The sequence below is a fragment of the Leucopleurus acutus genome (genome assembly GCF_964270905.1).
Source record: "Leucopleurus acutus genome assembly, chromosome: 4".
Lineage (NCBI taxonomy): Eukaryota > Metazoa > Chordata > Mammalia > Artiodactyla > Delphinidae > Leucopleurus > Leucopleurus acutus.
Window position 1 is genome coordinate 63,609,707 of NC_139146.1, and position 105,924 is coordinate 63,715,630.

At 37.5% G+C, this 105,924-nt stretch overlaps 1 protein-coding gene across 1 annotated transcript; it reads left to right on the forward strand.

Annotated features, from left to right (window-relative positions):
• Positions 1–13,887: 13,887 nt before the first annotated feature.
• Positions 13,888–89,167, forward strand: KLHL5 (kelch like family member 5). The gene is made up of 12 exons (XM_082838067.1): positions 13,888–14,039; positions 33,644–34,117; positions 45,742–45,924; positions 48,743–48,879; positions 49,416–49,612; positions 59,490–59,702; positions 68,723–68,909; positions 71,262–71,486; positions 75,734–75,896; positions 81,442–81,654; positions 83,178–83,349; positions 87,912–89,167. The coding sequence occupies exons 2-12, from the start codon at positions 33,735–33,737 to the stop codon at positions 87,966–87,968; spliced, it is 2,130 nt and encodes a 709-aa protein (XP_082694193.1). The 5' UTR covers positions 13,888–14,039; positions 33,644–33,734; the 3' UTR covers positions 87,969–89,167.
• The last annotated feature ends 16,757 nt before the right edge of the window (positions 89,168–105,924 follow it).

Sequence of the window (105,924 nt, forward strand, 5' to 3'; positions counted from 1 at the left end):
AGAAAAGGGGTCTTGTTCTCATCTAAATTTGAAGCTATTTTCCTACACTTACCAATCTGTGTGAGTAAATATAAACCCACAATATACTCACGAAAAGTGAAATGATGAATGTCAGTTATGTCCAGGTTGTAAGAACGTCATTCATTCATTTACTTATTAAGTGATTATTGACCCACTTTTAAGTGCATTGTCCTGGATTCTGGTGTTCAGAAAACAATATGTCTAGAAGACAGTAAACAGTATAAAAGGTAAGGATAAATTAAAAAGACACATGTAAAATTTTGGCTCTACTACATTGTATAAAAACAATAGAATGGTACTTATTATCATTATACCTATAAATACAGTGATTATTGTTACAGAATCCACATTTTCAGTTCCCATTTCAAAAAAAGATCTTTCATTACAATAATTCCAGTGAAATAAAATGCATCATCTTAGAATATAAATGAAGGGCAGGTAAAATTCATGGTGAATATAAAATATGTGCAAACAAGTATTTTTATTCTATTGTTCTTGTTTTCTGGTTTAAAAAAAAATGGTATCAGATGTCCAATCTTTTCTCCCTGCTCATTCCCTCTTGTACCCTCACCACCCATCCATTTCCATCTATCCTGTTTCTTATTCTTTACCCACCCAGCCCTGAGCTTTATGGAACAATGGGTGAGCTGGGGGTAGGAAGCAGGGAACAAAGGTCATCCTGTGAATATATTGTGAATATGAATTAACTGTCTTTTCTTCTGACTGGGTGCAACAATTTGTTGGACAAATGGGAATCATGGACCTTAGGACTTGAGTCTAAGAACAGTCAAAATGGGTGTATGACTTCAAATATAGGACTTATTTTATGACCAGCATCAAGGACCATTCAAAGGAAGAGAGAAATTGATGAGAGTTATGGCCTGAACCAATTACTGGACTGAGATATATTGGATTACAGGTCAGGCAGTGTCTTCAGTAGAGATTCTGGTAAGGATGGATGGGAAACCCTGTTCCTTAATTCTTACAGGTATCACTAAGTGGTCAGTGGACTCTCTACTCCGCATTTTGACCCTGTTTTGATTCCCTCAGACATTCTAACTCTTATTTATGAATACAAACATTCCAACCATAACTTTACCAATGGCGATAAAATTGATCAAGAAAGTATTTACTTGACATAGCACTATTAAGTCAGTTTAATTCCTGGATAAATTTTCTTGTAAGAGCAGTTAAACCACTTCTATATTTTTCCCCTTTAATTTTGATTTTACTGAAACTACTTTTTTTTTTTTTTTTTTGCGGTACGCGGGCCTCTCACTGTTGTGGCCTCTCCCGTTGCGGAGCACAGGCTCCGGACGCACAGGCTCAGCGGCCATGGCTCACGGGCCCAGCCGCTCCGCGGCATGTGGGATCTTCCCAGACCGGGGCACGAACCCGTGTCCCCTGCATCGGCAGGCGGACTCTCAGCCACTGCGCCACCGGGGAAGCCCTGAAACTACTTTTGTTAGTACCTGTCCTTTTCTATGAACGACAGTGCTTTGGTTCATTTATTAATTTTTTTGTCCATATTAAATTTTATGGATTTGTGAGCTTTTTGTTTGTGTGGTAGTATTTCTTATAGATCTGCTTCTTTCCTTGCTACTCCCTTCCCTGCAATATGAACTCAGGCTGCTAAACTTATTCCTGAACACCTAGAAGATAAACTTGCCTAGCGGCATCATGGGTCTTTTGTCAATAATGGGCTGTTCCATGTTCTCTGCAGCTGGCTTCTCTGGTGCTGTACAGATGGTGGATGTCAGGAGGCCAGTCCAGGGTCCCTTAGTCCCAGGCCACTGCCTGGCTGCTCTGAGGATGTAGGGGTTCAGTGTCTCATACCTGGCCTATAATCCATTTGCCGGATACCAGTGTATCATCTCTGATTTAGCAAATCATGAGAAAATTGTGATATTCCTTCAGATATTTCAAGAATCTTTTATTGTCCTCGATTGTTCTATTATATTTTAATTTAATTTTCATAAATACTTTTGATCTTTCTGCTTACAGTTACTAATAGCTTAAAGTGTTAGCAGAACAATAGCCAACAAGAAGTTCCAAGTACCCCTTGGGTCAAATCCTCCAAGATTCAATAGCAAGGGTGAAAAGAGCTGAAGTATCTTGCTTTTTCTGACTCCACTAAAATGTTTTATTACTGACACTGCCACATAAAGTATGTCATTAAATATTTGCATTTTAAACACCACCAATCACGAAAATTTAAGAATTAGGCTGCAGTTTCTTGTAGGTAATCCAACTTAAAATGATAGTGCCTTAGAAATAAATAAATATGGGTTGTGCTAACTCTTGATTTTATTTAATTTTAATTTGAAGGTAGAACTGAAGCAGCAGAAAAGTAAGAAACAAATAAGTAGATAAGCATCTAGTGGTGTGTAAGAAACTTTGTTTAACAATGTCATTTGTGGCTTTGAAGGCCAGAGATGTAGTAAGCTCTAAACCTTTAAGTGTGTGACTCTGAGTTACTGTTAGAATTTAATGTGAATATTTATCCTGAGGTACTGTGAGAAGCCCAGGAGACTCCCAGAGCCTGAGAAGTATGTAAGGGTAAAGGACACTCCTCTTTGGATGTCCCCCCTTGCATCTGTGCTCTCCTTTCTTTCATATTTCTGTACCATCACCTCTCTGTAAGCCAAACATGAAAACTCTACAGAATAAGTTATTTCTAAAGACTATTTGATGTAAAATAGATAGCTAGTGGGAAGCAGCTGCAGAGCACAGGGAGATCAGCTCCGTGCTTTGTGACCACTTAGAGGAGTGAGATAGGGAGGGTGGGAGGCAGACGCAAGAGGGAGGAGATATGGGGATGTATGTATATGTATAGCTGATTCACTTTGTTATACAGCAGAAATTAACACACCATTGTAAAGCAATTATACTCCAATAAAAATGTTAAAATAATAAAATAAATAAAATAAAGACTATTTGATTTTCTAATGGTTCATAGATCGAAATTTATTTAAGCATACTCCATTTGTCATTAAAAATTTTTATATAGCACCACAATGTGAATAGTCACATGCATATATCTTTGTGCAAGTCTGATTATAGAGTAGAATTATGAAGACAAACAGCATAAAGATTTTTGAAGTTCTTAATTCATATAGATAACTGTCTCCCAGCAAAGTTGTGTCAACATATACTCTACCCACAGTGGATGGGGGTGCCCTTGTATCACCAAACTTCAACACTGGCCATTTTATTCTTCTAACCTTTGTCAATTTGAAAGGGAAAAAAAAAAAAAAAAACTTGTTTTAATTTTTGTTTCTCTGATTGCTAGTAGGTCTGAACATATTCCATATTTACTGGCAATTTGAATTTCTTCTCTTTTGAATTGCCTCTTCATGTCTTTTATGGGAGCACTCATATCCTTGTTGTTGCTCTATGGGCCTCTTTTCTCTATTGGGAATACGTATTTTTTGCCATATATGTTGCAAACATTTTCCCCAGGTTGTCGTGTTCCCTTTTATTTTGTATATGGTGGGGGTTTTCTCCCCCATTTTGTGACAATTTCCAAAGCACCTTCACAAACATCAGATTATAAAAAGAGGATGACTACAAATCTGCAAACTCACTGTGGGCTTCTCTCTACTATCTCAATGAAGGAATAAAACCTTAATAAATCTAAAACACAAGAGACTGTTGATACTGTACTAGTGTTTAACATTCCTAAGTTTATATTTCATATTTGAGAGTTGGATTCTGGAAATACTTTAGTGTATCTATAATTCTAATTGAAAAAAGTCTTAATTAAATAATCGTACGTTGCGTGCTAGATACAACTTTTTTAAATGAGAGAATCCTTTATTTCAAGGAGCTGCTCTACCAGGAAAGCAAGAGCAACATAGTTTTAAAAAATAATAGTCTTAAAAATGATGGTTTGGATTTAAAGTCTGTGTAGTTATCTCTTATTATATGAAATATACACTTGTAATACTTTATATGAGCAATATTTTTTCTTTGTTGAAACTACCCCCAATCCCTTCACTATATTCTGTGGAAAGATCTTTTGAGGTCAACAAAAACAATAGCAATGATCAATGACATTTATTAAATGTTTACTATGTGCTATTACACATTGTTGACTTAAAACAAGTAGACTGCCAATTATTTCTCCAGGAAAGAAAAAGTGGGGGGTTGTTATTCAGGATCAGCAAAGAATTGCAATTCAGAGTCTGCAATCATGGCAAGCCACAAGCAAGTCCCCAGCAAAAGTGAAGAGGAGTACTCTTTTATAGAAGGGGAAAGGAAATTGGGAGGACTATAGTAAACAAAGAGTCCATGGATTTTCATTGGCTGAGTTGTGACAGTCTCTCATTGGTTGAGCTCTTGCCAGGCAAGAAGAGGAGTCTTTCTTCTTCCTATTAGGCTCTCCTATTGTTGTAGGACATGGGGAGCTCCCTGCTCTGGTCTCCCAACTCTATTTAATTGAGGTTTCTGTTGATTAATTTTTTTACAACATTACTGAGTGTTTTATATGGATTATTTTAATCAATCCCCAGCAACTTTCTGAGGGAGTTTCTATTGTTATTCCAATTTTATAGGCAAAGAATATGAGGCATAAAGTCAAGTAATGTGCTTAAAATCACATTGTTAATGAATAGTAAAGCTAAGCTTCAAACCCACAGAGTCTGACTGTAGATTTAATGCTGTCAACCACTGTGCTATACCCCCAGTTACAGACTGTGTGAGAACATTTGTCTGTCAGAGAAGAATCACTTATAAAATAATAATAATAGCAAACACAAATACAGTAAGTCCCCTACATACGAACCTTCAAGTTGCAAACTTTCAAAAATGCGAACATGCGTTCGCATGTCCAATCACGTAAATTAGTTCTCGTGTCTGGCATTTACTGTCACATGCGTGCATCCTCTACAAGTGGTTGTGCTTTTGTGTACTTTACTGTACAGTACTGTATAGAGTACAGTAGTACGGTATCTTTATTTCAAGCCCAGGATGTCCGGAAGCAAGTGTAAAATCAGCAGTATATAGCCGATTGTGTTAGTTGGGTACCTAGGCTAACTTTGTTTGACTTAGGAACAAAACTGGCCTTATGAACGTGCTCTTGGAATGGAACCCATTCGTATGTAGGGGACTTACTGTATAGCCCTTTCTGTGTGCCAGACATTGCTCTAGTCGAGGGTTTCTCACAGGTGGCACTACCAACGTTTGGGGCTGGATAAATCTTTGTAGGGGACTATCCTGTGCATTGTAGGATGTTTAGCAGCAGAGGCCGGTAGCAACACTCCTCACCCCTGTTTGGACAACAACAACAAAAAATGTCTGCAGACAATCCCAGATGTCTCTGGGGTGGGCCAAATAGCTCTCAGTTGAGAACTACTGTGCTAAAAACTTCACTTACATTAAGTAATTTAATCCTAATAACAACTGTATGAAATAGTTACTGTCATTATTTCCATTTTACCCACTTCAGACCAGTTCTATTCTAGATAATCTAATCATCCAGAAAGTGAATTTAAAAGACAATTCATAATCTGGACCAGTCTAATTACCTCTAAATGTATTACTAGAAGATAAACCATCTACTTTGGCACAGCAGTGCTTGGATTAACACATTTTGGGGGTGGAAATAATCTTTTATTAATGAGGCCTGCCTAAGTATAGAGAGGTTTTGGGGAAGCTCCATTGTCCTCATTCATTTTGCAGTTCATTCAGCAGACATTTAGTGAACACCTACACAGTGTCAGGCAGTGTTCTGAACCCTGGAGATGAAGTGGGAAATGAAGCAAAGTCCTGGCACTCACATTCTGGTGGGAGTGTACATTCCAGTGACAGACAACAATCAAGAAAATAATGACAATAGTTCATTTTCAGATAACGTTAAGTGTTCTGAAAAAAAATAAGAGTATGATGTGCTAACAGAGAGTTGGGCAAGGTACATGTTGGTTTAAATAAGGATGTTAAAGAAGGCTTTCTATGATTTCTTTTATATGACACCAGGGGAAAGCAGAAGTGCAGAGACAGAAAACAGGCCAGTTGTTGCCAGAGGCTGGAGGTAGAGGGAGGGGTTGACTACAAAGGCATATGAGGGAATTTTTAAGGTGATGGAAATATTATATATCTTGATTATATCTTGATGATGACGGCTATTATACAACTGTATGCAAAAACTCTAGAACTGTACACTGAAAAGGGTAGATTTTACTTTATGTAAATTGTAACTCAGTATACATAATTATCTCTCTCTCTCCACATAGGCTTTTTACTGTTTTAGAAACAAAGATTATTGAGAAAGAGGCTGGGATGTTTTTCCTGAGGCTGGGAGTGTGGGCCAGAACTTGAACTTAATTGGAGAGAAATTCAGAGAAAGCCTCAGGTCAGGCTGACAGGAGACCACAGTGTTGCCCCTGCTTGCCTTGTTACCTTCAGTGGCTGTAGTGAGGCTGCTGCAAAGAACTGAGGTCATGTGGGCACACAGGAGGTCACCTGTTAGCAGCCAGTTGAGCCGGGCCAACCTGGGATGTACACCTGGCCCCTCAGAGAACCAGAAAAGATGCTCAGACCACAGGCTACGGTTCACTGAGCTGCCTTTTCTTTGTTCACCTCCCCTCTGGGGAAGATCTGGTTTGCTCTGCCACAGCTGTGTTTAGAACTCTCAAGACTAGGCAGAGTTCACCCAAGGTCTTCACCCACAGGCCTCCTCAGAGGTGTCAGGCCTTCACGTGCCTGGCCCACACATGGCTGCTTTCCCTAACCTGTCCCCACCCCATCACCTGTGGCAGGAAAAGCAGAATCTGTTTTCACTAACAAAACCCATTGAACTGAGATAGCAGCCTGTGCAGGAAGGAACCTGTCGGGACCACTTTCCTTAAAAGGAATAAGAGGCAGGCTTGTCTGCCCAAAGAGTACAGTCAGAGAGGGGAGGCTAGATGGAAAGCCACCCTGGAATGGATTCCTTGGACCGCTGCCGTATTTCAGCCTGTGGGAACAAAGTTTCTGGCAACTAATTTGACCTTGAAATGTATTATCATGTTAATGACATGTATCAAGAGATAGAAAAGTACAACTTTGACCCTTTAGGAAATAGAGTAAAATCAATCGCTGAGCATCTGAAAGTTTAGGTCCAATAGGTCTATACTCAGATAAAAAGAACTGGCTGCAATAGGAGGGCTTTTCTAAATCTAGCGACACTATTTCTTGATTTTCTTGGGAATGGAGGGGAGGAGAATGAAATGCATTCATAATTTGACATTGAAATGCCCTCTTGTTGCAGCAAGTTCTTTATATCTGAGACTGGACCTATTGCACCTAATACTTTCAGATGCTGAGCGATTGATTTTACTCTATTTCCTAAAGAGTCAAAGGTTGTTATAGTCTAGCATCATGAAGAATGTTCTGATTGTGCTTCTCCATCTCTTGATACGTGTAATCTATAAGTAATACTATGTCTTGACTTTCTTAGGGACTGGGGAAGGAGAATGAGATGTTTGTTTTCTTCCCTGTCTTGCTGAGACCATTGACTTTGTGACTGTCTTTGAATGTGTATAGAACCTGCCACTTTCTAGTCACCCACTGTTTTTGTATCTCAGGTCAGCTGCTTATTACTCAACCTGAATCTTTCCTCAAGAATTCTGTGCTAAGTATAGATATTGAATATAGAATGCTGGTGTGAACAAAGAGGGATTTGTGCTTTTAAAAAAAGATGAGCAAAATGGAGGAGGAAGAGGAAGCATAATGATAAGAACTTTTCAGTTTACATATCTGTCTGAATCATCTTTGTTTAATACTTTCCCCCATAACAAGTAGCATCGTGTCTTCTGTGCTGTAGGCCTCTTCATCACATCTGGTAAGTGTTGCTGCATGAATATTCGAAGAGCAAACCATCAGCACAGTGCCAAACCTAAATGCTTAACCCTGCATAGTGGTTATCAACTTCTTCTCTGAGACCATTGAGATGGAAGCCAGAGGAGTGGTTCCTGTCTGTTAGGCAGTGGACCCAGAAGTAATATATCAAATACGAAGATACATCAAGGAACATTTTTTAACTCATAAGAAATCAACATCAATTAGCAGTCTTGCAACTTTCAGTTTTAAAAAGCACAACAAGTATATTGAGATGCTGGAAGAATTTTTTTAATGCATGAAAATAAATACAAGAACTTTGTGCTCATTCTCTTGCCTTATAAGTTAATAGGATCCTAAATTAAGGACCTTCTGAAGTTTTATGAAACTGGTAGTGTAACACTATAAATTAGAGGAAAGTTTCCATTCATATATGTTATAATGCTAAGGAGTAGAAATGGCCATACCCTAATAAGTTGCTATTTCTCAAGGCTTCATAGGCAAGGGTTTTTTTCATTCATTCATTCATTCAACAAATATTTATGAGTGTCTGACATCATAGACTTCTCAGCTTGTCAGGGAGGCAGACAAGTAAACCAATGTTCATAGCCCATTAAGTACCTGTGACAATAGAGGAGTATGCAGGATATTATGGGAACACAGAGAAGGAACAAGGTCAGCCTGGAAGATTCAGGATAAAGATTGCCAGATGAGATGCCCCTTGAGTTGAGTCTCAAGGAACTCACGCAAGCAGAGATTGGAAAGGCAGGACATTCCAGATGGAGGAAACATATTTAAAAGTATAATTATAGAAGAAATGATACATTCTGGACACTGCAAATCATTCAGAATGGGCACAGGCCTGGAGAGGTAATAAAGGGGTAAGGTTATAAAGGATCTTACAACCATGCTAAGATGTTTGAACTTTACCCTGAAGGAAATGGAGTCACTAAAGCTTGCTAAGCAGGGTCCTGGGGGATGAACAGAATTAGGTTTGTGTTTTAGCAAGGTTAGGGAGACTGGCAGGAAGTGTTTAAATTTGTTTTACAAAAACCTTTTTTTCTGGTTAGAACACAGCCGGATTATAAAAGGCCTACTTACGAATGAGTGGATGGAAATATGTGCATGAGAGAATGCACATTGTTTCCCAACGTCCCCAGCAGGTTTGGGGGGTGGGGAGGCTTGGGTTTTTTTGTGGTTGTTGTTTACTTTTCTTAATTTTTGGTAAAAAGTTGGCTTTATTTGTTACTCTTTCACCTTATCTCAGTTATGCCATTTTGGCGACCACCGTGGCAATCCCCCGGGAGCTGGGGCTGGTACCGCCCACCATGATCATTAACCACAGAGCGTGAACCTGAGCCTAGTAGGGCCCTGCTGAATGGTTACAAGCTTCAGGCAGGGCTGCAGGGCCCCCCCACGAGGCCCAGTGCCCTCCGACTCACAGCCCCTGAGCCTGAGGACTACTATCCTGCCTGCCAGAGGCCACAGTGTTCCCATGGGAGGGGGGTTGCTGAGCAGACCGTGTGTCGGGGGAGATGCCAGATCTCTGCTCAGGACCGGGTCTGATACAGCCATCTGTGATATGGTGGTATGTCCTGGACTCTGGGAGGACAGACCTGTTGGGCACATCCTGGTTCTGCCGCTGACTTGCTGGGCAGCTTTAGACAAGTCATTTCTTGTCCCTCCGTCAGTCTGTTTCCTGATAGGCACTGCCAGTGATGTCTCCTAGGAGCCCCTCATGACTCAGACAGGTGCCAAGTTTGCCACCTCTGATATCTCCTAGGAGCCCCTCATGACTCAGACAGGTGCCAAGTTTGCCACCTCTGCTGAATTATGACCACGGATTTGTGCTTTGAAGGCCACTGTGTCTGTTGCTGAGCATCTCTCACCATAGGGCTGCTCTTGCCCCTGGTGTTCCCTTCTTAGAACTGGGGTGCCCTCCAGCAAGAAACCCTCAGGCAGTCAGTGCCTGACTTTGTTGTCTCTGCTGCCCAGCACTGCCAGGCCCCTGTCCCAAGAGGGGAGTCCTTAAACGTTCTAATTCCTAAGATCTAGGTCACCTGTTATTGTGAACAGAACTTATTTTAGACATAATTGTGAGTCTTTCTATTGTAGAGTAATTCTTATGTGAATGCTCTGGGGACGGAAAGGAGTAACCTGACAGTGGGCTTATAATGACCTTTCCTCCATAAAGAGAGTCCCACCTGAAGAAGGAACTCTCACAATTGTGACAGTCCCCAAAGTCCTGGCATTGGACTGGGACTATACCATAGCCCTCTGACCAGAAGTAAGCATTGAACAGGTGTACAAGTCCAATAGTTGTGATTGGGACAAACCTGATGGCTCTCATGTGAAAGACAGAAAAAATGACCCTACCATGTGGAGAAAGAAAGGAAGTCAAGAGGGAAGGAAACTAGGTAGATTGCCTGCAAATTTATACCTGCCCTTTGGGGATGGAAATTTGATCCTGGACGAATGGAAACTGGAGAAGAGCAGCTGAACAAATGAATGGAATTATGGATGTTGCTTATATTTTCCATCATAATTTCATTTTTATTTTCCTTTAGAATTTAGTAAAGTTCATTTTGAAAATTCTAGATTGGCTTGGCTGTGGTAAAGAAAGCCAAGGAAACCTTTAATTTAATTTAATTTAATTTGGTATTTGAACCAAGTTAAAAAGGGAAATGAAATTACCCTGGGGAACCAAGAGAAACCAGAGTGAGAATCTGAAGTGAACTTCAAGGGGACACATTTTGGGTTGGGTTTCTTGGCCATCTATCTCTCCCAACCTGGAGATTCTCCTTCCAGGGGTATGATCTGCTTAGACCTTTTAAAGCTCTGTATTGTCACAGGAAACTGTTTCATGTCAAAACATGGATAGCAGCAATCCTGTTAAAAGTAATCCTAAAGTCTCTAAAAAAGATCCCATTTCTGGGGTTTTGAACATACTGTATATAATGATATTTAAGCCTTTAATTATCCCCACTCACACAACTGGTAATCAGAGCAGAAAATGAAAAGTCAAAACACCTCTTTACTAAGGGCATCTATACACTAGGATTAAGTTCTGTTTGCTATCTATCAGTGCTACATTTTAACCAGATCAAAACATTGTTAACCTCATTATCATGATTATTACCAACTAAAATCATCTGAGCACTCACAAAGGACGTTGTATTTGCACCATTTATCAAGTTATCAGTAGAGTAATCACATTTTAGGTTTAATTATTCCGCTTCTGATTACTGCTATATTGTTTCATCTCAGGGAAAAATATTAAGACTTTGACAACATTTATTGATCTATCATTATTCTCTGATTCTATGGATCCATTTTGGGCCAAGTTGTAAGATCTCAGCATAAATTCTTAGCTGGGAATACTTCTTCAACTCCTGTTTCTTAGTGTATTACCAGAATAAGAGATTAAAACCTGCCATTTTCAAATTCTAATTTTAAATAGGGTAAAACCAGGCTGTATTTTAGACCTTATAAATATGTCTAAGTCATATGACTCAGTTATAAGATAAATTTCATGAAAGCCCTTTGGCCATTACAAAAAGGGATACAAGCTATCTTTCCTATGTGAAGTCATTCATTCATTTAAAACATATATGTATATGTATATATATATATTTGCTGAGTATCTACTATGTGACAGACAACAGTAAGTAATAAGACACTGGATATGGAACGGTGAACTAAACAGACAGGATTCTGCTCTCATGGAGCTTACATTCTCGTGGGAGTAGAGAAACAAATATATGTCAGGTGGTGCTAAGTGTTGAGAAAAAGGAGAGGGGGTGGGGTGGCGGTTTGCAGGTTTACATACATAGTCAGGAAAGGTGACATGAAAAAAAAAAAGGGAGACAGTCATGTGTATGGCTAAGAGCCTTCCAAACAGACAGACATGCAAAGGCTTCACTGGCAAATTCTTGGTTTGTTGGCAGGAGTGAAAGGAGTCCACTGTGTGGAACAGCCTGAGAGCAAGCATGGTGCGAGCTGAGGCCAACAGCAGGATGCCAGATCACAAGGGATGTTTTATTTGATTTGCTTTCACTGGGGTGGAGGAGCAAATAAACTGAAAACAGATTAGTAAGTCAAAGAGAATAGATTTCAGGACCGAACAAACAATATACTTAGTATGGGGGAAAAAAAAAAAGAGAGAGAGAGGGAATTCCTATTTCTTTTTTACTGCAATTGTAATCTGATTTGATTGTAATGCGTTTTTAGCCTTTCTCACTATAAACCCAAATGAAAAAGACTGAATTAAATTTCCAAAACTGAACAAATAACTATGAGAGGAAACAAAACTATGAGAAGAGTGTCATTTGCTGTCAATGTGCACAAATGTTAACACTGAAAAATCAAATGAGAGCTTAAAATTAGTACCAAATTCTATAAATTCAGGCTGTGGGTTTACACAGTTGTCTTGTGTACTTAAAGACAATGCTATTGAAGTAATTTTTATCTATGCATGGTAGGTGAGGTTGCAAAGAGGGAGTGGGGAGTCTCTTCCAGGTGGCTCTGATAAAAAATGTATCCTGAGCTTTGCGGTTGGAGCCCTCAGTGGTAGATTTTGTGAAGTATCTCTTCCTGATTTTAACAGTTTAAAATCAGGTCATCCACTTTGAACTAGCATATCAATGCTTCATTGTTTTACATTATGTTGCTTTTTCTAACCACTTCCCCAAGAGGGAGTGTACAAAATAGATCCCTAAATAGATCTCCCAGGCACCCCAGGCTGTTGCCACAATTTGGTAATGCTGTTTTGCTGATGACTTGACCCATCAGTCTTCTGGACCATTTGCTTCCATTGGGTTTTCATTATGGACACGTACTGAACACCTCCTTAGTAAGTCATTTTGGGACGACTGACCACATGCAGCCCTCACCGATAGGATAGATAGGATAGATAGAGATGGCTCACTGACTGCAAATAATGAACATACGCATTACATTGAGATCAAAAAGCAGGTGGACATTTCCTTTACACATCAGTCTGAGACAAACTAAGGAAACCCCTTCCCTCCCTTATCCACCGTGAGCTCTGTGGGGGAGGGACCTTAACTGTTTTGCTTAAGACTGATTGAGTTAACACATATAAAGCGCTTTAGATTTGTGTTTGCCATATAGGCGCTGAATAAACTAGTCACTGACATTCTCAGCATCTATCATATATATACATTAACATACTAGAGAAATAAAGAATATAGCTCGCTAGAGAAATAAATAAGGAACCAACTTTTGCGGAATTCTTATTAACCCACCATTGGAAACCAATGATTATGGCCACAGAGTTGAGGATAATAATTGCTATGTCACAATACCCACAAACCCACTACCTGGAGCACAATAATTATCCGAGTGTTGCAAGGGGAAGGGTTGCAGGGGCTGGAGAAGAGAGGCAACTCTTGGTGAGTTCCCCCAAAGCTCTAGGACAATACAGTCCTGTTCTCCAAGGAATCAAAAAAACACAGGCCAGCTCTCTGATCGGCTTCCAGCCCTGCAGAGGGACCTCTTCCTAAACTTCCACCCCCAGGAATTCCCCCTTATCCCAGTTTCAAGGGGCGGGGAACAACCGGAATCTTTGTCAGGTCCTCCGCGCCCCGCCCCCTCCCCTCAGAGCCCCACCCAGCCTGACGTTCTCCTCCCCCACAAGCTCCCCTCCCCGCAGCCTGCGGCCTTGCCTCCCCTCTACTCCCCGCCCCTCTCCCGTCTCCTCTCCCTCCCCGGGCCCGGGCCGTCGGCGGGCACCACTCCCGGGGCAAGGGAAACCGCCAACCGGGTGGCGGCGGCGTCTCCCGGGGCAGGCGGGCTGGCGGGGAGGGGCGGAGCCTGGCTGGAGGGGGCGGAGCCTGGCTGGAGGGGGCGGGGCGGGCAGCCGCTCGCGCCGCACCCGGACTGACTGGCGAGCCGACCCCCGACCCCCGACCCCCACCCGCCGGCTCGCTCGCCCCCCCTTCGGGGCTGCCAGACTAATTTCTCTCCCCACTGGCCTGGTGCGGCCTGACGGAGGTGGAGTGGCTGGCTCCGGGCCGGCCGGCGCCGGGGGTGAGGCTGCCGGGAAGGGGCTGGGGGCGCCCGAGGGGCCGAGCATCCCTCTCCTCGGCCCGCCGGCCCCCGTTCCCCGCTTTCCCTCCTTCTCCCGCCTGGCCGCCCCGCCCCGCCGTGACCACCGGGCGCCTCCAGAGCCCGACGCGGTAAGTGCGACTTTCTCCTCGGCGTCGGGGATGGGGCCGCAGAGGGCCGGCCGCGCGCCGAGGCCCGCTCCCCTCTCCGCGCGAGCTTCCCGCCCGGCCGCGGCTGCCCGACTCCGGACGGGCCCTCGGTGAGGCGGCCCCGGGGCGTCTCGGTCCGGAGGGGTGGGCTAGGCGGGGACTTCCCCGAGCCGCGCCCGGGGCTCGAACCCCGGCCGGGTCTCCCGCCGCGCAGCCGAGAGTCCTGAGCGGCGTCTGGGCTGCCCTCGAGTTGTACAAAGTTCTGGACGCGGCGTTTGTGGCAGGCCTGCTGCGGCGTGGGCTGCTGTCCAGAATCAGTGCTTCCTCCCCGTCCTCTTCTACCAGTAAAACAAAGTGGAAACCATATCGAATTTTTTTTTAATTGTTACCCGCAGGCGATCATAATCTAAGTTTTTAAGTATATAATTGCCTCAGCCCCGGAGTGTGGAGAATCAGAAAGAGACTTTATTTCAATAAAAACCGGCGTGTCTGGTTGAAACTTTTTCATTTAGGCGTTTCAGTGCATACGCAGGGATCAAAAGCTGACGAAGAAAGTTTATTGAATCAAAGAGTAAAGCACTTCTGCCGTCTATATTATCATTCCGTTTTTTAAAAAAATTTTTTGAGTAATAGATTCCTAAAATTCAAACGGTACAAAAGAGATACACAAAGTCTCTCGCCCCACCCACCAATATTACCAGTTTCTTGTGCATCTTTCCAGGGGTCACGTATAATGCCAATGTCCTTCTTTAAAACAAATAATAAAGTGAAACTGTTGTGTGTTAAGTGCCTAGCAGTTACTGGTACCCAATAAATGGTAGTTGTCCTTACGTTTCCAAAAGAGTTTAATAAGTCTTTTTGGTATTAGACCGCTGAAAAACCAGTAGTAACTTTTCTTCTGGTTTAAGCGTTGCAAGTTTGATTGTATTGTGAATGTGTATGTTCTATTGGCTTGTCATAACTATGTGGATACTTTTACACAAAGGTGACACTGATATTTTGGGGTAATGGGACATGTAGGGAGATATCAATATGAAATTGTAAGAAAATAGGACTTAGTGTATACAATAGATTCAAAAATGATTTGAAGCAACTTAGTGTCCATATAGTATTGTAGGGTAAAACAAAACTAAATGAGAAAAATTGAGGCAGAGCAGGGAAAATATGACTACGAAGTCAAGGGTAAGATAATACCAAGTGCATAAGATCCTGTACTAGAGGTGAGTGACCGTTTTGGCTCTGGGCTTCCCTAGCAGCCAGGCGGAAAAAAGAGAGAGTGGAATAAAATAAGTTTCAGTGTGTTTCTAATTCCAAGATAAAAACAAACCAGTTCTCCTGCATAAGCACGACATTTTCTAGTAATGAGACCTGAGAGGAACATTTTCTCATGGGCCCTAATAAAAAGGAAGATTGTTGTGATACAGTTGACAACAGCTTTAAAATATCCCTACAGAAACTGAGGAATTTTGGTTAACAGTGTTCTTCAGTATAGGACAATGGTAAGACTCTAAAGGTGAGTTCTCTGAAGGCTTAACTTTATCCATTCATAATGTTTAGAATTACCTAGAACAGTATTTCCCGAACTGTGTTCTTAGGCCTCAGAAATTAGTAGTTTATTTCTTAAAATAAGATTCTGAGCTCAAATAAGTTTGAGATAACTGGGTTAGACAAATTTCAAGGTTTTTTTCCTCAATTTCTTGGCTAATGTTCAAGTTTACTGTCTTAAAGGGGGATGTATTGTGTGACCTTTTCCAAAATTATTTGACTATGGAACACAAATTGAGAACCACTGAACCTGTAGAAATGGGTGGATTGCCTATCCTTCAGGTGATTCTTTTTTTTTTAATTAATTAATTTATTTATTATTTTTTTAAATTTATTTATTTTTGGCTGCGTTGGGTCTTCGTTGCTGCGCCCGGGCGTTCTCCAGTTGCGGCGAGCGGGGGCTACTCTTCGTTGTGGTGCGCGGGCTTCTCATTGTGGTGGCTTCTCGTTGCGGAACACTGGCTTTGGGCGCATGAGCTTCAGTAGTTATGGCACATGGGCTCAGTAGTTGTGGCTCGTGAGCTCTAGAGTGCAGGCTCAGTAGTTGTGGCGCACGGGCTTAGTTGCTCCGCGGCATGTGGGATCTTCCCGGACCAGGGCTCGAAACCCTGTCACCTGCGTTGGCAGGCAGATTCTTGACCACTACGCCCCCAGGGAAGCCCCCTTCAGGTGATTCTATGTGAATATTTCTTACAGCTGAGGTTTGATAAGAATTAGAGAGCAAAGGGTTTGAGGTTAGCCAGTTTATTAAGAGCCAAACTGAAGATAATCTAAAAGTCAGAATTTTTTTTTTTGGCTGTGCTGCATATGGGATCTTAGTTCCCTGACCAGGGATCAAACCCTCGACCCCTGTGTTGGATGTGCAGAGTTTTGACCACTGGACCTCCAGGGAAGTCCCTAAAAGTCAGAATTTTAAAATACTATATATCAAAGGAAAGGGCTGCTTTTCCCTGGAGTTCTTTTTATAGTTCCTCGTTGTTCTGCAAATTGCCAAATGATCTCGAGAACTTTTTCCTGTTCTGTGCTTCAGGGTACTCAGGGTCTTGAATTAAACTAGGTTTAGGCAAGTAGACTCCTTAAAGGTTGACTTTTATTATTCTTGGATGTAAATATGTCATTAACATTTACTTTTTATCCTAAACACTGTTGGTACTATTACTATCAAATCCTAGAATTCTGTAGCTGTAAGAGATCTTCTTGGAAAGCATGGTACATAATGGAAAGGGGTTTGGAGCCAGAAAATCTGGGATTGTGTCACTAATGTGCAGGGTTGTTTCCAGTAAGTTTATGAACCTCTCTGAATCTGTTTCCTTATTTGTAAGATTAGAATGATGACAGCACACAATTCATTCAATAGATGTTGAGAGTCTAGTAGATACTGGGCAGTAGAAAAACAGCTTTAAGGGCACAAATGAAATAATGTATCAGGAATCCTTTACTGTCCAAATTTTTTCTGTTCTTGAGTGTAGATGGCAAGAGTTTGAACAGCAAGGAATATCATCCTATTCCAATATATTTGGTCTCTGAGTTTCAGATAGCAAGTAGTGAGGGGTTGAGAGAATGAGGGATTAGTCCAAAAATTTATTTGACTCCATCCAGTTGTGTTTGGATTTTGAGAGTTCGGATAATGAGTGATACTTCTATAAGAAAGTATTCTATAAATGATGCAGTGCTGTACAAAATGTTACCATTCTGAAGACAACGAGAGGGGTTTGCAGAGTATATCAGGTAGGATAAATAATGATGTGGTAACAAAAGCCCTCACATCTTAGTGGTTTAAAACAACAAAGGTTTGTTGCTCAGTCAGGCTCAGTTAGGGTCAGCAGGAGAGCTCTGTTGCAGTAATCATTTAGAGCTCCAGGTTGTCAGAGGCTCCATCTCAACACCTGCTTCCACATTTGTTAGGGAGGGGAGAAGATGTGATAAATTGCACATTGGCTCTTAAGGCTCTTCATGAAAGTGACACAGTAACTTCTACTGCCATTTCATTGGCCAAACAAGTCATATGACTGCAACCCAACTTCAAGGAGGTGGAGAACTGCAATTCTATCTCGTGCCCAGAAGGAGGAGAATGGGAATAGTCTTAAGAACAACCTAAGCAGACTTTATAGTACCACAAGTTAATACAAAATCTGAATAAATCAGATCCAGATTGTGTTTTTCAGTATTCTATTTAGAGAATAGAAAACAGCATTCCTTTGTGTATATATATATGTAATCGTAGAATTATGCTAATGAGAATTTAAAGAACGTATTTTATTAATTGGAACTGAAATGCTTTTGAAAACTCCCAATTAGACAAACTGGCCAAGTGGATTTCATTATTTTTTAATTATATGTCCATTCAATAAACATTTGTTAAATGTGGTGTGTATGAGGCAGGATGTTAGATACCATGAGGATAAAAAGATGAATGGAAAGTTTATACCCCAACAGAAAATAACTATAATTGAGTTCTCTCTCTTTCCCTTTCTCTTTAAAACAACATTAAAAAAAAAATTAACAGAATCTTTCAATATGATAAAACCTGACTTTGTATATATACATTGTTACACTATGCCTCTAACCATCTTTTTTGGCCTTAGGGATTATTTGGTGACAAGTTATAGAAAATTAGTTAAACTAATTTAAGCAAAAAGGATGTTTTGTTAGAAAAGGGATATAGCTTTATGTCAAAGAATCCAAGGGCAAGAAGTGCAGCTGAGTCTCAGAGGCAACTGGCATCAATAACAGAAAGTTAGGAGCTGGGTTGCTTGCCCCTCTCCAGGTCTATATGATTTCTTGCCAGTGTCTCTCTCTGCACGTATACTTAATTCCTCTTTTTCTCTGTTGACTGGTTTTCTCTATTCTGCTGTTAAATGGGTGTGTTTAACCTAAGAGTTCACACACTTAAAGGAAACTAACTAGAGCCTTTAGCAATTCCAAATTAACTACTTTTTTTCTAAGTGCCACATCTTGGTTAGTTCTTAAGTTAACCACTATCAGAATTTGAAAATAATAGAGTTGGCCCTAAAATATCAATATAACAAGTTAGGGTAATTGACAACTTTGTAATAAAGGAGGCAGTTCTAATAGCTTAGGATGAAAGAAACCTGTGATGCTGGTGAAAGTTCTACATAATTAACATCAGCTTGCAAATATCCTGGGACAGGCTGATTAGAATAATCAGGATAAGAGGGTAGAACTAGAGCTGACTTGTGGCAACAATATCCCCTCCCCGAACACTGGCAAATGCCATCTCCATTGTAATCCTTTTAGCCATCCCTTCTCCCTCTCCCAAGGTACAGACTACTGAATTGTCTAATTCTTATAAGTCACCTACTTTTGATGCTAATGCAGGGCTCCCTGGTTTCTTCCCATGGTTAATAATGCAGAAGGGAGCACTTAATAGACTGCTTTACGCTGTTCTTTTCTATCCTCCAAATTGGTCTAGACAGACACTCTACTTGGCATTTTACCCTTTAACATGATCGCCATATTTCCCCACCAACTTAACCTATTTTTATTCTTGATAAATTTCCATTCTTTTTCTGTAAACTGTGTACTTAGCTTCTCTAGAAAAGTTCCCTTGGCATTCTTTACCTATGCAATATCTCCTTTAGTTTTGGAAAAACGTCCGTAGCTTCACCTTAGCAGATGGCTGAAGGGATGGACTGTGGAGAGGTAGTATATGTTACCTGGAAGAGGGGATCCCCAGGAACAAATAACAACAGAGGAAGGCGAGTAAAAGCTGTGTAAGAGATCAGGTGGGATTTGACAGGGATACATGTTAGGCTAAAAAAAGAAAGAGGAAGGGGTTGGGTTCAGATTGTAGAACATCTGGAACGTCATTCTAAGACATTCTTATAGTCTTGTTGCTGTGCAAATGAATGGGTCTTCTTGGGTTCAGACTTGTAAAACTACCACAGGCTTGTTTACTCAGAAGGCTACCAGACAGGAACCACAGCTTGCCAGCAAGGCAGCATCACATATTACTCATCAGTGGTTGTAATCCTCACAGCAGGCCACGTAAGCCGTTCTTGTAGCCACCTGGGAGACATCTCTCCCTGTGAAAGCTTAGGTGCAAGGAGACAAAGCTCACAACAGGAAGATGCGGGAGCTGAGTTGGCTTAAAATCCTCGTGTCCCACAGGCGACAGTTCTCTCTTACAGGATTCCATAGACTTAGCTTCCAGGGTCCCCACAGGGAATGTGCCAATTACAAGAGCCACCACACTTAGGAAAGTCAAAGCTATGGCTTCTTAAGAGGTATTTATAGTTCATTTATCATTCCTCTGAATCCAGATGCAAATTTACTAATGGGGGATCATTTTTATCATAAGCAATGTTGCCAGGTAACATAGTCGGCATACATACTTCCATCAGATTGCCAGGGGAATAGAGCCAAGAGAGTTAGTTGAAAGTTAGTAGTAGAAGGGAAAAATTTTTTTTTTTTTTTTTTTTTGGTGGTACGCGGCCTCTCACTGTTGTGGCCTCTCCCGTTGCGGAGCACAGGCTCCGGACGCGCAGGCTCAGCGGCCATGGCTCACAGGCCTAGCTGCTCTGCGGCATGTGGGATCTTCCCGGACCGGGGCACGAACCTGTGTCCCCTGCATTGGCAGGCGGACTCTCAACCACTGCGCCACCAGGGAAGCCCGGGAAAAAGATTTTACCCACACTTGTCATTATCCACAGTGTCTTCCATAGTCCTTTTCATTTGGGAAGTACTCAATAATATTCATTTTGCTTATGTTAATGTAGTGTGTTTTAACTCTTCGTGACAGAAAGTGTGAAATAGAGAGCTTGAGAGAAAGGGAAGACTGGAAAGGTAGGCAAGGACTACTAGGTTGTCAAAAACACTGAATTCCATACTAAAGACCTTGGCTTTTATTTATCTTGTAGGTGATCAGGGGAAAAAAAGTTTTAAGTAAGAGTGATGTCAAGAATTACACTTTGGAAGGTTAACTTTGGCTATAGTGTGAAGAGCAAATTAGAAGAGATTTAAATTTGAGGCTGTTTGGTTCATTTCTAGTAAATATTTGCCTTTCTTTGGGGAGATATTTCTCTTATAAGCAGAAAGAGGGAATATTCAATTCTATGCTCTGCAGTTTAGAATTGCTGGACAGCTTCAACATGGTCCACTGGATGGAACCAGTTCATCTTTTAAAATTTATTTGCCATCCCCCCCAACCCCCAACTTGAAGACTGAGAGTTTGGGAGGACTGCTGTGAACTGCCTGAGAACATTAGATTAACACTAAGAAATAATCCTCGCCTCCACTGGTCTCCACTGATCGCCATTTTACTCACTAGCATGCCTTAGTTTGCTTTTTGCCAGAGTTAAATTATAGAACAGTCTTTTGGTGGCTTTTTCACTTCTTTTCTTTCTTTCTTTCTTTTCCCCTTTTTTTTTGGTTTGGTTTGGGTTTTTTAGGCCTGGTTGTAGGGCAAGCCAGGGAGTTTCTTTAATAGCTAACTGGTTTAACATTTGTAGTGATTAACCATTTCTAATTATGAGCAGTTGAGAAACCTAGTGCTTCATGTTTTTCTCCTCTCTATTGCTTACATTGCCCTTTTTACCCTTTCCTTACCCAGCTTACACTGTTCTATCTAATATAAAATACAGTTCATAAAATCTGATTGATCCTACAGCAGAGTCAAGTTGATCTGTGATGGGCTCATTATGTTCCAAGAACTCAGGCAATTTTGCTTGATTATATTTGTGTCTAGAGAGTACTGATTGATTACTTTTTTCCATCACCATAAAGCTACAAAGAAGACAAACACTTACTGGATTTGGTTCAGGTCAGTAAAAGACAAAATTATGGTTATACAGATTATTACTTTTTATGGTACATAAGACAGCTATGTGCACATGCCAAACATAAAGTATCCAGCAGGAATTTAGCAGTGGTTTGCCATCAGATTTATGGTATGATTTTCATCCTTGTGCCGCAGCAAATACATACTTAAATTCACAAAATCTAAGGAGGTGGTGCTAAGGAAGTCTTTCGTTTTGACCTGTCATCAAGTCAAAGGGCTGTTTTCTTTTTGTTTGTTTGTTTTTTGTTTTTTTTGCGGTACACGGGCCTCTCACTGTTGCGGCCTCTCCCGTTGCGGAGCACAGGCTCCGGACGCGCAGGCTCAGCGGCCATGGCTCACGGGCCTAGCCGCTCCATGGCATGTGGGATCCCCCCAGACCGAGGCACAAACCTGTGTCCCCTGCATCAGCAGGCGGACTCTCAACCACTGTGCCACCAGGGAAGCCCCAAAGGGCTGTTTTTAAAGTCAATATTTTGTTATAATCATGCTATGGTCTTCAAAGTATCAATTGTGATAACTTTTATAGATGAGTTGGGGATTAAAAGGCCATATAATATTAGTTTAGCTGATTTTTAAAATGTAACTTGTTCTACTACAAGCTGTTAGTACCAATGGACAATTGAGGGATGAAAAGGTACTTTTGACGTTAATGTGGGTCAGCACTTCACACTATAAGAAATAGTGACAGAAGTTGGGAGGGAGCCAAGTGGGGCAAAATCTGTGAGGCATTTGTACTTGGTGAATAAATGCCATATTGGCACTTAATTGCAATAATGATGAACTTAGTATTTTGTTATATTAGGAGTGATATGGTAAGTACTCTTTTTTTCTTGCTTATTGTCTTTTTGCTTTTAGTTTGGTCAGTCTTACTGATAAAGCATTTAAGTCTGCTCTATGGCTCTCTTCTAGATAGCTAACCTTGATAACCTAGACTTAGCTACACTCTGAGTCTGCTTCCCAATTTGGACAATGAGGGTAAATACCTACTCTACCTTCTAACAAGGTAGCTGTGGGTTGCAAATGAGAATACTTTAAAAGCAAGAAGCAGTGTGATGTACTTGACAGTGTATGGTCTTTAGAGCCAGTCTTGGATTCAAATTGAACCCTGCTACTCACCAGACAGATACATGTAGCCTCACTTCACTTCAAGGTCCTCACGTGTAAGGGGAAAGCGGAATGACCCCTGTTTGCCCAAGTGCCTGTGACAACTGAATGCCCAATTCAATGTAAAGTATTCCGTGTTACCCTGCACATTTGCACACTGAGGAAGTGGTAGCTGGTTTTACAAATTCACATTCTTACTCAGTTCTTCCACATGCTACTTACTTAGTCCATTTATCTTAAGAGAAAACTGAAGATCGAGGAGGTAAAGTGATTTGTCCAAATTATACAGCTAGCTGGTGAGTAGCTCAATTATTGACTCAAGTTCTTTCTGCTCTACCACTTAGGCTACCACTAATAAGTGACCATGTGGGAAAATGACAGCAACTATCTGTGAACTGACTCATGGTTTTAACCTAACACACTCTTTTCCCTCTGTAAAATGTACTTACTGATCCCAGGGGCCAAGTGATCACTCATGGCTGAGTAGGCTACTCCGCGGCAGACCTGCATGACTCTGTGCCTACCTGTTGAGTTGGGTACTTACCAAAAGTTGGTTATTTTTATTCACAAACCTATTTTTAACAGTTATGCTTGTTATGGTAACTATAAAACGTTGGTAAACATGTAAATTCATGAGAGTGTAAGAAAAAGAGAATTCATTCTTTGAAAATTAAGTTGATGCTTTGGGACGTCATCTCAATATAAATGAATTATTAACAAATTTGCTATCAAATTTGATGAAGGCTGGATAACTGTAAAAGACTAGGGGGAACATCATCAAAGCCTAAACCAGAGGCTGTTAAAAGTGTTCAAGTCCATGGTCCAGCTAACTGGTCATTAGACTATTAGTGGTTCTCAAGGAAATAAGGAGCCCACACCAGAATGTAAATTAACTACATCATTAAGCACACTGTTTGGTTCAGCTGAGAGGTTTTTTTTGTGGTAAAACTTTCTCCTTGAAGGAAGCAGTGCATTAATTTACATTCTGGCGCAAGTTTTTTATCTCGTGGTGGATAGACCATTGGACTAATGGATTCTGTATTCATATTCTTTCAGAAGTGCTTTTAAGTTCTCTCTCCATTTATAGAAGCAATAAGTGGAAATCGTAGATGATGGGTCATTGTGAGCATGGCTTATGCAAGAAAGAGGACCCAAACTCAGTAGGAGGCCCACGTCAAATATGTGGCATTAACCCTATATGAAAAGATTTATGAATGAATGTGCATTTATGTTTAAATTGAAATAAAACCTTTAAGAATATGTAAATATAATTTTTATGCTTACTAACTTTTTCATTTAGTGGACCAGCTATGGATTTCATCCAACAAGGGGGCTTTGATTATACTTAGAATTCCAGCTTAACTGGAAATATATCTTTGACCTCTGCAGCTATCTTAGCATCCTGTGCTTGCCCCTGTATATTTTTACCATGCTGTATTGCAGTTTTAAAATTGAATGTCAGTTCATGTATTGTAAGTGCTTCAAAAGCCGTAGTCCTTTCTGTAATCTTCATAGAGTTTCCAGTCTAGGGAAGAAGGCAGACATTAAGTAAATAATTTCAGTGAGATTATTGAATTATCTGAGCAAGTAGTTTGGAATGCTATGTGACCATATAGCAAGGAGACATAATTTAAAGGTTAAAATTTAGCCCACTCATTTTTTTTCACCTTGATCTCATATAAGTATATATCACAATACTTTTAGGGTACACAAAGAAATAAAATCCTTGTATTAGATGGCTATTACCATGAAATTAGTCTTCAGTTTTCAGTGTATAGGAGAGTTCTCAACTGCTGTTTTCAATCTACCGTATAACTTACAAAGCTAAACTAAATCTCTTAGCTTGTTACAGCTGAATTTAAATTCAATACTTATTTTTAATTTTCATTTACTGTTTAATCAGAAATATTTCCCAAATATTTTTAACAGAGTGAAAGATTTAACATTGTGCTAGAAATTTAATTTTGGATTTCAGAGTGTGTTTCTAAGCTTGTTTTTATTACAAAAGAGATTTTGATGCCATGTGTTTGTAGTAAAAAGTGGAAAGAATGCAAAGATAACCAATGTTAACAGCCCAGGATTCATCTATCCACGCTTTAAGTTTCTGATTTCTTAAATAGATTGTAGATTGATTTTTAACTATAAGCTAAATATGGCTCTAGACTCCATATTCCTAGCTATTTTGTTGCTAAGTAAATAATTAAAGATAAGTTTGTCTAAAGCTACACTCCATCCCCCTGAAACTGTATCCTTCTTACTTCCTTATTTATGTTAATATTACCATTCTTGCAGCCACCCACATTTGAAAATGCTGTCGTCTTTGACTTCTTCCTGTCCATTTGCCACAGACATTTTATCAGGCCTGTTTTTGTAGTATCTTTAACACCCACCCCCTTTTCAGATCTCATTGCTTCCTGCCACCTCAAAGAGTTTTCTGATTTTCCTACCAATGGCATCTGCCCTCACAAATCCATTCTTCACTTAGCAAGTTAATTTTTTTGAGGTATACCTCAAAATTCTTAACTCAAGAACCTCATCCTCTCTCAAATAAAGGACATACCTACCTCTTGATAATTAGTAAGGGTTTCATTCAAAACCCTCTTCTGCTATATTTTAAGATCTTTCAAGGTCTGTGCCATTAATTTATTCATTTATTCTTTGGTTTAAATTCAGTAAAAGTTTGAATGTCGTGCACTATACAAGTTGTTACAGATATAGTGGCCCCTGACCTGATGGATTTTACTGTCTATTTTCTCATCTTTGAGTTCTTTCTGCTTATAGCAAAATTTGTTGAGTTTATATAAATACAGGATTTTTTTTTCCATTTATAATGTTTGCTTTTAATGAGTTTGGGGAAGAGGTACAGAATATCTGTTTCTGGAATTAAAGTTAAAATTAAATCTCAAATCTTTCCTAACCTGGGTAAATACTTGACTGACATTTTCTGCTGTCATACATTTTTTTGTTTTGCGGTACGCGGGCCTGTCACTGTTGTGGCCTCTCCCATTGTGGAGCACAAGCTCCGGGCACGCAGGCTCAGCAGCCGTGGCTCACGGGCCCAGCCGCTCCGTGGCACGTGGGAACTTCCGGACCGGGGCACGAACCTGTGTCCCCTGCATCGGCAGGCGGACTTTCAACCACTGCGCCACCAGGGAAGCCCTGCTGCCATACATTTTTAAATGTTAGTGGAATTATATCAGTCTTCAAATTTTTAAAATAAGCCAAGTTCTCATAAAAGACCTAATTTGACAGAGCTTTAAAAGTGTCCTGGAATTATCAAACTTTAAAGGGTTCTTTGAAATCATGTGTTGTAACTTATTCTTTTTATAGTTGAGGGGAAAATTGGGGAGGTGAAGTGCTGCTAAGTTAGTACAGTAAAATTAATTCTTGATGTGCTTTATGCAATATGTAGTACACACTTAAAACTATAGGAATAGATTCATTAAAATTGATTACTCATAAAACAAATACTGTTTTCTTAAAAACACTATGTGATGAGAGGTTTGTATAATAATGATTACACATATAAACCAGTTACTAAATGGTTGTAATTTAAATTGTTGAGTGAAGCCATAGCTTTAAAAGCCATACTGTTGAAGTGAGCTCATCTGCAGTGTATCTTAATGACATCTCAGTGTTGCTATTGTCATATTGAGTAATGTCATCTTTTAAATTCACAAACTAACATATGAGAAGTTTTGAAGCAGAAATTGCATGTGGATTCCTTAATTACTTTTAAAATAATGTATTCATAATTGACACTTACCTATTTTAAATACTGTGTGAGCTTTTGTATCTCAAATTTAAGTAAAGCAAAGTTATTAAAACAAGAAAGAGGTACAGAATATAATTTGATAATCAGTTTGAAGAAAGAAATGTCAGTCTGAAAAGATATCTGCTGTTTAGCCAGTAGATTTCAAAGTGATACAAATTTTATGCCTAAAGAATGAAATAGAAAAGAGAAATTCTTTGAGTAATATATTGTGATTTTTTTCTTAAGTTGAAAAAATACTAAAAAGGTTTTGTCACCAGAGGTAAATGTTTTCTAATATTCTTTTAACATTTGGTTCTTAAGTTTATTTTTATTTATTTATTTTTTTTGCGGTACGTGGGCCTCTCATTGTTGTGGCCTCTCCCGTTGCGGAGCACAGGCTCCGGACACGCAGGCTCAGCGGCCATGGCTCACGGGCCTAGCCGCTCCGTGGCATGTGGGATCTTCCCGGACCGGGGCACGAACCCATGTCCCCTGCATCAGCAGGCAGACTCTCAACCACTGCGCCCCCAGGGAAGCCCCTTAAGTTTATTTTATAATTTCAAAAATGTACATAATAAGTATATATCTTTTATTATTGCTCTTATAGTTATTGGATTCATTCATTAGAGAAATATTTATTCAGCACCTGTCTTTCAGGTACTGTTTTAAGTGCTAGGGCTACAGCAGTGAGTCAAACAAAGCTGTACTGCAGCTAACTTTGTGGTGAGGGTAAAGCTAATAATAAGGGAATAGCATCTAATATGCTAGGGGATGATAAGTGCTGTGAAAAAAATCAGGAGGGTCAAGGGGATAGAGAATGATGAGGGATCTAATTTATATAGAGTAGCCTGTGCAAACCATTTTGATAATTTAACAATGTAATGCCTTTTAGTATGTATTGCTCTTTCATAAATAATTACCCTAGGAAGGACTTCTCATCAGAAATGCATAAATTTTTGAGTGAAACAATATTATATTGTATAGTAAAAGTTGATGGGACAGAAGACAAAGTGTTATTTAAATAAATGCTGAATTCCATGCCATGAAAACCTTAATGCTTAAGTTTACTACATATTTTTCATAAAGTATTTGGCCCAAGAATTCAGTTAAAGCTGGGAAATATTTCTGTAAACCCCTTTCTATCAGTGGGTTATAACAAGCTACTTTATGAATAGATCATTTTTTAATGTATTTTGTTAGAGTAAAGATTTTCCCCCAAAATACCCATGCTTAGACAGGCTTAAGCTTAGGTGAAAATTGTTAGAGACCTAGCTATAAAGGATTTTGAGCAAATTCTGTCTTTGAGGAGTATTTTCCAACTTTGCTTACCTAAATTCTCTCCATTTGTCATCATTTCCATTATTCAATATGACATTTAAAATTTTTGTTGCAATAGTGATCTTTTATTTTTTAAGTCTTTTATTTAAATATTCTATTTTAATGGTCATGTTATCCTCATTCTAAGTTCTAATTTGTTTTTTCTTTGATTGAACTTGCTAGGAGGTAAGAGAAGATACCAGCAAATTTTTTTGTGTGTGTGGCGTGTGAGCTCTAGAGCACACGGGCTCAGTGGTCAAGGTGTGCGGGCTTAGTTACCCCACAGTATGTGGGATCTTAGCTCCCCGACCAGGGATCAAACCCATATCCCCGGCATTAGAAGGTGGATTCTTTTTTTTTTTTTTTTATACAGCGGTTTCTCATTAGTTATCCATTTTATACATATTAGTGTATATATGTCAATCCCAATCTCCCCATTCATCAGTACCAGCACATTTTTAAAGAGATAGATCTCTAATTCTGTCATTTCATTTCTTAATTCTTTAGTTTCTCCTCTAATCTTTATTATTTCATGACTCCTTTTAGAGGACTTATTTGGTTTTCAACTTGAATAGACTGACTAGTGCATGTCTTTTCTTTCCTTTTTAAATAATCAATGCATTTAGAAAGTCATAAATCTTACAGTAGAGGAACTATCCCACCTACAATGATTATCCAAGCCATCCACTGTGCTTAGGTGCCATTCCTTTTTCTTTTATCAAAGTCTTCACTTTTTTTGCTCCAGTGCTTTCGCCTGCAATCATCAATCTCACCTTCCTGTTGGATCAGTCTCATCATTCTAATATGTTCTGTGTTTTTTAAAATCAACAAATAAACAAGCAGGCAAAACAAATCCATTGCCTTGATTCCTCAACTCTTCCAGCTGTAATCTCATTCCACAGCCTCACTATTGAGCAGAATTTTCTGAAGGCGTTGTCTGTACATGCTCTCTCTTATTTCCCATCTTCCGTTACTCTCAACCCACCGCAGTCTGGCTTTGGTCCCCAACCCTTTACTGAAACTGCTCCTATCTGATTTGGCAAAATTTTTATATTGCCAATTCCAGTGGACATTTTTCTTTTCACGTGGTACCTGACCTCTCATTTGACATTGTGACCATGGCTTTTGCGTTGAAACACCTTTATCCCTTGACTTGCCTAACACCATACACTGCTGATTTTCCTCTACTTCATTGGTTGTTCCTTCTTAGTGTCCTTTGCCTTCATCTGTTAGAGTTCCTTGGAGCTTGGATCTGAGCTCCAGGAACATTTATCCAGCTACCTGACATCTCCACCTAGATGTCTCAAAGGTGCCTCTAACTTATCAAGAAATGAACACTAATTTTAAAAATATCAAAGCTAATGAGAAAGTATGATAAAAGGACTGGATATAAGATAAATGTACTTAATACTTTTATTATAATGGCAATAACCATGTGGAAATGCTAGAAAAAATTTATTGCATTTACAACAGTGAAAAAAGAGAAAATAAAAGAACATGATAAAAATTTTAATAAGAAAGGCACAGGACGTATAGTTAAAAGATTTAAAAATCTTATTAATGAGCATAAGATCTGAACAAACTAAAAAACATGCTTGGATGTGAAGCCTTGATATCATAAAATGCCAACCATCTTAAAATTAATACACAAATTTAATGCAATTCCAATTAGAATCTCAATAGGGTTGGATTTTTTAAAAAATATTTATTTATTTATTTGGCTGTGCCAGTCGTGTGCAGGATCTTTTAGTTGCAGCATGTGGGATCAAACCTGGGCCCCCTGCACTGGGAGCATGGAGTTTTAGCCACTGGACCACCAGGGAAGTCCCTAGGGTTGGAGATTTTTGTTGAGAGGATTGGGTAATATTATTTTAAAGTATATATAGAAGAGTACATATTCAAAATTAGTTTAAAATTTATTGTAAAAGACTATATGTGTAGATAGGAACTTGCTTTAACAAATAATAAACATTGTAACTGTACTGTAATTAAAACACTAATATTGGCATAAAAATAGACAAATGGTGCAACAGAATTAGCATCCTGAACTGTTAAAATTCATAACAAAAATAATACCTCAATTCAGTGGGAAAAGGGTGGTTTATATCAAAATGATGTTGATAATAGAGGGCTCATATTAGAAATATAAAGAATTATAATACTTATTGTTGACTGGTGGGCCTGTGAAAATGAATGAGGATATACTCACTTTACTTTTGAAAATATAAATTTCAGGAAAGTAAACTATCTTTTCAAATTTAAGATGCACATACTTGCAACCCAGCAGTTCCACTCCTGTGAATAAATTCCAGAGATACAAAAACCTCACAAGGATGTTTATTTCAACATTATCTTAATAGCATAAAACAAAAAAAACTGAAATCAATTTGCATGCCCACTAGCAAGGAAGTAGTTTAATAAATTGTGTTTTACAATTATGGAATATTATGCAACTATTAAAAAGATCATTATTAGTTTATATTTCCATGTATATAATTTTGGTGGGAAAAGCAAAATGCCAAAAATATGTATACAGTATGATCTCTTTTATAAAACAATAACAAAAACTCCTATATATGTGTATATAAGTTTGGATATGAATTTTATAAACAAAGAGAAAGGTGTGAAAGGCTGTACACCAAGCTGTCGACATTGATTACCAGGAAGAAGGAGGAAGATTGACAAAATAAGTGTCTCAGTGAAAAAAGCATGCAGTATGAGTCCACCAATACAAAAGGTTGGGGTGGTGGTGAGCTTTTGTATATACATGCGTATGTATGTATGTATGCATGTAACCAAACCCATGACTATTACAGCAGTGGTTAAAGGCTGCTACTTGGCCTTTGTCAACCCAAGATCCTAGTATCCCTTTAAAATCAGAAAGCCTATTTCAGTGGCTAATCTCCCATATGCATCTCTAGTCTACTCAGAAGAGCTACTACATTAAAGAGGTATTTATTTAATGTATATCTCACTACCTTGGTGAAGAGGGTCTTTGGCCCCTCTTGGGAGTGGAGGCATGGTTCAACATTTTAACGTTCACATCTTTGGATTTCTTCTCTATATCGGGAAATGTCTTGCATATCAGTGGTCTTTTTTAATAAATTTTTTAAACTTTATTTATTTTTGGCTGCATTGGGTCTTCATTGCTGCACGTGGGCTTTCTCTAGTTGGGGCAAGCAGGGGCTACTCGTCGTTGTGGTACACGGGCTTCTCACTGCAGTGGCTTCTCTTGTTGCGGAGCACAAGCTCTAGGCATGCGGGCTTCAGTAGTTGTGGCACGCAGGCTGTAGAGCGCAGGCTCAATAGTTGTGGCGCATGGGCTTAGTTGCTCCGCAGCATGTGGGATCTTCCTGGACCAGGGCTCGAACCTGTGTCCCCTGCATTGGCAGGAGGATTCTTACGTACTGCGGTACCAGGGAAGCCCATCTCAGTGGTCTTTAATGAAGTCCACTCTTGTGTTCAGGCTCCAACCAATCAACCAAACAGCAAAACAATTAAAATTAGCTTTTGGAGCTGGCACAGTGTAAATGGACTCTCTGGTAATTGTTCTCATGTTGACAGATTGAATTTGAAATTAGAAATTATATTTATATAAAATTATATATATCAAAATGTATTCTTTATTTGTAATGTTCGTTTAATTATCCTTTTCTCTACCAGAGTATAGCCCTCTTTAAAGAAAGATCTTTGTTATTTATTTTTCTACCTCTTGTGGTGCCTTAAACATGTAAATGCTTCGTAAATTCTTATTTGCATGAAGACAGTGATGGCAAGATCATTATGAACTACTACAGTGGCATTTCTTCATTGTGTGGGTCTATACCATGCACTGCAAGATGTTTACCGTCTCTGGCCCCTGCCCATTCAATGCCCATAGCCCTCTCTTGTCATTCCAACAACTAAAAATCCATGCCCCCTTCTTCCAGAAGCCTTTCTGGGGTGTGGGAGCAGAGAGCTGTTGCTGCCTTTGTTGAGAACCACAAGGCTAGAGTAATTGGAGAAGCCTTTCTAAGGGCAGCAGTATCTGTGCTAAACCTTGAGGGATGAGTGGGATTTCAAAACCAGAGAAATAGGGACACAAACAGCATGTAAAACAGGAAGCACAGTAGACTTTGTCTTAACTGATGAAGCAGTGTGTCCATTTGGAAAATAGTTAGAAACAAAGTTGGATAGGTAGAGTGGAGTTAGAAGGGTGTTGATAAAAGGAGTCTGACAGAGGTGAGAGGAGAGGGAATGGTGTCATTTCATTCTCTAATGCATCCTGCATACTACTGCCAAATTAATTTTCTAAAACATTGCCCCGTTCAACAGTCCACTTAACATTGCCTGCTAGCCTTTACACCTTTGATGTGTGTTCAGGGCATTTTATGTCATCTTATGCATCCAAATTTATCTCTTATTACTCCTTAATATTAATTAGGTATTTCTGGTTGGCTGATCAAACTGATATTCCCCCTTCTTTCTTTGTCAGTGTGCTCACTTCATGCTTTGTTAATATCTTTCTTCCTTTATAAAATCTTTCATCATTCTGGCTGTAAAACTTCTTACTATTCTTAGAAGCCTTCTCCCTAATGAAACTGGCCCATAGCACTCCACACCATCCTGATATCTCCTTTCTCTTTCTTATAGTATTTATGGTTTGTCCTACAGTATTTGGCACAAAATTATATATGGCTTTTCATGCCTATTAGTCTTATTTCTCTGAATAATTTTTATTCTCCTAAAGAGCTGTGTGAGGTTAAGATATACCTCACAATATTTTTGTAAGCCTCCAAAGCAGCTTTTTTTGTCATTTATTTTGTCATTTTGATATAGCACTAGATATTGAGCACCCTGAAAACTCAAACTCTGTTTTTGTAGATGACAAAATGTTAATACTGCAGCATTATAATATTTCTTATACTTAAGTTATCAATTTTGTTGTTTCAGTAACTCGATTTAATTATTTTTGAGGGTAGGAACCAAGATGTATGTATCTGTTCCCCCATAATGCCTATAGAGTGTCTTGCTCACAATAATCATTCAATATTTTAAAATTTGATTGCATTTGATAGATTTTTATTTGCTTTATTAATTCTCCTTAGCTGTAACCATGTTCAGACCATTGCTTTGTTTTGCCAACAACAGAGGGCACCATCGGGATACTTATACACCCAAGAAATAATCCCATCCCAGTCCTAGGTAGCTTTCTTGAGCCACACTTTCCTTTTCCTAAGTAGTGTCATAGAAATTTGGCTATTGTAGTAATTCAGAGTGGCTCAATCCTAATTATAGAGCAATATGGACTTCAGGTCATTTATTTGAGAAAGAATAAGTACTGTCGTATTTTGATCCTTTGTAGTTTTCAGACTTTTTCTTTCTTCTTAGTCTTCTCAATATTCTTTGCTCAGATGAAGTCTTACCCAGATCTTACTATATTAATGAAACACACTCCTTTCCTGAAGGGAGAAGATAGAAGTGGAGAGCAGTGAATGGGAACCCCACCTTTGTACTCCTCCTTCTTCCTGACCCTGCATCCAAAGAGCCAGCTTGAAAATCACTATAACTCATCTAATTTAAAAAAACTTTAAAACAACCTGTTGTTTTGTGATATCTCATTTAGGAACTTAGTATAAAAATAGAAACATTTTAGTTTTACAGTGATTTTTAAGTACAAAGGAAAATGCTGTGGCATACATTTCTTGTTTCAGCAATAAAAGAGTTAATATACTAAGCAGCAGAGACTGAGACACTGCGACTACGGGATAGTGCTTTCTGTCACTGTCATTTGTGGTTTAAGAAAAGGGGGTGGTGTTCTGCGTTTAAAAGGACTTTAATGAATGCTGTCAGTGTTTGTGAGAGCTAATGGTCAGTAAGGGAAAGGAGAGTAGGGGACAGTGGTCTAGCTGTTTCAGGATAGGTGGATGAGAGTTTGCTCTGATTGAATGGAATGTTCCACCGTGTTTCATCTTTTTTTCATTGTCCTTTGTTCTCTATAATCTGATATATTGGTATAAAAGTAAATGTAGATATATATGTGAATGTGATTTATTTTCCTTTCAATTTGTTTATTGTGTACAACAGGGCATATACTTCTCTTGTCTTGGTTGGATGCACAAATCTCTGTGCAGTGCTTTTTGCCCGTTGCCTAGACGATCACTTGGTTTCTCTGAGGATGTCTGGTTCTCGTAAAGAGTTTGATGTGAAGCAGATTTTGAAAATCAGATGGAGGTGGTTTAGCCATCAAGGATCATCTCCGAATTCTACAGTTGACAGCCAGCAGGGAGAATTTTGGAATCGAGGACAGACTGGAGCAAACGGTGGGAGAAAGTTTTTAGATCCGTGTAGCCTACAATTGCCTTTGGCTTCAATTGGTTACCGAAGGTCCAGCCAACTGGATTTTCAGAATTCACCTTCTTGGCCAATGGCATCCACCTCTGAAGTCCCTGCGTTTGAGTTTACAGCAGAAGATTGTGGCGGTGCACACTGGCTGGATAGACCAGAAGTGGATGATGGCACTAGTGAAGAAGAAAATGAATCTGATTCCAGTTCATGCAGGTTGATTATTTTCTTACTGATAGAAATGGGGTGTGGGGGTATATTCTATATACTGTTTAAAATAATTTAGTATTATTACTTAAAATCTATGATTTTATATATATATATATACACACATACCTCTACATATATACACATATGTAATATCTTGGTATGTATATGTGATACTTTTGCTGGAATTTTTTTAAATGTTCTAATATTGATTTTAATTCTGTAAAATTATAAAGACAACAAATAGCTTTCATTTTGAAATATCTTGTGTTCCCTATATAGATCTGGCTCTGCCCTGAAAATAATACATGGTAGCAATTTTATGCATCCTTGCCTTGCATTTTGCTTCATTCGTTTATCTTCTATAGTCATAGCAAAACTATAGAAGACATTTCTATAGTATAAAAATTTTTATGACATTTTAGTTTGCAACAGATTATAGAGTCATTTTTAAATTTTTATGAAAATGAAAGGTTTTATGAGGAGAGGTATATTGTAGTTGCCAATAATTTTTGCACCATTGTAGTTATCAATAATATTTTTCTTATGGTTATTTCTCTTTGTCCTATGTTGCAGCCCTCCAGACTAATTCAGAGAATACAGTAACATGTCTCTTTCTAAGATGACAGCTCTACTAATTCCTGTTGCCTTCACTTCTCTGAAAATTGTGCTATTTAGGGAAATGAAGGACATTCCTTCAGTAGAGTGTAAGGGAACATAGAGGAGCTAGATGTGGTCAGCTGGTGAAAAGGGGGCAAAAAGAAGAGGAAATGAGTTTGAGGAGAGAAAATTAAAAATTGGTAATTTCATAATGACTTTATCCACCTTCACCCGTGGAACCAGGCTTTACCTCTGAAATGAATTTTCTTCTTTATCAGTTTAAACTATCAATACTATAGCATATTATGTAACAAGTTAGGGCCTGAAAGTCATCTTTCTGATTCACCTTCATTCAAAAATATTTAAAGGCTTATTATTTTTCTAGATTAATTACTGGATCCTTTTTCTTTTACAATTTCTTTACAGGTTTTGATAACACTTGTAATTTGTATGTTGGTTATTATTAATATAGGCATCATAAGAGATGGAGACAAAATGAGTTCGTATATTCAGATATCTTTTACTTGGGGATATTTACCGCCTTCTCTTCTAATCTTCAGAATATGGAATTCTGAACTGTGATGCTGGAATAATAACAAATATAGAACAGTCCTCTGTAATCATTTGTTTAATGGAGAGAAGGGAATATCTCTACATAGGTAACTAGTGTATTTAATTTTTTTAAATTTAATTAGTTTATGATTTAGCATTATTTTAAGGGAATAGGAACCACGAATAATTTTGATTGGAGATTATTTGAATTAATATGGTTTCATTGTTTTGTATTTTCTTTGGATACTTGTTGCCATAAAAAGAATAAAGTATATATTAAAAGGTTCAGGGTTTATCATTTTGGGGATAAAACCATTCCCATTTGGAGGGAAACCAAAGAGTAATCATCTTTTTATTTGAAACCAATACAATGTATCAAGAATATTCTAACAAAATTAGAAAAAAACCAAAACATTCATTCGTTTACCAGCATTAGTTATGAAAATCTTAACATGTATCTACTACCTGGAGAGAGTATGCATATGTGAGTATAAAATTTATATACATGTATAACCTTAGAAAGGTTGTACACACATAGGTCACTATAATTTACTTCCTTCAACAGAAGTAGTTTGCATAGCTAATGATTACTGAAATTAAGTTAATCTATTCTTTAGTATCCATATTAAAGTGTCATCTTGATGGGATATTCATTATGACAGAAAAAGACTTTTTTTTTTTACTGAGGTAGCTATGTGCATACTTCAAGAAAATACAATTGTTATTTTTAGTTGTAGGAGTTATAAAAATAAGAAAATTATATGTTTTAAAATTTAAAATAAATTTAGTTGTTTTCAAATGCTAATCAAGAAGATTGAGAGAGTAAATAATAAGATGGGAGTAAACAGTTCACATCTGCAGTGACCAAACTACTTCTAAAATATTATTTCAAAAATAAAATGTACTTAGAGAACATGTCTTTGATTTTTAGATATAAGAGGGGAAATCTGTCAAAGAAATTTAATATTCCTGGTGGGTTAAAATTTCTATCCCAACATCTTATTGCAAAAAAGTATTCTAGATTTTAGAAACGTCATTTGCGTGTATACTTTTACTTTTCCATTTTTTCCCTAGATTTAAATACATCTAATTGTCACATCCTCCTTCAGTCCTCCAGCTCTGAGTCTTTGATCTTCGTTATGAGGATAAATTTATTTGCCCCCAGCTTTTTGATTAAGTAAGCAGTCTCTCTAGGTGTTTGCCCTTCTACTGTAAACAAATCAAAAACTATCACTGTTAATGTCAAAAGAAGCTGCACTGACATTCATCAGATTTTGTATATAACTTGGAAATAGTTACTTTCATTATATAATATTTGCAAATAATAAAATATATAGTAAACATTTTATTTGAGTATACTATAGATTGATATCACATGGTGGGGAAATACAATATACGAAGAATTTCTCATTTAAGCGGTCGTAATACTTGCATAGACCTCAGAACTCAGATTGAAATTTTGAGTTATTAGAAAAAAGGGAAGACAACTTAATGGTTTTACATACACAGAATCATAACCCCTACAGTGGGTCCAGACAAGTTAAAGCAGAAGTTAAGAGGCAGCATATGTTGCTAATATGTTTGATCAGTTGTATTCTAAGTAGGAGAAATGTCTGCCTGAGCCTTCGGCTTATGGTAATTTCTGCTGTCACACATCTAAGTGATTTCTTATCTTTTAACTTGGATCTTGGGTCTATAGCCTAGCCACTCTCTGTCTGTGGAATCAACTCTAAGTCATTACTTTGTTTTTAAAATAAAATAAAAAACTTTGGTTTCTATACCATGAGGAATTTTAAACCCTAAGTAACTGTTGTGACCTATGTGAGCAGTAGGTTCCAATGACTTTAACTCAGGATGAATTTTCACCAGGGCCAGCCAGGTTTACATAGTGGCTCACCATGTGACCATAGCTTAAACACGGTTTACACTTTACTGGATTTGCCAATTTTGAAATTATGTAATATTGACATATTGGAGAAATTTTCATTATTTATATTTTCATTATAATTTCATTATAAACAACCTTTGTTTATAAAGTTAGGGTTTAATATTTTATATATCAGACTACTTTTAGTCAATATGTATAAAATACTTCTATACAAATATCCAAAAATTATAATAGCTAATATTGATTGGGGACTTGCTATCTGTGAGACACTGTTCTAAGCATTTTAGTACTATATTACCTCATTTAGTCTTCACAAATTTCTGAGTTAGATTGCTATTATTATCATTCTAATTGTAGAGATGGGGCCAATGAGGCACAGAAAGGGTAAGTAACTTGCTCAAGATTAGTAAGTAAAATGAAACCGCGTTTAAAAAACTAAAGTTTATATTTTTACAATAGTTTTAGATTTACAGGAAAATTTCAAAGATAGTATGGTGAGTTCCTTATATCCCACACCCAGTTTTCCCTATTACTAATATATTAATATGGTGTATCTGTTACTGTTAAACCAGTATGATACATTATTATTAACTAAAGCCCATACTTTATTCAGATTTCCTTAATTTCCTTTTTTCTGTTACAGAAAACGTCCTAACGTCCTTTTATCTGTTACAGTCCATGATACCAGTTACATTTAATCATATCTCCTTAGGCTCCTCTGGGCTGTTACAGTTTCTCAAACTTTCCTTGTTTTTGATGACCTTAGCAGTTTGGGGAGTAGCGGTCAGGTGTTTTGTAGAATGTCTTACTCAGTTGGGATTTGTCTGATATTTTTCTCATGCTTAGGTGGGGGTTAATGAGTTTTAAGGAGGAAAACCACAAAGGTAAAGTACCATTTTCAGCACATCATATCAAAGATACATATCATCAATCTAACTTATCACTGTTGATATTGACCTTGATCACTTGGAAATAGCTGCATTTTGAACCCAAATGATTAACATGTAGATTTCATGCACACATACCAGTAAGCAGTTCTCTGTGACTATTCATTTAATCACTGAGTTCAACTTGGATCAACATAACAGTTAATGATTCAGTCTCTCCAGTTTCACTTTCTCTCCTCAACTAATTTTCTCAGCCTGGTTCTTGAAAAAGCCAACCCTGGCTGGCATACAGGTATAATCTCTCGACCCACAACCCTTTACCCACAGTCATCCGATCTGTCTTATCCATTGTTTGCTACTCTGTGTTTCAACTGCACATACCCTTGAACTCTTCTATACTTTGTCAGTTGATTTGCTATTCTTTGACTCATCTTGAAGGCATTTAGGTCCTTCTCCTCTCCCAACAAGGGGTTATCTTCATAAAATACCGTTTCTCAAGTGCTATCTCCTTTTTCTTGACCCTCTTTAGGTTGTCTCTATATCTCCTTGTTTGAACCATTCTATTAATTCTGGTTTACTTTAAAATTAAAATCTTATATGTTTCCACATGAAAAAAATTTTGCTTCCAGAGATGGCAAAGAAGTTCAACTATATTGTACTTGTATCTGGGAAGGATGTATTGCATTGTGTATGCAATACACAATGTGTATGCCCAAGTCATATCATGGATTCCCTTGACATAAGCCATGGAAACTCTCCCCAGAAAACCGTCTGTATGTGTGTGTGCACATACATGTGCGTATGTGCACATGTGTGTGTTAAATATTTCATATGGGGCTCATATGGGGTTCAAGGAATTCGTGAGCCCTCTAAAGCCTGTCTGTACACTGTATCAATCAGTGTTCTTAGTTTTAAGCAACTGAAATTGGCTGGTTTAAACAGAATAGGAATTTATTGGAATCATGTTAGTTCCTAGAAAGAATCAGCTTAGGAGAAATGTTGAGCATTACAGTTGCACAACTGGTATTTATAAGTCCAGATTTTTAAGGCAAAAGAACCTTTTATGACACTTATTGCTTATATTTTATTTTCATCTAGTTGGAACTGGATAGTGAAGTTTTACATTTTTAGAATTAGATATATTAGGCATGAAAACAATGATACACATGCACACACATACACACACCACATAATCACTCATGCACAGAGCCATATAATTTGGCCATTTAACTTTAGGGAATATATTAGTAGAGAATAGGCTAAGATAATATAACAGAGAGATTCAGAAATATAGTGGCTCAAATAAAATAGAAGTTTATTTCTCTGTCACCTAACAAATGGGGAAGTGACCCAGGGCAGACAGGTAGCTCTGCTACACAGGTTCCCTCAGAGACCCAGATTCCTTCTATATTGTTTCTCCATCCTGTAGGGTGTTATTATTTCTTTATGGTCAAAGCTTCCTCAGCTCCCCTCTGCATTCTAGCCTATGGGAAGGACCAAAGAAAGAAAAGGGAGGACATTAAGCAAATAACACAAGTTGCATATATCATTTCTGCTCACGTGCCATTGTTGAAAACCTAATCACATGGCCACGACTAGTAGCAAAGGAGGAGGCGCAGCTGTGGTCTCTGCCTGGGTAGCCATGTGTCCAGCTAAAACTCATTACTGTGGTAGATGTGAAGAATGGTTTGGAGGTTAAAATCAACAGGGTGCAAGAGGTGAGGACAGCTGGATAGAACTCTTCGGAATCTTTGGATCTAATTTTTTAATGAGTTTTTTCCCATATTATTTACTATTTTTACCACTGAGACGTGAGCAAATAGAGATAAGCAAAAATGGAAAAACAAAAATTACAAATTACCCTGCCACCCCAAAATAATAACCATTAACAATTTGAGGAAGTATCCTTCCAGTATATTTTAGGTAAGTATGGAATAAAAATATATTTTTAGAATAAAAATCTGAATCTTATTGTACATACTATTTTGTAACCTTTTTTGCCCTAATGTAAATATAAAATTAAGACTCCTTTGGTCAAAAAAGGCAGAAGCCCCAACTCAAACTGACAAGCAAAAACTAGAACTTATTTTTTTTTTTTTTTTTTTTTCCCTGTACGCGGGCCTCTCACTGTTGTGGCCTCTCCCGTTGCAGAGCACAGGCTCCGGACGCGCAGGCTCAGTGGCCACGGCTCACGGGCCCAGCCGCTCCGCGGCATGTGGGATCTTCCCGGACCGGGGCATGAACCCGTGTCCCCTGCATCGGCAGGCGGACTCTCAACCCCTGCGCCACCAGGGAAGCCCAGAAAACTAGAACATTTTGATTCACATAAGTAAATAAAAACTCAAACAACTTTAGACATGATGAATCCAGATACTCAAATAACACCAGAAATCCTTTTTTTCCCCCTCTTTAGAATCTGTTTTCCTTTGTGATGGCATTTCCTTAGGCAGGCTTTCTTTGTGGTAGCAAAAAGCCACTAGTAGCTCCAAGTTTACTTTTTATCAGCTTAACCTCCTCAATGGGAAGAGAGTGACTCTTTTCCAAGAGTACCAACAAACATCTTGAAATGGACTCTCATTGGTTTTCTTTGGATCTTATGTCCACCCAAATCAATCATTATAACCAGAAGATATGATACTCTTGTTGGCCAGGCCTCAGCTGCTTGCTCACCTCTGCCCAGGGGGAAGACTCAACTCTGCCCAAGCCCTGTGAACTGAGGTAGGGTATGTGTGGTTTCCCAAAAGGTCGAGATGGGTCTGTTACCATAGAAAGAATCCTGGATAGGCAAAAGCAGTGTCCAGTAAAACAGCTTGCTATGTCATTAAATGTTCTCCTGTATCTTTTTGAATGGCTGCATCATTCTCCCTTGCACAGACATACCTTTTGGTTATTTAACCAATATTCGAATTTTTTTGGAATTTAGATTGTTTCCAGTATTTTCTTGTTAGAAACAACCTGTGATAACCCCGTCCCCATAGTTAGATCTCTACATACAGATGACCATTTCCTCTGGATAAAGTCCCAAGGGTGTGCACGTTTTTAGGGTTTTTGATCTGTATTCTCAAAGTTATTTCAGGAACGTTAATCCTCTTTTAATTCTCAGCAGCATTGTATGAGAGGGCCCACTGGCCCTTCTCCTTCACACTGGTTATTGTTTAAGAAAATCTGATTCTTATATAAACAACATTTGACTCTTTTCACCACAGATATTCTGACTGCAGGACCAGCAGAGAACTCCTTAAATTCCAAAATGAAAAAGTATTTCTCTTGAGAAGGGAAGAGGTGAATGTATTCTTTTTCTTTGCCTCTTGCCATTTCTCTTTATGCACCTGCCTTGTCCTCTCCTTAAAAGAGAAAACCCCAACTTCTCTTCCTCCTTGCTCATCTAAACCTTAAGATGTATTTCAGATCTCACCTGCTGCTTGTTGCCTTTCCGATCACCAGCCCATACTGATCTTTCCTTTCTGTAAATTCTGATCGCAGTTACGTTCCAATTGGGGATGTACAAGATGATCTGTTGGAGAAATGGTAATTATATGTATATATACTAGAATGTTTATTTACATTTTATTTTTTAAATCTATTCTTTTTCTATTTTATAATGTAAATAATAATTGTACAATGACATATGTATATCTTTTATAAACTCATAAATATCCATATATTGGGGCACATGCTTAAAAGTATACTGAAAAGGATATGCATAAAAATATTTTTAGAGACTGCTAGCCTGCACTAAGCAATTTACATTCTTATTTTACATTTGTGACTTTGAATATGTGTAAAAGATGTCAAAAGATTCATGATATAGTAATCTGCACTTTGGCAAAAGCATGAATTCTGAATGCCAGAAGCTATGAGGCAGCTTATCACTTACCTGGGGAGTGAGCCAACAGACCACTTAAGAGTTTCAATGCAGCTTTGTTTTCTACGCAAAATCATATACAGTATAATTCTTGTGAAGTGATTTTTAAAACTTCTTTTTGAAAAATTACTCCATTAAGAAAGCCTAATGCAAGTTCTGGTGATGATAGTGAGGAAATCTAAATAGTTTCTAATAAAAAGATAGTATTGGCCATGGTGCATATTGTGTGCGCACAGATGTGTGAAATCTGAAGAATTGCAAGTATTAGTGTTGCTGTTTACTTTTTTCCACTTTATAAAACTTAAGTCTTCAAATTCTAAGTCCCTTCACTAAAAGAAAAAAATCATACCTTCTTTGCATCCCCAGTTTCTAACAACTGGTGCAATAATGCATCTCAGGAGTTACTCTATAAATAGTTGGTGACTTGATTTGTTTGATACTTGCCTCTTTTCTATGTTTAGGCATTTTCTGACTTACAAATTCATAGCCTACTGCAGAGGGACAATAAGCTAAAAATTAAATGTTTCCCGGTAGCCTGGAAATATCCAGCAATGTAGAGTTCATTACAGTGAACGTCTGTTACAAAAGATTTGAATGATCTCATGGTGCAATTCTTTGAAATATGACTTACCATCTTAGTAACATCAAAGATATAAAACTAAGCAGAAATGTTAGATATATTTCCTCTGTCACCATGTAAAGATCTAGTAGGAATCACAGAGAAATATGTTTTAAATGCTCCATAAATGGCCTATTCCCAGATGTTTATATTGTGGGTTAGGATGTCTACTGGGTTTGTTAAAGGCCATTTTAATTAGGAATCAGGAAATTTAGTTATAAAAATTGATAATGTTGGCGATCGTTTTTTAGGAAGACAACCAAACAAACAACATTGTATAAGACAAAAGACTGAGATTACAGGCCTTCCCATTGGCCTTTGAAAAGCAAGGATCTACTAATAGGAGTTTATTTACCTTGATTGTGTACTTTTTCTGTGCTAGGATTATGCATTCATTTAATAATCCTCCCATGAAGTATCCTCTAAAAGAAAATACTATGTATTACTTATTCCTGTATTGCTATTGGAGGTAAGACTTAGAGAAGTTAAATAACTCGTCCAGATACATAGTAACAGAGTTGAATCAGCACTATGCAATAGAACTTTATGCAATGATGGAAATGTTCTATCTCTGCACCATCCAATCTGGCAGCCACTAGCCCCATGGGGCTACTTGAGCATTTGAAACATGACTAGTTCAACTAAAGAACTTTTTTATTTTATTTTCTTAATTAAAATAGCCACATGGGGGGCTTCCCTGTTGGCGCAGTGGTTGAGAGTCTGCCTGCCGATGCAGGGGACATGGGTTCGTGCCCTGGTCCGGGAAGATCCCACATGCCGCGGAGCGGCTGGGCCCGTGAGCCATGGCCGCTGAGCCTGCGCGTCCGGAGCCTGTGCTCTGCAACGGGAGAGGCCACAACAGTGAGAGGCCCGCGTACAGAAAAAAAAAAAAAAAAAAGCCACATGGGGGCTAGTAGCTAACTATATTGGACAGCACAGTTCTAGAACCTTCCTAAAATGCTCTTAATCACTACCCCATACCTCTCCAATTCAAGCTTCCAAACCAAAACACATAATAGGAAAAGAAATAGTAAGAAAGTAATGACATTATAAATTACACAGAGCCAGAGTATTAAAAACCTTTGATTAGCCAGAGATAGAGATATTATCTCTGCCCCATGGAAAACTAAGAGACTCTTGCTGTCTTAACCCTAGCTAAGGGGCAGTAACAGAGCAGTAGACTTTTGTCTAAGATCCTGAATTCTCATGTCTTTTGTTGTTGTTGTTATTGTTAAATTATCCTCATTCATATTGTACTATCATTCTCCCTTCATACCCTTGGTCCTTGCACTCACTAATGCCTTAAGGTAAAGGTAAGCAAAAATTTCCATTCCTTTGTGAGTGATTTGACCAACATTCTGAATGCCTCCTGATCCCTGGTTTTGTATCCAGCTACCTGTATGTCCTTGGTTGATCACTTTGAGCCATTTGGGGCCTCAAAATTTTCTCATCTGCAAAATAAGGGGGTTGAATTAAATGACTACATAGGTTCCTTCTAGATGTAAAAATTCTGTGTATAATGGTTCTGATACCTAGGTTCTACAGTTGTCTGGATATGCAGCAAATTCTTTTTTTAAGTAAATTCTTCCATTATTAAAATTGTATGTGCAAGGTCCCAAATTTCTTAAAATAGAACAAGAAACGCTAGAAAGCTGTGCAGCTCTTTAAGCCTGAGTAGCTTTGTTCCTACCTCTTTCATGTTCCTTTTGTGAATGGACAGCTTTGCTTTTCCACAGACTACAAATCAGAAGCCTGCACTTCTTTTGATCCTTCATTTGGAGCAGTGGGAGTGATTGCTATACCCAAAAATCTCTGAATTAATTGTCACATTGAAATAACATGTTTATTTAACATGTGATAGCAACTGAAGCCTTGAAAGCAAATCAAGAAGTTCGAAATGTTCAGCAGAGAGTGTAAATAGGAGTAGAAAATTTGAATTCCTAGGAGCCAGAGAGCTAATACAAATCAGCAAAGAGGGTAAGGTTGGTGGTCAAGAGGACAGCTGGTCCCTGGTAAGATATTAGATATTTATATTAAGAAAATTCTCTTAAGATATAGTGAGGCTTAATTCAACAAAGCATTTATCAGAATCATTATATCCTTAAAAGTAGATCTGATGAGAAATGATAACTAAGTTACGGCATAATCGGTAGTTTTGTAGTTAATTGTATAACCAAGGGATGTTGATTACTTGATTCAAGTGATCTTGGAGAAGGGATCTAGGGGAGAGGGATGGGTTTAGGATTTCATTCTTAGTCCCAATCTTTTCACTTTTTCACCATTTCCATCAATGAATCATAATGAAAATATAGAACAAATACTCTTCAAATTATAATTTGGAAATTTCAAATAATTTTTAGATACCTGGGTTAGGCCATCAAATTCTCTTAAGCTATAATCTAAGTTATAGGTTACCTGGGCAATTGAAGACTAGTCAGAGAATCAAATGATTTATAATGATTTATTTATAATGATCTATTAATAATTATTTATAATTTATAATTATTTATAATTCATTTATAATTTTATAATATATTTTGTATTCTAAACAGTTATAAATGAACTGTGAACATAACCCATTTTTAAATAAAGGATGGCTTGGGTTTATATCTCCAAAAGAGTTTAATTCCCTTTCTGCCTTCAAAAAATGATCTCTTGGGCTTCCCTGGTGGCACAGTGGTTGAGAGTCCACCTGCCGATGCGGGGGACACGGGTTCATGCCCCGGTCCGGGAAGATCCCACATGCTGCGGAGCGGCTAGGCCCGTGAGCCATGGCCGCTGAGCCTGCGCGTCCGGAGCCTGTGCTCTGCAACGGGAGAGGCCACAACAGTGAGAGTCCTGCGTACCGCAAAAAAAAAAAAAAAAAAAAAAAAGATCTCTTATGCCCTTAAATATAATGTTGGAGCTATGACTATCAATATGAATATAGTTTGGCTCTTTTTCAGCAGAGACGTCGTATTGACAAGAGAAGAGACCTCAGGAACAGGCAAAGAATATATGTAGCTATTAACTAGAAGGTATCACATTCACAGTGTTTGCAAGACACACATATGATTTGAGCCATCATTTGATTTTCAAAGGCAAAAATGATGAATGATTGTTCATTAATATAGACTGATAGCGTTGCTTCTATTACATTTGAAGGATTTAAAAGGACTTAATAGGAAAGATATTTTTAATGTGTTAGCGACTTTTCAAAATGTGTGTTTTCTTTCTTTTCAGGACTTCCAATAGCAGTCAGACAGTATCATCCTGCCATACTATGGAGCCATGTTCATCAGATGAATTCTTCCAAGCCCTTAATCATGCTGAACAAACATTCAAAAAGATGGAAAACTATTTGAGACACAAACAGTTATGCGATGTAATTCTAGTTGCTGGTGATCGCAGAATTCCAGCTCACAGGTCATTGTTTTCTAAATTTCTGTATGTGTGAAATATTTCCTTGATCTTTTAATTATGTATATTGAGGTAACTTGTTCTAATTGATTGTGCAATGGACTCTTTTGGTAAAGTGGTATATTTCATGGAGTTTCTGCAAAGAAGACAGTGCATATGAAATTATTACACATTAAATGACCCCAGAAGGATCACTTTCCCTCTGTAGAAGCATAAAAACAAAACATACCAGCCTGAAATCAGTATTGTTTGGTATAGATTTCAGCTACTATGAGCAGCATTCCACCTAATTCTACCTATTAAATAACTTTCAGTAAGCTCAGTAGAAATTAGAGCTTTGAGTATTTAGAAACAAAAAGGCTGGTGGAATGGAGTGGCAAAACTGTTGAGTTTTTAAATAGCCACATCTATTCCAACTTCTGTTTGCCTGCCTCCAAGAAATATGAAAAGCAGTGGTGCTAGGGAATAAAAGCCTTTAACAGAAATGAAGTATTACTTCTTGATGTAAGAAAAGGAAATGGAAGCTGTTAAATAAATAACGATTCATTATTTTTCTCCTAATAATTACATATTTAATTGTTCAGTGTTAATCACCATTATGATCCCAAAGGTTTTTTTTATAATACCTTTCAAAACTAATTAATACTGTGTCCCAAAAGTTTTGTTAAACCCTCCAAAGCGAAAGTAAAATTAGAAAAAATGGTCTTGGTCTTAAAGTTTTCAGTTACTCAGTTCAGCATATATTTATTGAGATGCTACTATATATTGTGTCAGAAATTCCATGTTGTGAGCATGGGTTTATTAGAAAGATATTCCAACCTGAATTTCATACAGGCATCTCAAATTCCCTGTTTACAAAACAAAACTCATTACCTTACCTGCAATGCTTGTGAAAGCCATCACCATCTCACCTGGATTACCAGTGCAAGAAACTCCTAACTAGTCTCCCTGTTTGCACTTTTCCCCCCTACATTCCATTTTCTACACAGCTCCCTGAGTGATCCTTTAAAATGGAACTTAGATCTGGTTGCTTCTGTGATCAAACTTTCCAGTGCCTCCTCATGTCACAGTGTGAAAGCCCATTTCCTCACAGTGGCTTATGTGATCCAGCCTGCTATTACCTCTTTACTGTTCTGCCCTCCTTTCTCACTCTGCTTGAACCACACTGACCCCCTTGTGGTCTCTTGCATGTGGCAGGCATGCCGCTTCTGCCTTTGGATTTTTGCACGGGCTGCTACTCTGCCTGAATGCTGTTCCCAAATAGCGACTAACTCCTGCACCTCCTTCAAGTCTTTTCTGAAGTGTCACCTTCCCATGAGACCACCTATTTAAACCCACTCCCCATTTGCCCTTACCCTGCTTTTTTCCCCATGGCACTTATCACTTTTTGATGTACTATAGAATTTACTTCTGCTGGGTATTTGTCTCCCAGTAGAATATAAGACTCCATAAGAGAAGGTATTAATACATCTCAAGTATTTAGAACAGTGCCCAGTATTTATTAGGTGTGCATTATTATTTGTTCAGTGAATAACTGAATGAATGGGCAGTTCTCAGAAGAAGAAACCTGAATGGCCAAAAAACATTTGAAAACACCTTCAACCTCACTAACAGTCAGGTGAATGAAAATTAAAACAACAATGAGATGCCATTTAACACCTTGCAGGTGGCCAAAATTTTGACATCGACAATATTGTGGGGAAAGGTTAACTCTTATGCAGTGCTGGTGCTAGACTAAACTGGCACAGCTCTTTGGAGAGCAGTTTGGCAAACCGTAGGATTCAGCAGTGCCCTCCTGGGGAGAGAGGTGAAGGGAATTAGAGAGGAGCATAGAGAGAGCTTCAACTATTATCTGTATCATAATTTCTACTTCTTTAACAAATGAATAAAGTAAATCTGTGTAAGTGTGCTGATATGGAAAATATCTTCAAGACATATTATCAAATGAAAAATGCACGTTTCAAATACATACATTTATAACCTATTTTTGCTTAATATGTGACTATCAATAATTTGGACAGAGACATACCTAATATATAATAATGTATTATAACAAAATACAAAGTATAGCTTTGTATTGTGATAATGATATAATTTTATTACAAAATACAAGCATTATAATATACTATAATAATTTAAAAATCATGAAGTTTAAAAATAACCTGCTAGGGACTTCCCTGGTGGTCCAGTGGCTAAGACTCGTGCTCCCAATGCAGGGGGTCTAGGTTTGATCCCTGGTCAGGGAACTAGATCCCACATGCTGCAACTAAGAGTTTGCATGCCAACAACTAAAAGATCCCACATGCCGCAACGAAGATCCCACATGTGGCAATGAAGACCTGGTGCAGCCAAATACATAAATAAATATTTTTTTTAAATAACCTAAAACTAGTCTCAAATGTCTTCCATATATTGACTACCTCTACAATTAAAACAAAACTTAGATTATTTTCAAAAGTGATAAAAAGAAGAACCTTTACATTCTTCCCCCCATTTTTTTTTACCATCAGTTTAATGCTGTGAGCTTGTAGCTTTTTTTTCAGGATGTTAAAAAGGGATATTTAAGTAGTGAATGAGTAAATCATTTATGTCAGCAGAAAATTTTCAGTAATGGTAATTTGTTACTCAAAGGAAGGAGCTAGAGCATAAAGCAATTGGTCAAACTTAAAATGCATTTCTCAGTACCAAACACTCTCTATGGGTAACAAAATTTTTTTTAAAAAGGAAAAGAAAAATAAGGAAAAAGAAAGCAGTAGCATTTACTAATGAACATCAGCTTTGATGTTGTCACTGATTTGTTGCTTTTCTTCTAATATGTTCTTAGATTGGTGCTCTCTTCTGTCTCAGATTATTTTGCTGCCATGTTTACTAATGATGTCAGGGAAGCAAGGCAAGAAGAAATAAAAATGGAAGGTGTAGAACCGAATTCACTATGGTCCTTGATTCAGTATGCATATACAGGTAATCTGAAAATCTGAATTTAAAACTTCTTAAATGTAAGTTGTATTATTAGATTTCAGATTTCTGCTTTTAATAAAGCCTGCCTTAGCTAACAGTTAATTCTGCTGTTATAATCACCACCCCTGGTGGTATGTATATAGGTTAAAATCTCTATATTAGAACCTTTAAAATGGTTATCATAATTAAGCTATTGAATGATATTTTTAAATGTTAATATAATAATTTGATGAGTTATGTTTTTTAATTATTGCATTTAAAATTTTAGTTATATGTAATAGATATATTACTAATTAAATCATTCTTTAAAAATTCTGGAAACAAGCTATTAATTTTTAAATTTTAGCAGAAGTCACAAAGTGCTAATAGTTTTTTTTCATGTTTAGTACTTTTTTTTCTTTTTGGAATGTCTTAAATCATCTATGTCTGGAATGCATGTAATGAGCTCTTGTTTAGAATTATTACTGTTAACACCAATTACCTTATAAACTAAAGTTAATATAATTCCATAGTTAATGGAATTTCTTTTTATCATTAAGGCCGCCTTGAATTAAAAGAAGATAATATTGAGTGCCTGTTATCTACAGCTTGCCTTCTTCAGCTTTCACAGGTTGTGGAAGCATGCTGTAAGTTTTTAATGAAACAGCTTCACCCATCCAACTGTCTTGGAATCCGTTCTTTTGCTGATGCTCAAGGTTGTACAGATTTGCATAAAGTGGCTCACAATTATACTATGGTATGTATTTTTTGAAAAGCAAGAAGGTATATGCTCTTTGCTTTATTCCTTATTGTTGCAGGCTTATCTACATGTTGCTGTCTTCCCATGGCTCTGCCATATGTCTTGAGGTTCAGGCTCACTGTGTAGTTTGTCATATTTTCATTGAGTTATGAGGAAAAAACATCAAGTAATATTTCTCCTGGATTTATGAGTCAAGCCTTAAGTTATTATAGCCAGTAAGAGGCAGAGTGGTAGCCTAGGACTATTCCATTCAAGATTTTCAGATCTGCTGCTTTTTAAAGCAGGATTTCCCCCAGACAGTTTATTTTGTAGCACATGGATGAATTTCAGAATTGTCCACATACTGTTGGAAGTTGGTGATAGTGATTGTAGTGTATTGGTGCAGTATTAGTACAGAAGATAGGAGGATGAAAGGGAGACTTTTTATTAAGGATAAATCTGACTATACGTTAGAAGTGTCTTTAGCTACATAGAAAAATGTTCTTATTAATTGTAGCAAATTATGTGCTCAAAGTAAAACACAGGGGGTTGTGATTCAGAAGCTTGGAGGATAATGGATATAGATTGATCTAGGACAGCAAGAAAATAAGGGCATGTTGAGGGCATACTGTTGGGACCAGCCTCCACCATCTTAATAGTAGAAGGATTTGGGGAACGGAGGTGTGTGGATTTTTAAGGAACGACCATCTTACTACACGTGGGTCTTCACACCTGGGCAGTGATTGAAATTTTTGCTTTAAATGCTTCATTTAGGGCAATATGGCTTCTGAGAGAAGAAAGAATGTGAACATTCACATACACATATATCATTATCCATGTTACTGATTTAGTCATCATTTAGGAGATATTTTTTTGTCTACCCTCTCTTCCATCCCCCTTCCTTCCATTGAATTGGTTTGTAGGTGAAGGGATTGAACAGTACTTTAGGAATCTTCTACTAGAGAAATAGAGATTTGGAAAAAATTATAAGAATAGATATTTGTAACTATGAGGAAGATTAATTCTGCTTACTTCATGAGCTTAATGTGAGGATTAAATGAGTTAATAGAAGTTTAGCACTTAAAACAGTGATTGATACATAGTATACCCAGTCAATAAATGATGTCATCATCATCATTATTTAGATTTACTCTGTTCAACAGAGTGATCTATGTGAGTGAGCAAAAGCACTCAGGCAAAAGCAGAACCTTTATTCTCCCCGTGGTGTAATCGCTTCTTAGAAATGTTTCTTATTTATGATGTCAAAGTGTTTCAAGTGAAAAAATAGAGATTGTGTAGACAGGGCAGTACTGTACAGACCTAGCATCATATTAGCTTAACATCTTTTAAATTAGGTCCTTTGAAATATTCCCCCCCGCCAAGCCTTTTTTTTTTTTTTTTAAGGAGACTGGTACCCTCTTTAAATTTTTGTTTGTTTGTTTGTTGTTTTTTGAATTTTATTTTTTATACAGCAGGTTCTTATTACTTATCTGTTTTATACATATTAGTGTATATATGTCAATCGCAATCTCCTAATTCATCCTACCACCACCCTCTTTCCCTCCCTGGTGTCCATATTTTTGTTCTCTACATCTCTGTCTCTATTTCTGCCTTGCAAACCAGTTCATCTGTACCATTTTTCTAGATTCCACATATATATGTTACTATATGATATTTGTTTTTCTCTTTCTGACTTCACTCTGTATGACAGTCTCTAGGTCCATCCACGTCTCCACAAATGACCCAATTTCGTTCCTTTTTATGGCTGAGTAATATTCCATTGTATATATGTACTATTTCTTCTTTATCCATTCGTCTGTCGATGGGCATTTAGGTTGCTTCCATGACCTGGCTATTGTAAATAGTGCTGCAATGAACATTAGGGTGCATATGTCTTTTTTTTTTTGCGGTATGCGGGCCTCTCACTGTTGTGGCCTCTCCCGTTGTGGAGCACAGGCTCCGGACGCACAGGCTCAGCGGCCACAGCTCACGGGCCTAGCCGCTCCATGGCATGTGGGGTCTTCCGGGACCGGGGCGCAAACCCGTGTCCCCTGCATCAGCAGGCAGACTCTCAACCACTGCGCCACCAGGGAAGCCCACATGTGTCTTTTTGAATTATAGTTTTCTCAGGATGTATGCCTGGTAGTGGGATAGCTTGGTCATATGGTAATTCTTTTTTTAGTTTTTTAAGGAACCTCCATACTGTTCTCCATAGTGTCTGTATCAATTTACATTCCCACCAAAATTTCAAGTGCAAGAGGGTTCCCTTTTCTCCACACCCTCTCCAGCATTTGTTGTTTGTAGATTTTCTGATGACTCCCATTCTAACCTGTGTGAGGTGATACCTCATTGTAGTTTTGATTTGCATTTCTCTAATAATTAGTGATGTTGAGCATCTTTTCATGTACCTCTCAGCCATCTGTATGTCTTCTTTGGAGAAATGTCTGTTTAGGTCTTCTGCCCATTTTTGGATTGGGTTGTTTGTTTTTTTAATATTGAGATGCATGAGCTGTATATATATTTTGGAGATTAATCCATTGTCCGTTGATTCGTTTGCAAATATTTTCTCCCATTCTGAGGGTTGTCTTTTCGTCTTGTTTATAGTTTCCTTTGCTGTGCAAAAGCTTTTAAGTTTCATTAGGTCCCATTTGTTTCTTTTTGTTTTTATTTCCATTTCTCTAGGAGATGGGTCAAAAAAGATCTTGCTGTGAATTATGTCAAAGAGTGTTCTTCCTATGTTTTTCTCTAAGAGTTTTATAGTTTCCAGTCTTACATTTAGGTCTTTAATCCATTTTGAGTTTATTTTTGTGTATGGTGTTAGGGAGTGTTCTAATTTCATTCTTATTTCCCAGTACCACTTATTGAAGAGACTGTCTTTTCTCCATTGTATATCCTTGCCTTCTTTGTCACAGATTAGTTGACCGTAGGTGCATGGGTTTATCTCTGGGCTTTCTATCCTGTTCCATTGATCTATATTTCTGTTTTTGTGCCAGTACCATATTGTCTTGATTACTATAGCTTTGTAGTATAGTCTGAAGTCAGGGAGTCTGATTCCTCCAGCTCCATTTTTTTCCCTCAAGATTGCTTTGGCTATTTGGGGTCTTTTGTGTCTCCATACAGATTTAAAAATTTTTTTGTTCTAGTTCTGTAAAAAATTCCATTGGTAATTGGATAGGGATTGCATTGAATCTGTAGATTGCTTTGGGTAGTAGAGTCATTTTCACAATATTGATTCTTCCAAACCAAGAACATGGTGTATCTCTCCATCTGTTTGTGTCGTCTTTGATTTCTTTCATCAGTGTCTTGTAATTTTCTGAGTACAGGTTTTTACTTCCTTAGATAGGTTAATTCCTAGGTATTTTATTCTTTTTTTGCAATAGTGAATGAGATTGTTTCCTTAATTTCTCTTTCTGATCTTTCATTGTTAGTGTATAGGAATGCAAGAGATTTCTGTGCATTAGTTTCATATCCTGCAACTTTACCAAATTCATTGATTAGCTCTAGTAGTTTTCTGGTGGCATCTTTAGGATCATCTATGTATAGTATCATGTCATGTGCAGTGACAGTTTTACTTCGTTTCCAATTAGGATTCCTTTTATTTCTTTTTCTTCTCTGATTGCCGTGGCTAAAACTACCAAAAGTATGTTGAATAACAGTGGTGAGAGTGGACACCCTTTTCTTTTTCCTGATCTTAGAAGAAATGTTTCAGTTTTTCACCACTGAGAATGATGTTGACTGTGGGTTTGTCATATACGGCCTTTATTATGTTGAGGTAGGTTCCCTCTATGCCCACTTTCTGAAGAGTTTTTATCATAAATCGGTGTTGAATTTTGTCAGAAGCTTTTTCTGCATCTATTGAGATGATCATATGGTTTTTCTCCTTCAACTTGTTAATATGGTGTATCACACTGGTTGATTTGCATATATTGAAGAATGCTTGCATCCCTGGGATAAATCCCACTTGATCGTGGTGTATGATCCTTTTAATGTGTTGTTGGATACTGTTTGCTAGTATTTTGTTGAGGATTTTTCATCTATATTCATCAGTGATATTTGTAATTTTCTTTTTTTGTAGTATCTTTTCCTGGTTTGGTATCAGGGTGATGGTGGCCTCATAGAATGAGTTTGGGAGTGTTCCTTCCTCTGCAATTTTTTGGAAGAGTTTGAGAAGGATAGGTGTTAGCTCTTCTCTGAATGTTTGATAGAATTCACCTGTGAAGCCATCTGGTCCTGGACTTTTGTTTGTTGGAAGATTTTTAATCACAGTTTCAATTTCATTACTTGTGATTGGTCTGTTCACATTTTCTGTTTCTTCCTGGTTCAGTCTTGGAAGTTTGTACCTTTCTAAGAATTTGTCCATTTCTTCCAGGTTTTCCATTTTATTGGCATAGAGTTGCATGTAGTAATCTCTTAGGATGCTTTGTATTTCTGTGGTGTCCATTGTAACCTCTCCTTTTTCACTTCTAATTTTGTTGATTTGAGTCCCCTCTCTCTTTTTCTTGATGAGTCTGGCTAAAGGTTTATCAATTTTGTTTATCTTAAAGAACCAGCTTTTAGTTTTATTGATCTTTGCTGTTGTTTTCTTTGTTTCTATTTCATTTATTTCTGCTCTGAGCTTTATGATTTCTTTCCTTCTAGTAACTTCGGGTTTGTTTGTTCTTCTTTCTCTAGTTCCTTTAGGTGTAAGGTTAGATTGTTTATTTGAGATTCTTCTTGTTTTTTTGAGGTAGGATTGTGTTGCTGTAAACTTCCGTCTTAGAACTGCTTTTGCTGCATCCCATAGGTTTGGGGTTGTCATGTTTTCTTTGTCATTTGTCTCTAGGTATTTTTTGATTTTGTCTTTCATTTCTTCAGTGACCTCTTGGTTATTTAGTAACGTATTGTTTAGCTTCCATGTGTTTGTGCTTTTTACGTTTTTTTCCTGGTGATTTGTTTTTAATCTTCTAGCGTTCTGGTTGGGAAAGATGCTTGATATGATTTCCGTTTTTTTAAATTTACCGAGGCTTGTTTTGTGACCCAAGATGTGATCTATCCTAGAGAATGTTCCGTGTGCACTTGAGAAGAAAGTGTAATCTGCTGTTTTTGGATGGAATGTCCTACAAGTACCTTATCTATCTGGTCTGTTGTGTCATTTAAAGCTTTTGTTTCCTTATTAGTTTTCTGTCTGGATGATTTGTCCATTGGTGTAAGTGAGGTGTTAACATCCCCCAGTATTATTGTGTTACTGTCTGTTTCCTCTTTTATAGCTGTTAGCAGTTGCGTCATGTATTGAGGTGCTCCTGTGTTGGGTGCATATATATTTATAATTGTTATATCTTCTTCTTGAATTGATCCCTTGATCATTATGTAGTGTCCTTCCTTGTCTCTTGTAACATTCTTTATTTTAAAGTCTATTTTATCAGATATGAGTATTGCTACTCCAGCTTTCTTTTGATTTCCATTTGCATAGAATATCTTTTTCCATCCCCTCACTTTCAGTCTGTATGTGTCTGAAGTGGGTCTCTTGTAGACAGCATATATATAGGTCTCTTTTTATATCCAATCAGCAAGCCTGTGTCTTTTGGTTGGAGCATTTAATCCATTCACATTTAAGGTAATTATCTATATGTATGTTCCTATGACCATTTTCTTAATTGTTTTGGGTTTGTTTTTGTAGGTCCTTTTCTTCTCTTGTGTTTCCCACTTAGAGAAGTTCCTTTAGCATTTGTTGTAGAGCTGGTTTGGTGGTGCTGAATTCTCTTAGCTTTTTTTTTTTTTTTTTTTTTTTTTTGGTGGTACATGGGCCTCTCACTGTTGTGGTATCTCCTGTTGAGGAGCACAGGCTCCGGACATGCATGCTCAATGGCCATGGCTCACGGGCCCAGCTGCTCCACGGCATGTGGGATCTTCCCGGACCAGGGCATGAACCCATGTCCCCTGCATCAGCAGGCAGACTCTCAACCACTGCACCACCAGGGAAGCCCTCTCTTAGCTTTTGCTTGTCTGTAAAGGTTTTGATTTCTCTGTCGAATGAGATACTTGCTGCGTAGAGTAATCTTGGTTGTAGGTTCTTCCCTTTCATCACTTTAAGTATATCATGCCACTCCCTTCTGGCTTATAGAGTTTCTGCTGAGAAATCAGCTGTTACCCTTATGGGAGTTCCCTTGTATGTTATTTGTTGTTTTTCCCTTGCTGCTTTCAATAATTTTTCTTTGTCTTTAATTTCTGTCAATTTGGTTACTATGTGTCTTGGCATGTTTCTTCTTGGGTTTATCCTGCCTGGGACTCGCTGCACTTCCTGGACTTGGGTGGCTATTTCCTTTCCCACGTTAGGGAAGTTTTCGACTATCATCTCTTCAAATATTTTCTTGGGTCCTTTCTCTCTCTCTTCTCCTTCTGGGACCCCTATAATGCAAATGTTGGTGTATTTAATGTTGTCCCAGACGTCTCTTAGGCTGTCTCCATTTCTTTTCATTCTTTTCTCTTTATTCTGTTCTGCGGCAGTGAATTCCACCATTCTGTGTTCCAGGTCACTTATCCGTTCTGCCTCAGTTATTCTGCTATTGATTCCTTCTAGTGTATTTTTCATGTCAGTTATTATATTGTTCATCTCTGTTTGTTTGTTCTTTAATTCTTCTAGGTGTTTGTTCTTTAATTCTTCTAGGTCTTTGTTAAACATTTCTTGCATCTTCTCGATCTTTGCCTCCATTCTTTTTCCGAGGTCCTGGATCATCTTCACTATCATTATTCTGAATTCTTTTTCTAGAAGGTTGCCTATCTTCACTTCTTTTAGTTGTTTTTCTGGGGTTTTTTCTTGTTCCTTCATCTGGTACATAGTCCTCTGCCTTTTCATTTTGTCTGTTTTTCTGTGAATGTTGTTTTCGTTCCACAGGCTGCAAGACTGTAGTTCTTCTTGCTTCTGCTGTCTGCCCTCCAGTGGTTGAAGTATCTTCCCCCCCAGTCTTTATTCTTCCCTGTAGATTTCTTAGTTTAACTTTTACAGCTCAGGTTCAAATATTTTTTTGAATAACATAAATATAAATAAAATAAAGGTGGATTTTTTCCTTTGTAATCATTACATAATTTACGTAATATCTCTTACCTAAGAAGGAGTTTTATTCACATGCAAACATTTGTATGCACTTAGGTCATTGCTATTCTTTACAGTAGAGGCACAGTTGCTCCTTTAAGGCTTAGATATAAATTAAATTTAAATTAGCTCGATGTTTATAAAGCTATTTTCATAGCCAGTTAGTTGTGGTAGTTTTTTTCTCCCCAAGGCCATTATTTGACATTATTCAGTTTCAACAGAGATGTGAAATTGAATTCTAATAACAATAAGTAATTTAGAGGCAGGTTGTGTGATTTGAGTTGTTGCTGTGGGAACTGAATCAAAATGTATAGCAAAATTCAGTCTTCAATTTAAATAAATCCCTCAGTAATTTCATGTGCTTGAAATTTCCTTCCAAAGGAGGAAAGAGCATAATGCTAGCAAGTGTTTGGTAGCATGATAGCTGTTTGTATCGTAAAATGGATTTAAAATATGAAGTAAGCACAATGCCACAGAGTGAAATCAACTGTCACAATTAGCAAATAGTGCACATACTTGGGATGTTCACTCATCCTGCACGAATACAAATAGAAAAGGATGAAAAGTTCCTTCTTGTAATCCTGAAATCTGGAAACTTCTGTTCTTGTTCTGACTGCCACTGAACGTGACCTGGAAGACATCATGTAACCTCTACAAAAAAAATCTTAAGACTGGTTATGTCATTACAAATATTGAGTGTTATTGTGGATTGATAAAATAAATACAAACATTTGATTTTACAATTTTAAATTTTGTTTCTTGTTCTAGAAAACCTGTAAAAAACATTGAATTTTGCTAAAATACTTGCTTCAAAACCAAATTAATACTTTTGAAAAGCACTTTGTGTTTAAGCTTGAGTTCAGTAGTATTTCTATAAGGTATTGAAAAACTCCATTTTCACTTAATACAAATTATACCAGAATGGAATGGGCATTGTTCTGAAATAGATATATCAACAAATAAACTATTAATTAAATGAATATTTATATAATCTTTTTCTCATTGATAAAATGCAATTAATTCCATTTGAAAGTATGGCAGTAGTTACTTCAGTGTTGTATAACTGTTGACTGTGCTACACACTATACTTTTGAACAATTAGAAATGTATATTATTTTGACTTCTTCAGAATCTCATCTAACATTATATAATAAATATCTTTCCATTTATCTATGTGGTCTTTGTCCCTAAAATTGTTAATGCCTGAATAATAGCCAATTGAGTTACAACCCCCTAGAGCTGGACATTTAGGCTATTTCCCATTTTTTTACTATTATAAATAATAATACAAAGAAGCACCATTAGAGAAGCATCAGCTTTTTCTTCCCCCTCTTGTGAATTATTTACTAAGGATTAAACTACTTGTGGTATAACTACGAGTTGAGAGCTTCAGCATTTTTATAGCTCTTGCTGTGTGTTACCAAATCATTTTATAATGTCGGTATACAATTGAGTAGTACAATTTGCTTGAAGCCATTCCAGCCCTGAGGTTTTATTAAAATATATTTCTGAAAAATGATAATCAGTCATATTAAAACAGATTCATTTGGGCATCTTTAACAAATCATGATGAATTGAGGCAATTGAATGTAGTTAATTATTCATGTATGGTTTTCCTCTTAAGAATTTCTTGGAAAGGAGTGAAATGTCAACCCAAGATATATCTTAGATCAGTACCTAACTTGGGTTACTGGATGCTATATGGAAAATACAATTCTCATCTTAATATAGAAGATAATTGTTGATAGTCCTTATCTCTAGCTCTAATTTAAATATCTTGAGCTATTTTTAAATAGCTCTGATTTAAACAGCCTTAGCTTTTTTTATTAAAACTGTATGCTGAGACAGCCATAGTACGTTAAGAAGCATAAGAAAAACATTAAGGGACAATACTTGTAGCATTTGCGTTTGTATTATAACTGTGTAAGCAGCCCATGCATTAAGACTTGTAACCTTTTACAACAGAAGACTATTTCTCTTCTCTTTAGATTGTTTAGCATAATAGCCTAGTAAAAGTTATCTAAGGGCATTTTTATCTTCCATTTCAAATTATAAAGAGGCTGATTCTAGAATGTAGCCAGAACTGAGTCATCTTCAGTCTAAGGCTCTGGAGTCCCAGTGTACTGTAGGTCAACATTTTTGTTTTGGCTGTTTTTCCTATGAGACCAAAAGAACTTTGTACATAAATCAGGTAAGAAGAAATTAAAGTTTTCAAATCAGACCTAAAATCCTTGGTGGTCTTATAAATAATATTAAAATACTTTTAAAGGCCAGTTTGGCTCATGGATAGCTCTAAGGACACATTCTCTTCCCAGGCAGTCTGAGAAGACTTCCGTGGTTCAGAATGGTCTTGGGAAATTTAGCCACCCTAGAGGCCATTTCTGGGTAAGAGAAATAACTTCATTCTCACCCAGGTATTTCACTCCCCTCTTGGCCAAAATCTTCTGCACCACAAATCTAAACTCACTTTTGATGTTAATCATACAAAGTGTCTATGTCATTTTTTCTATCTTCCTTTGAAAGACTTGCCAAAACTATTTCCTAACTTGAGCAAAGCAATGCCTAAAAGTCCCAAATTTATTTTTTAATTGTAATAAATGATACAAAGCTTTAATTCTACTTACATAGAAATAAGAATTTTAACAACATAATTACAGTTTAAATGTTATTTTCTGCTGTGTTTTTTCCCTTGCAGGCAATAATACATTTGTAAGGAAGGGCTGAAGTATAAACTGTGTTTGGCATCTAATTAAAAAATGTTTAGTTTCTTTTAAACTGTGATGGACAGAAGAAACAATATCAATTATATGCTCTTTTTCCCTCTAGGAACATTTCATGGAAGTAATTCGAAACCAGGAATTTGTGTTATTACCAGCCAGTGAAATTGCAAAGCTCTTGGCCAGTGATGACATGAACATTCCTAGTGAGGAGACGATATTGAATGCACTTCTTACTTGGGTCCGTCATGATTTGGAAGAGAGACGGAAAGATCTCAGTAAACTTTTGGCTTATATTAGGCTACCTCTCCTTGCGCCACAGGTAAACTATTTTTGATTATTTAAAATCAATGTCATAATTTCAACAACAGTAATTGCTGCAACTTTGAGTAGTCAGCCTTCCACATCTGTGGGCTCTGCATCTCAATTTCAGCGAAGTGTAGATTGAAAATATTTTTTTAAAAATTCCAGAAAATTCCAAAATGCAAAACTTGAAGCTGTCCTGTACCAGCAACTATTACATAACATTTACGTTGCATTTACAACTATTTACATAGCATTTGCATTGTATTTGGTATTGTAGGTAATCCAGAGATGATTTAAAGTATACAGGAGACTGTGTAGATGTTATCTGCAAATACTACATATTTGAGGTGAAATGTTGTATCCACACAAATCCTGGAACCAACCCCGTGTCCCCAGAATACTGAGGGACTACTGTATTCACTTTATGCTAATTACATTAATATGAGCTTATCTATTAATTACATTAATATGAGCTTATTTATTCTATTCAATATGGTTATTTTATATATATTCCTATGAAATGTTAAGGTGAAAAGTAGCAAAAATAAAATTCTGTTTGTTTTCAACCCAGAAGGTCTGACTATCTAAATTGCATCCATTAAGTAACATTGTTGCTTTGAGGTTAGTAATTTTATTTGACTCAGCTGCAGACCTATCCTAGCAACTGCAGACCTATCCTAGCAACTGAAGAATTAATAAAGCTGCTAATGAAAGAAACACTGGACTCTAGGAACCAGAAAATTTAGATTAATTCATTTGCCACACATTTATTAAGTATCCACTAAATGCTGGATTCTGATGGTATATAAATTAATAACATGTTAATAGTTCTGGCTCTGACATCCTAAAACTCGGTGACTTGGCAAATTCACTTACCTCGGTTTCTTCATCTGTCAAGTGGAGATAACATCCTTTCTATCTCACAGGATTTTTATGAGGATCAGAAAAGTGCTCTGTGAAATAAAATGTGTTATAAATAATATTAGTATAATTATTACCATTATTTTAGAATTGAGATATCTAGTTGGTATATTCAAAGCAATCAGTAACATATTTACATGCATAGTTTCCCCTTTTTACAGTTTCAGCTGGAATATACAAAAATTTCCTCTGCATATTTTGCTACTTATTTTGAGGCCTTAAATAGAGTCCTTGAAAGTAAAGAAAGAATGAGTTGTTACTTAAATAGAGTCCTTGAAAGTAAAGAAAGAATGAGTTGTTACTGCTTGAGATCAGATTTTTTGTTGTTGTTGTTTAAAGTGCCATGAGTTTAATTTTATTTGTATTTATCTTGAGCATTATATATTATTTCCATCTGTTGTGAGCAAAAGTTACTGTTTGTTCTCTACCTTATAGAAACAAAAATCAGTGCTGATGCTTTATAAGAAAGACCTCTCTTCACAGATAGAATATTGTTTGAATTCATAGGAGTGAAACTACACGAACTGGTGACAATTCAGGAACAATAACATCATAAAACATTTCTCTTAAAATCAGATTTAAAGATGAGAGGACTATTTTTGCTGATATACAACAGAATTTTTTTCTTATCCTTTTCTAAATGAAAGAAAATAAAATCTGAAAAATCCTAGTGGACTTTGAAAAGAATCTGTGCAATTAAGTAACCTGACAATTTACTTCAGTCCTGTAGCTTCAAATATTTATGATACTATATTTGCATGACTCTAAGAGATCTTTAAAATTTCTTTTATCCAGGATACTGCTGATAATCATAGCCATAAGATCTTAGAGTTGAAAGGCACTTTGGAGAACATTTAGTCTAACACCTGTTGTACAAATGAAGTAACAGACCAAAAATGTAAAACCATATGCACAAAATCACAAAGTGATTGCATAAATCCCTTCTGCGTTTTAGTTTTCTTTGGCTTTGTTACTTGGCTAACATCATATATTAGAGTTATGAGACAGAGGTAGGACTTGAACCCAAATAAAGTTCTATGCCTTTTCCACTGAACTATTCTGCCTTTTGAATGTACTTTGTGTAAATTTGCGAGGTGGGGGGAGGGACATTAGGTGGAGGAAGAAATAGATTAAAAAATAAATCGGGGCTTCTCTGGTGGTGCAGTGGTTGAGAGTCTGCCTGCCGATGCAGAGGACACGGGTTCGTGCCCCGGTCCGGGAAGGTCCCACATGCCGCGGAGCGGCTGGGCCCATGAGCCATGGCCGCTGAGCCTGCACGTCCAGAGCCTGTGCTCCGCAACGGGAGAGGCCACAACAGTGAGAGGCCCGCGTACCACAAAAAAATAAATAAAAAATAAATCAGTAATTAAAATATAATGAGATGAAGGCTGTGATCTATGCATAAACATGGTATTATGAAAATAATTGGAGTGGCCCACCCAGACTGATGGTCGGGAAGCTAGGAGAACCTCTGAAGTGTCAGTCAGTTTGCAGGCTGAGTTCGCCACCCAAAAGAATGGGCATAATAGCCCAAGGAAGAAGGGGTTCTAGTTATAGAGCCATGAGCAAATTCGTGTTCTGGAATTTGAAGATAGCTTGCATGGCTAGAGTACAGAAATAAAAGGCCAATGTTGAGAGATGAGTCTGGAGAGGTAAACAGACCAGATCGTGAAGGAACTCAGTCATGCCAAGGTGTTTGGATTTTATCCTAAAAGCAGTGAGGAATCACTAAAGGGTTTTAAGTAGGGAATGGCATAATTATCCTTTTAGTTTAGAAAGATCCTATAACTGCATTGCAGAGAATGGATGGGAGGAGTCAAAGTAGAAATACACTAGGAAGGCTATTGGATTCAGACCAGTGAATTAATCACTTTCTGGAAGTGGAGGTAGAGAAATTAATTACCAGAATCAAGAGCTATTTAGAAGGTAGAATTGATGCAACTTAATGACCAACTGAATGGTGTGGGGTAAAAAAGAAAAAAAAAAAGAAGGGTCCAGAATAATTCTGATTTGTGCAACTAGGTTGATGAAGGTGCTGTTGATTAAGACAGAATACAGGATGAAGAGCTGATTTTGAAGGTGGGGAAGAAAGTAGAAGAACCATGTTCCCAGAGCTTCTCGACACCTTGAATCCTCTTAGAGTCTAAGAAGTTTTGAAAACTACTTATTTATGTTGTTGAAGCCAAGGGGAAGAGAGTGACACTGATCAAAGAGAACATGAGGGTACTAGGGGTGGAACCCTAAGAATTACTAATATTTAGTGGTAGTCCCAAAGCTGCCTAAATACCTGTAGTACCATTAAAAAGAGATTGCAAGTTCTAGAAGGAGGAAATTTTTTTTGCAGGGGGGCTGCATTGGGTCTCCTTTGCCACGTGGGCTTTCTTTAGTTGCGGCGAGAGGGGGCTACTTTTCGTTGCAGTGCATGGGCTTCTCATTGCGGTGGCTTCTGTTGTTGCAGAGCACGGGCTTTAGGCCCGCAGGCTTCAGTAGTTGTGGCTCACGGGCTCTAGAGCGCAGGCTCAGTAGTTGTGGCGCACGGGCTTAGTTGCTCCGTGGCATGTGGGATTTTCCCAGACCAGGGATCGAACCCGTGTCCCCTGCATTGACAGGCGGATTCTTAACCACTGCACCACCAGGGAAGGAGGAAATTTTAACATCATCAGATGCTACAGAGAAGACAGATAAGGATGGAAAAACCACTGGATTAGCCCAATGGTTCTCAAAATGTGATCCCCAACTATAGGATCAGCACCACATGGGTAATTGTTTAAAATGAAAATTATTAGGCCCCCAGGCTACACCTACTGAATCTGAAACTCTGGGGGTGGTTATTAAAAACACAAGCCAGCTGTATTTTATAAGCCCTCAGGTGCATCTGATGCCCACTCAAGTTTGAGAACCACTGTCTTAGCTTGATGAGTAGCTGTGATGGAAGCCACATTGCTCTGTATAATTTAAACAAGTTAATAACACCTCTTGGAGCACTGTTTTTCTTTTCTGCAGTGGTAATACTCTGTTGCACCATCATGGCATTTAGAGATACTAGCAGGGTTTTTTTTTCTCCCTTGCTAAAAGTAAAGGGCAAGTTTGCAGACTTAGAGTTGTCAAGTGATGAAATATTGAAGTAGACTCTGAAATCATCAAGAAAATGTTGGATTGTATTCTGAATGTTTTATTTTAAAAGATAGGAAAAGGATGAAGTTGCTAAGATCTTAAAAGTTCTCATCACACACCAAAAAATTGTAACTCTGTGGGGGTGGATGTTAACTAGACTTATTGTGGTGATCATTTTCATATATATATATATATATATATATCTCAAATCATTATGGTGTACACCTGAAACTAATATGTTCTCTGTCAATTATATTTCAATAAAAAACAAAAGTGAAAAATGAAAACAAAAGAAGTCTAGTGCCTATCAAATAAATGACTAATTTTTTTTAATTGACATTAGATCCAGTTACCTAATGAGTTTACTTTTGTGAAATAATTCCTTTTTCAATGAGGTTTTACCCTACTCCGTTGATAAGAAACATTCTATTTACCCTAACTAGAAAGAGTTCAACTGACATATAGTAATTTTATTGTAGTGTCTCCTTAAAATGATATAGGAAATCATATATATCATTGTAATCCTCATCCAAATGATCATTTTAGTGTAGCTTTTTTTTTTAAACTCTGAATAATCCAGAAGACAAGTGTGTGTGTAGTTTTATTTTACCTCCGAAAGCATTTCAGACTTTTCTGTTTGATCCCATTTTAAATAATGTGCATAGAAATACAGTTGGCCCTCGAACAGCATGGGGATTAATCTGTGTATAACGTATAACCTCCATATCTGAGGTTCCTCTATATCTGTGGATTCAGCCAGTGGACTGTGTAATACCGTGGTATTTACTACTGAAAAATATCTGTGTATAAGTGGACCTGTGTGTTTTGTATCCACGTTGTTCAAGGGTCAACTGCATTAGGACATTATTTTAAAGATTTTGGCACCTAAATTCTTAAAGTTCCCAATGGTTACCCTGTATTACAAGTGTCTTGGTCTCCACTATTCTGTTCTCAATTCTCATTATTGTTTTTTACTAAAATTCAGAAATATAAAACGAGTCAGTATTTATATTTAGTATTTTATTTTACAAGTTTTGTAAAAACTTTTTTTGCAAGTTTGTAAAAAAAAAACTTCTTTTAAAGGCTGTAGAGTTCATAAATCATTCACATTCTGTTTTTCACTCTTAGTAGTAGTTGAAGGGACAGTTTTAGTGAAATAGTCATATAGTGAACAAGTATGTGAGTGAAGATAAAAATTTACAAATGGAAAATGTTCCTTCTATTTTCTAAATGTTTCCATTTTAATAATTTGCCATTCTTTTATGGCAGAGAAGGTACATAGTATTCACCTAAAATGAAGAGTATATGAGAGTCTGTATTTTGTAGTGCTTTATCAGTACCTTCTGAATGATTTTCCAAATGATATCTGGTACCTTCTATTTGATTAATCTGATACTTAGATTAATGGATGCATATTTCCTTCCATTATTTCATCTCTCTGCTTAAATATAATTAATTCCATTTGTTCAAAAATTATAGATAATGTCAGCATGCTAAGAAATATATTTTGCTTCATATTGCAGTAACTATTGAGTCTTACAAGACTTTACTTTCTATCATTTTTTCACTTTTTTTTTTCAAAGGACTAAAGCAATTATATATAACCGAAGTAATATAAACACTAAGATTAATCTAAATGAACCAACTCAATGCATATTCATTAATGGCTTCTCTAGCAAGTATAACTATATTTTGTGTGCACAGAATAATATAGAATAATTAATACCAGAATTTATACTCTGGCTTAGGTCCTGAGACTTAGGTCTTAATTTGGCTTTTTTGCCTTTAGCATGCTGTTCTCAGTTTCCAAATGCCACAAACTATTTTACAGTGACTTTTGTTAGAGACTTCCTTCTCTTCCATTATCAAAATATGAACATACTCTCAACATTATTAGCCATTAAGGCAATGCAAAGTAAAACTGCATTTCCCACCCACTCAAGTGGCTAAAAAGAGAAGATAGTAATAATTGTTGGTGAGAATGTGGAGAAACAGGAACCCTCATAGATTGCTGGTGTGAATATAAATAGTGCAGCCACCTTAGAAAACAGTTTGACACTTTCTTAAAAAGTTAGCATAAGTTTATGACATGACCCAGCAATTCTACTCCTAGGTATATACCCAAGAGAAATGAAAACATATATCCACATAAAGACTTGCACACAAATGTTCTTAGCAGCTTTATTCCTAATAGCCCAAAACTGGAAACAATATAAGTGTCCATCAACTGGTGAATGGATAGACAAAATGTGATGTATCCATACAATGAATTATTATTCAACAGTAAAAAGAAATGAAGTAGTGATACATGCTACACATTGATTAACCTCAAAAACATGCTAAATGAAAAAAGCAAGGTACAAGAGACCGCATATTGTATGATTCTCTTTATACGAAACATCTAAGGGCAAATCTACAGAGACAGATTAGTGCTTGGAAGAGGAGATAGGAACAGAGATTAACAGTAAACAGACATGCGGGATCTAATCAGGGTAATGAAAATGTTCCAAAACTGTTTTATGATAATGGTTGCGCAACTTGGTAAATTTACTGAAAATCATTGAATTGTATACTTGAAATGGTGAATTATAAAATATATAAAGTATACCTTATATTATCAAATACAATCCTACAGTGTATCAAAAGGATAATACACTATGACCAGGAAGGTCTTTTTCTAGGAATACAAGAATGGTTGAGTATTAGGAAATCTGTCAAGGTAATTATATCAGTAACTTCAAGGAGAAAAAGCCTAATAATCATATTAATAGATGTATAAAAGATACTGGAAAAAATTAGCAACCATTCTTAATTTTAAAACTCTAACGTAAAATAGGGAGAGAAGAAAACAACCTATCTATAATAAAGATGGATTACTAAATGCTATAGTAACTATTATCTTAAATAGTGAAACACTAAAACATATCAATTTAAACCAGAAAAATGGATACTCTATATCACCGTAATTATTTAACATTGCTTTGAAGGTTTTAGCAACTACAATAATAAAATAAAAATGAAATAATTGGCATACATATTAGAAAAAGATGTAACTATCCCAGTTTGGTGATTATTATGATTATATGCCTAATAGCTAGAGTTTGATAAGGGAATGTGGTGAAGTTGTAGGTTATGATACAAGTATACAATGACAAAAGATTTGTAAAGTGGAAATTCAAAAATCTATTTCCAATAGCAATAAAAATAATTTTAAAAATATATTTAATATATTATTTAATACATTTAATATAAAATGAACATATTTAATTTAAAAAGGCATAATAGTACCTATATAAAGAAAGCTATAAACAGTGGAAAGGCATCTTGAACAAAAAGACTTAGCATCATAAAAATGTAAATTCTCCCAAAATTAATAAATTGAATGCAGTTCATATTAGAATGCCAACAGGATCAAGATGGCAAAGGGGAATTAGATAAATCTGTCTTAAGTTTATATGGAAAGTAAAGACTCAAAAATAGTCAAGGGCTTCCCTGGTGGCGCAGTGGTTGAGAGTCTGCCTGCCGATGCAGGGGACACGGGTTCATGCCCTGGTCCAGGAAGATCCCACATGCCGCGGAGCGGCTGAGCCCGTGAGCCATGGCCGCTGAACCTGCGCGTCTGGAACCTGTGCTCTGCAACGGGAGAGGCCACAACAGTGAGAGTCCTGCGTACCGCAAAAAAAAAAAAAAAAAAAAAAAAAAAGCCAAGAAAACTGTGAAAATGAATAGTGAGGGTAGATTTATATCATATAAGCAGGAAATGCCATAAAGATGCTGTAATAAAATATAGTATTAGAAAAGGAGTAGACAAATAGATTAGAGGATTAAAGAGCAGATCTCATATATCCTGAGACTATTTATGACCAAAGTTCAATTCAGTTGGAAATGGAGGGAATTATTTAGTAAGTGGTGCCAATACAGAACTAGCTATTCATTTGGAAGAAAAAATATTTCTCAACTCATCTTCTGTTTAAAAATTAATTTCGTATGGCTCAATATCCTAAATGAAAGAAATAAGGCAATAAAGGGACAGGGAGGGGGATGGAGAACCAAGTACAAAAAGAAAAAAATAATTTTTTAAAAGGCAGGGTATGACCATATTTATGCATTTACATAAAATTACATAGGTAAAAAAATAGGATTCAGTGAAGTACAAGGAATTTTAATTCATTTAGAATAAATCACCATTTGGAGTTCTTTGCCGCTTAAAAAAATTGGCAAGTTTTGTTTTTGTTGGTTGCTGGTTGAACATTCTTTAGAGAGGTCAGATAAATGCAGTCTAATTAGTCAACTCCTACTTATTATTCTTCAGTTAAAACTATTTCTAACTTAAAGAGTAAAATGATTTATTTTAGACAATCTGGAAAATATAGAAACATACAAAGAAAGATTATTTAAAACACCAGTTTCCCCACTACCCAGAGATAAGCACTATTAAGATTTTAAAGCATACCACTTCTCCTCAGTTTCTGTTTTTCAATGAAATGTAAATTTTGTAAATGTTGAATATTTTAGTTAAAAATAGATGTCCAGACTTGGATTTTTTTTAACTTTTCACTTTATCTTATTTTTTAATTTTTTAAATTTATTTATTTTAATTTTTTTGGCTGTATTGGGTCTTAGTTGCGGCACACAGGATCTTCATTGAGGCATGCAGGATCTTTCCTTGTGGTGCGCAGGCTTCTCTCTAGTTGTGTCGCGTGGGCTCCAGGGTACGTGGGCTCTGTAGTTTGCGGCATGCAGGCTGTCTAGTTGAGGCTCACGCAAGCTCAGTAGTTGTGGCACGTGGGCTTAGTTGCCCCACGGCATATGGGATCTTAGTTCCCTGACCAGGAATTGAACCCACGTTCCCTACATTGGAATGCAGATTCTTTACCACTGGACCACCAGGAAAGTCCCTTGGATTTTTTTTTTAATGAGATCATTTCCATTTGTGAACTAGTTTATTCTTTCAACCCTACTATTTTCTTGGTCATTCAATACACATACTATTTCTTCTAGTTCCTAGCAGACATGGAAAATAATGCACTTTTTCGAGATGATATACAATGTCAGAAACTAATTATGGAAGCAATGAAGTATCACCTACTACCAGAGAGACGGCCCATGTTACAGAGTCCTCGGACAAAACCTAGGAAGTCAACTGTTGGTACATTATTTGCAGTTGGAGGAATGGATTCAACAAAAGGTATTAAATAATCTTTTATTGGAAGGAATGGAAAAATGAATATTTTAAAAATTTTTATTGAAGTATAGTTGATTTACAATGTTATGTTAGTTTCAGGTATACAGCAGAGTGATTCATCTATACATATACATATATCCACTCTTTTTATAGATTCTTTTCCCATATAGAGAAAAGAGTATTACTCATTACAGAGTATTGAGTAGAGTTCCCTGTGCTATACAGTAGGTCCTTACTAGTTATCTATTTTATATATAATAGTATGTATATATCAATCCCAATCTCCCAATTTATCCCTCTCCCCTTTTCACCCTGTTAACCATAAGATTGTTTTCTACATCTGTAACTCTATTTCTGTTTTGTAAGTAAGTTCATTTGTACCATTTTTGAAGAATCCACATATAAGTGATGTCATACAATATTTGTCTTTCTCTGTCTGACTTACTTTACTCAGTATGACAATCTCTAGGTCCATCCATGTTGCTGCAGATGGCATTATTTCGTTCTTTTTTATGGCTGAGTAGTATTCCATTGTATATATGTACCACATCATCTTTTTTTTTTTTTTTTGCAGTACATGGGCCTCTCACTGTTGTGGCCTATCCCGTTGCAGAGCACAGGCTCTGGAAGCATAGGCTCAGCGGCCACGGCTCACGGGCCCAGCCGCTCCGCAGCATGTGGGATCTTCCCAGACCAGGGCACGAACCCATGTCCCCTGCATCAGCAGGTGGACTCTCAACCACTGTGCCACCAGGGAAGCCTGCGGTGGCTTCTCTTGTTGCGGAGCACGGGCTCTAGGCACACAGGCTTCAGTAGTTGCAGCACGCAGGCTCAGTAGTTGTGTCTCATGGGCTCTAGAGTGCAGGCTCTGTAGTTGTGGCACACGGGCTTAGTTGCTCCACGGCATGTGGGATCTTCCCAGACCAGGGCTCGAACCCATGTCCCCTGCATTGGCAGGTGGATTCTTAACGACTGCGCCACCATGGAAGTCCTCAAAAATGTTTTTGAACAGCTACTGTATACAGTGGAGTCTATTATATGCCACTGAGAATGCAAAGATGGAAAGAGACTTGGTATTTATTGCAAATAACTTAAAATTTTTGTAAAGTAAATAAAAAATAATAAAACTCAAATATATAAGAAAAATATATTTTATATATATGCATATATTTACACACACACATATATATAAACCTTCAAAGGTTTCTTGCCATATATGTATATGGCAAAACTATAAATTTTAGGAGATATCAATAGCGTCTGTGCTCTGGTGACCTAATTGTAGCAAATTCTTTAGAATGAATGTTTGTCTTGATTGTAATTTTGTAAGAATAGCACTGATAGCATGTTGTATTAGAAGCTTAGAAGACAGAAGTAAAGTAGATACTAATTGAACTCTTCATACCTGGGGGTTGGGTGTTTGTTTGTTTTAGAGGAGTGGGTCTTTTTTTTTTCTTAATTCCACTATTCTTACCTCATAAAGAGAACAGAAGAGTTCCTCGGCTCTTCTAGTTCTTGAAAAAAATGTAGACACTGTCCAGCAGTTATTCCCTAAACTTTCCACTCTCACAGCTCCCAAAGCACTTGATGTACATTTATGCTCTTGTCTTTCCTGGTTGCAGTGGAGTGTGTATCCTCTCCCTCCTCCTATCAAAGCCCCTCCCCTGTGCCCTGATACTGCCCTTTCCTGCCTCTTCAGGAACCTCCCACCATTAATGAGGATCCCTTCATCTCCTGTATTTTCAGCTTCCTTCCCCACAACTCGATCCTTCCCATTGACTCAAGTTTTTCTACTTTTAAAAGCAAAACAAAACGAAACCTCCCTCCACTGAGTAATTCTTCTCTCTCTCTTCCTTTTTGTAGCCAGACTTCTTAGAGGAATCGTCTATGCTCACTGTCTCCATTTCCTCACCTCTCAATCATGTCTCAACTGCTCAAACAAGGGACCCTGCCTAAAGTCATCAGTGACCTCCATGCAGCTAAATCCAGTCATACTTTTTAGTCTTCATCTTACTTGATACTCTCAGCAGCTATACACTTATTTACTTTGGCTCCCACGGTGCTAAACTACCCTGCTTTCCTCCCACTTCTGGCTGTTGCTACTCAGCCCCCTTTTACAGATAATCCTTTCTCATTTGACCTCTTAGTACCAGAGCCAGGTGTACTCTGGTACTAGAGAATAGTAGGAGATGAGGACAGAGATACAAGCAAGGATGAGCTCATGCAGGGGCTTATTGTAATTTATTAAATGTATTACTGTCACTGCTAATAATATACTTTTGTATGTCTAATTTCATAAAACACTCAAGCACAGTGAGCTTTTTATTTGCCTAACTTCTATCTATCACTATTAAGGAGCAACAAGCATTGAAAAATATGATCTCCGTACAAATATGTGGACTCCTGTAGCCAATATGAATGGGAGGAGGCTGCAGTTCGGCGTTGCGGTGTTAGATGACAAACTGTATGTGGTTGGAGGAAGAGATGGACTGAAGACTTTGAATACTGTAGAATGCTACAACCCCAAAACAAAAACTTGGAGTGTGATGCCTCCTATGTCTACACATAGGCATGGCCTTGGTAAGCATAACTGCAGATTCATTCATAAGGTCATACCCTAGGCTTGCATGGCATTTTCACATTCTTTACTAGGCAGAAGAGCAGTGTGGCAGCTGCTGGGCCAACAGCAGTCACCAGGCGTTCCTGCGCATGCTCCCTGTCATCTGAGAAGCAGAAGCAGAGAAAACAAGCCTGTACATAAATGTATATTGTGCAACCAGCACAAGTGAAAACATGAATATTTAAGAATTGTGGTGTACCACGATGGACTGACAAGCCACCTTTTGACATGTGGGTTCTATGTTGACAATTAGTGTTATCTAACCTAATTGAAATGCATACTTATTTAAAAACCTTTAGCATTATTGGTTTTCATCTATATCCCTTAGTTTTTAAGCAGAAATGAGTACGACGCAGAAAAATTTTGAGGTGGCACAGAGAATGTAATGATAGAGGCTTTTTTTCTTTAATTCAGTAATTCACTGAGCAGATATTGATTAGTGTGTGCTATATGCCATGCTCTGTGTTCTGTAGGTATACAAAGATGAGAAAGATGAGGCTTGCAATGTATGTGTATTGTCCAGATTTTGCTGCATAACAAGCCACTTCAAAACTTGGAGGCTTAAACCAAGAGCCATTTATTTAGCTCATGGACCTGTGTATCAGCTGGGCAGTTCTTCTGGTCTGGACTGTCTTAGAAGATTTCTGCTGGGTTTTCTCATGAATCTAGGTTGGGCAGGCAGGCTGGTTGGCTGGTTGATCTAGAATGGCCTCACTCACGTGGGTACTGGTAGACAGGCTGTCAGCCTTGGCAGCAGAGGCAACTGGGCCATATGATGCTAATCATTCAGGCTAGACCAGGCTTCTGCAAATGGTGGCAGTCACAGGGTTTCAAAAGCAGGAAGAGAAGGCATGCTCCAATGCACAAACACTTTTCAAGCTTCTGCTTGCCTCATGTTTGCTAACATCCCATTGGCCAACACAAGTCACATGGCCAAGCCCAGATTCAAAGGATAGAGAAATAGACTCCTCCTCTTGATGGGAGGACCTACAAGAATCACATTGAAAATAAGCATGTATTCTGGGAAAGGAAGAATATGTGACCTTATCGTCAATTTATCACAATTTGGAAAATGTTTAAAATAGTTGCAATAAAGAATTTGATAGGTTATCATAAAAGATGAGTTAAAAGATGAATGAGTAGCAGTGAAAGGATAGTTGAGTTTGGATAGCATAGGTTTCTACTATACTCAATTTATTAATACTGAGCACCACAGTAGAGGTTGCCCAAAAGGCCAATGAAAAATATCTAGGCATGAAGATTGGTATGGTAGTGGATACAGCAAAAAATCAAAGAGACAAGGGTTTCTACTAGTTGCATTTAGGTTTCAATGAAAGATGATCTTAAATTCCAAGTTAGGTAAGTGAGTAAAACCAGACAGTTGGGGCTAAGGTACTGAGAGAAGAGCTTAAAATTAACTATATGAAATTTAACAAAGAAAACCATAACACATTACTCTTGAGTCCATAAAATCAACTATTACGTAGGCACAGAATGGGAAGATATATCTTAAAAGCAACATGAACAGGACTTACAAATTTGTGTTGACCATAAAATCCAGGGTCAAAAGTGTGATTCAATTGCAAACTTTCCCCTACTAAGGAGAAAAGAAAATCAATTCTAACTTAAGATAAATCTTATAGATATAGTATTACATAGAATGAGAATGCCCATGTTCCAGCTATGTCTTGTGCAGATGTGATTGTGCATGGAATACTATCATTAGTTCTAGGTACCATACAAAAAGACTTTATTGAACTGCAGCAAGTTCAGAGGAGAATGATCATATCACTCAAAGTGTCTTCTTTAAACCTTTATTTCCATTTTTGTGTCATTCAAAACAGCTTTGTTGTAACTATTTACCTTGTAATATTATTTACCTTATAATAAATAATGTTTTAAATTTGAACTTATAAAAGAAATCTTTAAGTAAATTTTAAATTAATTATACTCACACACATATATATAATTGAATATGTATTACATATAATTGGAGATAGATTAGATAGATAGATAGATAGATCTCCTATAGCCAGTACTGGCAGAACACAAATGAGTGGAATGATACGTTGGTTTTGGTCATACATGAATGGTGACTATGTCATCTGGCCATGATTTCACAAAAGTAAATGTCTTCGTATCACAATATTTGTGTTTTGGCCTTCAGGTGATACATATTTATATCTCACCTGACTATGGTCATATCATACCTCTTCTCAAAACCCTCTACTGGCTTTCCATCTCATTTAGAATAAAATCCAAAATCCTTACAATAGTCCCGACCACCATGTGATTTGACTCCACCCTTCCTCTCATCTCCTACGCTGTCCCCCTTACTCACCCTCCACAGCCAACTGGGCTCCTTGCTGTATGTACCACAGACGCACTAAGCATGCCTCAGGACCTTTGTACATACTGTTCTCTTTATCTCAGCTTCTTCTCCCCCAGATACATTCATGTCTGGTTTCCTAACTTCATTCACATTTTTGTTCAAATGTCACTTTATCTGAGAGGTCTCCCTTGATCCTCTCTACTCTTTTACTTTGCTCCTTTTTTTTTTTTTTTTTTTTTTGCGATACGCAGGCCTCTCACTGCTGTGGCCTCTCCCACTGCGGAGCACAGGCTCCGGACGCGCAGGCTCAGCGGCCATGGCTCACGGGCCCAGCCGCACCGCGACATGTGGGATCCTCCCGGACTGGGGCACGAACCCGCATCCCCTGCATCGGCAGGCGGACTCTCAAACACTGCACCACCAGGGAAGCCCTAAATTTTTTTTTAAGATATATTTATTTATTTATTATTGTCTGTTGGGTCTTTGTTGCTGCACGAGGGCTTTCTCTAGTCGTGGCAAGCGGAGGCTACTCTTCGTTGCGGTAAGCGGGCTTCCCATTACGGTGGCTTCTCCTGTTGCGGAGCATGGGCTCTAGGCGCTCGGACTTCGGTTGTTGCCGCACACAGGCTCAGTAGTTGTGGCACGCGGGCTCTAGAGCGCAGGCTCAGTAGTTGTGGCTCACGGGCTTAATTGCTCCTTGGCATGTGGGATCTTCCCAAACCAGGGATCGAACCCGTGACCCCTGCATTCGCAGGCGGATTCTTATCCACTGTGCCACCAGGTAAGTCCCACTAGTTTTTTTTCTTGTTAGCACTTATCAATGCCTGAAATATACTTTGTATCTGTTTCCTATCTAAAATGTTAGGTCGAGGCTTCCCTGGTGGCGCAGTGGTTAAGAATCTGCCTGCCAATGTAGGGGATACGGGTTCGAGCCCTGGCCCAGGAAGAACCCACATGCCACGGAACAACTAGGCCTGTGTGCCACAACTGCTGAGCCTGTGCTCTGCAGCAAGAGAGGCCACCACAGTGAGAGGCCCGCACACTGCAATGAGGAGTGGCCCCCGCTCTCCGCAACTAGAGAAAGCCTGCGTGCAGCAACGAAGACCCAAAGCAGCCAAAAATAAATAAATGATTAAAATAAAATAAAATATTAGGTCCATCAGGGCAGAGGCCTTATCTATTACGTTCTACTAAGTGCCTGACACTTAGTAGAAACTCAATAGCTATTTGTTGAATAAATGAAATTTGGCTTGGTTCCCTCGCGATGAAACACGCCAATAGATTGTGGTATCTAATCTACAGCAAAATCTTATGAATTTGAATTAAAGGGAGAAAAGAATAAAATTGCTGTTTTCTAATATATTATAAATCCAAATTATTGAAAAATATTTTAAGTATGGCAATATGTGCATCTTGTATTTTTTTTAAATACCTTTCCCCTGTTGGACCTCAAAATACTGCCTCTAAAACTTTTTTTTTTTTTTTCGCGGTACGCAGGCCTCTCGCTGCCGTGGCCTCTCCCGTTGCGGAGCACAGGCTCCGGACGCGCAGGCTCAGCGGCATGGCTCATGGACCCAGCCGCTCCGCGGCATGTGGGATCTTCCCGGACCAGGGCACAAACCCGTGTCCCCTGCATCGGCAGGCGGACTCTCAACCACTGCGCCACCAGGGAAGGCCTGCCTCTAAGACTTTTAAGAGCTACAGTGCTATTGCTCCCCCTCACCCACCCACCTATCTACTAAGAAGAGCTATGAGGAAGCCAGATATCTTTATCATAAATTTTTGCCTAGTTAAATTTGCATGTTAAAGGTTCATTGTACTTACATTTCAGTTAAAAGATTTTTAAGTCATTGCTTCTTTCCTGTCTCCTTGTAGGTGTGGCTGTATTGGAAGGTCCTATGTATGCAGTAGGAGGGCATGATGGTTGGAGCTATCTGAATACAGTGGAAAGATGGGACCCTCAGGCTCGCCAGTGGAATTTTGTTGCCACTATGTCCACTCCCAGAAGCACAGTAGGTGTGGCAGTACTAAGCGGAAAGTAAGGAAATATTTAAGGTTCCACTTAAAACACAATAAATTAAACGTATTAAGCTATATCTTGTCCAACTTAAAGATATATAGAAATCATGAGAGAAATAACTCTGAGTGATGTAAACAACCTTTTTAAATAGTCTCTTTTTATAATAGCTCTAAATATAAATAGCTCAACATTGTTAGTCTTTTATTCTAATGTGCAGATACTATAAATTTCTAGTTATCATTTTGAGTGAATAAATTTTATATGAATATTCAATGTCGTCAAAATCTGGTGGTTCATATAGCTTTAAAAGTATATGGTCTTTTAAAAGTTGTATGGTCTCTCTCATGTTTCCCTAAATAATTCTTTCCATTTCTTCTACTGATTTTTCCTTACTTTTACTTACTTCTTATCTTGGTAAACTGCTGAAAACCAGAATGCATTTAGAAAGAGGTGCTTTCTTGCTTCTTATCTGCTCTAAGTAGAGTAAACAAATTTGGATAGAGCCACCACTCAAATACTAAATACATAGTATCTTTTTCAGGCCTTTCTTCCATAAAATGAAGCCCTTATGGTTATTAAATAAAAGTTGTTTGTTGCATACCTTTACTCACTTAAAATGTTTTATCATCATTTCCAGGAAGAGGAAAGAACCAAGGTTAAAACATAGAGACTTAAAATTATTTGTTGGATTGTTACTGATTATCAAAAAAATGAGAAAATGTTAGTAATATTTTTATATTTTATGACCTAAGGTCTTGTTTCCTCAGGACCTGTTAGTTGCATCCTTTTTTTTGTTAATTTTTAGCACGATTACAAGTAATAAGATATAGAAATAGAAACCCATTTTTTAAATATATCTGATCTCAATACACCTCCCCTCATTTGTTTTAGCTAAAGAAATGGCTTCAAATTTTATCACTACATTTCTCTCCTAGTTCTTTGGTAGAAGAGTCAGCCACCAAAGAGTATAGAAAGTGAAAAAAAAGAAATTACTATTTCTGGCTAGAAATATTTATTTCTAATAGAAGACATAAGAATAACTGCCTTCTCTAAAACCTGATTTCCAAACCTACAGTATCCTGGACTTCTAGGCATAGAGGTATCTTACTTTCTTACCTTTTCTTGCTCTCTAATGAGAAATAAATATTTCTGTATTTAACCTACCTGAAGCACAATTTATTGAGTATAATTCTGAGAGTACCTAATAATATCAGAAGCTAAGGACTTCTTATCTACTAAGTAGTAAGACAGTTGATTTTGAAAGTATCGTATATCTACGTTGTGATTTTAACTGGTCTATTGGGGTAGACCGGTCACTTTGTCCCTAACCTTAACTCTCTTCCTTTCATTCTTCATTTTAGAGACTCACCTAACGTTCTGCCTAAAACACAAATAGGACCATGTCACTTTCCTACTTAAAACCTTTCAGTAGCTTATCTGACCAAGGCTCCTTTTTGATCTTGCCTCTGTCCACCTCTCTAGCCTCTTCTCTCCTCTACCCATGCATAATACACTCCAGCAAAACTAATCCATTTGTGAAAAATACATTTTGTTTCACATTCCTATTGTCTGTTAACCGACACCATCTTTCTTAGAATATTGTTTCCCCCACTTTCCTTCCTGGCAAACTCAGCATCCTTGAAACTTGCTTAAAAATCACCTCCAGGAAACCTCCAATCCCCACTCTCATCTCTTCATTCCCCCTGCACTGATTGTCCATTCCATCCTCATCAATTTTACTGTATATAATTTGTATATAATTGTATTGCAGCATGTACCACTCTATTATTGTAGTTATTGACTGGTCCATCTCCTATAGCAGATCATGGTCTTGAATGACCTGATCTGACTTCTTGTTTCTTACACCTAGCACAGTATCCAGCACATAAACCTGAAGTGTGCAACCTTAGTGAAGAATATCCTGGTACCATTTATATGCAGTAGTGCTTTAATCACCCCAAGAAGAGGATGTGTTAATCCATCAACCACCATTTTTCTAAGCTTGCACTAAAATAAAGTAGCAATGTTTTAAAATATTTTGTTAGTTTCCATTTTGGGGTACAAATCCAGAACCTGGAAAAAATAGAAATTATGTTGTTAATATTTTAAATATGCAGTTGATTGAAAAAATTAATTATGTATCTTCTCTCTACCAGTCCTTTGTGATTTAAAACAAATCATTTCTCTGTGCCTCAATTTTTTTAATTTATAAAATGAAAAGCCCAATTAAATACTGTTTTTGTTGTTTTAAATTATTTTACAATGCTTCCTGATGCAAAATATAGTTCGTTTCTTTAGGGAAGAACTGTTTTAATGTTTTATGAGTTACCCTCTGTATCTTAAAATTTTGAAAGTGTTAAAATTTTTATTTCTGCCATGTTTGACAGAAAGAAACTTTGTCTAAACTTCCAGTTGCTCAGGCTACTTTTAAGCCATTGGCTGGCAAATACTTTTGGCAATAGAATCTTTCTTTCAAGTGAAATCTTACAAAAACCTCGATACTTAAGGCAAATGGAGGTTCAAGTTTATAATAAGCTTATTTTAAATTTATTATAAGTTTGAGTTTATAATACTTACTGTAAAAATCAATGTAGAAGCATAAGTCTGTTTTAAAGAACACAGATTATTTCTGTTTTGTTTTGGTTGTCCAGTATGAAGAAAATCCTGATTCGCAGATAAGAAGCTGAAATTGGTAATAGTTATTTTAACTACTAGAGCAATTTAATTGGAATCACAGGAAATTCTTCAGTTAAATTGCTCAAGTAGTTTGAAAGTAGTAGACACTTTTTTCTCAGCTGAATCTCAAGCAATGTCTACCAACCACTTGTATTCTTGATCATAATTTTAGAAGTCAGGTGAGACCTAAATCTTATTTTTAAATATGTAGTACAATACTATTGCAATTTGACATAATATTTCTCTTTTTATTGTAATAGATATTGTCATGGGGAAGAAAGATGAGTTCTGAATTTTGCATGACGTTTAATTGAGCCAGGTGATATTTTTGAAAATTAAAACTACTTTTTAAACTTTAATTTTAAATGAACCATTTTGGGGGTCCCCTAACATCCTCCACAGAGTCCTGGTCTTAGAATACAGTTTGAAAACCATTGCGTGAGATATGATTCTTCAGAAAGTGTTACAATACATTTTAGCCCTTAATATTATCTCAGTATGAATGTTGTTTGTACATTTAACATCTCCTAAAATACCGTTTTCTAAAAGAATGCAAATAGAGACAGAATTTATTTTTCCCCTTTAACACATACCATGTTTACCATGTGCCAGGCAATATTCAAAGTACTTTAAATTTGATCACCAATAATCCTGTGAGGCAGGGCTTCTAGATTTTATGGATGATGAAGTTCAGGCAGATGGAGATTAAATAACTTGTCCACAGTCACAGCTAGTAAGTGATAAGTGGAAGAACCAGGATTCAAACCCAGAGAGTCTGGCTCCAGAGTTCATGCTCTAAATCACTGTACTACACCACTTTTCACAAGAAGACCCATGAGTTCACTGTGAAGAGGGTAGGGTGCTGGAAGCCTATGATACTATATGTGTGTGTGTACATATATTTTTAGTTATTGACATTTTCTAGTTGATTCCTTCTAATATTCTATGATCCATATTTAGGTAATTATTCTTCCAAGTATTAAAGATGAGGACAGCTTAATATTAAGAACAGTAGCACAAAAAATAGTTTTTAACAGATAAAATTTTTAACAGATTAAAGTTTCAAATAAATTTCAAATTCCATACTATTAATATATTTTAAGTTTAGAACAAGACACTGCTACAAACATGCTTTGCTGTTTAAAATATGGTTGTCTTATTATTTAAGAACCAGTTTGAGTGGCATAGGTACTTTAAATTATGAATTAAAATTATGAAATCTGTCTTTAAAATATGTATATTTATCCAAATACTTAGAGTTTTAATGGGCAGAAATTTGATATAGTTCAAATATTATTTCTCAAGAATTAAAAATAGCTAAATATTAACTAAGGCATCCATAAATTCAAAATGTGTGGGCTTTTGAACAAGCAGTGAACTGAATTTATTATTTTTTTTAAATGATAGAAAAAATATCTACAAAGAGCTTCCTATGTGAATAGTAAGTGTAAGAAGATTTTGTGCTTAATAAAGAATATTCAAATGTTTAAATATTTAAAATATTTTATATATATTTTAAGTTCAGAGTAAAAAGACTTTTAAATTAATGCAGTATATTGATTGATAATAAATTGGTTTATTTATATAAATTGGTTTATAAATATGGTGTGTTAACGTCCTAAACGTTGCCTAGTAAATCAATATATTTGAATCTGTAGTTTTATTCTCATATTTCACTATTACAAGTACATACCAGATGACTCTTGACTGTCCAACTGCTCATTAATATAACTATTGTCCTGGTTCTGCTTCTTCCTGGGTGACTCTGTATAAGTCTCTTAATCTCCATGAACCCCAGTTTCTTCACCTGTGCAACAGGGATACAAATGGTTTGTCATAGCATCATTATAATGATTAAATGAATACATGTAAAGTGCCTCGCCTGTGGTAGGTGCTCAGAGAAGGTTAGTTTCTTTCCTTTATCACCAAGTCCTATCTTAGCTATTTAAGAAATGTCATGGTATATTTATACACAATATTTTATCTATTTTAAGACATACTTTAACATCTCTAAAATTGTGACGCATTTTACACTCGGTGATAACTTGTCAAACAGATGGCAGCTGTGAAAATGTTGTCATTGTTTTCATGTGAGTTTGTTTTCTTTTTTATATATGTACAGAATAATATATGATATATATATGTGCCATTTAATTGGTAGCACATCTTTCTCTTTTTTATAAATGTATTTATTTATCTTTGGCTGAATTGGGTCTTTGTTGCTGCACGCGGGCTTTCTCTAGTTGCGGCTACTGGGGGCTACTCTTTGTTGCGGTGCTCGGACTTCTCATTGCAGTGGCTTCTTTTGTTGCAGAGCATGGGCTCTAGGCACGTGGGCTTCAGTAGTTGTGGCACACGGGCTCAGTAGCTCTGGCTCGCGGGCTCTAGAGCACAGGCTCAGTAGTTGTGGCACACCAGCTTAGTTGCTCCGCAGCATGTGAGATCTTCCTGGAAGGGATCGAACCCATATCCCCGGCATTGGCAGGCAGATTCTTAACCACTGCACCCCAGGGAAGTCCCATCTTCTTTCTTAATGGCACATAAATTGACAGTATTTCTTTTTTTTTTTTTTTGCGGTACGCGGGCTTCTCACTGTTGTGGCCTCTCCTGTTGCGGAGCACAGGCTCCGGACGCGCAGGCTCAGCGGCCATGGCTCACGGGCCCAGCCGCTCCGCGGCATGTGGGATCTTCCCAGACCGGGGCACGAACCCGTGTCCCCTGCATCGGCAGGCGGACTCTCAACCACTGCGCCACCAGGGAAGCCCGACAGTATTTCTTATCGTTGATAGGCACCTTGAATTCAATGAAATAACATAAGAATAACCTCTGTCTTATGCATAATAATAGCACCATCTCTTATTTATCATCCCATTTGTTGTTTTTACAGACTTTATGCAGTTGGTGGTCGTGATGGCAGTTCTTGTCTCAAGTCAGTAGAATGTTTTGACCCTCATACTAATAAATGGACACTCTGTGCACAAATGTCAAAAAGGAGGGGGGGAGTAGGAGTCACTACCTGGAATGGATTGCTGTACGCCATCGGAGGCCATGACGCACCTGCATCCAACTTGACTTCCAGACTCTCAGACTGTGTGGAGAGGTAATTTCCTGTGAAGGAAAACTAGGAATAAAAAATCAAACCTAAGCCTCTGACACTTCCACACGAATTGGTAACTCTTTATTGAGCATCCACCATGTGCAAGGCAGTTCCTTAGGAGCTCTGTAAACACTGGGTGGTCTGCTCAGGCCATCTCTCAGTCTGTCACCAAGAGCCTACTCAGTCTTCTCTCAATCTGACCTTAGAATTGATTATACAGTTTATTAATTGAATCATATGACAAACATTTATTGTGTACCTATCTTGTACTGGACATTGTACCTAATAAGAAAAGGGGTTTGACAAATTTCACAGAGAATTAATTACGGGCTGGAGGCCAAATAAGCAAAAAGGAGAGGGACATTCCTGACATATTTTGATATAAAATGAAGTAGTATGAAATACTAAAAGAAAATAAAGGAGTAGTAAGGCTTGAAATCTTGATCAAGTCATCCTTGTTCAAAACTCAAATATGGGCCTAGGTAAAGAGCCCGACGTCAGTGGAAGCTCTGGACAGTGGCTTAGGCTCCCATCTGCTATGGTCAGTGGAATGGGGAGAATTGAAGGGCTTTAGGAGGTAGAGTCAATAGGAGTGTGTATGAACACTCCAAAGCAGGAAGGAATATGTTTCATTCAGAAAACTGGAAGTCGGCCACTGTCATTGGAGAACAAAGAATGATGGAGAGAGTGGCAGGAAAGGAGTGGGGGGACATTGGGGCAGATCATGCAGAGTCTTGATGCCTTACTAAAAACTTTGGATTTTAAAGAGCGATGGGAAGTTAATGAATGTGTGTGTATATATTATTCAATAAATTATAAATGACTAGAAGAAGAATAAAAAGTGAAATGAAGGTTTGTTGATGACAACAAATGCTTTCTATGAAATAATAAGCAGAGTTGGTTGGTGTTTTTTGAGAGAGCATGATAGTTACACCTGCATTTCACCTGTATTGGGGAGAAAATAATTCAGACTATACTTGTTACATGTTATAATCCAGGAAAGGGATATAGAAGTCTTTATATACTTTGCCCCATAAATTACAGGCCCACTACAGAACTGCACCCAGTGAAAAATTGTTCATTGATACAAGTATTGGAAGCAGTATAAGTCATCTTAGCATGATGTATCTGCTCTCAGATAGACAATTTGGGGCAGTTCTAATTAACATACTTCATGAAAGGAACAAGAAGCTCCAAAAATGGACAGTTAGCAGTGATTGAGGCTGTAAGTCATCTTACATAGAGCTTCATGAATTGATTTCCTCAAATTTTCAGTAGGCAACCTGAAACCTTAAAGCAGTTTTCAACATTTACATTAGCTCTTTTGACTAGTTTAAGTGTTATGCATCTGCAAAATAGCTCTATTATGTTGTAAGTTAAAAGTTTTCAGGAAAATATTGATATTTTTCTCTAAAATATGTTCAAATGTATTTTATATAGCAGATGATAAGATTAAAGGACAAAACTATTTTTATGTAAAATATTGTGAGAACAATATCAGCTCCAGTTCTAAAATTTTCTTTCAGATATGATCCTAAAACGGATATGTGGACTGCAGTGGCATCTATGAGCATCAGCAGAGATGCCGTGGGAGTCTGTTTACTTGGTGATAAATTATATGCTGTCGGAGGGTATGATGGACAGACTTACCTTAATACAGTGGAGGCTTATGATCCCCAGACAAATGAGTGGACCCAGGTATGGCATTTCATTTTTCATTATTACACTTACTCTGTTTTTGTTACAAACAATTGTTTTGGTAAAACAAATCCTCTCAATTATGTCCAATATCAAAATATATGGCATAAACATGATAAAGTCATCTTTTAACTAAATATAAGAAAACAGAGGGAATGTTTAATTTTATAGTATAGTTAAAATCCAAAATTACCTTTAAAATATAAGTTAATACTCAAAGAAATTCTTATTAGTTGGTTATTATTATTATTATTAGCTGCCACCATTTACTTGCTGAGAATTGATGAGATGTTCTAGCATAGATAGAGCTGATAGGACCACAAGAGGGCTGTAATAAAGGGAGGGAGATTGTGGAAAATTAAAAACAAAGATAGTAGTCAGGAACAAATGAACCACTTACCCATACATGAGCAATAATTTTTAAATACTCAAGCCACAGATATTTGGGAGCAGATCAAATGTCTGGTTATAACCTAGTAAAGATGGCAATCCTAAGTTACATTAACAAGTAAGAAACCTGACCTGACAAACTTAACAGAAAAAATTCCCTCTTTGTCTATTTCTGAGAGGGCCTAGCACTTCTAAGAATGATCTTTTGAGATCTTTGTTTCCATCATCACCCAGAACAGAACCAGGAATTTTCTGCCTCTGGCATCCAATTCAGTATAGGGTACATAAAAGGCACTCAGATGTTTAATTGAGCCAAGGTTTTCCTACATACAAGGAGCAGTGGTAAGTACTGTCAAGAAAACAATACCTATGAGAATCCCTGCTGTCACAGAGCTTAACTACTTAGGTAGGTGAGATCTGCTCATGTAAAGGGAGGATCCACAGTGTGGAGCAGTTGGTATGAAGTGTCCCATGGTATAGGCAGTGAGTGGCCTAGGAAATCAAAGAGGAGAGAAAATGGCTGTTGAGAGGGCTTCGGTAAGGAAGAAGTGGGATTTACTCTAAGCCTTAATGAATTGATCCAATTCAAAAAGATAGAAGGAAGGGGCTTCCCTGGTGGTCCAGTGGTTAAGACTCCTTGTTTCCACTGCTGGGGGCGAGGGTTCTCTCCTTAGTCAGGGAACTAAGATCCCACATGCCGCGCAGTGTGGCCAAAAAATAAAAGGTAGGAGGAAAAAGGAAATTGTGTGAGAAAACATGAAAGAAATGTCACTAAAGCAGAAATATGCAGGCTCTATTAAGGAAGTGTGGTGGGTTATAAGGCTCCATGCTTGAGAAGAGCAGGAGTTCTTATTGGAGACGAAGGTTGGGGTCGGGATGGAGGTCCGCAATGGTCAATCTAAAGAGTTTGGTAATGAGAAACCAGTGGAGACTTTTAACCAAGAGAGCAATGCAGTAATAGAAAGTCCACATGTCAGCAGGTGGGGACAGGGTAAGTTGGGTTAGGGGCAGGGTAAGTGAAGCCTGGGTGAAAGGAAAACATTTATAAAGTTATAAACTTCAGTTATAAGGCTTGAGGTGTTAAATATACAGATGGATCCAAGAGATATTACCAAGTCCTGTTTATTTTTAATTTATACACTTACTAGGTTGTATAGAGAGGTGCAGCTTCTGAAGGAAACAGCAGAAGAATGATTAGAGAGTGTCTTAGTAGATAATGAAATAGAGCATTAAAAGAAAGGTCGGAGGGGGGCTTCCCTGGCAGTCCAGTGGTTAAGATTCTGCGCTCCCAACGCAGGGAGCACAGGTTCAATCCCTGGTGGAGGAACTAAGATCCCACATGCTGCATAGCGCAGCCAAAAAAAATAAATAAAATGTTTAAAAAAAAAAAAAAAGGAGAGGGGAATTTCAACAGCGTAAGGAAGAATGAAGAAGATTTGTCGTTCATGAAGTTGTCAGGACCTTTGAGAATATGATAGAATCAGAAGCCACCACACAGTGTAGAAAGTAAAAAGAAGAGTAAAAGTAAATGTGGGAGCTAGAGGGGCATACAATTTTAAAATAATGATGATGATAGAAAGTTAATACTTACTTACTGAGTACATTTTATGTACCCGACTCTGGTCTAAGTACTTTACATTAAAGAATCTTCCCAACAACACTATAAGGAAAGTACTATTATTTCCTCACTATGTTGGATGAAGGAGTCTGAGACAGAGAGGTTAAATAGCTGACCCAGCGTCACACAGCAGATGAATGGTGGAGTTAGAATTTGAGCCTAGGATCTTTTTCATGATAGAGATGAAGACGAGAGTTGAACAGGATTCCAGATGCTAGAAGGAGAAAGCAAAATTGAAGGGCACTTTTCTGAAAGAAGGACAGGAACAGAATTGAGAACAAAGGCAGGTCCTCCTTAGACTGGAGGAAAGATCTTATCCTCCAAAGCTGGAGGGAAAAATGAGAATATCAGTGTAGAAAGATACAAAGTGTTTTCAAGTGAAGAGAAGGATAGAAAAAGAGACTTAGATTGTTATGACCTTGATCTTGTTTCTTAAGTAAGTGAGATCACTTGGTGAAGGCGAGAAGGCATAATTTGAGAGCTTGAGTTAGAGCTACGGGATTTCATAGAAATTATGAGATTACCTACCATCAGCCTCCTACCGTGGCAGAAGTAATTGTGAATGATAACCAAGGAATCCAAGAAGAGATAGAAGAATCTCTTTTCCTGAGGTGTATTTTATTTAAGCCCTTAGGCCAGTTATAAGGAAACCTATTAGCCAGTATTTCAGACTTGCTGTTACAGATAATTAATACCTTATGCTGAATCACCCTGTATCAAAATTAATAATCTGTGACCACATAGCTCTTTGGTTTACATGCCATCTCCATTACTTTTCTTTAAATTTTTTTTATTGAAGTACAGTCAATGTACAATATTATAAGTTACAGGTATACAATATAGTGATTCACGATTTTAAAGGTTATGCTCCATTTATAGATATTATAAAATATTGACTATATTCCCTGTGTTGTACAATATATCTTTGTAGCTTATTTTACACATAATAGTTTGTACTTCTTAATCCCCTAGCCCTATTTTGCCCCTCCCCCTTCCCTCCCCCCACTGGTAACCAATAATTTGTTCTCTATATCTGTGAGTCTGTTTCTTTTTTGTTATATTTGCTAGTTTGTTGTATTTTTTAGATTCTACATATAAGTGATTTTAAAGCTCTTATATGTGAATTTACAACCATAGTATCTGAAAAATAAATGTTTTCCATTCAATGTTTCTACAAATGGACAAGAGGACATTTATTTGTACAGGGAATGAAATGTGATTACTAAGTCTTAAGCCATCACCCACCCCACTACCAGCCCAAAGCAGGAGGTGACTGCATTGTATTTAATAAATTCTCTAAGCTAAACTTTCTAGCTGGTTGTCGTGACAACATCAGCTATTCACAATGTAGAGACTTAGTGTCTTGAGTGTTTTGAGAAAAGCTGCTGATTACAGACGTTTTGATTTAAATGACGTAGAGGTTACTTCTAGAATATTGTAAGTAGATATGCTTTTAAAATAGGTTATTTGTTCAAAAAGATATAACAGTGATCAAAACAACTGATTCAGATGGAGACCAACCAAGAATTCTCTTAAAATTGAAGTCAGATGTATTCTTAAAATCCACTCATTGGTCTGGGGAGGAGGAGTCAAAATGACTAGAAAGTCACTTTGATATCATGTATTTGACAAAAATACTTTATGACATACACCCACATACATAAGTACAAAACAAACTTTCTTAGTACTTTATATTAGTCACCCCTTCCCAAATGCTAGTGTCTTAATTCTGTTAGCTCAAATGCATAGATTTTTACTGGGCTCCAAGTAGTCCTTCTTTTAAAACTATCCTTGTCCACACTTATCTCCGCTATGAATTGCCCAGTGTCTAGAGTACTTTAAAAAAAAAAAAAAAAAAGACAAGAAGTGAAAGATTTAAGAATTGTTCCTAATGCATAAGTCAAGATTATACTTTTCCCGTAGTACCTCATACTTCTATCTCACTGTCATGGAGTTTATTCACCAGGTTTGTTTCCACTCCTAAGGAGTTCAATCGGTAGTATTTATTATTTATTCACTCTGGTAAAAAACAGTAGAATGGGTTTAGACCCTTCAGCCACGCTGAGAAGGTCATCAGTGAATGTGAAGTTAGTGGTTACTCTGGAGTCGACAGACCCAGGGCATGTGGTATATTCTGTGTACTGTCTCTGAGATAGCACTTCTGTTGCATGGCCTTTCAGGATAATACTTGGTATTTTCTCCATATGAGTCACAAAGTTACTCTAAGTGTTCAGCATTTCCTCACATCCATATTGTGCATCATGTTGGCCAAAATAGTGTTTCATGTTGAACAATTCCTGTGCTATCTTTAAAAATCACCTTTAAAGAGAAGTAAATACTACATAATTATGTTATATACCCAAAACAATTTAGTCTATGAAGCTTTGGCATCAGGAGGAAGAGTCTTGTTTAAGACCTGGGCCAGCTTAGGGTGCAGGCAGCAGCTCTTTGCCAACAAGTATGAACTATTTCAGTATTTCACCGACTGGTGTGGTATTATCAACGTTTTTACCCACAAACCCAACACGTGTCTTTTTTTTTTTTTTTTTTTTAGGTTGCTCCACTGTGCCTAGGAAGAGCTGGGGCTTGCGTTGTGACTGTAAAGTTATAACTTAGTGCTTTGTTTTCTAAATGAAGATATTCGCTTCCTTTATGAATTTAGTATAATTGTTCTACTATCAATGGATATGTTTTTAGTAAATTTGCAAGGCCACATTCCAGAGCACGAAGTGACTGGTCTCTAAGGGAAGATGGTAAAACAAAGAAGAACCAGGATTAAATACTTTTATTTCTTAGCAAATCAAAACTGCAGCTGGTGGATTGTGAACGTATGTTCCTGATATAAAATATGAGGACAAATGCACTGCTCCTGACACAACCCAGTGTTAACCGGGAATTTCATTTCTTTTAATAATCAAGCACATTTTGCTCATATTATCCACATTTCTTTTCTTACAGTGCAAATACCCCAGATAAAACTTCTAATGTTTTGCTATGTAACTTTATCATACATGAATTATGGTAATTTTTATTCATTTGTTTACTTAACTACAACCACTGTCTTAATGATATTACTAAAGACTATGCATTTAGCTGTTTTCAGAAATAGCTGCATTATATATGCTTCGCTTGTGGATATATTTCTAAAATCGGCTTAGTCCAATGAATAAATAAAAATATTAAAGAGTTAGAACAACAAAGACCAAATAAAAACTTGATATGACTTTTGGGATCTATTTAAATGTTCATTCCATCTAGATTCACCAAGAACTCCATGTTATTGATATTCTTAAATTAGAATTGAAACATGGTGTTTTGCATTAAATTTAAGATATGCAAATTTTGTGGAGAAAATAAATGTTATATACCCTCTAATGTTCTTTCACCTAATTAGCATTTAATCGTGTGAATTTGCTTTCTTTTATATCGTTAAAAATGTTTTGATTTTGTCTTTTTATGTTGACAGAACTGTTTGTATATTCTTATGTTCTCAGGTCTCTATTTGCCTCCCCTGCCTTGTTTGCTATCTTTTGCCAGAGTTAGTTAATCCTTTGTGCTTCTTTGTAATCAAACAGTTTGGGGGGAAGGGGCTTATTCAGTGTTTGAAAAATAAGTTTAAAGTGTTTATTACCCAAAGTTTTGTACATTTGTAAACTCTTAATTACACATGTGAATGTTAATATTCTCAGTGAATTATTTATTGTTTGCAAAAATGCACTGGGCAGTAACATTTTATGATAAATCCTTTAAGGTATAAGTCATTAACTTATATCTTAATATAAAATGAGTATAAACTAAATTCCCACCTTTTGAAAGTCCATATTGTGATTAATGTGTTTTTACATTTTATATCAGGGTAACCTTTATTTTAGTTGCTTCCTTTAAAAATTAAAAGAAACTTTTTTAGCTGATTTTGAATGCTTGTGAAATGTTTCTACACAGGAAACCAAGAAACTTAGTACGTCTATGCATAAAACAAATTCCATGGGCATTTTACTGGTGTGACCACTAAGAAAATAGCAGTGATAGTGACAAATACATTAATATTTCATATATTCATTATAGTGTGGATATGAATTCAGTTACTTTCCTGACAAGGAGGGAGCAGTGGTAGAGTATATTTATGTATTTAGGGTAAGGGAGAGAAGAAGAGGAAAAGCTATAAGAAACAAAGCAAAAATTTCAAAAGCAGAAATGTGTCAGTACATCATCCCTTCTTGTGGAGGCTTAGACCTGTGATTTGGAAGGAAAGTACTTACACTTGTGATCATTTCTCATCTCCACTCATCATCCACTCTCTTGTTCCCTGTGCCCACAATGGAGTCAGACTCACCTTAAAGTAAAGGAACTGATTCTTTTCTCTGAGGATCTTCCTTTCCTTTATGGGATTCATAGAACAGTCCCTTTGATTTTTTATCCCACTGAAGGGGCCTCTCTAATGCAGTTTTGTCATCAGCAGGCTCTGCTCTTCTGGGTACTAGTGAAGAAAACTATTTCTTATCTAGTGACAGAGCATTCACCAAAGCATTCATTCTTCTCCTAGTCTGGGATCTTATAAATCTAGAGGAAAATATGGCCCTTCCTTGTGTGCATCATCTAATATTGCTATCTTGACTTTTACTGTTAGCTTCTGCACTGAGATGTCTAGCTGCTCTTAATTTTAACCCCAATTAATGACCACCTTATGAAAAATAATAATATTTCTTATAATTATTGAATGTTTATTATGAACTAGGAACCAAGTTTTTGCATGTATTAATGCACTTAATCTTCACAGCAACCTTATGAGGTATGTTCTGTTATTATTCTCCTTTTTACAGATGAGGAACCCGGGTCAGGAAGAGTTTAACCCCAAGATTCTATATGGCAAATAAGTGGCAGAGCAGGGATTCAAACACAGGCAGAGGCTCAGGAGTCCATTCTGTCCTCACTCCTGTTTCTAGGTAGAAAAAGAAGTTTCCTTTTATGTGAGAAATCATTTACTTTAACAATAAGAAACGTGAAGAAGGCTTATGCTTTTTAGAAGTGAAATTTATCAGTCACACTCTTATCAGAAGATTTTTGTTTCTTACTATTGGGGAAATTTTGTTTAATTCTCTTATGGAATTTTATATACATTTTGCTTTAGAAGACTAAATGCAAGAAAACATACATTTCAGGTTTTATAAATATTAGATAAATTGCATGGTATTTTGGATGGCTGAACCATAAACAAATTTATTCATCAAAAATAAGCTTTATTGCCAACAAAATAGATAACCTGGATGAAATGGACAAATTTCTAGGAACACACAAATCACCAAAACTGACTCAAGAAGAAGTAAAAAGTCTAAACACATCTATAACAAAGAGATTGAATCAATAATCAAAAACCCCTCAACAAAGAAAGTACAGAACCAGAATTTAGTAGAAATCGCTGGTGAAGTCTACCAAACATTAAAAGAAGAATTAACACGAATTCTTCTTAAACTCTTACAAAAAAATAGATAAGGAGTTAACACTTCCTAATTCCTTCTATAAGACCAGCATTACCTTGATACCTAAGCCAGACAAAGACAGATTATATACCATGACAAACTAAGATTTATTGCAAGAATATGGGGATGATTCAACATATAAAAATCAGTCAATGCGGTATACCACATAATAGAATGCAGAGAACTCAGAAGAAACTAGAACAATGATATGAAAATAAAGCTCTTTGTTATTAAAAAAAAAGTGAAGGGAACATAAACATTATCATCTCAATTGATAAGAAAAAGCATTTGACAAAAATCAGTACCCTTTTATGGCACTCAGCAAATTAGGAAGAGAATGGAATTTCCTCAACCTGTTAAAAGGCATTCACGAAAAACCCACAGCTAACAGCATACTAAATGGTGAAAGATTGAAAGGTTTCCCTCTAAGATCAGGAAAATGTTCGCTCCCACCACTGATAGTCAACATTGTACCAGAAGTTCTAGCCAGAGCAATTAGGCAAGAAAATAAATAAAAGGAATCGCAATTAGAAAGGAAAAAAGTAAGACTCTCCATTTGCAGCTGACATGATCCTATGTATTAAAAATCCTAAAGAATACACACACAAACTATTAGAGCTAATAAACAAATTCATTAATGTTGCAGGATACAAGATCAACACACAATTGTTAGTTGATTCCTATACACAGGCCCCCCCCCAAAAAAAAGCTAAGATGGAAATTAAAACTAGTCCATTTACCATACTTGAAAATAAATCTAACCAAGGAGGTACAAGGCTTATACATTGAAAACTACTAAACATTGCTGAAAGAAATTAAATAAGACCTAAATAAATGGAAGACATCTCATGTTCATGGTTTGGAAGACTTAAGATGGCAATACTCCACAAATTATAGATTCAATGTAATCTCTGTCAAAAGCCCAATGGCCTTTTTTTGCAGAAATGGAAAAGCTGATCCTAAAATTTGCGTAAAATTGCAAAGGACCCAAAAGAGCCAAAACAATCTTGAAAAAGAACAAAGTTGAAGGACTCACATTTCCTTATTTCAAAATTTATTGCAAAGCTACAGTAATCAAAACAATGTGGTACTGGTGTAGGGATAAACATATAGACCAAAAGCATAAAATAGAAAGTCCAGAAATAAACTGTGGTCAACATATTATGGTGAATTGATTTTCAACAAGGGTGCCAAGGCCATTCAATGGAGAAAATAGTCTCTTCAGGGATATTCATGTTCAAAAGAATGAATTTGGTCCTTACTTTACAACATATATAAATATTAAAGACATAAATATAAGAGCTAAAACCATAAAACTCTGAGAAGAAAACAGGCATAAATCCTCATGACCTTTGATTTGGCAATAATTTCTTAAATATGACATCAAAAGCACAAGCAACAAAAGAAAAAATAGATAAATTGGACTTCATCAAAATTAAAAGCCTCTATCAAAGGATACTATCAAAGTGAAAACCCACACAATGGGGGAAAATATTTGCAAATCATATATCTGATAAAAGTCTAGTATCCAGAATATATAAGGAACTCCTACACTCAACAAAAAGACAAACAATCTAATTTTAAAATGGGCAAATGACTTGAATAGGCATTTCTCCAATGAAGATATATACAAATGGCCATCAAGCACATGAATAGATTGTCAACATCATTAGTTATTAGGGAAATGCAAATCCAAACAACAATAAGATACCACTTCACATCCACTAGGATGACTGTAATTTTAAAAACAGAAAATAAGTGTTGGAGAGGATGTGGAGAAATTACATAGCAAAGAAAATGGTAAACCAAGGTGGAGCTTCCAACATCAAGAAAGTGATTGAAAGAAGATCAAAGACTGAGGGATGAGGCCTTGAACTCAGTATGTCAGGTCTCCCCACTGAGTCTCTGGGCCTGAAGACAAGCAGAGCCTCTCTTAGGTGTTGAAGCATTTAAATGAAATTGGGCTAAAAGCTCATGTTTTATTAAATTGCCTCAGACTTGGTCATTTGTTTACCGAAATATAGGGAGGTTGAGTCAACTTGATTACGTGGCAGATACTGTGTGCTGAGTACATCATGTATATGTTCATACATTTAATCTTTACAATAGCCCTATGAAGTAGATATGATTATTCCCACTTAATGATGTAGAAACTAACAGAGCCAAATTTAAAAACCAACCAGATGTGTATGACCTTAGAGCCTTTAACAAAAATCTATGCAAGATTGCCACATGAAGGTGAGTTCTGGCTGTCCTGATTACATAGGATGATGATACTTATTTGATGCCAAGGTTAGTTGTTGTGATAGGGTCCTCATCACATCTGTGCTACATTTGAAGCTTTTAAGGAGTAGAAACAGGCTGGGTAGTTCTGCCTATTATGTGCATGAGTGCATACACACACACACACACATGCAGAAACTGATCCTTACTAAGTACGTTTCTGTGATGAGAGGACAAAAGCAGGGCATTTTAGTAAGGATGGCATATTTAATGTCCTGGGTACAGAGAAGAATTGGTGCTGTCAATAGAGTGAAGAGCAGGGATGCTGAGTAGAGCAGTAATGAGTGGAAATGAGAAGACGAGCCATTAGTAGAAACTCATGAATCCATTATTAGAAGTTTAGTATAATTTAATAGAGACAAATGCTTAAAAATTCTAAGGATATGCGGAAGATGATTCTGTAGTTATGATGTATTAGTCAGGGACCAATCAGGAGACAGAAACCACACAATAATTTGAACAGGGGAGGTTTGATATAAAGAATTAAATGCTATAATAGAGGACTGAACTCACAAAGGATCGGCTGGTTATTAATATTTGGAATTTGATCCTGCCCTATTTGCAAGCTAGTAAATTATCCTGTTATTGTTTCATGGATGCTGGCGGAAGACACAAAACTCCTGGATCAGAGAAAAAGGACTTTATTACTCAAGGCGTAGAAAGCAGTATGACTGTCATCTTTGGGTTAATTCCCCTTGCCTCCCAAGTCCCACATGAGCAACGTGGAAGATCCCAGGTAGGAAATTCCCTGACTTGGGGAATCCACTGCTTTTGTAGTAAATGGTAGGCAACGCTGAATTTAAACTATGTCTCAAATTTTAAAATTAATGTGTAGCATCTAATATTCCTTCCATGATCTGATTCCCTTGTCCAGCCCCAATTAAACTTCAGATTCAGAAGTTCAACAGAGACATGGAGGTACATCTCATGTTCTACCTAAACGTCAATTGAGAGAGCGATAAAGGATGTTCTTTTCCTTTTCTGCATGAACTAACAATAACAACAAAATCTACTGTGGCCATCTTAGACTGTGTCATACCAGCCTATGGACCCTTCCTTGGAGAAATGAAAAAGAAAAGAAAAGAAAATGAGTGACTAAATAATAGAAGAAAAAAGAACATGGCAATGGGGAAAAAATGGTTTACAGGGGTTATTATGAAGTTGAACAGAGAAGGGGGAAATAAAGAATAGGGAAGGGGGAAATAAAGAATAGGGAACAAACTGTCAAGATTTACAAGGCTTTTGAAAGTAAAAACAACAGCCTTTGAAAAATGTATACTCTTTACGAGTAATTTCAACCTAAAGTACCATCTGATTTTGTTGCCAAGCCAATTTAAAAGTAGGTAAGAGAATCAGAATGAATGACTGTAAAATTAATCTAATTCAGATAAAAACATACTAGGGACTTTCTTTGTGGTCCAGTGGTTAAGAAGCCACCTTCCAATGCAGGGGACGTGGGTTCAATCCCTGGTCAGGGGAACTAAGATCCCACATGCCTCGGGGCAACTAAGAGAACCCATGCGCTGCAACAAAGACCCAGCTCAGCCAAAATAAATAAAGTTTTTTTTAAAATTAGAAAAAAAAAAAGTAATTTAAATTTCATTTTAAAAAAGCATTTTCCTATCCTAATAATGCGATCTAAAGCCATTAGGTGGAATATGACAAGGATGGCACCTGCAGTGGTGTTGAGGGACGTCATGGTAGCCCCATGTGGGGTATTGGAGTCCAAGTGGGGTGAAGAGGGCATCCTACAGAGGAGAGGGATGGCCTGGGGTAGGGTGTCAGACCCCAAGCAAGGTAAGGAGGGTAACCACACAGGGGGCAGCCTGGCATTAGAAAGTCAGAGCCTGAGCAGTGAGGAAGGTGTGTGTGAGGATGATGACACATAATGAAAGTCTGGAAAGAGGACTTAGAGCCCAGCAGGGAGGCGTGGGCATCTGGGCAGAGAGGGAATGGGGGCAGGGATTAGAGAGTGTTTGCATACAAGAGTGTGATGTTGTGATTTATAATAAGAAATGTGTATCACTATTTGTCTTCCAGTTTCTGGCAGCCTCCTAAAACCCTTGGAATTTCCTGAGCTGAGGGCGATCAAGGTGTCTTGTGTGTGTTAATGAGGTAACTTTCCGAAAGCACCTAAGGATGGAGGTCTGTTGCCAGGAGAACCAACTTAGTGATTAGAGGGTTGGAATTTTCAGTCCCACCTCCTTTACCTCTGGGGAGGGGAGAGAGGCTAGAAGTTGGATTAATCACCAATGGCCAATGATTTAACCAATCGTGCTTTGTAATGAAACCTCCATAAAAACCCAAAGGGATGGAGAACTTCTGGGTTGGGGAACACGTGGAGATTTGAGGAATGGAATGCTCAGCAAGGACTGGAAGCTCTGAACCCTTTCTCCATACCTTGCCCTATGCATCTCTTCCACCTGGCTGTTGCTGCGTTATATCCTTTTATAAACTGGTAAATAAAATGTTCCTGTGAGCAGCTCTAGCAAATGGATGGAACCTAAGGAGGAAGTTGTTGAAACCTCCAATCTATAGCTGTTTGGTCAGAATCATAGGTGACGCCTGGGCTTGAGATTGGTGTTAGGAGTGTGAGGGTGGGTGAGTAGGGGGTAACAGTCTAAGGACTGAGCCCTTAACCTGTAGGATCTGCCGGGATATTTCCAGGTAGTGTCAGAGTTGAGTTGAATTGCAAGACACCCAGCTGATATCAGAGAATTGCTTGGTGGTGTGGAAAAACCCTGCAGACATTGGAATTGGTCCCAGAACTATTAAAGGGGATTAATCAAATTAGTGATTATATTAAGGATAATGAAAGACCAGATTCTCACTGTTGGAGAAGAGAGTTATGAATACAGAAAAGGGAAAAAAAACTAGAATGAACACTGTAGTGTTGAATTGGAATTGGGCACATTAGTATGAACTCAGTTTTCAGGATAGATTTAGATAGATGACAGATAGATAGATAGATAGATAATAAATAGATAAATAGATATATTCCCTAGCTCAGTCCACAGAGAGTCTGGGAATAACAGTGATCACATCTTGTGCCCAGATCTTGACTTCTAAGCATCACTTTGAACCAAAAGGAATGACGGATCCTTGGGCAAATGGCTGGTTCCAGAGTTGAGGCAGGGAAAATACATGGTGAACCTGGAACATCTTATTGTGCCAGTAAACAAGGCTGTGCTCAAAGAATGTTGAGGACATAGCAAAAGTACACAGAAGTCAGCTTCGAGGGGCTTCCACTGGCCAAAATGGAGCCAATTTAAGCATAAAAATAAATGAGAATAATGAATTATATCCCTTTGAATAACACAGGAATCCATACAGGTATAAATAAACACACAAACTGAAAGTTTGATGAGGAACAAGATATTTACATGGTTCTAAGATATCTTCCCCCCAAAATATTCATTTATTACAAAGGGCAAAGGATAACTTTACAGGTAAGAAGCCTGGCAGATACCACTTTAGTCAAGTGATCAAACTGAAAATCATCAGTAATGGGACAAATCAAAATCTTATGCCACATGATAGAATGGGATGAGAAGAACACGGCATTACTTCTGTGATACTCCTGCCGAAAATGCATAACATGAATCTAATCATGAGAAAATATCAGACGAAGTAAAATTGAGCATCATTCTACAAAACAACTAGCCTGGAATTTTCAAACATGTTGAGGCATGAAAGTTAAGATTGAGTAGCTATACCAGATTGAAGACTAAAGAAAAATGGCAGTTAAATGCAATGCATGATCCTGGATTGAATTCTTTCACCGTAAGCAACATTATAGAGGCAACTGTCAAAAGTTGAATGGTTCTGTGAATTAGATGATAGTAATGTATCAATGTTAACTTCTTGATTTTTATGGTTGTATTGTGGTTTTGTAGATAACTGTCTTTGTAGGAAATACAATGTATTCTGGGGTGATGGGCCATCATGCTGGCAACCTACTCTCAAACAATTCGGGGCAGGAGTCGGGGCAGGGGGGCGTTACTTTTCTGTAACTCTGATTGTTTCAAAATTTGGGAAAGTGGTTTTTAAAAAGTAGGCCCATTTTAGGCTTAACACATGTTCACTGTGTTCTAGGCCTCTTCCTTCCAGTTTTCCACAAAGCAAATTTCTTGCCTTCCTCAGATGTATAGGAAACATTAGTGGAGTTGAAAATCATCTACAAGTAGTTGATTATTGAAAACTGCACATCTGACCTCAGATTTGCCAATGATAGCTTCTCCGCATATAACTCCATCAATATGAGATCGATTTTATGAAAATGATCCATATTGCAAATGAAGCAGACAAAATTCAGTTTTCCATTTCTTCCTTCCAAGAAATTCTTAGAAGCAAATTGATACCCTTCCCTGTGGAAGAGATTAGATAAAGTGAGTGAAGGCATGGAAAAAAATGCTGAAACCTTTGAAATGAGTAGCATATATTGTACACATTAACTACGAAGATGAAAAGGTGTTTTATATTCAGGGATAGTCTTAGGGTTTGAAAGACCTGATGTAACCAGAGTGTTTTAGGGCCTTAGCTCTGTGTTATATTAGTGGTCCTCCTATAGATAGAAGTATCAGCTAGAAGAAATCTAAGGGCAGGTCTCGGGTCCCTGACCACTTCTGCCCTGTAAGTCTGATCCTGTGTGTTTATCATAGAATGTTGCAGTGTAACAGTTACATTACTTATCCATTATTTTCACTCTTTCAGAATAGTAACTTTTCACTCTCAAATAGTAACTTTTCCCTTGGTTCCAAATATATCCCATCCACTTGGCATTTTTAAATACCATAGGATATCTTTTTCTTTTTTTTTTTAAGAAAAATTCACATTTCTGGTGTGTTTTCAAGAAAAATCTTGAAGTCTGCAGCTACTTAAGACAATATTCACATTTCTCAACCCTACTACTCTGATTTTTCCTATTCTTTTTATTTTCCTTAATTTCTTTCCTTCCCTTTGGCATGCTTCTCCTCTGCCCTTTTAGAGAAAGCATTATTTTCAATGATTTACCCTTGGAGGACAGGTCCATCCAGAAGTTTTAAAATCACTAACACTAAGGGACTTCCCTGGTGGTGCAGTGGTTAAGAATCCACCTGCCAATGCAGGGGACACGGGTTCCATCCCTGGTCCAGGAGGATCCTACATGCCACGGAGCAGCTAAGCCCGTGTGCCACAACTACTAAGCCTGTGCTCTACAGCCTGTGAGCCACAACTACTGAGCCCGCGCACCTAGAGCCCGTGCACCATAACAAGAGAAGCCACCGCAGTGAGAAGCCCACGCACAACAACAAAGAGTAGCCCCCGCTCTCCACAACTGGAGAAAGCCTGCATGCAGCAACAAAGACCCAATGCAGCCAAAAAATAAATAAATAAAAATTTTAAAAAATAAAGACATAACATTTTTTAAAAATCACTAATAATTGAGACAAGGGATACCCTTTGGTCACTGCATGCTCCTCACTGAGGACCTAAACGCCCAGTTTAAAAAAAATTCAAATCCCCAGATACAGTATATTCTTAGGTATACTCAGAATATAGGTAAGTGAGAGCTTCTACCTAAGGCTCTTTATGAAACAAACAAAAAGCCTGGATCGTGTGATTAGGTAGATTCAATAGTTGTTTTATGACAAGGTTTAATCTGATTTTCAGAAAAGCTAGTTTTGTTTATCAAGAAAATCACATTAAATGTAAAGATTCAATGTGCATAGGCTTTTTTTTTAATTAAGTCAAAATCCATGTAACATAATATCCATTTTAAAGTGGACAATTCAGTAGTATTTAGTATATTCATATTGTTGTGTAACCACCACCTCTATCTAGTTCCAAAACATTTTCATAAGCCCAAAAGAAAACCCTGTAGCCACTAAGAAGTAACCTCCCATCCCTCCTTTCCCCAGCTCCTGGCAACCACCAATCTGCATCCCAGCTCTGTGGATTTACCTATTCTGGGTATTTCACGTAGAATAATACAATATGTGACTTTATGTCAGGCTTCTTTCACTTAGCATATTTTCAAGATTCCTCCATTTTGTAGCATGAAATGTAGCAACACTTCATTCCTTTTTATTTTGGAACAATATTCCATTGTATGTGTATACCAAAATTTGGTTATCCTTTCATGAACATTTGGGTTGTTTCTACCTTTTGGCTAATGTGAATAGTGCTGCTATGAACATATGTGTACAAGTATTTGTTTGAATCCCTGTGTTTAATTCTTTGGGGTATATACCTAGGAGTGGGATTGCTGATTCATATAAGTAATTCTATGTTTAACTTTTTAAGGAACCATCAAACTGGTTTCCAGAGCAACTGAGCCATTTTACATTAGTGAGCATAGGCTTTTACCAGAATTAGCTCTCCACTTTCAGAAACAAAACAGGCGTTCCATCTGCTGTTTTACATTTGGCATACTGGTCCAAATGTAAATAAACGAATGGTTCTCACCTCTGTACACCACAGAATTAGAGAGAGACAGAGACAGAGCAGGAAAGAAATAAAAGATAGGCTTCATCTCTAGAAATTCTGTTTCAATAAATCTGGGTTGAGCCTGAGCCACCCCAGGTGACCCCCAAGTCATTCTAATGGCAGTCAGGATTAAGAACTACAATGTGAACTCCGGAGAGTAATACAAAACATTTCCCCTAGAGAATAGGAATCATTAAATTGTCATGGACCCAGAACTAATTTTTTGTTTGTTTGGTTTGGTTTGGTTTTCTTTTTATAGCTCTGCATTGGAGTATAATTGCCTCACAATACTGGTTTAGTTTCTGTTGCACAACAAAGTGAATCAGCCATATGCTTACACGTCCCATATCCCCTCTCTCTGAGCCTCCCTTCCATCCTCCCTATCCCACCCCTCTAGGTCATCGCAAAGCACTGAGCCGATCTCCCTGTGCTGTGCTGCTGCTTCCCGCAAGCAAACGATTTTACATTCTGTAGTGTATGATGTAGTGTTGATGCTACTCTCACTTCACCCCAGCTTCGCCCCCCTACCCCATGTCCTCAAGTCTATTTTCTATGTCTACCTCTTTAATCCTGCCCTGCAACTAGGTTCATCAGTACCTTTTTTTTTTTTTTTTTTTTAGATTCCACATATATGCGTTAGCATACAGTATTTGTCTTTCTCTTTCTGACTTACTTCACTCTGTATGACAGACTCTAGGTCCACCCACCTCACTACAAATAACTCAATTTTCTTTTTTTTTTAAATATCTTTATTGGAGTATAATTGCTTTACAATGGTGTGTTAGTTTCTGCTTTATAACAAAGTGAATCAGTTATACATATACATATGTTCCCTTATCTCTTCCCTCTTGCGTCTCCCTCCCTCCCACTCTCCCTATCCCACCCCTCTACGTGGTCACAAAGCACCAAGCTGATCTCCCTGTGCTATGCGGCTGCTTCCCACTAGCTAGCTATTTTACATTTGGTAGTGTATATATGTCCATGCCACTCTCTCACTTTGTCACAGCTTACCCTTCCCCTTCCCCATATCCTCAAGCCCATTCTCTAGTAGGTCTGTGTCTTTATTCCTGTCTTACCCCTAGGTTCTTCATGACATTTTTTTTTCTTAGATTCCATATATATGTGTTAGCATACAGTATTTGTCTTTCTCTTTCTGACTTACTTCACTCTGTATGACAGACTCTAGGTCTATCCACCTCATTACAAATAGCTCAATTTCGTTTCTTTTTATGGCTGAGTAATATTCCATTGTATAAATGTGCCACACCTTCTTTATCCATTCATCTGTCGATGGACATTTAGGTTGGTTCCATGTCCTGGCTATTGTAAATAGTGCTGCAATGAACATTGTGGTACATGTCTCTTTTTGAATTATGGTTTTCTCAGGGTATATGCCCAGTAGTAGGATAGCCAGGTCATATGGTAGTTCTATTTTTAGTTTTTTAAGGAACCTCCATACTGTTTTCCATAGTGGTTGTATCAATTTACATTCCTACCAACAGTGCAGGAGGGGAATTCCCTTTGCACCACACTCTTTACAGCATTTATTGTTTCTAGATTTTTTGATAATGTCCATTCTGAGCAGCATGAGGTGATACCTCATTGTAGTTTTGATTTGCATTTCTCTAATAATTACTGATGTTGAGCATCTTTTCATATGCCTCTTGGCCATCTGTATGTCTTCCTTGGTGAAATGTCTATTTGGGTCTTCTGCCCATTTTTTAACTGGGTTGTTTGTTTTTTTGATATTGAGCTCCATGAGCTGTATGTATATTTTGGAGATTAATCCTTTGTCTATTGTTTAATTTGCAAATATTTTCTCCCATTCTGAGGGTTGTTTTTTTTGTCTTGTTTATGGTTTCCTTTGCTGTGCAAAAGCTTTTAAGTTTAATGAAGTCCCATTTGTTTATTTTTGGTTTTATTTCTGTTACTCTAGGGGGTGGGTCATAAAAGATCTTGCTGTGGTTTATGTCAAAGAGTGTTTTTCCTATGTTTTCCTCCAAGAGTTTTATAGTGTCTGATCTTACCTTTAAGTCTTTAATCCATTTGGAGTTTATTTTTTGTGTATGGGGTTAGGTAGTGTTCTAATTTCATTCTTTTACATGTATCTGTCCAGTTTTCCCAGCACCACTTATTGAAGAGGCTGCCTTTTCTCCATTGTATGTTCTTGCCTCCTTTGTCATAAATTAGGTGCTCATATGTGCATGGGTTTATCTCTGGGCATTCTATCCTGTACCATTGATCTATATTTCTGTTTTTGTGCCAGTATTATACTGTCTTGATTACTGTAGCTTTGTGGAATAGTTTGAAGTCGGGGAGCCTGATTCATCCAGTTCCGTTTTTCTTTCTCAAGGTTGCTTTGGTTATTCCGGGTCTTTTGTGTTTCCATACGAATTGTAAAATTTTTTGTTCTAATTCTGTGAAGAATGCCATTGGTAGTTTGATAGGGATTGCACTGAATCTGTAGATTGCTTTGGGTAGTATAGTCATTTTCACAATATTGATTCTTCCAATCCAATAACATGGTATATTTCTCCATCTCTGTCATCTTTGATTTCTTTCATCAGTGTTTTATAGTTTTCTGAGTACAAGTCTTTTGCCTCCTTAGGCAGGTTTATTCCTAGGTATTTTATTCTTTTTGTTGCAATAGTAAATGGGAGTATTTCCTTAATTTCTCTTTCTGTTTTTCATTGTTGGTGTATAGGAATGCCAGAGATTTCTGTGCGTTAATTTTGTATCCTGCAACCTTACCAAATTCACTGATTAGTTCTAGTAGTTTTCTGGTGGCATCTTTAGGATTTTCTATTTATACTATCATGTCATTGGCAAACAGTGACAGTTTTACTTCTTCTTGTCCAATTTGTATTCCTTTTATTTCTTTTTCTTCTTTGATTGCCATGACTAGGACTTCCAAAACTATGTTGAATAAGAGTGGCAAGAGTGGACATCCTTGTCTTGTTCCTGATCTTAGTGGAAATGCTTTCAGTTTTTCACCATTGAGTATGATGCTTGCTGTGGGTTCGTCATATATGGCCTTTATTATGTTGAGGTGGTTTCCCTCTATGCCCATTTTTTGGAGAGTTTTTATCATAAATGGGTGTTGAATTTTGTCAAAAGCTTTTTCTGCATCTATTGAGATGATCATATGGTTTTTATTCCTTAATTTGTTCATGTGGTGTATCACATTGATTGATTTGTGTATATTGAAGAATCCTTGCATCCCTGGGATAAATCCCACTTGATCATAGTGTATGATCCTTTTAATGTGCTGTTGGATTCTGTTTGCTAGTATTTTGTTCAAGATTTTTGCATCTATGTTCATCAGTGATATTGGTCTATAATTTTCTTTTTTTCGTGATATCTTTTTCTGGTTTTGGTATCAGGGTGATGGTGGCTTCATAGAATGAATTTGGGAGTGTTTCTCCCTCTGCAATTTTTTGGAAGAGTTCGAGAAGAATGGGTGTTAGCTATTCTCTAAATGTTTGATAGAATTCGCCTGTGAAGCCATCTGGTCCTGGACTCTTGTTTGTTGGAAGATTTTTAATTACACTTTCAATTTCATTATTTGTGATAGGTCTGTTTATATTTTCCTGTTTATATTTTTTTGATGCTCTGTCCATTGGTGAAAGTGGGGTGTTAAAGTCCCCTACTATTTATTATTGTGTTACTGTCGATTTCCCCTTTCATTGTTGTTAGCATTTGCCTTATGTATTGAGGTGCTCTTATGTTGGGTGCATAAATATTTACAATTGTTATATCTTCTTCTTGGGTCCTTTGATCATTATGTAGTGTCCCTCCTTATCTCTTATAACAGTCTTTATTATAAAATCTATTTTATCTGATATGAGTATTGCTACTCCAGCTTTCTTTTGATTTCCATTTGCATGGAATATCTTTTTCCATCCCCTCACTTTCAGTCTGTATGTGTCCCTAGGTCTGAAGCGGGTCTCTTGTAGACAGCATATATATGGGTCTTGTTTTTGTATCCATTCAGCCAGTCTGTGTCTTTTGGTTGGGGCATTTAATCCATTTACATTCAAGGTTATTATCAATATGTATGTTCCTATTACCATTTTCTTAATTGTTTTGGGTTTGTTTTTGTGGGTCTTCTTCTTCTCTTGTGTTTCCCACTTAGAGAAGTTTCTTTAGCATTTGTTGTAAAGCTGGTTTGGTGGTGCTCAATTCTCTTAGCTTTTGCTTGTCTGAAAAGCTTTTGACTTCTCCATTGAATCTGAATGAGATCCTTGCTGGGTAGAGTAATCTTGGTTGAAGGTTTTTCTCTTCCACCACTTTAAGTATAACCTGCCACTCCCTTCTGGCCTGCAGTTTCTACTGAAAAATCAGCTGATAACCTTATGGGGATTCCTTTGTATGTTATATTTTGTTTTTCCCTTGCTGTTTTTAATATTTTTTCCTTGAATTTATTTTTTGTTAGTTTGATTAATATGTGTCTTGGTGTGTTTTTCCTAGGTTTTATCCTATATGGGACTCTCTGTGCTTCCTGGACTTGGGTGACTATTTCCTTTCCCATGTTAGGGAAGTTTTCAACTATAATCTCTTCAAATATTTTCTCAGACCCTTTCTTTTTCTCTGCTTCTGGGACCCCTATTATTTGAATGTTGGTGCATTTAGGGTTGTCCCAGAGGTCTCTGAGATTGTCTTCTTTTCATTCTTTTTTCTTTATTCTGCTTCTCAGCAAATATTTCCACTATTTTGTCTTCCAGCTCACTTATTCATTCTTCTGCCTCAATTATTCTGTTATTGATTCCTTCTAGTGTATTTTTCATTTCAATTATTGTGTTATTCATCTCTGTTTGTTCTTTAGTTCTTCTAGATCTTTGTTAACATTTCTTATATTTTCTCAGTCCATGCCTCCATTCTATTTCTGAGGTTCTGGATCAACTTTACTATCATACTCTGAATTCTTTTTCAGGTAGATTGCCTATTTCCTCTTCATTTATTTGGTCTTGTAGGTTTTTACCTTGCTCCTTCATCTGTGATGTATTTTTTTGCTGTCTCTCTCTTTTTTTTTTATGAGTGGGATTGTGTTCCTGTTTTACTGGTTGTTTGGCCTGAGGCTTCCAACACTGGAGTTTGTAGTCTATTGGGTAGAGCTGGGTCTTGGTACTGAGATCAGGACCTCTGTGAGACCTCACTCTGATGAATATTCCCTGGGATCTGAGGTTCTCTGTTAGTCCAGTGGTTCGGACTTGGAGCTCCCACCGCAGGAGCTTTGGCCCAACCCCAGGCTCGTGAACCAAGATCCTGCAAGCTGCCTGGAGTGGCAAAAAAAAAAAAGAACAATAACAAAGTAAAAAATAAAATTACACTAGGAAACTAACAGATATGTTAGGAAGAATACAAAGATTAAAATAGAGATGAATCAACAACCAGAAGGTACATGAGTACCACAATAGTGAAAAAGAGGAGGAGGGAAAAGAAAAAAAAAGGGAGGGGGGAAGACCTTGGCTGTGGAGGGTGGGTCCTAAGAAAGGGCGAGGTTTGGGTGGAGGGCAGGGCCAATGCTTAGGACCCACAGGGCTGGAAAAGGCCCTGGGGGATGTGGGGGGTGGGGCTTAGACTCAAGGAACAGAAGGGGCCCAGGTGTGCCCTTCCCCTGGTCTCAGAGGGCAGGCGACCTCACCTGGGAGCCCAGCAGGCTTCCCAGGACGAGTGGACAAGGCCAGCGCCCTCTGCTACTCTCCCGCTCCTCCTGGAGGGCTCCACCCGCCTGCCTCTCCTCATCTTCCTAGCCTCCCTCCTGTTGCCCCCAGGACCCACACGGCCTATATGGGGCTTTGGAGGGGGCAGTACTGGCTTGGTAGCTCAGCAGGCTCCCTGGCCTGGTGGGCCAGGCGATCACCCTCTACTCCTCTCCCCCTCTTGCCAGAGAGTCCCTCCCACCTGCCTCTCCTGATCTCCCCGGTCTCAGGGGCACCTACCCGCCCTGGGCTCCACTTCTCCTACCCCCTCAGTCTCCCTACACCACACTGGTTCACTTTGGGGTTCCTCCCGTCTCCATGGGCAGCAGAGTCCCCCACCAGTGGCCGACAGGTGCCCTAGTTGTGGGGAGATGCTAACTCCATGTCTTCCTACACAGCCATCTTGACTCCACCTCCCAGAACTAATTTTAATTTCTTAATTTCCTTGGCTATTTGATTCATAGCCATGTATCTGCATCTAGAATCATGCTTGGCACAGAACTAGACAAAAATAATTGGCTTAATTTTGAATATTCAATTATATATATATATATATATTTTTAATAAATAAATTTAGTTATTTATTATTTATTTATTTATTTATGGCTGCTGTTGGGTCTTTGTTGCTGTGCATGGA

Excerpts from the sequence above, each read along its gene's own strand:
- KLHL5 (XM_082838067.1), top strand. The coding sequence starts at position 33,735 with ATGTCTGGTTCTCGTAAAGAGTTTGATGTGAAGCAGATTTTGAAAATC. Across the intron at positions 71,487-75,733 it reads TACACATAGGCATGGCCTTG|GTGTGGCTGTATTGGAAGGT; the intron begins GTAAGCATAACT and ends GTCTCCTTGTAG. Across the intron at positions 81,655-83,177 it reads CTCTCAGACTGTGTGGAGAG|ATATGATCCTAAAACGGATA; the intron begins GTAATTTCCTGT and ends ATTTTCTTTCAG.